At 41.9% G+C, this 144,179-nt stretch overlaps 2 protein-coding genes across 4 annotated transcripts; one reads left to right on the top strand and one right to left on the bottom strand.

The window, feature by feature from the left end:
* The first annotated feature begins 48,353 nt into the window (after positions 1–48,353).
* On the top strand, positions 48,354–98,124 carry PPIL2 (peptidylprolyl isomerase like 2). Of its 3 annotated transcripts, XM_075216325.1 has the most exons (20): positions 48,354–48,484; positions 49,660–49,709; positions 49,899–49,944; positions 55,743–55,805; positions 59,138–59,189; positions 63,126–63,177; positions 70,351–70,442; positions 70,630–70,719; positions 83,230–83,305; positions 83,801–83,961; positions 84,125–84,200; positions 84,440–84,546; positions 91,008–91,097; positions 91,185–91,218; positions 91,376–91,493; positions 91,595–91,651; positions 91,730–91,802; positions 92,190–92,252; positions 94,328–94,470; positions 96,090–98,124. In XM_075216325.1, the coding sequence occupies exons 1-20, from the start codon at positions 48,453–48,455 to the stop codon at positions 96,178–96,180; spliced, it is 1,566 nt and encodes a 521-aa protein (XP_075072426.1). In that variant the 5' UTR covers positions 48,354–48,452; the 3' UTR covers positions 96,181–98,124. The 3 variants fall into 3 exon arrangements, with proteins under 3 accessions (XP_075072426.1, XP_075072434.1, XP_075072443.1); XM_075216333.1 differs by lacking the exons at positions 48,354–48,484; positions 49,660–49,709; positions 49,899–49,944; positions 55,743–55,805; positions 59,138–59,189 and adding an exon at positions 62,582–62,621; XM_075216342.1 differs by lacking the exons at positions 48,354–48,484; positions 49,660–49,709; positions 49,899–49,944; positions 55,743–55,805; positions 59,138–59,189 and adding an exon at positions 62,898–62,989.
* A 24,968-nt stretch (positions 98,125–123,092) lies between these two features.
* YPEL1 (yippee like 1) lies at positions 123,093–141,760 on the bottom strand. The gene is made up of 5 exons (XM_075216312.1): positions 141,602–141,760; positions 135,007–135,285; positions 130,065–130,108; positions 128,268–128,376; positions 123,093–127,342 (listed from the first exon to the last, which is right to left on the bottom strand). The coding sequence occupies exons 2-5, from the start codon at positions 135,121–135,123 to the stop codon at positions 127,253–127,255; spliced, it is 360 nt and encodes a 119-aa protein (XP_075072413.1). The 5' UTR covers positions 135,124–135,285; positions 141,602–141,760; the 3' UTR covers positions 123,093–127,252.
* Between the last annotated feature and the right edge of the window lie 2,419 nt (positions 141,761–144,179).

The following is a 144,179-nucleotide window of genomic DNA, read 5'->3' as shown; positions in this document are numbered from 1 at the left end:
TTCGCACTGCGCTAACTAAAAACAGTCGCTATTGCAGTTAAAAACCCTCAGAGATTTTTTTTTTTTTTTTTTTAACACTGCGGGGAAAAAAACCAACCTGCGGACAATTGAATACCCCCCTTAGAGCTAATACACAAATGTAACTAAAGAAGTGTTTTGTTGCAGATGCTTAAAGCATTTCACCTTGATCACACCTAGAAAGCCATTTATTATAGGAATTACTTTAAATGCATTTTTCTGAAACACACAGTACATATATATAATATACAAGTTAACCCGTGCATGATACTCATGCATTCTAGTCAAATCAAGCTACTTAAGGTGTTAAAAAGGTTCTTGTCATGCATTTGGGCCATAGCCCAGGCCTCAACCACCAACCACTCCCCACTGTCACCCCCGGCAACCACCAACCACTCCCAACTGTCACTTCTTCAAGAAATATATATATATTTTTTTTAAATCTTTATAAACAATTTTAACAATTAACAAATTAAATTAACAAATTAAAAACAGCTTAGTATACCAAATTTCAGCCCTTTCTGAATTTTTTTCCCACACACACTAAGAATTTAGTAGGTCAGTGTAAAACTCCGCCCAGCAGGTGGCGCTGCAGCTTGGTTTTATTTTTTCCACACACTCACAGACAGACTAACACACGCCACTAGACATTTATATTATAGATTATATAGAGAGAGATTTGACTGTTATCTCATGACGTCAGGGGAAAGATGCAACAGTGCGTGAGATGCTCATATGCTGCTCTGGCAGGCTGATCAAATACAATTGTGCCAACATGTTTCTTAATAGTTAAACTTATTAAACAAAGTCAAGTATGTTTCTACGGAGGAAATTTTGGAAGGATGTGTTAGTAGGCAATTAAACAAGTTGCAGAAGATGCAAAAGGATTAATGTAATTTTATAACACAGGACTGGCTGCTTTTTCCCTGCATTGCTTTAGCAATGACCCACTGTGTATTAAGTAGGGATGTGCACCGGCGACTTTTGAGGTCTCGTGTTTTGTGTTTTGGATCCGGATTTTCATTATTTTTGGGGTTCGGATTTGTCTTGCAAAACACTTGACGAAAGGTCTCGGTTCGGATTTAAGGTTTTGGATTCGGATTTTTTTTGGAAAAAACATAAAAAGTTTAAAAATCAAGTTTTTGGGCTTATTTTCACTCCTATGCTATTAGTAACCTCAATAACATTCAATAACAAGCATTTCCACTAATTTACAGTGTATTCTGAACACCTCACAATATAGTTATTAGTCCAAAACGTTGCAACGAGGTATCTTTCTGGACTGCGTAGAGGAGTGGGTCACCACAATATATATAATAAGAAAACCATCAACTTGTATGATTCGCACCAATAAATGTACCTGGACTGCGTAGAGGAGTGGGTCACCACAATATATATTAAAAACCCTGAACTTGTATGATTCGCACCAATAAATGTACCTGGACTGCGTAAAGGAGTGGGTCACCACAATATATATTAAAAACCCTGAACTTGTATGATTCGCACCAATAAATGTACCTGGACTGCGTAGAGGAGTGGGTCACCACAATATATATTAAAAACCCTGAACTTTTATGATTCGCACCAATAAATGTATCTGGACTGCGTAGAGGAGTGGGTCACCACAATATATATAATAAGAAAACCATCAACTTGTATGATTCGCACCAATAAATGTACCTGGACTGCGTAGAGGAGTGGGCACTGGGCACCACAATAAAATATATAAAAAACCTTCAACAGGTCTGCATTACACTGCACATACGGCTGCTCCTCCATCCTCTCCATCATATACATGTTGGAGTTTTAGCGTGTGACAACCTCTTGTTTTTGATAATGTCAGTGCATTTTGAATATTTTTCAATTTGCCCCACACCACTGAATGTACTTTATCTATGATACGCATCTATCTATCTTGACTGCGTAGTGTGGTGGCCCCGGTACACAATTTGGTACCGAGGCCACAATATAATTAAAAAACCCTCCACGGGTCAGAATTCCACCAAAAAAGGGTATGGACTGCGTAGTGTGGTGGCCCCGGTACACAATTTGGTACCGAGGCCACAATATAATTAAAAAATTGGGCATCAACTGTCACCGTTGTTTAATATCTGATACACCTAAATATGGACTGCACAGTGGAGTGGCCCCGGTAGTAAATTTGGTGCCGGGGCCACAATACCTCCTCCAACTTCCAAGTGTAGTGTTTATAAAGACAGACAGCGTCGAAGTGTTATTAGTTGACTTTCTTAACCCTAAAATTGTCCCTGTTGCAAATATTCGTGCAATGGACAGTTACTTTTTTATTGAAAGACTCAAGCTTTCAAGTGTAGTGTTTATAAAATATAAACAACAATACAGTAGTTTTAGAGCACGTCAATACCTCTTGTTTTAAATTATGACAGGGCATTTTACTTTTGGTTTAATTTCTTGAATTTGTTTAAATTTGGTTTTACTTTTTGAACATGGCAAACGACTGTTGATTGGTCATATAATGCAAAAAAAAAAGTTCCAAGATGGAATTGTCCTTGGGCCCTTACACCCACCCTTATGTTGTTGAAATAGGACATGCACACTTTAACAAACCAATCATTTCAGCGACAGGGCCTACCAAACAACTTTGGCTGAAATGATTGGTTTGTTTGGACCCCCACACCAAAAAAGCTATTCATCTCTCCCTGTACAGACTAAACAGGCTCTACTGAGGCAAGATGTCGTCCTCATCCTCAACCTCTGATTCCTCTCCCCCTACAGTGTGTACTTCCTCCTCATCACACATTATCAATTCGTCCCCGCTGGACTCCACAACCACAGGTCCCTCTGTAGTATCTGGAGGGCAGTGCTATACTTCATTGAGGAATTGATTATTTATTTTTATAAACATCATTTTTTCAACGTTATGAGGAAGCAACCTCCTTCGCCGCTCACTGACCAGGTTCCCCGCTGCACTAAAAACTCTTTCCGAGTACACACTGGAGGGGGGACAACTCAGGTAAAATAGAGCCAGTTTGTACAGGGGCTTCCAAACTGCCTTTTTTTCCTGCCAGTAACAATATGGACTGTCTGACATGTCTACTTGGATGGTGTCAACAAAGTAATCATCCACAATTTTTTCTATTGTGACAGCATCCAATGCAGCGAGAGTAGACATGTCTGCAATGGTTGGCAGGTCCTTCAGTCCGGACCAGATGTTATCAGCATCCCCGCCAGTGCCTCTTTTGGGAAAACTGAGCTTTTTTCCTCGCAGCCATAGATGTGGAAGAAAATGAGGGTGGAGCTGTTGGCATGTCACGGTCCTCTTCAGAGGACAATCTCCTGACCAGCAGGTCTTTGCACCGCTGTAGACTTGTGTCCGCCGGAAACAGAGACACAACATACGCTTTAAACCGAGGATCGAGCACGGTGGCCAGAATGTATTCCTCTGACTTTAAAAGAGTGACCACCCTCGGATCCTGGCAAAGCGTACGAAGGGCTACATCCACAAGAGCTACATGCTTGGTGTAATCGCAATGGCTTACCAGCTCCTCCCTCACTTTCTCCAGCTGCTTCTGCAACAGCCTGATCAGGGGAATGACCTGACTCAAGCTGGCAGTGTCGGAACTGACTTCTCGTGTGGCAAGTTCAAATGGCTGCAGAACCTTGCACAACACGGAAATCAGTCTCCACTGCGCTTGACTGAGGCGCATCCCCACTCCTTTGCCTATGTCGTAGGTGGCTGTGTAGGCCTGAATGGCCTTTTGCTGCTCCTCCATCCTCTGCAGCATATAGAGGGTGGAGTTCCAGCGCGTCACAACCTCTTGTTTGAGGTGATGGCAGGGCAGGTTCATGCTTTTTTGATGTGCCTCTAGTCTGCGGTAGGCACTGGCTGAATGCCGAAAGTGTCCAGCAATTTTGCGCGCCACCGCAAGCATCTCCTGCACACCCCTGTCACTCTTGAGGTAATGCTGCACCACCAAATTAATGGTGTGGGCAAAACATGGGACGTGCTGGAAATTGCCCATATTTAATGCCCGCACAATGTTACTGGCATTGTCTGACACCACAAATCCCCATGAGAGTCTAAGTGGGGTAAGCCACTGGGAGATAATTTCCCTCATTTTCTCTAATATGTTGTCAGCGTTGTGCCTCTTATTAAAGCCTGTAATACACAATGTTGCCTGCCTTTGCACGAGCAGCCATTTTGTAGTTGCTGCTACTGATGCAGCTGTTGCTGTTGCTGCGGAAGGGGATGCATCTACCCAGTGGGCTGTCACAGTCATATAGTCCTTCGTTTGCCCAGAACCACTTGTCCACATGTCCGTGGTTAAGTGGACAGTGGGTACAACCGCATTTTTTAGAGCACTGAGGACACTTGATCGTACTTCTCTGTACATTTTTGGTATCGCCTGCCTAGTGAAGTGGAATCTCGACGGGATTTGGTACTAGGGACACAATACCTCCATCAACCCTCTAAATCCCTGATGGCGGACACCGGGCGCACGTCTAACACCAACATTGCAGTTACAGCCGCAGTTATACGCTTTGCAATAGGGTGACTACTATCGTATTTTGTGGTCATGGCAAACGACTGTTGGACGGTCAATTGTTTTGTGAAAGACTTAGCGGTCTTACGACTTCCCCTCTGGGAAGATGACCGACTAACAGCAGCAACAGCAGCAGTGGCAGTAGTAGGCGTACCGCTGCAGGATTCCTCGGATGAATCCCGTATTGAGGAGGACTCAGTCTGGCTGCTGACTTGGGCTGCAGGACTGAATCTGATGGAGATTGTGGAGGAAGTTGACGAGGAGGGTGTTGCTGGTGTGTATCCAACTGGACCACGGGATTTAGGTGTCCCTGTACCGATGAGGGTCCTAGCCCCAGTTCCTGAACTAACCACTGAACTATGAAGGTTATTCAGGTGACGTATAAGGGAGGATGTTCCTAGGTGGGCAAGATCCTTACCCCTGCTTATTTGAGCTTTACATAAGCTACATATGGCCATACATTGGTTGTCTGGATTTGGATTAAAATAACTCCAGACCGAAGAGGTGCATTTTTTGGTCTTCTGACCAGGCATGACGATGGGCTTTTTCATCCCATGGACATCAGCTGTTTCCCCCCCTGGTGCCTCATTTACAATAACCACATCACCATCCTCATCATCAAGTTCCTCCACAGCGCCAGCTATATCATCAATAGCCTCCTCCCGAGCCACCTCTTCCCGTACAGTGATGGGAAGGTCAGGCTTGACAACCACCAACATCCTTGGACTCGCCTTGTGGATTTGTGATAATTTCTCTTTAGAAGGCAGAGTTGTTTGCTGTTTTGTTGCTGACAGCATAACTCTCTTCATTTTTTTGTAGGGGGGGGAGGAGGAGGAGGGCTAAGATCCGTGGGTGAAGCTGAACCACTAGTCATGAACACGGGCCAGGGTCTAAGCCGTTCCTTGCCACTCCGTGTCGTAAATGGCATATTGGCAACTTTACGTTTCTCCTCAGATGATTTTAAGTTTCTCTTTTTGCTACTTTTTCTTAACTTGGGCTTTTTGGATTTTACATGCCCGGTACTACGAGATTGGGCATCGGGCTTGGAAGACGACGTTGATGGCATTTCATCGTCTATGTCATGACTAGTGGCAGCAGCTTCAGCATTAGGAGGAAGTGGGTCTTGATCTTTCCGTACTTTATCCTCCAAATTTGTGGTCTCCATTATATGTAGCACAAGATACTGCAGAATGTGTGAACTTGGTAATATTGCAGTACCAATGGACTTATACTGCTGGATTGGTTTTGCAAATTTGGTTATAATTATATATTTTTTTTAATTTTTAATTTTTAATTTTTTTTTACTTTTTTTTTATTTTTTAAAAACTTGGGAATAATGGGGAAATAACTATGCCCTTAGAAGCACAGAGCACAGGACACAGCACCACTGGACTGAACAGGACACGGCACAGGACCCAGCAGCACTACGGAACTCAGCAGGACAGAGCACAGGACACAGCACCACTGGACTGATACTGCAGAATGTGTGAACTTTGTAATATTGCAGTACCGCTGGACTTTTACTGCTGAATGTGTGAACTTGGTAATATTGCAGTACCAATGGGCTTATACTGCAGGATTGGTTGTGCAAATTTTGTGGTAATTAAAAAAAATTAAATTAGTTTTTGGTATTTTTTTAAATAACTTTTTTTTATTTTTTTAAACACAGGGGAATATTGGGGAAATAACTATGCCCTTAGAAGCACAGAGCACAGGACACAGCACCACTGGACTGAACAGGACACAGCACAGGACCCAGCAGCACCACTGACCTCAGAAGGACAGAGCACAGCACACAGCACCACTGGACTGATACTGCAGAACACAGCACAGCACAGCACAGCACAGAACTAAACAGCACAGCACAGAACTAAACAGCACAGCACGAGATCTACCAGGACAGAGGACCACCTAACACACCCTCCCTCTACCCTGATCAATGCCCGAGTGAAGATGGCGGCGACTAGCGGGGAATTTATAGGATCCGAGTATCGCGAGATCCGACAACGGGATTTTGAGTCAGAGCCTCAGTTTCAGATTTGAATTTGGCGCCAATACCCGGATCTGTCTCGGATCCGACTCGGATCGGCAACGTTCGGGTGGGCTCGGATTTCAGAAATCCGAGTGCGCTCATCTCTAGTATTAAGTAATCACTTCTAGGTTTTCCTAAATATTACTACAATCAAATTCAAGTACTTCCAAATATCGCCCACTTTTGAGTTGGCCCGTCTACAGTTGATTTGGTCCCACCCACATGAGGCCACTTCAATCATTTTTTCCAGGGCCACTTTCAGTTCTCAATCCGCCCCTGCACATAGCACTCGTGGATAGACTCTCCTCAGGGATTTGTGTCATTTCTGAATCTGAACATGCATTTTCCTCTAATGCCTTACTGTTTTCTTCCAGCTCAGCTTTTACACGTAAAAGTATTTGGACACCACTTTTGGAGTGCGAATTACAAGGTCTTGCTTGGTCACAACTGACCTTACAAGAAGATGCCTCAGTGACAGTTGCAGAACTCGCACTCATAGAGAAAGGCGAAGGTCTCATTCTTTCTTTGCCACTGCGTGTGTAGAATGGCATCTTGGCAATTTTATTTTTTCCTGCAGATAACTTTGCCTGGATTACAGGTCGTAAAAGGTGTTTTTTTTACATTTTTGTTTCCTTGACTTAAAAATACTATGCACTTTTACATAGGCTTTACCAGATGACATAGAGGGATTACTATCATCATGACTGGTGCTAGCAGCTGCTTGGTGCTCCTGGTCTTCTGTGTACTGCTGTGAATCCATTTTAATAACACCGCACACTTAGACTGCAAATTCAGAAGACAAGCCTGCCAGCCCTAGTATTTGGATTTCAGCAATGACAATTAGCAATAGAACAATGGAGCTCTCCTCTTTGTGTGTAACCTATATAACACCGTACAATTTGAATGCAAATTCTGAAGAAAAGCCTGCCAGCCCTAGTATTTGGATTTCAGCAATGACAATTAGCAATAGAACAATGGAGCTCTCCTCTTTGTGTGTAACCTATATAACACCGTACAATTTGAATGCAAATTCTGAAGAAAAGCCTGCCAGCCCTAGTATTTGGATTTCAACATTATGCCTTCTGTCTCCAACCTACATCAGTCATATCTTGGAAGATAGTTGTCTGTTATTGCCAAAATAAAGGTCATATGTTTTTTGGGAAATTACCTGAATATGGAAGTAAAAATGTTTATTTATGCAAAGTGCCCTTGCTTTGTACCCCTCTCCCCTTATTTTCTCTTCTGCACTCCTCACCAAACTATTTTGCAAAGCAAGTAAAATTGAATTGAAAAACAACAAATCATATTACGTGATCTTATTATTTATATAGTAATAAATGATTGCTGTTCAATGATCTTATTCATATTCCTCTTTGTTGCTGTTTCCTATATAGACTGAATTAAAGACAATTTACAGTATTGTGTGAACAAATGTCAATTTATTAAAAGATGAAGATTCAATTGTATAGATTGCAGAGGAGTGCCTAATATCAAACAAAAAACTTGTCACCGCACCAAGCTCAACCCCTACTAGATTCGAGAAATCATATACTACATATGTATATTGAGGACACTATATATATATACATAGTGAACAGGATATTGCTATTTAGCAACTTTATTTAAGCAATCAGAACACAGTGAGTCAGCATAGTAGTAATATTACTACTTATTAACAGTATGTACACCAAGAATTATTGGTAATCATTTCATTTACACAAATGTTTTTATTATTTCGCTAATTGAAAGATTTTTTTAATCCAATAAAGATATTATTCTTAACAGTTACTTATTTTTCTAGTTAAAAGAGTGCCCTATACACATTTTCTTGATCCCCTTTTCCCTGTTCTTTCCTCCTTTTGGCATTAATGTCTATATTGTGTAGGAGCACCTCCCCATATGATGAGATGAAAAGATTTCTCGAATCTAGTAGGGGTTGAGATTGGTGCGGTGACAAGTTTTTTGTCTGGAATCTATATAGTGTGCCTAGACACATAACTTTTGCTTCACCAGCATGAGCATAATTGAATTGTAAATCGAATTAATATATGAAAATAAATTCAAGTTTGACACAAGATTACTAATTATTATTCCTGATGGCGGCTTTTAGCATTGGTGGTGATCTAACTATAAGACAAGAGAGATGGAAAAACAATGAAGATATTGATTTTCTCTCTGATTTATCAGCCAATGATGGCGGTAGAAGGGATTGGACACAAGATCTGCTTACATTGAGAAACATAATGTTCAAACAGACCAAAACTTTTTGGAACAGGGCGATGTTCCACAATTATACTAAACATAACATGGTTCCAAGAGGCCTTAGACCTAGGCTATTCCCAGCCTTCGATCTCGCCAATGATGGCTTGAAAAGAGACTGGGAAATAGCCTTAACCAAATGTTCTAATGAGCTGATACAAATTTTAATTAAACATGACAGCTTAATGTTGGAACAGTATACAAGAGAAATCACAGCACTGGGGGAAAAATTAAAACAGCATGAGAATTTGGATAGTTTTCAAAAAGCATATGCAAAATTTAAAGATGACTTGGATCAGTTTGAGAAAACTGTGGAGGATAAAAAACGTGTCAAATTTACAAGGGATCGTAATGATTATCTTAACAACACAGTATTTAGATGGCACCCAAAAAGGCCCTTGAATAAATCAAACCTTTTGGCATGAGTGCCTAATATCCCCAGCTTCGGCCATGACTGTCCCCAACACTGAAGCCAATTTTCACATGATTGATCTATCAACTCCTCCTGTCAAAATCATCATCTCCTCCATTTTTACACCCACTATAGTATCTTTCATGTCACAAAAACATAGCTGATGTTTTTCCTACTATGACACACAGTCCCACCCATATCACAGGAACTAACCAAGAGATTTGTCACAGCCATCAGCCACACCCATTTCATCACAATGACTGACATAAGGAGGGTCATTGTGACATGCCAGTTGCCTATATAAGGGGAAGTTTTTGGCCACTAGACATCAGTCACTACTACAGGCTGAAAGCAGAAGGACTTGTCAGCCTGAAAGCTCTGAAGAGATCACCCTGCAGTGCTAACAGGAGTAGGTAAAATATGAATATAATCACTTAGAGGTAAGTTCTCAGCATGTAGGATGTGTGACTGGGCCTCGATGTTCACCCTTTAGGCGCAGATGGTGGGGCCTGCATACTAGTCCATTGTAGTGGAGGGAAGGGAGGGGCGATGACATGCAATTGACATAGAGAGGAAAGGTGACTGTGACCCTGAAAATCTTGGGTGCAGAAGTCAAACTATGGCAATGTGATCAGTGCTTTACACTGCTAGAGAGAACTTGGACTCCAGTAAGAGGGCTTCTCCATATGAGCAGCAGCTAAGAGTTCCTAGAGTCAGGCAAGACACAGATAGAGAAGTTATGGCAGCTACTATAGTGAGGATGACAGCCGGCAGAGGAAACTAAATCTTTAGTGAAGATCCTATCTTCTAAGGCTGACTTGCTTCAATTTACTTTAAAACGTATGTTAGGATTTGTTGAATTGTGGAAGCTAAAGTTTACAGGTTTAATAGTTTTCTTAGATGGATTTTGAAAGGATTCAGTACTAACTAAACTCCAAATAGAATCAGTACCACTAATTATTGTAGACATTCTAAGATGATATTACATGCACGTCATCTGCCTGATATAAGTTTCACTTCTATAGTTTGTTCCCTGATAAAGGATTGGATGGTGTAAATAGGATGCAGCCTGTATTGTACACGAGGATGCTCCCTGCATTGTGTTGTGCTCACTAGGATGTAGCTTGTATTGTACAGTAGAATGCTTTCTGTATTGTAGATAGGTCAGTAGAATGTTCTCTGTATTGTAATGGCCAATCAGCGGTTTTCCCATGTTCCAATCAGACACAGGCTATTCTGATTGGCTGTTTGTGTATTTGCCTCTTCATACGCTCTCATTGCAGCTCCACAAGGAGCAAATGGTGTCATTCTATTAAAATTTTACATTATTAACCCATCTGGATGACTTCAGGAAAGAAGAAAGACTATTCATTTAAGAGGCTAATAAAGAGGTAAGTGAGGGCAGTGGAGGATTTTTTATTTTATATAAAATAATTTGAAAATCAGTGTCTGTTTTTCTTTTCAATTATAGTTAAAATTGTGGAATGACATGTTCCTGCATTTGTTTATGTTTGAAAGCCATCCCTGCCCCCAAAAAGAGGTACAGAGGGATTTGGGATGGTGGAACCTCTTCTTGGGGGCAGGACTTTTCCACCATCATGGCTTTGGGTGCAGGAGGCAGGGATGGCAACCTGATCTGTGTTTTATAATGTTAGAAAGATTTTGTATCACAGTAAGAGGCCTTTCCAAGTGGCAGGACTTCACACAGCAGCAAATAGATCCTAGAGTCAGGGCAGACTAAGATGTAGATGTTTATTGTAGTTCAAATGTGAGGGTGACAGCCAGCAGAGGAAGTTAAATATCTGACTTCAGATTAGTTCAAATTAGAGATGGGCGGGTCCGGTTCTCCGAGAACCGAACCCACCCGAACTTTGGGTATCCGAGTACCGAGCTGAGCAGCTCGGTACTCTCCCGCCAATTCCGAATCCAAATCGAGGCCGAACGTCATTGTGACGTCGTCGGATCTCGGGACTCGGTTCTCGCGATACTTCAACTTTATAAATACACGCCTCCACAGCAATCCATCGCCATTTGACAGAGGGAGAGAGCAGGGTGTAGTCATAGGCTAATTAGAGCAGGGACAGAGAAAGAATACAATATTGTTCTTGCAATTGCTCTAACCAAAATCGCTAGTGCAGAGAGGAGGATAGAGGTTTATTATTTTTTCTTCATATTTGGCACTCCCCAGCGCTTTTGGGTTGTCCCCCATAATTGTGCATTAATATTTCTGGCTGTCAAAAGTCATATCTGTCAGCAGTATCTACTCAATAAATGTTAGCACTCCTCAGTGTTTTTGGGGTGTCCTCTCTAATTGTGCATTAATATTTCTGGCTGTCAAAAGTCATATCTGTCAGCAGTATCTACTCAATAATTTTAAGCACTCCTCAGTGTTTTTGGGGTGTCCTCTCTAATTGTGCATTAATATTTCTGGCTGTCAAAAGTCATATCTGTCAGCAGTATCTACTCAATAATTTTAAGCACTCCTCAGTGTTTTTGGGGTGTCCTCTCTAATTGTGCATTAATATTTCTGGCTGTCAAAAGTCATATCTGTCAGCAGTATCTACTCAATAAATTTTAGCACTCCTCAGTGTTTTTGGGGTGTCCTCCCTAATTGTGCATTAATATTTCTGGCTGTCAAAAGTCATATCTGTCAGCAGTATCTACTCAATAAATGTTAGCACTCCTCAGTGTTTTTGGGGTGTCCTCTCTAATTGTGCATTAATATTTCTGGCTGTCAAAAGTCATATCTGTCAGCAGTATCTACTCAATAAATGTTAGCACTCCTCAGTGTTTTTGGGGTGTCCTCTCTAATTGTGCATTAATATTTCTGGCTGTCAAAAGTCATATCTGTCAGCAGTATCTACTCAATAAATTTTAGCACTCCTCAGTGTTTTTGGGGTGTCCTCCCTAATTGTGCATTAATATTTCTGGCTGTCAAAAGTCATATCTGTCAGCAGTATCTACTCAATAAATTTTAGCACTCCTCAGTGTTTTTGGGGTGTCCTCTCTAATTGTGCATTAATATTTCTGGCTGTCAAAAGTCATATCTGTCAGCAGTATCTACTCAATAATTTTAAGCACTCCTCAGTGTTTTTGGGGTGTCCTCTCTAATTGTGCATTAATATTTCTGGCTGTCAAAAGTCATATCTGTCAGCAGTATCTACTCAATAATTTTAAGCACTCCTCAGTGTTTTTGGGGTGTCCTCCCTAATTGTGCATTAATATTTCTGGCTGTCAAAAGTCATATCTGTCAGCAGTATCTACTCAATAAATGTTAGCACTCCTCAGTGTTTTTGGGGTGTCCTCTCTAATTGTGCATTAATATTTCTGGCTGTCAAAAGTCATATCTGTCAGCAGTATCTACTCAATAATTTTAAGCACTCCTCAGTGTTTTTGGGGTGTCCTCTCTAATTGTGCATTAATATTTCTGGCTGTCAAAAGTCATATCTGTCAGCAGTATCTACTCAATAAATGTTAGCACTCCTCAGTGTTTTTGGGGTGTCCTCTCTAATTGTGCATTAATATTTCTGGCTGTCAAAAGTCATATCTGTCAGCAGTATCTACGCAATGGATTCAAAGCAGTCCACATATGATCTAAATGAGCAACCAGGTTCTGTCACCAGTCCTGATGTTAGTGTTCCCAGTACGTCATCTGGCCAAGGCGATGTCAAACAACAGAGTGTTTTCAAATTAGTGCAAAAAACAAAAACCCAAAAAAAATTTACTGTATTGAAGCGAAAAAGCAGTGTAACTGAGCAAAAGTTAAGTGACGATAAAAAAAAAATTGCAAGCATGCCATTCTACACACGCAGTGGCAAAGAGAGAATGAGGCCTTCACCTTTGGCTATTAGTGGCAGATCCCAAAAAGTTACCCAGCCTACAATTGGTGCACAACTACTGTTACGCGTCAAAGCCGAGCTGCAAGATAACAGTGAGGCATTACAGGAGAATATTTGCTCTGATTCACAAATGACAACAATCCCTGTGGAGAGTCCATCCAACAGTGGGATGTCTAATCGTGACCATTCTGTTAGTCTACCCATAAAGAAGGGCCCTTTCAGCAGTTCTGCTGATATGTGCCTGAACAGCCCGAGTGTAGCCGGTGATACACCAAGTGAGGATGACACTTTGTCTTTAGAAGAGGATGTGGGGGAGATTTGGGTATCCGACGATGAGGATGCGGTTGATTGTGTAAGTCCTGCAGCAGTGTGGCACCAGTGGGAGCAGTTCTGGCATGTGAGGTTCTGGCACCAATATGCACTTTCCAAACACAAGCAGGGATGACGCAGGGGGCAGACCACAACAGTTTGACATCTGGGCTGGTTTGAAGGATTTGTCAAAAAAATGTGTGACCTTGACCATAATTCCAACCAATCCTACTATTAACATGCAAAGGATGGTGGAGGGCCTATCAGGGATTAAACTGTATTTTTCATAATTTTCACTAATAATGTTTGGGTGTAATATACACCCAAAGACGAGTGCTCAATTGCTAAGAGTCATTGATGGAGAGGAAGACAAGCAGGCTTGTCTGTAGAATTTGCAGGCAAATTGTGCTGCGTTATATAGGTAACACCCAAAGAGAAGAGCTCCATTGCTCCATTGCTAATTGTAATTGCTGAAATAGAAATAATAGGGCTGACAGTCTTGGTCTAAATCTGCAGTTACATTTTATTGTACCATAACTCACTGCGAAACTGGAGAGGTGGCAGGGTTTAGTGATAATCTTCCTCCAACAATACTAATTCATCCCAATATCCCAATATCATAGAAGTCTGTGTAGTATGATGTAATTGCTGATAATGGCCTTCCAAAGGGAATGACTAGTTGATTTTAGGGCAGAGCTGTCACGGTTTTTGGGCAATTCTTTTACAGCACAGCAAATATCAAAATGTTTAGCGGACTCATCTGCATCACCACTGGGTGTCTTGGGAAAGCAATTTCTTTTACTACAAGCAGTTGCCAGAGAAACTGAAGGAGAAGACGTCCCAACAAGATGTTGATAAGTCTGGGATCCTTGCAAAGAAAATTAAGTATTTCATCTACAATTAAAATATAGTTAGCACATTTACTTTGTTTTATTGCACACTATAATTTTATGTAGCACCTTTTCAAAATCTATTATTAAGGCAATCACTTGACTCAAGCTAACCGTGTCTGCACTTTCTTCACAGGTAACTACTTCGCTGGACTAAAGTATATTCCCCTCAAATGCTAATCTTCTTGCAGCTGCTGTATTCTCCTACATGCTGTTGCAGAAACCACAAATTGACCCTAAATGTTTATGGACACAAACAGCATCTCCTGCATGTCATTTTTCAAAAGTTCTGTAACACCAAGTTGATAGTGTGTGCAAAACAGGAAATGTGATGGAATTCAGCCCCGCTGTAATGCTGGACCAATATTGGGGTCGTAATCAGAAATGACATATCCTCAGGAGACTCCAAGCAGGATTAGCCATCTTTCAATGACATCCCTTAGTTTTTGGAACAGTTTGTCAGCTGTATGCCTCTTAGTGAAGCTGCTGATACACAGAGTAGCCTACTTCTCAAAAATGTGATGTACCTGGGTACATGCTGCTGCTGTCCATGCTGGGGAAGGCGAATGACCAACCCAGTGGGCTTTCACAATCATATAATATTTTGTTTGCCCAGTTACGCTTGTACACATATCTGTGGTTAAGTGTACAGTGGGTAGAATACCATTTTGTCACCCAATAATGACATTTTTAGTAAACTTTCGGTACAGGAGAGAATTAGCTTTTCTAGTAAAATGGTATAGTGATGACATTTGCTAACAGGGACATAACACCTCAATTAAATGTCTTAAACCAACTGTATTAATAGTGAACATTGGACGCAGATCTAACACTAGCATAGTACCCAGGGCGTCTGTGATCCGCTTTGCGACTGGGTGACAGGTTTCATTCTTGCTTCCTCTTGCAGAGGATTGTTTAACTGCCAATTGTTGGGGGGGAAGACTGCAGGTGCTGGGATGTAGATGAGAGAAGGGAGGTAGATTATGCTGGAATGCTTGTTGTTATTTTTTTTTTAACCGAAGTTTCTGATTTTCCCAACAGTTTTCCAATAACTCGCTGAAAAATGACGAAACATGGATGAGGATCCCAGATGGTTAAGGTCCCTACCTCTACTGAGTGTGGCTTTCAAAATGCTACAAATGGATAGACAACTCTTGCCAGGATTCGTGTAAAAATAATTCCACACTTAAGAGTGGATTTTTGGTCTTATGCCCAGGCATGACAATGGCCTTTTTGTTATCACTGGCAAGAACTGCAGCAATTTTTCTTTTCAAGTGTATGAAAATCATATTGTGACATAGGAGGTGTTCAAAATTGAATAAAAAATGACTGGAAATTAGTGTTACTGAGGTTAATAATAATGTAGCTACAAAATAATACCTAAATTATGTTATTTTAGCACCAATAAATGTAATTTTTATAACAAATTGCAAAACAAAACCAAACAAAACCAAAACCAAAACCAAAACACGCAATGGCGGTTTTGCAAAACCAAAACCAAAACCAAAACACAACGGTAATCCAGATCCAAAACCGAATCCAAAACCAAAACACGGGGGTCAGTGACCATCTCTAGTTCAAATGCACATATTACTTTAAAACATAGTAAGTTATTACCTAAGGTTGAAATGCACATATTGCTTTAAAGCATAGTAAGTTAGCATTTGTTAAAATTGTAGAAGATAGAATATGTATTTTTATCTTTGAAAGCCATCCCTGCCCCCAAGAAGAGGTACAGAGGGTATTGGGAGAGTGGAACCTCTTCTTGGGGGCAGGGGAGGCCTTCAAAGCGGCTTTGTGCTAAAGTACTTTAACCCATCTGAATGACTTCAGAAAAGAAGAAAGACCATTCACTATTCATTTAAGAGGCTAATGAAGAGGTAAGTGAAGGTTTTGGGGGATTTTTATATAAAAGAATTTGAAAATCGGTGTCTGTGTTCTTTTTCATATATAGATAAAATTGTAGAATTACATGTTACAGCATTTGTTTATATTTGATAATCATCCCTGCCCCCAAGAAGAGGTACAGAGGGCTTTGGGAGGGAGGAACCTCTTCTTGGGGGCAGGACCTTCCCACCATCATAGCTTTGACCCTGTAGAATCTTAGGTGCAGGAGGTGGGTGATGGCAACATGATCTGTGCTTGACACTGCTAGAGAGAATGTGGACTCCAGTAAGAGGCTTTTCCATATATCCAAGTGGCAGGACTTCACACAGCAACAAAGACTTCCTGGAGTCAGGGCAAACTAAGATATAGATATTTATTGTAGCTCAAATGTGAGGATGACAGCCAGCAGAGGACACTAAATATCCCACTTTAGATTAGTTTTGGTTCAAATGCACATATTGCTTTCAAACATAGTAAGTTAGCATTTGTTAAAATTGTAGCAAATAGAATATGTATTTTTATCTTTGAATGCCATCCCTGCCCCCAAGAAGAGGTACAGAGGGCTTTGGGAGGGTGGAACCTCTTCTTGGGGGCAGGACCTTCACAACACCATGGCTTTAATCCCATAAAATCTTAGGTGCAGGAGGTGGGTGATGGCAACATGATCTGTGCTTTACACTGCTAGAGACAATTTGGACTCCAGTAAGAGGCTTTTCTATATATCCAAGTGGCAGGACTTCACGCAGTAGCAGAGTTCCTAGAGTGAGGGCAGACTAAGATGTAGATATTTATATAGCTGCAAGTGTGAGGATGACAGCCAGCAGAGGAAACTAAATATGTTACTTTAGTATAGTTTTTATCCTCTATGATTGAAATGAACATATTACTTTAAAACTTTGTATGTTAGCATTGTTGAATTGTGGAAGCTATAGTTTTCAAGTTTAATCACAGTTATATTTAAAGTTAAATGTATTTTTTGCACCTTTAAAAGCCATCCCTGTCCTCAACAAGAGGTAGAGGGTTTGGGGAGGTGGGGATAGGACCTTTCCACCACCATGGCTTAGACCCCATAAAATCTTGGATGCAGGAGGCAGGCGATGATAACATGATCTGTGCTTTACACTGCTAAGATAGAATTTGGACTCCAGTAAGAGTTTTCCATATATCCAAGTGGCAGGACTTCACACAGCAGCAAAGAGTTCCTAGAGTCAGGGCAGACTAAGATGTAGATGTTTATGTAGCTGCAAGTGTGAAGACGACAGCCAGCAGAGGAAACGAAATATGGCACTTTAGTGTTGTTTGTATTTTATAAGGATGACATGCTACATTTACTTTAACACGTATGCGTTGTATCATTTGTTATATTGTTGAAGCTAGAGTTTACAGGTAGTTAGTTAATCACGTTTAAATGTCTTTTTAAATCTTTGAAAGCCACCCCTGGCCCAAATAATAGGTACAGAGAGCTTTGGGAAGGTGGAACCTCTTTTTGGAGGTAAGGGCATGCCCACTACTGTGACTGTATTACCCACAGGTGTGCTTACTCTGCCTACCAGTGTTTGCTCCGCCTACAAGTGTAATGCTTCTCTTACTTGTGTGCTAGGCTCCACCTGGCGATTCTCTCACTGCGTGTTGGTTTGGCCTAGCTTGAAATTTACTCTAGCTAACAGAAAATAAATGATTAATAAACTCTTTGTTTCAAGTGTTTATTCTTTTAGAAACATAGACACTACTGGACAGTACTCCATTCTGGGTGGGACTCCATTCTGTCGGTTTCCCACCTATAGTGATACCAGTCTAAGCTGGCAAAGCCTAGTGCTGGTAATAGTAAAATGTCTATGTAGACATGAACATGTAGACATTATCGGCCTGAGTCATTAAGGAAAGTAAGGCAAAAAAAGGAGTAAATGTTCTCTGGGACAAACCATGTTACAATGCAAGGGGTGCACATTAGTTTATTGTTTTGTACATAAGTTAAATATACTGGTTGTTTTTATCATTTAGCACACAAATACTTGATAGCTTTATTTTTACACTGAAATGTAAGGTTAGTCTAGGGCAGCGGTTCCCAAACTTTCTCAGCTCGAGGCACCCTTAGGGTCACCATAATTTTTCCAAGGCACCCCTAAGCAAAAATAATTTTTAAGTAGTTGGGTCAAAATGACGTAAGATGTATTTAGACCCCTTCACCATCACATTGTGCCCCTTTATCATATCACTCTATCCCCTTCGCCATCTCACACCCTGTGTCCCCCTCTTCGCCATCTCACCCTGTGTCCCCCTCTTCGCCATCTCACACCCTGTGTCCCCCTCTTCGCCATCTCACACCCTGTGTCCCCCCTCTTCGCCATCTCACACCCTGTGTCCCCCTCTTCGCCATCTTACACCCTGTGTCCCCCTCTTCGCCATCTCACACCCTGTGTCCCCCTCTTCGCCATCTCACACCCTGTGTCCCCCTCTTCGCCATCTCACACTCTGTGTCCCTCTTCATCAGCTCACACTCTGACCCCCCTTCAGCATCTCTCTCTATCCCCCTCCTTCAGTGTCTCTCTATCCCCCTCCTTCAGTGTCTCTCTGTCCCCCATCAGCGTCTCTCTGTCCCCTTCAGTGTCTCTTTGTCCCCTTCAGTGTCTCTCAGTGTCCCCCTTCAGCCTCTCTGTGTCCCCCTCCAGCCTCTCTGTCCCCCATCAGCCTCTCTCTGTCCCCCATCAGCCTCTCTCTGTCCCCCATCAGCTTCTCTGTTCCCTTCAGTGTCTCCCTTCAGTGTCTCTCTGTGTCTCTCAGTGTCCCCCTTCAGCCTCTCTCTGTCCCCCATCAGTGTCTCTGTGTCTCCCTTCAGTGTCTCTCTGTCCCCTTCAGTGTCTCTCAATGTCCCCCTTCATCATCTCTCTGTCCCCTTCAGCCTCTCTCTGTCCCCCATCAGCCTCTCTCTGTCCCCCATCAGCCTCTCTCTGTCCCCTTCAGTGTCTCTCTGTGTCTCCCTTCAGTGTCTCTCTGTGTCTCAGTGTCCCCCTCAGCCTCTCTCTGTCCCCCATCAGTGTCTCTGTGTCTCCCTTCAGTGTCTCTCTGTCCCCTTCAGTGTCTCTCAATGTCCCCCTTCATCATCTCTCTGTCCCCTTCAGCCTCTCTGTGTCCCCCTTCAGTGTCTCTCTGTCCCCTTCAGCCTCTCTCTGTCCCCTTCAGCCTCTCTGTGTCCCCCTTCAGCGTCTCTCTGTCCCCTTCAGCGTCTCTCTGTCCCTTTCAGCGTCTCTCTGTCCCCTTCAGCGTCTCTGTGTCCCCTTCAGCATCTCTCTGTCCCCTTCAGTGTCTCTCTGCCCCCTTCAGCGTCCCCCATCAGTGTCTCTCTGTGTCCCCCATCAGTGTGTCTCTGTCCCCTTCAGCCTCTCTCTGTCCCCCTTCAGCCTCTCTTTGTCTCCCTTCAGTGCCTCTCTGTGTCTCCCTTCAGTGCCTCTCTGTCCCCTTCAGCCTGTCTGTGTTTCCCTTCAGCCTCTCTCTGTCCCCTTCAGCCTCTCTCTGTCCCCTTCAGCGCCTCTGTGTCTCCCTTCAGCGCCTCTGTGTCTCCCTTCAGCGCCTCTGTGTCTCCCTTCAGCGTCTCTCTGTCCCCTTCAGCCTCTCTGTCCCCCTTCAGCGTCTCTCTGTCCCCCTTCAGCCTGTCTGTGTCTCCCTTCAGCGTCTCTCTGTCCCCCTTCAGCGCCTCTGTGTCCCCCTTCAGTGCCTCCCTTCAGCCTGTCTGTGTCTCCCTTCAGCCTGTCTTTGTCTTCCTTCAGCCTGTCTTTGTCTCCCTTCAGCCTGTCTGTGTCCCCCTTCAGCCTCTCTGTGTCTCCCTTCAGCCCCTCTCTGTCCCCTTCACTTCCTTTACTTACCTGCTTTCCTGGACATCTTCTCTGCTGCTCCTTCTCCCTGAGGCTGACGGACGCGATAACGTCACGCCCGGCAGTCAGTGAGGAGGAGGATCCGGCGCTGGATGATGGATAAGTTTTTTTTTGCTTTTTCGTTTTTTTTCTAGGGCGATCGCGGCGCCCCTGTGACAGCGCCGCGGCACCCCAGGGAGCCGCGGCGCACAGTTTGGGAACCGCCAGTCCAGGGCATGCCCTACCCCAACTATAAATCTGTCACTACATTTTAAATTTACATCCTCCTTCAATACAACATGCTTTTGCCCATGTGCAGAGTTACTCTTTTTTATGCTTTGCTCTCCTTAATAACTCAGGCCCTATGACTGTTGTGCTCAAGTTCACGTCTAGAAAACAATCCTGGATGTGTTACTGTATGAGAAGGTGATCATAAGACAAAGTTAGACACCGTGTCAAACATATCCTGTCCTGTCCTGTGAAACAAAGAACCACACAACAGGGGAGTAAGTGCCGCGCAAGGCTTCAAAATCAGTATTTAGCTAAATAAAATAAATGTTAATTTATTTTATTTAGTTATTTTTTATTTTAGTTAATTAGGGTTATTTTTTTTTTCATTTTAATAGAGATTTGCAATCTCTGGCTACTGCTGCTTTAGTCAGATATTTAATGTTCAGAGTCTTAAAGGGGTATTCTATTTGTTTTATATTGAGTGGCGGATTGGGAAAGAGAAAGACTAGCCTTCACCCAACAGACAGGGATACCCAATTGCTGTTATGTTAATTTTTTGCAAAGGATAGAATTACATCATTCAAATTGCTGCTTCAGGCATCTTCATCCACTGTTGATCACAGTGTATTCAACTATTGAAGGCATTTGCTGAAGATTGAAGTCGGCAGAAATTGGATGCCAGAGCTCATTTTTACCATCATAAAGCAGAAATGACAGTTTTTGCTTCAAAAGGTTCCTCTTTCATTCACCAAGTGCAAAACAGGGATGTAAAATCCAAAAGATGTGCGCACAATTAAACATGCGCTGTAGCATAATTACTAACATTTTACGTCTACTACAGCTGGTCACACACTGCATTGTCTAGGAGGACCTTTGTGCTCTATACCTCCATCATAACGTTTAATAAACTTGTATTTTAAATACAGGTTTTCAAGCATATTAATTGTATACAGACAAGAAAGTAAGTATAGATTAGAGATGCTCACTAACCCCCGTGTTTTGGTTTTGGATCTGGATTACCTTCGGGTTTTGGTTTTGCCACCTACATTATTATTATTCTCAATAACACTAATTTCCAGTCAATGTTTAGCACCTCACAGGTCACAATATGATTTTCATATACTTTCGCCCAAAAGACTGTGCCATAGCTCACCCCCAAATAGTTTCCAGTGTTCAGTGCTTCAACAGAAGTAAACAGCCTTGAATTTATTTTTCAATGTCTCCACTCACATTGTATTGTGCCATAGCATTATTAATAGGCCTGGCAATGTTCTTTTTAAAGTGTAGTGACATTGTACTGTGCCATCAATATGGATTCACATCAGTCGAGAACAGACCAGGAGCACCAAGCAGCTGCTGACACCAGTCATAATTATAAGAATGCCTCTACGTCATCTGCTAAAGCCTATGTTAAAGACTGAGATGCATTGTGTTTTTAAAGTGAGGGAAACCAAAATGTAAAAAAACACGATTTACCTTGGTAAATTAAAATACACCTGTAATCAAGGCAAAGTTAACTGCAGAAAAAAATAAAAAAATTGCCAACATGCCATTACACCCGCAGTGGCAAGGAAAGAGTCAGGCCTTTCTGTATGAGTGCTAGTTCTGCAACTTTCCTTGAGATATCTTCTTGTAAGTTCAGTCATGACGATGCAAGACTTTGCAGCACGGTGCCTTTGCAATGTTCTTCCACAGTCCTAAAACATACTAGTCGGTTAACTGGATGCGTTTGTGTGTGTGTGTGTCTATGTTATGATTTTAGACTGTAAGCTCCAAATGGGGTAGGGACTGATGTGAGCTAACATAACTTATAACTATATCTTGTAACTATCTACATAACTTATAACTATATCTTGTAACTATCTACATAACTTATAACTATATCTTGTAACTATCTACATAACTTATATCTTGTAACTATCTACATAACTTATAACTATATCTTGTAACTATCTACATAACTTATAACTATATCTTTTAACTATCTACATAACTAACATAACATAACTATATCTTGTAACTATCTACATAACTTATAACTATATCTTTTAACTATCTACATAACTAACATAACTTATAACTATATCTTGTAACTATCTACATAACTAACATAACTTATAACTATATCTTTTAACTATCTACATAACTAACATAACTTATAACTATATCTTTTAACTATCTACATAACTAACATAACATAACTATATCTTGTAACTATCTACATAACTTATAACTATATCTTGTAACTATCTACATAAGACAGAAAAAATAATGAACAGGGGTTCATATTAGAAGGACGAATTAGCACTCCTTATGTTGATTAAAATATAACTTTTAATGATTATTGTTTAATAATGACATCCTCCCGGAAGACAAGGTGAAATATATTAAAAATAACTTACAAATACACACATACACACGTGTGATAGAAACAAAAACACCAACTGATAGGGATCTATTATATAAAGGGATAGTCTGATGGATACAGAGAATATCTTGTATAAATCCTTGGTAGCAGACCATTTACTGGTAAGTGGTGGTTAGTAGGAAGACAGAATGATTTAAAGAGGGAGTGAGAACCGTGTCTCTTATGGTATTAGTATTATAAGGCTTCTAGTCACCACTGTAACAAATGTAGCAGGCAGATAACGGAGTGAGATACTTGATCTCCGTGGATTTACTGAGGGGAAACCCCTAGCTCAAAGTAGTCTTAGCTTGTATGGTGATATTGGTAAACTTTAAATACAAGGCTTGTTCTGGATTATTGACAGTATGAAGCACTACACAATAGCACATCTATACTGAGGCTGGTGTGCTTCCTGCAATGTGTGACTTTGTCAGCACTGATAAATGCAGTTGGCTCGTTGCCAGTAATAGCTCTGTGGTACTAAAAAAAAATAAAAAAAAAAATGTCCCTGGTATAGGTTAGTTTATATACAGTCTCTGTGATGGACACTATTCACAGCAGCTATACATTTTAGTGCATCTATGATAAGGCTGGTGTAATTCCTGCAATGTGTGACCTTGTCAGCTATAACACATGCAGTTAACTCATTGCCAGTAACAGCTCTGTGGTACTGAAAGAGGTCCCTGATAGGAGTGAGCTTGCGTATAGTCTCCATAGAGGACAATAATCTCAGCAGCTAAGCTAGTTTTATCTGGCTGATAGAATCCCCTATTATTGTATGAAAACCGTTTTTGTCTGTGCCTGCTACTAAATGGAAGCTATCACTACATCCCTATCTGTAGTTGGTGTTGGCGCCAAGTAACGCTGGCCCCAACGTACGTTTTACCCTCAGGCTTTGTCAAGGGGAATCCCCTTGACAAAGCCTGAGGGTAAAACGTACGTTGGGGGCCAGCAGGCACAGACAAAAACGGTTTTCATACAATAATAGGGGATTCTATCAGCCAGATAAAACTAGCTTAGCTGCTGAGATTATTGTCCTCTACGGAGACTATACGCAAGCTCACTCCTATCAGGGACCTCTTTCAGTACCACAGAGCTGTTACTGGCAATGAGTTAACTGCATGTGTTATAGCTGACAAGGTCACACATTGCAGGAATTACACCAGCCTTATCATAGATGCACTAAAATGTATAGCTGCTGTGAATAGTGTCCATCACAGAGACTGTATATAAACTAACCTATACCAGGGACATTTTTTTTTTTTTTTTTTTTAGTACCACAGAGCTATTACTGGCAACGAGCCAACTGCATTTATCAGTGCTGACAAAGTCACACATTGCAGGAAGCACACCAGCCTCAGTATAGATGCGCTATTGTGTAGTGCTTCATACTGTCAATAATCCAGAACAAGCCTTGTATTTAAAGTTTACCAATATCACCATACAAGCTAAGACTACTTTGAGCTAGGGGTTTCCCCTCAGTAAATCCACGGAGATCAAGTATCTCACTCCGTTATCTGCCTGCTACATTTGTTACAGTGGTGACTAGAAGCCTTATAATACTAATACCATAAGAGACACGGTTCTCACTCCCTCTTTAAATCATTCTGTCTTCCTACTAACCACCACTTACCAGTAAATGGTCTGCTACCAAGGATTTATACAAGATATTCTCTGTATCCATCAGACTATCCCTTTATATAATAGATCCCTATCAGTTGGTGTTTTTGTTTCTATCACACGTGTGTATGTGTGTATTTGTAAGTTATTTTTAATATATTTCACCTTGTCTTCCGGGAGGATGTCATTATTAAACAATAATCATTAAAAGTTATATTTTAATCAACATAAGGAGTGCTAATTCGTCCTTCTAATATGAACCCCTGTTCATTATTTTTTCTGTCTTAATATAACAGGACCAGCACCCCCACATGCTACATGTTAAAGATTGATATCTTGTCATATACTGCATGTGGATGTTTCCTTCCAATCCCTGTGCAGAGCATCTCCCCCCTTAGTTACTTTAACTATCTACATAACTAACATAACTTATAATTGTTTCTGCTTAGTTCTCATCTGCTCTGTACAGCACAGCAGAATTACTGGCGCTATATAATTAGCTGCTGCTGACGAGGATGATGACAGGGATGTGCAGGAGATGCTGTCTGTGGCTGGAAAAATTTCTGGACTTTACCGCCTTTCTCCAACAGCATGTAGGAGATTGCAGCTGCTACCACAATAATACAATTTGCCCTGTCACCAAGTGAAGCAAGAGGTGGTAACAATGTGGAATTCCACCCTTTGTATGCTTAAGTGGATAGAGGAACAGTGAAAGGCCATCCACGCTTACTCTACACCCCATGGGGAAAAAGGGGGGATGTATTTTAGTCCAGCACATTGGAGAATAATTTCAGTGTTATTTATGGTCCTGAAAGCAATATAAAAAGCCTACTGTAAAGTGAGTATAGCACAGCTACCTTGATTCCCTTAGACTTTTGGAAAAAAAATTGTGAATATCAGACTGGTAGATCAAGTACTTTATCCGCTTTGTCAGGATCTAAGAGTTATCAACATTTTTAAATTGGATCACTATATGTGATATACTGTGCTTGACACATATCTCAAGAGATGCAATGAGTTGCTGGTCAGCCAGTTGACAGCTCAAGTGGTACATGACACCACAAGGTATTCTCCTTCAGTTTCTATTGTGACTGCAGCTAGGAAATATTTAGCTTTACCAAGAGACCCAGTGGTGGTGATACCTGAGTCTGCACAACATTTCAACATCTGCGCTGGTCTAAAAGAATTGCCCCAAAACCGTGACAGCTTTGGCTTAATATGCACTACAAATTTCATGAGAAAGTCCTTTGCTGGCAATTACATCAAAGTACAGAGACTTCTGTAATATAGTCTTACAGCATGGAATAATTAATATTGTGTGAGCAACAATGATGTACACACTGATGTGGATGAGAATGGTGACTGTAGATTGCAGGTGCTGGGATGTAGGTGAGAGAAGGAAGCTAGCTAGTTTTTTCTCCAATTTCCTCTGAATCTACTTCCCTCAGTACATATCATCATGTTCTTGTACTTTTCTTCCTTTGAAGAATGTTATCCTCCTGTAAATTGTTGAAAAACCCTTCAGAATTATATATTTCAAAGTTTCTATTATGTCCTTCCTTTCCCTTTTGTTTCTATGTAGGCAATGACACTGAGACTGAAGAGTGACAAAAAAGAGGATTTATGTACTTACGTTAAATCCGTTTCTCTGATTCCGTCTGGGGGACACTGCTTTACCATGGGTTGTGGAGGGGAGCTGGGAGTTGGCACCTAACTAGTTAACTTTAGTGCTGGTGATAGACTCCTCCCCTCTACAATCCCCCTGCCTCTTCCTGTACAATCCAGTTAGTTTTAAAAAGCCCCAGGAGAAAAAAGGGCAGTCAAACAAGAGCACACAGAAGAATAACAGAAGGGAGGGATCGCAGTGTCCCCCAGACAGAATCAGAGAAACGGATTTAACGTAAGTACATAAATCCTCTTTTCTCTTTCATCCAGTCTGGGGGACACTGCTTTACCATGGGGACGTTCTAAAGCAGCCCCTAAAGGGTGGGACTACTCTGAAAATCCCGCTCATAAAGCATTACGAGCGAAATTTGCATCTGCTGATGCAAAGACATTAAATTGATAAAATTTAGTAAACGTATGGACAGAGGACCAAGTGGCTGCCCTGCAAATCTGGTCCCCAGAAACACCATTCCTTGCTGCCCAAGACACCCCAACCGATCTGGTGGAATGGGCTGTGACTCTCTCCGGCACAGGACGGCTAGCCTTTATATAAGCTTGTCTGATGGTAGACGTAATCCATCTTGCAATGGACTGTTTTGAGGCTGGCCAGCCTCTCTTATTAGCGTCATAAAGGACAAATAGAGAGTCTGTACGTCTAATCTGGGAAGTTCTCCTAACATAAATGCGGAGAGCCCTAACCACATCTAACTTTTCCATCGATTGCTGATCCGTATGGGAAGAAGATGAGAAAACCGGAACTACAATTTCCTGGTTGAGATGAAAAGCCGACACTACTTTTGGTACGAAAGAAGGGAGAGTTCTTAACACCGCTCTGTCCTCGTGGAAAACCAAATATGGTTCCCTACAGGACAGAGCTCCTAATTCGGAAACTCTACGAGCCAAAGCGATAGCCAAAAGAAAGAGGACCTTCAAGGTCAACCACTTTAGGTCTGCCTTACTCAAAGGTTCAAAGGGGGGGCCCTTGAGCATCTCCAGGACCATGTTGAGATCCCAAGGAGCAGTAGGAGGGACATAGGGAGGTAGGATATGTAAAACTCCCTGGAAAAAAAGTCCTAATGTCTGGCAATTCGGCTAATTTCTTATGAAAAAATACAGAAAGTGCCGAAACCTGGACCTTTAGGGAACCTAGCCTAAGGCCTGCTTCCAGGCCATTTTGAAGGAAGGATAATAGACGGGAAGCTGAAAGGAGGACGAGTGGAACGTCCTATTGTCACTCACCGGACTGTGAGTGCTTCTTCCCGGACATTTAGGAACCGTGGCCGTCCTCCATCCTGAGGGACTGCGCATGCGCAGCCCTTTCTATACCTCCAGTGTATGTTCCTTTAACTTAATTGGCAGATCAGGCAACCTCCCTATATTAAGCACCTGTGGTCAACACCACGTTGCCTGATCTTGGAGTCTCATTCCCCGTGAGTCTCTGAAGGTGTTCCTGTGTTTCCTTGTTTATTCAGCCCTGCTGATTCCTGTGGTTTCCAAACCACTTCTACCTCTGTGGTTTCCAAACCACTTCTGCTACTGTGGTTCCCATACCACTTCTACCATCTACTGTATCATCGTGACTGTGAGCTGATTCCTATCCGCTGCCTCCGTGCACTACAGTCTTCTAATCACTTCATCTCTACCATGTATCATTGGGACTGTTAGCTGATGCCTATCCGCTGCCTCCGTGCATTACAGGCTTCAACCACATCCACTCACCTGTTCATGATTGTGACTGCCAGCTGATTCCTATCCGCTGCCTCCGTGCACTACAGGCTTCAACCTGCAACTCGTCTGTGTTTCATCATCGTGACTGTTTGGCTGATTCCTATCCGCTGCCTCCGTGCACTACAGTCTTCAACCTGCAACTCGTCTGTGTTTCATCATCGTGACTGCTAGCTGATTCCTATCCGCTGCCTCCGTGCACTACAGTCTTCAACCTGCAACCCGTCTGTGTTTTATCGTGACTGTTTAGCTGATTCCTATCCGCTGCCTCTGTGCGCTTCAGTCTTCAGTCCTTGTCAACTCTACCGTGTTTCCTTGAGTCTGCTGCCACTATTGCTACCCGCTACTCTCCGTGATCATCTGTTCCAGTTCAACTCTGCTCCGGTGTCCCATCGTTACTGCACCTGCTGGTTGCTATTGGTTACCTCCGTGTTCCCGCAGAGACCCGCTGCTGTTACTTCTCAGCGCTACTCATCCATCTACTGCTGATCCGCTCTCCACGCCTTCCTGTGTTCCCTGCTGGTCTACCTACCTGTGCGCTGCACCTGCTAGACCCCTACTTCACCCATCCAGGGACTTGTATCCTGCTGGCCTCCTGCCCTTCAGGTATCTCTGCACTCCTGTCTGACTGCCTTCTCCTGAACCACGGTATGCATACTTCCCATTGACTGTGCTGTGTATTGCATACCTTGCTGGACTGTGTTGGTTCTCCTCTGGAGTGTACTATCCGCTGAGTCTATTGCCATCATTGACTGTGTTATCTCATGCCGGATTACTTCAAGAGACTTTCTATATTGGCAGTGTTGTTCAGTCATTTATACATTTATATTGTGCATATTACTGTGGATCAAAGTCAAGGTGCCCGTGTATATATTGTGTTGCAGTCTCTCCCCGTGCACCTCCTCACATATATATTCAGTAGTACAACTTGCTAGTGGCAGACCACTGACTCCTGTTTACAGTTTCACCTGTTCCAGTATCCTCTCACATAGCAGTGGTACAACTTGCTAACGCAGACCACTGACTCCCCGGATACCTCCACTTGGATTCCATTCCTTCACTCAGACAGCGGTACAACTTGCTATCCGCAGACCGCTGACTCTCATCACCTCCTCGTTTCTGTTGGACATTCCTCCTCACTATAGCAGTGGTACAACTTGCTATCGCAGACCACTGACTACCTTCACGTGTCCTTTGTCCATCCAGTTCCTCGTGTATTACTACCTCCATATTGCCAGTGCTGCTAGTCATAGACTTTCCTGAGCATCTCATCATCTGCTATTTCCTGTTCCGTGATCACCCTGCTACCAGAGTACCATATTACCACCTATACTGCTCTGGTAAGCCTATCACCTGGTGATCCCTGGGTAAAGACTCCTAGTGCCCGTGACAGTAAGATCAGGCCATGACAGACCCAGATACGGAACCTACTGCTAAAGAGATGCTGCAGCATCTGGTCAGCCGTGTGGAGCAACAGGATGCTCGCCAACAGCTGTTACTTCAATGTTACCAATCGTTAACCTCCCAAGGAACATCTGGACAGACTGTTACAGCTAGTATTGAAGCTCCTGTGCTTTCCTCCGTTTCCCCAGTGCCATCCCAGGTGTCTACAGCTCCTACGCTTCACCTGCCTACTCCGTCAAAATATGACGGGGACCCCAAAACTTGTAGAGGTTTCCTTAACCAATGTTCAGTCCATTTTGAACTCCAACCTCAAAATTTTTCTACCCATCGTTCCAGAGTGGCCTATCTTATCTCATTGTTTTCTGGACAAGCCCTGGCTTGGGCCTCCCCTCTGTGGGAAAGAAACGATCCAATTCTACAAGATAGTGCCAAATTCATTTCCACGTTCCGAAGTGTGTTCGATGAACCAGGTCGTGTGACCTCCGCTGCTTCCAGCATTCTTCGTTTGCGACAAGGCTCCCATACAGTAGGACAGTATGTCATTCAATTTAGGATCTTAGCCTCTGAACTTCAGTGGAACACTGAAGCATTAGTTGCCGCCTTCTGGCAGGGGCTCTCCGATAAAATTAAAGATGCACTGACTACCCAAGAGCTTCCTTCGTCACTAGAAGATTTGATCTCTCTTTGCCATCGTGTAGACATGAGATTTCGTGAAAGAGAATCTGAGAAAACAACTTCTGCTAAAGCACCTCTTCGTTTAAACCCTCAATTTCGTCCAGTTTCATCTTCTGTGATTCCCATGGAGATAGGACGTTCCAAATTATCTTTAGAAGAGAGGAAACGAAGAGTAAAGAATAGACTCTGTATCTATTGTGCTGATTCCACACATATGCTCAGTTCTTGCCCTAAGAAATCGGGAAATGCCAGGCCCTAACTAGTTCTGGAGAGGTGAAGTTAGGGTCCCTGGAGTCCTCTCCATTGTCTATGAAATCTAAAGTCTGCGCTTTCGATGTTACGATTTCCTTTGCTACCAAATCCTTTGAGTCACAGGCATTGATTGATTCCGGAGCAGCAGGAAATTTCATTTCTAAATCACTAGTGAATCAATGGTCCCTACCAGTGATCACTTTAAAAACACCCATTACTGTGACGGCTATAGATGGATCACGTCTCATTAATGGTCTCATCACCCAGAGTACGTCTCCAGTAACCCTTCAGATTGGTGTACTACACCATGAAGAAATTTCGTTTTTAATTCTTCCTGTTACGACAAGTCCGATTGTCTTAGGCCTTCCATGGCTTCAATGTCACTCTCCCCAGATTGACTGGCGCACCCCTCAAGTTACGTCTTGGGGGCCTGAATGTCACCATCGTTGTCTCTCTCAAGTTGTTCCTCTTAAAGTACAGCAATCTTCCATCTCATCTTCCTCCCCGGGACTCCCTCCGCAGTATGCTTCATTTGCCGATGTGTTTGATAAAGCTCAGTCTGAACGTCTTCCTCCTCATCGTTCTTGGGATTGTCCGATCGACCTTCTACCTGGCAAGACTCCTCCCAGGGGTCGGGTCTATCCTCTCTCGTTACCTGAAACTCAAGCCACATCTGAGTACATACAGGAGAATCTCCAGCGTGGGTTCATTCGACCTTCCACCTCTCCCGCTGGAGCTGGGTTCTTCTTCGTCAAAAAGAAGGATGGATCATTACGCCCTTGTATAGATTTTCGTGGACTCAACGCCATTACTATCAAGAATCGGTATCCCATTCCGCTGATCACTGAGCTATTTGATCGCATCAAGGGAGCTCGGATATTTACTAAGTTGGATCTTCGTGGTGCCTACAATTTAATTAGAATCCGTTCCGGTGACGAATGGAAGACCGCGTTTAACACCAGAGATGGGCATTACGAATATTTAGTAATGCCCTTCGGGCTGTGTAATGCCCCCGCGGTTTTCCAGGGTTTCATCAATGAGATCTTTCGGGACTTATTATATGTATGTGTCGTTGTCTACCTGGACGACATATTGATCTTCTCACAGGACCTGCCTTCTCATCACCAACATGTGGCAGAGGTCCTCTCCAGACTACGGAAAAACTCGTTGTTCTGTAAATTGGAAAAATGTTCATTCGAGTTACCCCAGATTCCATTCTTGGGGTATATAGTTTCCGGAGTTGGCCTGAAGATGGATCCAGACAAAGTAAATGCTGTACTACATTGGCCTCAGCCAACTACTCTTCGTGCCATCCAGCGTTTTTTAGGTTTTGCCAATTACTATAGACGCTTCATTCAAGACTTCTCATCCATTGCATCTCCCATTGTGGCCTTAACTCGGAAAGGGGCTAATACTAAGCAATGGTCATCTGAGGCTCTCCAAGCCTTTCAAATCCTCAAAGAGTCCTTCTCGTCTGCTCCCATTCTGCGACAACCTGATGTGACACTTCCCTTCTTCCTAGAAGTAGATGCCTCTAATGTGGGCTTAGGAGCCATTCTCTCCCAGCGCTCGGAGCAACAAAAATTACATCCTTGTGCCTTCTACTCTCGGAGTCTTTTGCCCGCAGAGAAAAACTATACTATCGGGGACAAGGAGTTGCTGGCCATCAAAGCTGCATTAGAGGAATGGAGATACTTGTTGGAAGGAGCTCGCCATCCGGTGACGATCTTCACGGATCATAAGAACTTGTCATATTTGCAATCTGCTCAATGCTTGAACCCTCGTCAAGCAAGATGGTCTCTTTTCTTTTCCCGTTTTGAATTAATTATAACCTTCAAACCAGCTGCTAAGAACAAGAAAGCTGACGCTCTATCTCGAGCTTTTGTGACGTCCTCTGATGTAGAAGAGGTTCCCAACCATGCTATTCTAGACCCCAAATGTATTTCTCTGGCTGCTTCATCCACCAAAATGCTACCATTTGGGAAGACCCTCGTGCCTCCTACTCTGAGGAGGAAAATCCTTTCGTGGTTCCATGCCTCTCGTTTTTCTGGACACGCCGGTGAACATAAGACCTTTGAGATTCTCTCTCGTAGTTACTGGTGGCCTTCAATGAGGAGAGACGTCAAAGAGTTTATTGCTTCCTGTGATTTATGTTCTCAGTTCAAATCCTCCCGCAGAACTCCAGCAGGGTTGCTGCGACCACTACCCATTCCGTCCAAGCCTTGGACCCATATTAGTATGGATTTCGTTACTGATTTGCCACCAAGTAAGAATCACAATACTATTTGGGTAGTGGTAGACAGATTTTCGAAGATGGCTCATTTCGTCCCTCTGTCCGGTTTACCTTCCTCGTCTACTCTGGCTGAACATTTCATTAAAGAAATCTTCCGCATCCATGGATGTCCGTCTGAGATTGTGTCAGATAGAGGAGTACAATTCGTTTCCAGATTCTGGCGGGCCCTTTGTAAAACCTTGGGCATACGATTAGCACTCTCATCGTCTTACCATCCGCAATCTAACGGACAAACGGAACGAGTCAATCAAGATCTTGAGACTTTTATTAGGATGTTCTCTTCAGCCAACCAAGACAACTGGGTAGAATTGCTCCCTTGGGCTGAATTCGCCCATAACAACATGTACCATGAGTCATCATCCAAAACTCCATTCTTTGTGGTCTACGGTCACCATCCGTCTTTTCCGGAATTTCCTGCCCTCCCGCCCACCCAAGTTCCTGCTGTGGAGACTGCTTGTCAGACCTTCAAAAATATCTGGTCTCAGGTCAAAACCTGTTTAAAGAAGACATCTAACAAATATAAGTCTTTCGCAGATAAGAAGAGGCGGGCTATTCCACCACTAAAAATTGGAGATCGTGTCTGGTTATCTACCAAAAATATTCGTTTGAAGGTTCCATCTATGAAATTCGCCCCTCGTTTTATTGGTCCATATAGGATCATTCAAGTTATCAATCCAGTATGTGTTAAACTTCTTCTTCCTAAGAATCTTCGGATCTCCAATGCCTTCCATGTGTCCTTGCTCAAACCTCTTATCATCAACCGTTTCTCGACTCCTTCCTCAGCACCGCAGCCAGTTCAAGTTCATCAGGAGGAGGATTTCGAGATTACTGAGGTATTGGATGCAAAAATTTCGCGAGGAGTCCTCCGTTTCCTCGTTCATTGGAAGGGCTTTGGTCCTGAAGAGCGTTCATGGATCAAAGCTGAAGATCTTAATGCTCCTGCCCTTCTGAAGAAGTTTTATTCCAAAAATCCGGACAAGCCCGGTTCCAGGCGTTCTGTGCCCACCTTTAAAAGGGGGGGTACTGTCACTCACCGGACTGTGAGTGCTTCTTCCCGGACATTTAGGAACCGTGGCCGTCCTCCATCCTGAGGGACTGCGCATGCGCAGCCCTTTCTATACCTCCAGTGTATGTTCCTTTAACTTAATTGGCAGATCAGGCAACCTCCCTATATTAAGCACCTGTGGTCAACACCACGTTGCCTGATCTTGGAGTCTCATTCCCCGTGAGTCTCTGAAGGTGTTCCTGTGTTTCCTTGTTTATTCAGCCCTGCTGATTCCTGTGGTTTCCAAACCACTTCTACCTCTGTGGTTTCCAAACCACTTCTGCTACTGTGGTTCCCATACCACTTCTACCATCTACTGTATCATCGTGACTGTGAGCTGATTCCTATCCGCTGCCTCCGTGCACTACAGTCTTCTAATCACTTCATCTCTACCATGTATCATTGGGACTGTTAGCTGATGCCTATCCGCTGCCTCCGTGCATTACAGGCTTCAACCACATCCACTCACCTGTTCATGATTGTGACTGCCAGCTGATTCCTATCCGCTGCCTCCGTGCACTACAGGCTTCAACCTGCAACTCGTCTGTGTTTCATCATCGTGACTGTTTGGCTGATTCCTATCCGCTGCCTCCGTGCACTACAGTCTTCAACCTGCAACTCGTCTGTGTTTCATCATCGTGACTGCTAGCTGATTCCTATCCGCTGCCTCCGTGCACTACAGTCTTCAACCTGCAACCCGTCTGTGTTTTATCGTGACTGTTTAGCTGATTCCTATCCGCTGCCTCTGTGCGCTTCAGTCTTCAGTCCTTGTCAACTCTACCGTGTTTCCTTGAGTCTGCTGCCACTATTGCTACCCGCTACTCTCCGTGATCATCTGTTCCAGTTCAACTCTGCTCCGGTGTCCCATCGTTACTGCACCTGCTGGTTGCTATTGGTTACCTCCGTGTTCCCGCAGAGACCCGCTGCTGTTACTTCTCAGCGCTACTCATCCATCTACTGCTGATCCGCTCTCCACGCCTTCCTGTGTTCCCTGCTGGTCTACCTACCTGTGCGCTGCACCTGCTAGACCCCTACTTCACCCATCCAGGGACTTGTATCCTGCTGGCCTCCTGCCCTTCAGGTATCTCTGCACTCCTGTCTGACTGCCTTCTCCTGAACCACGGTATGCATACTTCCCATTGACTGTGCTGTGTATTGCATACCTTGCTGGACTGTGTTGGTTCTCCTCTGGAGTGTACTATCCGCTGAGTCTATTGCCATCATTGACTGTGTTATCTCATGCCGGATTACTTCAAGAGACTTTCTATATTGGCAGTGTTGTTCAGTCATTTATACATTTATATTGTGCATATTACTGTGGATCAAAGTCAAGGTGCCCGTGTATATATTGTGTTGCAGTCTCTCCCCGTGCACCTCCTCACATATATATTCAGTAGTACAACTTGCTAGTGGCAGACCACTGACTCCTGTTTACAGTTTCACCTGTTCCAGTATCCTCTCACATAGCAGTGGTACAACTTGCTAACGCAGACCACTGACTCCCCGGATACCTCCACTTGGATTCCATTCCTTCACTCAGACAGCGGTACAACTTGCTATCCGCAGACCGCTGACTCTCATCACCTCCTCGTTTCTGTTGGACATTCCTCCTCACTATAGCAGTGGTACAACTTGCTATCGCAGACCACTGACTACCTTCACGTGTCCTTTGTCCATCCAGTTCCTCGTGTATTACTACCTCCATATTGCCAGTGCTGCTAGTCATAGACTTTCCTGAGCATCTCATCATCTGCTATTTCCTGTTCCGTGATCACCCTGCTACCAGAGTACCATATTACCACCTATACTGCTCTGGTAAGCCTATCACCTGGTGATCCCTGGGTAAAGACTCCTAGTGCCCGTGACACCTATTTTCGCACCATTTAATGTAGGCCTTCCAAATCCAGTGATAGATTCGAGAAGAAACAGGCTTCCTGGCTCGCATCAGAGTCTGAATTAAACTGGGCGAAAAACCTCTAGCCTTCCAGAGGCTGGATTCAACAGCCATGCCGTTAAATTGAGCTGAGGTACATTCTGGAAATGGAATGGACCTTGCAGAAGCAGGTCGATTCGATACGGAAGGCGGAACCCCGGCCCTTCCGCCATAGATATGATGTCTGCGTACCACACTCGGCGCGGCCAAGAGGGAGCGACTAGAACTACTGGCCGAAGGCCCTGCCGAACTCGTCTGAGTACTCGAGGAAGCATGGGAATTGAGGGGAACAGGTATCCCAATCTGAACTCCCATGACATCATCAAAACGTCCACTGCCGCCGCTAAGGGATCCCTTGCCCTTGCGCAAAACTTGTGGACCTTCCGGTTGTGTCTGGAGGCCATGAGGTCTTTGTCCGGAAGACCCCACCTGAGAACCAGAGACTGGAAGACATCCGGGTGTAGAGACCACTCCCCCGGCATCAGCTGGTTTCGACTTAAATAGTCCGCCTCCCAGTTTTCTATTCCTGGAATGAAAACCGCCGATATTGCTGGGACATATTGCTCTGCCCAAACAAATATTTGGGCTGCAATCTCCATAGCCGCTGCACTCCTGGTTCCTCCTTGTCTGTTGACATATGCCACGGCCGTGGCATTGTCGGACTGAATTCTGACCGGTTGGCCCTGAAAAAAAGACTGGGCTCCCCGGAGAGCCAAGAGAATGGCCTTCAATTCCAAAACATTTATCGGTAGAGTTGATTCCTGAGGCAACCAAATTCCCTGGAGTCGGAGGTGAAGGATTACCGCCCCCCAACCCTTCAGGCTGGCGTCTGTCATAGCTATGATCCATGACCATTGTGCGAAGGATTTTCCCACGCTCATGTTGTGCAGACACATCCACCACTGAAGAGATTCTCTCGCTTTCTGAGATAGAGAGATCTTTTGACTTTTCAGGTGTAGGTGTGACCCTGACCACTTCGATAGCAGATCCCATTGGAAACATCGAGAATGGGCTCGCCCGAAGGGAATGGTCTCGAAAGAGGCCACCATCTTTCCGAGTAGCCTCATGCACAAGTGCATTGAGGGGCTGGGGTAAGACAAAACCTGGGAGGCTACCGACTGAATAGAGGAGATTTTCTCTGCTGGGAGAAACACTCTTTGCCTCCTGGTGTCCATGATGAGTCCCAGGAATACCATGCGCTGACACAGGATCAACTGGGATTTCTTTGAATTTATTAGCCAACCCTGGCCCTCGAGAACTGCCTGGGTGAGGGACAGGTGATAACGCAGGCAAACTTCTGAGGAAGCCTTGATGAGTAGGTCGTCCAAGTAAGGAACAACCTGAACTCCCTGCAGGTGAAGACATGCTGCCATAACTGACATAATCTTTGTGAAGACCCTTGGCGCAGTTGAGAGGCCAAAGGGGTGGGCCCGAAACTGATAGTGAGCAGATCCTACCGAGAATCTGAGGAGAGACTGGTGGTGGATCCAGATGGGAATGTGGAGATAAGCGTCCTTTATATCTATGGACGCCATGAACTGATTTATCTCTAGGCCGTCTATTACTGACCTCAGAGATTCCATCCGAAATTTGTCCACCCTTAAGTGAACGTTGAGGCCCTTTAAGTTTAGGATGGGCCGAAAGGAGCCGTCCGGCTTCTTGACTAGGAACAGGTTTGAATAAAAACCCCTTCCTTTCTGCCCATCTGGCACTCTGCAGATGACCTGCTGGAGTAAAAGAGAAGCGACACAATCCTGTATAGCCCGTCTTTTTAAAAGATCCTGAGGTAGCGGGGTCTGGAAGAAACGCTGTGGAGCCGGGCCCAATAGGTCTATTCTGTACCCCTCTGAAATGATTCTCCGAATCCAAGGATCTTGGGAAGACGCTGTCCACTGTTTCTGAAACAAGGACAGACGTCCTCCCACTGGCGCCCCCTGTAGAACAGGTTGGTCGTCAGGACGCAGGCTTTTCCTGGGTATTAGCGGCCTGGCGCTTGGAAGTAAACGAGGATCTTCCCCTAGAGGAGGAGCCTCAGGAATTAGATTGCCTTCCTCTGAAGGACTGACCCCTTTGGAAGGAGGTCCCTCGAAAGGGCTGTCGGAAGGAGCTATTTCTCTGAGCGCGGCTTCTGTTAGCGTATACTGGCAAAGAAGTGCTTTTGCCCCCCGTAGCCTGGGAAATGAGGGTATCCAATTCTGGGCCGAATAAGCCCGCTGCAGAAAAGGGGATGGTTTCAACGGACCGCTTTGACTCTGCATGACCTTCCCAGGATTTCAGCCATAGTGTTCTCCTTGCTGAAATGGAGGCCGCCTGAATGGCAGAGGAAACCGCCGCTGAATTCTGGGCCGCCTCATAGAGATACCCCGAAGCTTCCTTTAAATGCAAAGCAAGGGGAAGGAGCTCGGAGTCCTGTAAAGCTTCTGCCAGCTGGTCTGCTCATGCTTCCATGGCTTTTGCTACCCAGGCTGAAGCAAATGTGGGTCTAAAGCCAGAACCCGCAGCCGCAAATATTGATTTGAGCTGGGATTCTACCTTATGGTCATTGGCGTCTGGGAGAGACGCTGAACCCGGGGCTGGGAGTAGAGTATGTTTAGCCAGGCGAGCAATAGGAATGTCTACCTTGGGAATACTCTCCCAGCGAGTCGCCTCTTCCTCCTGAAGAGGATACAGAGAGGCGAACCTTTTGGGAATGAAAAACCTTTTCTCAGGTTGTTTCCAGGCCCCTTCAGCAATCTCTCTGAGTTCCGCAGAAGGAGGGAAACGGTTGGTTTTTCTTTTGGCCTTTTTGAACAGACTTCTGTCCCTGGGGGAAACCTCTTCCGGCTCTGGGAAGTCCAGCGCCTGTCTAACCGCTAAAACCAAATCATTAACAAATTGGTTTCTAGGGTACACTTCCTGCTCTGAGGAATGACTATGGTCAGCATCCGAATAGATTTCCCCTTCTTCCTCAGACTCTTCCTCCGAATCTGAAAGGACCACAAGGGGATTTACCGCTCTAAGCCTCCTTCTCTTAGCAGGCGGGGTATTAGAGGAATCTAGCAACTGGTTAAGCTTGTTTAATCCCTTCAAAAAGGCTGTAGACCAAGCCGGGTCTGTATTAGCAGGGGCTGGGTCAACCTGTGATGCGGAAGTTCCCGGCAAACTCGATCCACTGGCATCTGAGGAAGCCTGGGGGTCTGACTGCGTATTAGTATTGCTAGCCACCGCAGTTGCCACAGTTGATAGCAACTGATTTGATTGAAAAACCATTTTGGGCTAGGGAGGTAACCGACTGTGTTAGGGAGGTTACCCAGGCCGGTTCCTCAGACGAAGGGGCTGTAACCTGCTGGCTTTGCACAGAGGGGGCCCCTGCTTCGTATGCAGCGCAGAGCGCCAAAGGGTCCTTCTGCCCACACGGTAATTTAACATGACATTTAGAACATGTGAAATATTTTGCCATAGGGCCCTTTCCCTTATCTGTCATTTTATATAAAGGAAGGCACACCAATCACACAAAATCAATCTAGCTGAATATACAGATAGAGATAAAGGAAGAGAGAGAGAGCAAAATATATTAAAAGAACAGAGTAAATTACAAGTAATCAACTAATGTCTTTGAAAAAGTTGTACTTCAATATTATTAAACACCATAAATATTTTAGGCTAGCAGGAGACTATAATGTAAACCTGCTAAGCCAGTAATAAAACAACGAATATGTGTTTAAATAAGCTTGTACTTAGCCCAAGGGCCACCAAGACAGGGAGAAGTCCAACAGCAGTCTGTGCTCTCCCTCAGCTCTGTTCCTGTTCCCGGGCTTCTGCTTTGGCGCCAGAACCCTGGGAGAGTCCATCTCTCTCTTTCTCTGTAGGAAGGGGGGGAACTCTATGTTTTAGCTCCCCCCTCTTCCCTGATGCCGATGTTCCTGCTTGAAAATCCATAGGAAAAACGGCTTTTGGTGGCAGATTTGTGGAGACCTCTATTAGTTCCTCTTCCCAGGACAGAGGTCTCCGCAGCGGTACCTTTCCGACGCCCCCCTCCTATGTCTGAGGGGGGAATCTTGGTTTAGCCCCCTTCTCCTCGGCGCTGCTGCCGAAATCCAAGATGGCCGCCGCCATTTTCATTATCCGATAACCGGCGCTCTATGCCTGTAATTGCAGCGCCGGTTAACGGGGAGGCTGTAGGAGTGCAGCTGTCCATGAGACTGCTTGTCACTCCCTTCAATCAGGCACTTTGTACTTCAGTCCCTGTCAGTGAGAACCGCTGGCTCTCTGCTGACAGGGGAATGCCTGCGCTGCCAAGCTGTGAGTGTGTTCTCTATATTAGAACACACTCCAGCGCTGCCACCTGAAAAAAGTAAAAAGTAAAAGAAAAAAATAAAATTTCTTAACATTAAACTAAGCACTAAGCAAAAAGGCTGCCCAACTCCAGGGCACCTAAAAAAAACTGGATTGTACAGGAAGAGGCAGGGGGATTGTAGAGGGGAGGGGTCTATCACCAGCACTAAAGTTAACTAGTTAGGTGCCAACTCCCAGCTCCCCTCCACAACCCATGGTAAAGCAGCGTCCCCCAGACTGGATGAAAGAGAAACACTGTTGTTAAGCCTTCTGTTTCTCTCTGAGCTCTGTGAACAATGCCAGTCTATTACATTCTCATAAAGCAAAGAGTACCACCTCTCCTATTTCTGGGTGAGCTCTGGCACAGGGGCGGATCTAGGAATTTGCTATACCCGGGGCGATGTAGGGGGGGGGGGGGGCGATTTAGGCCCCGCCCCCTTTCCGACATCTAAGGCTGCTGGCGGCTGCACAGTATGTGCAGGTCCGCTCGTCAGTGACAGTGTGCTGCCCCGCTGCTCTGATTGTGTTTAAAACACAATCAGAGCAGCCGGGCAGCACACTGCCACTGCTGAACGGACCTGCACAGTGTGCAGCTGTCGGCAGCAAGCCCCTGGTAGGGGTGGGTGATCCTTTCGGGCGTTATTTATAGAATGAAAGTCTCGCGAGATCCGAAGATGCAATGATGATGTTTTGCCTCGTTTCCATGTTCGAAGAACAGTACCGAGCTGGCTCGAATTTGGGTGGGTTCGGTTTTCAGGAAACCGAGTCCGCCCATCTCTAATCCATATCATCCAAAAAAATAGAGATAATCGTGAAAATTAGATCAAAATTGAATTCTAACATTGATATAGAAACAATTCCTATAATTGTACAATATTCAAATTATGCTTTTGGATATAGCCGCACAAATTATACCCCCTCTCATTATTAGGCTTACAGCCTTCTGAAATCCGCCTCTTCTGTCCTGATTTAGCTGCTTGTATTTTGCACTTTACTTTTTCACCACTCCAGGTCACACATTTCTATTCTTCTTTTAAATAATGGTCCATTTATTTGCTATTATCAGTGTCAATATTTTATTGTGATTTAATATTGAAAATATTCAGTATTTTGACACAAAGGGTAAGTTTCTATTAAAAGATGAACCTTTCTCTTCACTTTTATTCATTCTTCTTTCCCAGTTGGAAGATAAATGCTTTATAGGATCATGTATTTTAATCATTATACTTTAATCTGTATACTAAGTTTGGGGGGGGGGGGTTACATGTTCTACAAATTTCTCAGCCATAGTGATTGCTTAGGCTGCAAAAGTAGATTGTAATTTACAATTTAATTTTCTTTGTAATCTGTTCATTTGTATGTTGGATATGTTTGTGATACAAGGTCTATAATGACCTCTATGGAAGTGTTGATCATTCATTGAATTAACTTTCATTTTCCAATTTTCAGAAAAAATTCTATGGTCCCTGACCAAGAAGGTGACCTACATAGCATGATTACTAATGGTGTGTGTGAATTTTAATTTGTACTGATTATTATTATTAAAGTGAGAAACAAAATCTTATATCAAATCCATATCTCGATCACAAATAATAAAAAGGTCATCAATAAAATGGCTATAGAAGATTAGGTTTGCTGCAAATAGGCCATCCCAAATGCATTCCTTTTCAAACCTGCCCATTTACAAAGCCTGTAATATGTCATAAATTTATATGTATTGTTCCAAATAATGTCTTGCATGAGCTGAAGAAAAATGGTGCAAGCAGAATGTCTAATAGCAACCAATCAGAATTTACCTTTCACTAGACTGCATACATAGGGGTAAATGCATCAATCTCCGGTTTCTTCAACTCGCGGGAGTTCGGCGAGATGACAGCTAAAATTTAAAGCGGTGCTGCCTTGTAAAGGGAAACCTGCCGGAGATTGATACATTTACCCCATAGACTACTAAAATATATTTGAATGGTTTCTCGGAGCACATGTTTGCACTTTGCACAATTTTTTTTAAATCAGCCCTATAGTGCTTTTAAAAAAGATTATCAGTGTAATATACATTTTACTCAAAGTAGCAAACACTTTTTCTATTTTAGGGCTAGAAAAGTGCTTTGGACACCTGACAGCTTTTAGAAGAATAAGCCATGAAAGCTTGTGTCCCTTTTATAAATCATAAGCTTCCCAGTTAAAGAAATGGAGGTTTACGTGAATATTTATAGAAAGGTGTTGTTAGTTAATATAATATGGTAAGGATACAAAATACTGGGGTCACAAATCCTGCTTTTGTTCTAGGATTCAAATGATTTATTAGTGTGTAAGACCTAAAAATATATTACCCAACATAGTAGTAATAACAGCTTTTCTCAAACTTTGTTTTCATGTGCTATTGTCTTCAGCCTAACTGTCACGATCTGCCCTCAGCTTATGTGCTACATGCTGCTTTGCATGGCAGCTCCTGCCTTTTTGTCCTATTATTGTTTTGTATTGGCAGTACCTCCACTCACCAGAGGTGCTGCTATTGTGTGCATTAGGGGTTAACCCTCCTGTTCACCAATCATTCTATGCACCTGGGTGTGGTCCATTTAAACCTGTTTCCCCCAGCTCACATTGCTGGTTATTGTTGTCCTAATCCTGATGTCATTTCCTGTTGTCCTTACCTGATTGTTTCTGGACATTTTATGCTACTTGCTGCATCAGCTGGAACCTGGTATTTATCACTGCTCCTTATTACCTGTTATCACCTCTCTGCAAATAAACACAGTGTTTTTCACCGAATTCATGACTCCTAGCTGTACTTCTGTTTGAGAACCGTGACAGTATAACCAGCCCAAAAAACAGCCTTGGAGTCAGGTGAAAGTTTTGTTTTTTTTCTGGGACCTTTTTGCTGCAATCAAGTTTTCATTTGTCTTTTGCAACATGTCTGTTTTACCTATCATGGAATTACCCCTGCTACAAACCTTACAAATGGACATTATATTGTTGCGCTCCCAGCTGGCCGGATTTTCCGCTTTGCTTTTGGACCCACTCAGGAGACTATCAGAGACGGTTTCACTGAAATCTAATGCTGTTGATTTGACCCAGCCAACTCTGTCTGCTGCTGAATCCGTGCCGCCAACACCTTGCAATAATACCATGTCAAATTTGCATTTAACCAACAACTGCAGTTTAACTAATGCCCGGTTCACAAGTGGGCCACGCCCCCATCTGACCGAAGTGGAGCGACAGCGCAGAGTAACCAACAAACTGTGTCTCTACTGTGCCAGCAATGCACATTTCTTGCAGGACTGTCCTGTCCGTAGACCACGTCAGCTTACTGAACCATCTCCTGTTGTTTCCTCTCGGCACTCCAAATCTGTTTATGCTCCAGCATTCCTGTTCTCTGCGAAGAGACCCAATCTGCCAGCTCCAGCCGCCTGTCCTGAGGCACCCATTCCCTCTGTCTCCTGTGCCGAGGTGCCAGCCTCTGTCTCCTGTGCCGAGGTGCCAGCCTCTGTCTCCTGTGCCGAAGTGCCAGCCTCTGTCTCCTGTGCCGAGGTGCCAGCCTCTGTCTCCTGTGCCGAGGTGCCAGCCTCTGTCTCCTGTGCCGAGGTGCCAGCCTCTGTCTCCTGTGCCGAGGTGCCAGCCTCTGTCTCCTGTGCCGAGGTGCCAGCCTCTGTCTCCTGTGCCGAGGTGCCAGCCTCTGTCTCCTGTGCCGAGGTGCCAGCCTCTGTCTCCTGTGCCGAGGTGCCAGCCTCGGTCTCCTGTGCCGAGGTGCCAGCCTCGGTCTCCTGGGCCGAGGTGCCAGCCTCTGTCTCCTGTGCCGAGGTGCCAGCCTCTGTCTCCTGTGCCGAGGTCACATCATCTGCCTCCAGCTTGGATCCTGCTGCCACTGTGTCCGGTTCGGAGTCTCCTGCCACTGTGTCCGGTTCCGAGTCTCCTGCCACTGTGTCCGGTTCCGAGTCTCCTGCCACTGTGTCCGGTTCCGAGTCTCCTGCCACTGTGTCCGGTTCCGAGTCTCCTGCCACTGTGTCCGGTTCCGAGTCTCCTGCCACTGTGTCCGGTTCCGAGTCTCCTGCCACTGTGTCCGGTTCCGAGTCTCCTGCCACTGTGTCCAGTTTTGAGTCTTCAGCCGCTGTCTCTGTTCCTGAGCTCCAGTCTGCTCCAGAGGGGGCGCTGCCCTTCCAGTCTGCTCCAGAGGGGGCGCTGCCCTTCCAGTCTGCTCCAGAGGGGGCGCTGCCCTTCCAGTCTGCTCCAGAGGGGGCGCTGCCCTTCCAGTCTGCTCCAGAGGGGGCGCTGCCCTTCCAGTCTGCTCCAGAGGGGGCGCTGCCCTTCCAGTCTGCTCCAGAGGGGGTGCTGCCCTTACCGACTGTTCCAGAGGGGGCGCTGCTCTTACAGTCTGCTCCAGAGGGGGTTCTGTCCCTCCAGCCCGAGTTGCCAGTCCATGCGGTCCAGCCCGAGTTGCCAGTCCATGCGGTCCAGCCCGAGTTGCCAGTCCATGCGGTCCAGCCCGAGTTGCCAGTCCATGCGGTCCAGCCCGAGTTGCCAGTCCATGCGGTCCAGCCCGAGTTGCCAGTCCATGCGGTCCAGCCCGAGTTGCCAGTCCATGCGGTCCAGCCCGAGTTGCCAGTCCATGCGGTCCAGCCCGAGTTGCCAGTCCATGCGGTCCAGCCCGAGTTGCCAGTCCATGCGGTCCAGCCCGAGTTGCCAGTCCATGCGGTCCAGCCCGAGTTGCCAGTCCATGCGGTCCAGCCCGAGTTACCACTTGGTGCTGTCTGCCCTCAGGCTTCTCAAAGTGCTGTCTGCCCTCAGGCTTCTCAAAGTGCTGTCTGCCCTCAGGCTTCTCAAAGTGCTGTCTGCCCTCAGGCTTCTCAAAGTGCTGTCTGCCCTCAGGCTTCTCAAGGTGCTGTCTGCCCTCAGGCTTCTCAAAGTGCTGGCAAGCCTGCCACCCAGTCCGGGCCAGCTTCCAAGCCTGCCGCCCAGTCCGGGCCAGCTCCCAAGCCTGCCGCCCAGTCCGGGCCAGCTCCCAAGCCTGCCGCCCAGTCCGGGCCAGCTCCCAAGCCTGCCGCCCAGTCCGGGCCAGCTCCCAAGCCTGCCGCCCAGTCCGGGCCAGCTCCCAAGCCTGCCGCCCAGTCCGGGCCTGCTCCCAAGTCTGCCGCCCAGTCCGGGCCTGCTCCCAAGTCTGCCGCCCAGTCCGGGCCTGCTCCCAAGTCTGCCGCCCAGTCCGGGTCTCCTGTCAAGCCTGCTGCCAAGTCCGAACCATCCGTTGCCAAGGGTGCCAAGTGTGAGCTGTCATCTACCTTTGATGGGCACCTTTCTCAGTTTAGTGCTCTACTGAGGTTTTGTGCTTCTTATTTCCCCTCAGTACCTAGCCTTGCCAGTGACCCAAAGAGGCAAGTTTTGTTTTTGTTAACACATTTTAGAGGAGAGGCTATGGAATGGGCAAACCCTTTTGTTGAGTCTGATCACCCCATTCTTTCTGACTTACAACTATTTGTCGAGGCAGTGATCAACAAGTTTTCACCAACACCTCCCGCTATGCCTTGTTACGGGGCCTCTGTATTGTCAGCAGGTCCACCCATCTCACCTGGCCAAGAGATATCTTTGTGCTCCACTCAGTTGGCTCAGGCCCCAATTCCGAGAAAGTCCCGTAAGAGAGGAGGACGTAAGAGAAGAGGAGGTTCTGCAGTTCTTGAACTGGCAACTGGCATGGTCTCCTTTGCCTTTCCGCCCTTGGACGAGGACTTTTCTGCCGGGCCCCCAATTCTGGATTATGATTCCGATGAATTCAGACATTTTTGATAATTGGGCGTCTGGAATCCGCCCTTAAGGGAGGGGATACTGTCACGATCTGCCCTCAGCTTATGTGCTACATGCTGCTTTGCATGGCAGCTCCTGCCTTTTTGTCCTATTATTGTTTTGTATTGGCAGTACCTCCACTCACCAGAGGTGCTGCTATTGTGTGCATTAGGGGTTAACCCTCCTGTTCACCAATCATTCTATGCACCTGGGTGTGGTCCATTTAAACCTGTTTCCCCCAGCTCACATTGCTGGTTATTGTTGTCCTAATCCTGATGTCATTTCCTGTTGTCCTTACCTGATTGTTTCTGGACATTTTATGCTACTTGCTGCATCAGCTGGAACCTGGTATTTATCACTGCTCCTTATTACCTGTTATCACCTCTCTGCAAATAAACACAGTGTTTTTCACCGAATTCATGACTCCTAGCTGTACTTCTGTTTGAGAACCGTGACACTAACCTATTTTACAGCATTTATCAGGCAGTTCCAGACAAACAGCAATGCTCATATACTGTATTTGTATATACATGTCTTCCCCCATCACTACAATATCCCTCTTTTTCGCCCCCTAATGCCATACTCATACGTAGAAAATATAGAATTTATTAGGTGATTCAAACTAATCCAGCAATATAGAGCGGGTAGAGAGTCTCGGGGGTTCGTGAGAGAGAGAAGTATGTCGTCTGCAAAGAGGGTGACCTTGAATTTCAGGGGTCCACCTTCACACCCATTATCAAAGCTGACTGCCTAATCATTGCTGCCAAGGGCTCTATACCCAATGCAAAAATTAGAGGAGGTAGGGGGCACCCTTGTCTCGTCCCATTGGAAAGAGAGAGGGGATCAGATAGAGAACCATTAACAAATACCCTAGCGGTGGGAAAGTTGTAAAGAGCAGATACTCCCGTCAGGAATTCAGCCATACGTTTTCAGAGCGTGAAACATGAAGTCTCACGAAATCCGATCGAATGCCATCTCGTCATCCAAAGAGAGCAACAAGGCTGGGAGATGCCTCAGGTTAATTATTTGAACTAAATCTATTGCGCAACGGGTATTATCTCTGACTTGATGACCTGGGATAAATCCCACCTGATTATAATGGATCAGACCCGGAAGAACTGTTTTCAAACGAATGGCTAGTATTTTTCCATAAATCTTAACATCAACATTAAGGAGGGAGATAGGACGGTAGCTTGCACAGTCACTAGAGTCCTTCCCCTCCTTGTGTATAACTGCTATGCATGCTTCCAGCATCGATTTAGGGAATGGGGCTCCTTGCAAGACAGCATTGAACAGGGTGCGGAGGTGGGGGCCAGGGTCTGGGAATTTTTTTTATAATAGGCCGCAGTGAAGCCATCTGGGCTCAGGGCCTTAGAGGCCTTTTGTGCTTTAATAACATCCAGTATTTCCTCTGATGAGATTTCTTCATTTAGTTGTTGGGCCGAATCGCAGGTGAGAGTGGGAAGGTTCGCTTGTTTCAGAAATGTCTTTATGGTTTCAGCTAGAGGGGTACTTCCAGGGTTCGAGCTATCTAAGCTATACAAAGCAGAAAAAAACTTCTGAAACTCTCACCCTATTTGATCAGGACTGTAGATGGGGGAGCCCGAGGCTGATTCCAGGGTCATAATATTGTTTTGGGATGTTTGAGCCCTTAAACGGCTGGCCAAGATCCTGTTTGCTTTGTCTCCCTTCTCGTAAAACGTTTGCTTCAGCCATTTCAGGGCCGAGACGGTGGACTCCGAGAGGAGGAGATTCAAATCAGACCGTACTTTTAGGAGTTTGTTCAAATTAGCTTCATCTGGGGAGAGTTTATGATGTTGCTCCAGGGTCTGAGTTCGATAGCTAACGAAGTGCGCTTAAAAATGGTTAGTTTCCTATGGCGTGAGGCCATGCTAATCAAATGACCCCGTAACACCACCTTATGGGCTTCCCAGAGGGTCCTGGGGGGCATGTCTGGAAGGCCATTTAGGAGGAAATATTCATCTAAAACATTCCTCAAATCAGGGTGAGTTGCGGGTCATGCAGGAAGGTGACGTTGAGGCGCCACGTAGCGGGGCGGGGGCGGGAGACTATATCAGTGAGGTCAGCAGATATGGGGGAGTGGTCAGACCAGACCATCGGGTGGATGTGAGCTGCCTAAAGCTTCAGGAACAGATCGTGGCTGACGAGGACCATGTCTACTCACGAATAAGATCCGTGAACCGGAGAATAGAACGTATAGTCTCGGGAGGAAGGTTCTCTAACTGAAGTAGTATTTTATGGATCTTTCGTAAAATATATATAGATGACTGGACTGCTTTACCTCTTTAGTAGTTATAGTTCCATAGTCCTCATATTTTTTTAATTATTCAAAAAATAATTACACAAAGGGTGGGGTGAATAGAATTATTTTGAGCTGAAGAAAAAAATAAAAATAAAACATACTTTCAAAAGGAAGAGGCATTGTTAGACTAGTATAAAAATGTAATATATCAGTTCTAAACTTGCAATCTTTGTTGATGGAGCTCTCCGAAATTGGTATTGTAGGGGATATTTTTGTACTCCATTTACTGAGACATGTATCAGCAGGTAATATTCAGTAATTTTGCAACCTTCACTAAGGACCTGCAGAATGTTCCTTAGCTCATTTAACAGCTAAATATTTATGCATCTTGTAACGCTTCTCAAAATTAAAATCCAGGAACATCTCCAGAATTCTATATATTTCCTTCTGCAGTTACGTAGTTGCCAAATGCCCCTGGTTTCAATGGACAATCCCAGGCTTTAAATATTTACCCTTGGAAATTATTGTTCTTCTCAATAATGGCAAACAACACAATAAAATAACACTTTTCTGCACATTAAGTGCACGTCTCGCCATGTAGTTTCATTGTACTGCCTTTATGTGATTTCAGCACTAGACAGCGCACTTACGTTTGTGCAGCTGCCATGTTGGTACACCTCTGTAGGAGAATGAGTGTTCCAATATGGCTGTAGGCTCGCTTTCCTGGATGTAACTTCCGGTCATGTGTGTTTGTAGCACAGAAAATCGGAAGTAGTTGTGAGTTTGAAGGAATCTTGGGCTCTGTTTATCGGTGTTTGACGGTTGTAACAGCTGTAAAGATGGGGAAGAGACAGCACCAGAAGGATAAGATGTAAGTACTGTATATGTCTAACGCTACCGGTAACAGCAATGTGTACATACACTGTAGCTTAATTACATTTTAAATCCTCGCTTCCCAGGGCAGTGAAGAGGGAGCACTGCTTATTATCAACAAGTCATTATCTCTGGAAATCATTTTTATACATGATCAGAGATCATCTCGAATTAAAATATAGTTTTATATATGGAGTGTTGATTGAAATGTAACTACAATATTGTAGTAAGAGGCTCAGCTTTCCTGCAGGCATTTGTCTTCTCTTCTGTTACCTCCAGTGGATGTAAGTTATTTCCCAGTGTAGCTAAAAGCAGAACATTACATTCTGAAATGTTTGCAGTCTACAAAATATGTTTGTTAAATGCTTATTAGAAATGGCAAATTGAACTGTTTACTGATGTACAGGTCAGGGCTCATTACTAGAGGTTGTGTTTTGTTTGATTATCTGCTGTATTGATACATCTTAAGGTAAATTTTTCCTGCACTACTAGATTGTGTGGAAGACTAGTTCATAATATCTCCTCTGTTCACACTATACCTGTGATATCTGAATATAAACTTTGATTCCTCTAACACCATGGTCATTGTGAAATACAAGGAAAATGTAAATTGGCATGTTCTATATTTATCCAGGCAGAGCCTCTTTAGCGAAGTCTCATGGTGGAACATTAATGCTTCACTTTGACACTACATAGAGCCATAAGCTGATATAACTGATTGTCAAACAGATACAGAGAACATAAGTGCTGGTAGTAAGGGCAGCTACAGTGACTGCAAACATAGGTCTACCAAACCATCAGATCCTTTGGAAAGACAGCTTTAATGGGACTATAGACATAGGTGGGAACATCTGACCCAGAGACTTTGGCAGAAGGTAACAGTGAAATTATAAGAACTCTGTCAGGGGCTGTGTTGTTAATTATTATCCGTAGAACGCTTGGGCTATATCTGGTAAATGTGATTCTGTGCTTTGATTCATGTACTGATCCTTTGTCCATTCTATTATTGGTACTGGGTGAGAGGAATACTACAAAGTAATGCTTATCATGTGAAGGTGCTTGTTTTTTATATGAACAGCTATTCTATATTGGATGTGAGTCTGTGCTACAATATGCCTCCAGATGTTTTGTTTTTTAATGTTTCAAGTATAATTTATACTGTTACTTCCCTAGGTACATCACCTGTGCAGAGTATACACACTTCTACGGAGGAAAGAAACCAGGTATGATCTGTATGGGCAATTAGACTGCAAATCCCTGTAGCTATACTCTTATAATTGCAGGCTTGGGAAATGTAATGATTTCTTTGCATTTTAGAACATGTGATAGGTTTGCAAGTACTCCTATTCATGTGCGTGTTGAAGACTTAGAAGTGTAAATTCAACTTTCTTCACTCCTCATTTCTTATACAGATATTCCAAAGTCAAACTTCAGACGGTTGTCATTTGATCACTGCAGGTGTGTATACCATGGTGTTGAATTGTTGATTATCTGTAATAATCTGCAATAAGTTATTTATGATGTTTATACTTTGTCATATTTTGTTTTTAGATAATGCATGGTCACTTTATTAGGTACATTCATTAAATGGTGAATTTGTCAGGGCACTTATTCTAATAAAAGTATTGCACTTACAATACAGTGATATTGGCTCTTGTCTATCCCAAAGTCTCCAATGGATATATTTATTAAACTGTGTGTTTGAAAAAGTGGAGATGTTGCCTATAGCAGACAATCAAATTCCATCTGTCATTTTGTAGAATGTACTAAATGATGATGCAAATTTTATTGGTTGCTATAGGCAATTTCCACTTTTTCAAAATTGCAGTTTAGTAAATATACCCCCAAGTGGTGTTTACATTTGATGGTGGATTTCTACTCTGAATAGTTCTTTCATCCTACATATTGATTCTTTTGAGATCTAGTACCTGGGGATGGCATTGCGTTAAACTGAATTTTCTGTCATAGTCAAGGTGGCATTCCATTGTGCCAAAAAAAGCTTAGCTGCACATTGATGTTCAGCTATACGTTAACAATAAAAAAAATGACGCTACTTGTATCAAGCGATTCAATGTGTGCCCAAACACACACCTCACATGTTATACTATCAGTCTGCAAAGTTAATGCCCTGCAAGATCGATTCATCCCTGGTCCAATGCCATTTTCACCATATCACCTTCAAACAGCAGGAACCAGGACACTGCAGTTACATATTCTTAATTTTGTGTTGACAGAAGTAGAACTCACTTGGATAGATTAGCTGCCATACCCCATGCATGACGAGGTACATTGATGTTGCATATGCTGTATACTGTTGGTTGACTACCTAGTTCATCCTTTACTCTGTACAAATCATGCTTTCCCTCTCATTATTAATTTCCAACACCAGGACCCTACTATTTGTTGTTTAACTAGTGACCCATTCTTGTTACACCTGTGACACCAAAAGTGTTGCTATTATGTTGGCTGCACATGTTGTGATCGTGCATCTGATACCAGGCACTTCACCTGATATGCCAGTGTGAGCCTAAACAATTGCCCAGTTATACCCAAATCATTATAAGGTGTGTTGGTAAATGCAGTTATATGATGACCACTATCAGCCTGTATGTATGGTCATCTTCTAATAACATTATCCGGTCCCAGTAATGCCAGAAGTGATGTAGCTGCTTAGCCCGAAAGACTGAAAGAGCAGAATTTTAGCATCTATCACTACTTGACAGTGGGAAGAGGATGCGCCAATATGAACTATCTTGCCTCAGTTAAAATCGCTTAAATCTGTTGTTTTGTCTATTCTTCTTAGGAAATGCCTACTTATCTGTGGTTTCTTGCTTAGGGCTATGTACTCAACCCTTGTAGATTAGGTGCAGTTATTTACAAAATCAACACATTAAACATGCTAAAAATAATAGTTCCAGTATTAATTAAATGTGTCAGTACATGTTGTTTGTGTTTGCTGCATGAAATATTAAAGTGAATTGCAGATAACAGCATGTCCTTCAATGTGTTACAGAAAATGCATTAAACTTTTAGTTCTGTATTGATCCTTAAACAGCACATATGTAACTGTTTTTAAGTCAGTAGCTGCATCGTAAGAAGGGCAGGTGTGCGTAATAATCTGACTCCCCAATTTATAATAATCAAATTGCAGAACTTTACTTTAGCTTCTATAACTGAATGAGCTTATCATGCGTTAGTGAAGCACTGATTCCATATCCAAGTATTGTTGTATATGAATAAGGACCGATACAAGAGCTCTGGAAATTGAAAGGACAAATGTCCTTTCTGCCTCCAGAGCTCTTCTATCAGTCTTATTTATGTGTCTTAATCCTTTCACAATACAGCTGCCTGGGAGTGTACTGTAGCTACAGGGGACAGTATCTGCCATTATTGGGGTTATGACATAAAATAATTAAGTTCAAGCTTTGCCTGGATGGTCTAAGAACAAACATATAATAGGCAAATGGGAGACAGACACAACACTTTGTTTTTTGGTAATCTGTAAAGAGAGAACATAAAGGAATGTATAGGTTTTACAGTACCTTGTACTACAAATAAATAAACAAAGACATCTGAGTACCTGTAAAGTGTAATCCCATCTTGAACTTCAGTGGTCCTAATAAAGAAACGGCATAGCCCTTAAACTTATATTTAATGTATTCCTAGTGCAGGTATGCATCTTCTTGTTAGAACCTCATGTAAACAGTTAGCTTACTGATCAATACCGTTTCATTTGTGCAAGAGAGCATGTGTTGTATGATTCTTAAGAGCCTCTAAGTTTTCCATAGTTGGCAAATGATCAGCACAACTACTGCAAAGATAAATTGCATTCATGAATGCAGTACATTATATTGTAAATAACTGTGAAACATACGAGGTATGTCTATTAAATAACAAGACTGTGATTCCACCTAGTAAACAAAGCAGTCCGAACCGGTTATAACTGCATACGTAGTAACCTTGAACCTATCTGAACCTGCATGACAAGCTGCAATACTCTGACGTTCAGTTGATTGTGAGTCGCCATTTAGTTTGGTTGTGTTTTCTGCAGAGTGCCGAAAAAATGCTAAGTTTAAAAGTTGAACAACGTGTCAATTTGAAATTTTTAGTAAAATTGCACAAAACACCAACAGAATGTTTTCAAATGCTTACTACGGCCTATGGGAATGACTGCCTGTCCCGTGTGTGTGTGTGTGTGTTTGAGTGGCACAAAAGATTTAGCGAGGGACGTGAGAATGTCGAAGATGATGAACGCCCTGGACGACCTTGCACTTCAAGAACAGAAGAAAATGTAGAAAAAAATCAGTCAGATTGTTCGAAAAGACCGCTGACTAAGTGTTCGAATGATAGCTGAATCCATGAACATTGACAAAGACACCGTATGGAAAATTTTGTGGGAGGATCTTAACATGACGAAAGTTTGTGCAAAGATGGTCCCAAGGGTTCTCACACCAGAGCAAGAATGTCGCAAGGAATGTTGTGTTGACATTCTACAGCAACTTGACACAGATCCAAACCTGTTTCATAAAGTAATCACTTGTGATGAGACCTGGATCTTCCAGTACGATCCTGAAACCAAAAGACAGTCAATGCACTGGAAAACACAGTCATCACCAAGAGTGTAAAAAGCTCGTCAAAGCAAGTCAAAATTCAAAGCAATGCTCATTGTTTTTTTTGATATCAAGGGTGTAATTTTGGAAGAATGGGTTCCAGAAGGCACAACAGTTAATTAGCATTATTATAAGGAAGTTTTGAAAAAGTTGAGAGAGAGCCATAAAGAAATGGCCACAACTGTGGAAAAATGGTTTCTTTCTTCACCAGGACAATGCGTCTGCTCACACAACACTTTCTGTGAAGCATTTTTTGACCGACAAACGCATTACTACACTTGAACAATCTCCATATTCGCCTTATTTAGCACCTTGCAATTTTTATCTTTTCTCAAAAGTTAAATCAGTGCTTAAAGGGACACATTTTGAGTCATTTGATGCTGTAAAGAAGAAAACGGCAGATATGTTGAAACAAGTGACAGAAATTGATTTGCTCCATGCCTTCGACCAGTGGAAAACAAGACTACAGTGATGTATTGGTGCAAATGGGGAGTATATTGAAGGGGACAAACATTAAATTTGTAATACCAAATAAAAAAAGTGGAGTTATTTAATCAGTCTCGTTATATAATTGACATACCTCGTATGTACAGCACCCAGCTATGTGGGTGTTCCTCTTCCCTGGTTTGGCTACTATGTTTGGCAGCCTCCATGTGCAGGCGAACAGACCATCTATATATGGCTGTCAGCTGCAGTGGTCAAGCATTGAAGGGGAATCTTAAATGCCCAGTCTGCCCTGCCGCTGCCGTTAGTAGATGGCCTCTTATGGAGTGCAATCGTTGACATATCCCCTTTACTGCTCGTTGTCCAGGGGAACAGCCGGCACGTGATCCAGGTGGGGAGGAGAGGGAGCTTGAAACTTCACTCCCGGCCGATGAAAACAATGCAATCGGCCTACCTATGTCAGGCTTTCACTAGCAGCTCTTCCATTCTTGTGTTGTTTTGCTCGTCTAACTAGGGGAAGGTATTGCCGGCAGAGATGCGAGGGATGAAAGAGACCAGGCTGCTTTCCCCTCCCCAGGGACCCAGAGGGAGGAGAGCCGATATGCTATTCACTCCCTGGGTCTTTAATTGTCCCTGCGCTGCACTTAAGATAAGGAATTAAATAAAAATGTGAAAACTCTAACAAAAATGTAAGCAGGAGCTTACACAGAAGTGACCTATCTCCTAAGGCACTTAGAAAAAAACTGAGGTCTGAGCTGTAGGGGAGGAGCATAGTAGGGGAGGAGTGTGAGGAACAAACAAGATAAGTGACTAGACCCCTAGTCCCACCTACTATACCCCAATGTCTCGCAGTGTCCCCCAATGGTAGGAAAGAGAAATTGTAAATATCTGTGAAACATATGAACAGCACCTAGCTGTGTGGGTGTTCCTCTTCCCTGGTTTGACTACTATGTTTGTCTTGAGAACTATTCTATTTTAACATCCATTTATCCTATATAGTCAATCTGTAGTATGGCTGTCGGTCGGCACTACAGGTATCACTTTTAGATGCCCAGACCTGTCTCTGGCTGTCTGGTTCTGCGGTCAGTTCCTGTGGAGTGCGATCGCGATCTGTGCCCCCTGCTCGTTGCCTAAAGGGGGGATGTGGGTAATTTAAGTCAGGGCGGGAGGAGAGGCTCTTACCTGCTTCACTCCCGTCCGTCCTGTAGTCGCGTCCTGGCCATGTGGCAGGTTAAAAATAAAAAATACAGACTCCTCAGCTCGTTCTGTCTAGGGGCAGAATGTCGGCATCTGTGCAAGGGGGGAGTGAGCTGAAAGGCTGCTGCTCCCCCTCCGCAGGGACCCAGAGTGAAGGAAGCTGACATGCTATTCACTCTCCTGGGTCTTTTGTGGTCCATGCACTGCACCTGAAAAAGGAAATAAAATAAAAACATTTGATATAGGCAGGAGCCTATACCGAAGTGACATATCTCCTAGGCACTTAAACACAACTGGGGTCTGAGCTGGAGAGGAGGGGCATAGGAGGGACAAACCAACAAGTTTATAAGTGCCAAGGCTCCTAGCCCACCTGCTGTGCCCCAACGACTCGCAGGGTTCCCCAATGGTAGGAAAGAAAATCAGTTTCTGTGCTCTTCCTTCAAGGCTACCTTTTGTAATACTTCATGTATAAAATATGAGTTACTTACCTGTTTAAAAGTTCTATATCTTACTTAGTTACACTCTTATATGAAGTAAATCTAACAAATAGCTGCATTGTATCTGGTTTGTTTGGTTGCCTGGTGCACTGTATTGAAATGAAGCGTAATTCCTTCTGAGCATCATTCTCCTCGCTGTAATTTAGTTAAACCAATGTATTGCTGGTAGTTTTATTTAGTCACTTCAGGTGAATTACAGGCTAGTGGTAGCTGTCTATCTTCAGTGTTCCCACAGCATTTGAATAGGCGCTCCTGATTGCCTGAAAAGCAAAATTTGAGTTGTTACTTTATCAAAATGAATCTAAAAAGATATAAGCAGAATTTTTTTATTCCTCTGCGGGCCTAACCATTTCATACAGATATAGTATTACAACAGTTAGCCGTTAATTATTTAACACACCTTGCCATTAACATTGCTTTTCTGTATGAGTATATATTTTAGATGATACAGTTTTCCAGAAAGTGTAATTGATTTTTATATTAAAGAATACCTTTATTTGTTTTTCAGCTTGTCCTTGCAGCCTTTTGAATATCCTGTTTGCACTCCAGATGGTATAGTGTTTGATCTACTGTGAGTACATACTTTCACTTGTAAATGTCTATAACATTATACATTTTAAGCTTAAAATGGCTAAAGAGATCAGTATGAGGTTGAACAATTACACAGTATATGCATGTCTTCTAAAGTATAAGATTATCATCCACATCTCTCTTATTTCCCCTCTGTTCTTATTGTGTACTACTTGTTGTTGTTGTAAACAAAGTACATTTAAAAACTTGGGGTATATTTACTAAACTGCGGGTAGGCAACCAATCAGATTCTAGCTGTCATTTTGTAGAATGTATTATATAAATGATGACAAGAATCTGGTTGCTATGGACAACATCTCCACTTTTTCAAACCCACAGTTTAGTAAATATACCCCCTAGGGTTAATTATTTATTAAAATTATGTATGTGTATTTTACATTTATTGACTGTTATTTATATAGCACCTAAATATTATATAGCACTTTACAGTGAAATGTATGATTTAGCTACACAAATGTGCAGTAACTTGTAGTTATCAGATGATTGGGTTTTATGTACGCTTTTTTTTTTTGTTTTGTTTTATTACTAGTCTTATCACTAAATTTATGAAATGAGGAGGAAGTGTAATTACAAATTTTGTTTATAGTAAAATTGAGTCTTTGCAATGACTACAGTTGTTTAATGGGTGGACCTTACAAGCTCACACTTGATATTCTAATTCATCCCAAAGGTGTTTGATGTGGTTGAGGTCAGGGGTCTGTGCAGGACAGTCAAGTTCTTCCACACCAAAGTCTTGAAATCATTTTTTTGGATCTCTCTTTGTTCATGAGGGCATTGTCATGCTGAAGCTGGAAACTGCCTTCCTGAAACTGTTGCCACAAAGTTGGAAGCACACAATTCTCTAGAATGTCATTGTATGCTGTAATATTAAGGGCTCCCTTCACTGGAAATAAGGGGCCCAGGCCAAACCATGAATAAGTTATTACACCATTGTTCCTCCTACCCCAACTTTACAGTTGGCAGTACGTATTTGGGTAGGAAACGTTCTACTGGCCTCCATCAGACTGCCAGACAGTGAGGCGTGATTTATCACTCCAGAGAACACGTTTCCACTGCTCCAGAGTCCGGTGTTGGTGTACTTTACACCACTTCAGATGACGTTTGGTATTGAATGTGGTGATCTGAGGCTGTGTGCGGTTGCTCTTCCATGAAAACCTAATCCTTGAACCTTCGAACGAACAATTCTTGTGCTGACGTTGCTTGCAGAGGCAATAGTAAGTGTCACAACAGAGGACGGACTATTTTATATACTTCAACACTTGGCTATCTTGTTTTGTGTGGCCGAACCTTTCACAGCTTACTTGTTGCTGCTGCTCCTAGAATTTTTCACTTCACAATAGCGACATTTATAGTTAACCAGGGTACCTCTTACACTGGGGGGAAATTTGAAGAATTGAGTAGTTAGAACGGGGGCATTCTGTGACTTTACCACGTTAAAACCACGCTAATTTTTAAATTATGGAGATTGCATGGCTGTATGCTTGATTTTATGCACCTGTTAGCAATGGGTGTTGCTGAAATGGCCGAACACCCTAATTAGAATTGTGTGTGTATATGTATATAGATGGATTTGTCTGAAAATGAGTTATGGTTGCTTAAGCTAAATAATGGATATGGAAAAAATGTGTTGCATTTTCTTGGATAAGAATTCAGGCTATTGGTTCAGTATGGATTGGTGACATCACTGAGACACAATGGGTCAGTGATGTCACTATATTACTAGTGAGTTTTTATGAATGGCTCCACAGTGTGGAGCCATCAGACACACTTTAAGCTGTATATACATGTAGGCAGTATGTCTGGTTGACCAAATCAGATCGATCACATAGGGGCTCAGTTAATGTGGTCAGCAGAAAGTAGTATAACAGATTATGGTAATCGGCCAACTAAGTAATCATGGCCAACTTTTGATAAGATGTAAATTTTTATTACTTGTCTATCTGTGTATTTGGGCCTACACTTGACCAATTTGTTATAGATCGATCCATGTTTTTGATCATTCTTGGACTCTCAATGCTATTCGATACTGCAGTAAGAGCTTGCCACTCATGCTGTGCTAATCTGTGTGATCTCATGCATTTGGCCTGATAAGGGCAGGTCTTACCCAGTTTGATTGCTTCATGTGTAACCACATTGGGCATTGATCTAGTCTTTTGGGCTGAGGCAGAATTGGCAAGTGTGTGATCACAGAAACCCAACATCTATAATATCTGGACATATTAAAAAAAAAAATCTAATAAGGATGAATGAAGAAGAGGGGAACCAAAGAATCGGATGAAGGTTTACTTAGAGTAACTGTTGCTTCTTTAAGAAGACAGAAATGTCACTGGTGAAACAAGCCTGAAATTCTGAGTTCAAAGAGCATCCCACCTTCTGATCTCAGAACTATACGGGTGTAAGTCATGGATGTTGAGCATTACTATAACGATACCATAGTCCCTACTTTACACTTTATCCTTTATAACTAATGGTTGTCCACTCCCCCCCCCTGTAACTTTATGGGAGCTGATTCATACGGTGAGCTTACAGCACAGGAGACCAAACCTGTCCAGTCCTCTTCACTAGTGCTGCATAGAGCTGCCCTCTCTGGACAATATGGACTGTCCTTCCAGCTTGGTATGCTTAGAGCTCAGAAATTCCTGGCTTCCAGTAACAGGAGTGGATTCCCCTTATTTGTGTTTTGGAGAGGGGTTGGTCATAAGCAAGGAGTGCTCAAACCTGGATGTACAAAATGTCACGTAATCACAACTACATATTAAATGGTTCCTGGTTAGATAACATGTAAAATGATTTTACGTTTAATTTGTGTTACAGCTGTATAGTATCTCTTATAATTTCCTTTTACATGCCAGCGTGAAGTTTAGATATCTTCTGATCATGAGTATTACTGAGTGTGAGCATCCTATTTACTAGCAGGACCTTGCTCCCTCTGGTCCTGAGACGCTTTCTATGACATCAAGCTATAGGAAGTATGCCAGCTGTCAAAACAGGTGTCTGATTGGCTCTGAATGATCACATGAAATTAGAGTAATAGAATCTTGGCCATCAGCTAATTAAAATCTTGTGTAAGGCATGATTGTAAGAAGTGCAATACTGGTGCTTTATAAATGATGATGAGAAGCAGGGACACAGTAGCTTGTTTCATCAAAAATGGCATGTAATAATCATTGTGCATTGAAATTAGACTCTTGCTCAGACTACTGTTGATTTTTCAAAATTTTAATGAAGGGGGAGCAACACATTAAAGATAGTATGACCGTATTTTTTCTCAAACGTCTTGTATAATGTCTTTATTTTTTTTATTTGTTTCAGGAGCATTGTCCCATGGATAAAGAAATATGGCACTAACCCTATCACTGGAGAGGCGAGTGTCTATATTGTTTGTATGAACGCCTGGTTTTCATGTCTAACCACTTTGACAGCTTGCTTTGAACCTTTTTATTCCCCATCTAACAATTTTTTTGCTGCAACTACAAGATGCATTTTTTACAGTACAGTTAATGAGATTAAATATATAGGTAACATACAAGTTAAAAAAACGAAATGCTTAAAATTCAATAAGCAGATGGTCTGTCTTGTTCTATTGGCAAACATGGGCCATAGACATTAGCAGGCACTACTTTAGCATACAATTAAAAAAAAAAAAAAAAAAAAAAAGCTGAAAGGCCTACAAAGATTAATACAGTTTGATACTTTTCAATATGTATCCTAGGGTCTAGTACACAGGTGTATCTTTAACAATCTGTGTGTTCTATCCAAAACTGACAAGGTGGTATGAAATTGTTTTCTCATTCATCTAGTTGAAGAACACCAAGTCCATGGGGTATAAGAAGCTCCTATTAGGACACTGGCACTTAGAGGATGAATTCTCTCTCTCGTTTTTTTTTTCCTTTATTTTTCCATCCTGTAAACAACTCCTTTTTTAGAGCGCCCACAGGACAGTCACTTTGCTTTCGATTTGCTTCGGCAGCCTGTATACTTGATTTTATTTATCATTTTAATTCTCTCCCGCCAGTTTGTCCATCTCATGGCTTTATCTGATGTATCTTATATTTTCATAAAGAGGATCTGGATGATGTTGGTGGTACTGGACTGGCCATAACGGTTTTGGCACACGAACGTTCTCAAAATGTAGTTGGGCCCATTGCATTGTGTTTCCCTAGGGAAGGATCTGCTTTGGATTGACCTAGCTGGCTTTAACTGTGTGGTAGTTGTAGTCATGATTCTTAGAAACTAGGGTTATCAAGGTCATGTTTAGTGCTCGAAAGCCGGTTTCAGCATAGATTTATCTCTGGGTTTGGCAGATCTATATTTCTTTGTGTGAGATTACGAGCCTTCCAACTTCTTCAGTTGGTCCGTCTCCTACTATTGTAAAGGATAGTCTGATTCATGGTTGTCACCTGTTCAGTTCTCTATACTCTGTTTTCTTTCAGAATATGTTTGTGTTCTTACAGAGGTGCAATCCTTACATTCTAAAATTCTATATTTAGGGTTGAATGGGTTACAACAGGCTCCTTTTTAACCACTGAACACGGTGGATCTCAGATTTTTCACATTGCAGACTGTTTCTCTTTTGGCCATTTCTTCGCCTGAAAGGGTGTCTGTTATTTGGCTCTGTCTAGGGCATCACTATATCTGTTTTTTCATGGTGATAGGATCATTCTCTGGATGATTTAATCCTTTCAGCTTTAGTTGGTATCTAAGTGTCACGTAAATCGGGACATTGTGATGCCAGCATTGGGTCAGAGTCCATCCTAGTGGAAGAATGTTCTTTCTCTTACTGGATGTTGGTCCGGGCAGAAAGATATGTAAGAAGAACATTAGATGGTGGGATAACTGATCTTCTGGTCCTGTACAATGCTTCTAATGAGGTTGGCTGGCAACTGAACAGATGATAGTTGGTAATCGGTGCATAAGTTTACAGGATTTTTCAGGTGAATGTCTTCTAATGACGCTAGTTTCAATAGTGCATTGCAACTCTGAGCATACCCACACTGAGGGGCATCTGCGACACGTCAAAGTATCCCTGAATGGATGAATCAGAAAACAGGATTTTTATACTTCCGTTAAATCCCTTTCTCAATTGGAGGACACTGACTTAACGCAAGTATAAATATCAAATTTTTGGGTCAAATAAGGGATTTATGAAAAATTTTCTATGCAGTTCCGTTTTTCAACACTAGATGGTGACAAGTTTCTGTTAAGCACATCTCTCAGGTTTGTATTTGTGCTTTCTGCGTGTTAATGAATCACCTCTTCCAGATCTGAAAATGTTAATGCATTTACAGTTCATAATATTGGTGGAAAGGTGACTCATTACATGACTATCCAACAGACTCAATGTTTTTATAAGGAACATCTGTTTGTGCTAGGCCAAAAGGAAAGTATAGAAATGATGGTGATTGCATTAATTAGTGAATGATTATACTTTGCTTACAGTAATAAAATTTACAATCGTGCTACAATGAAGGTTTGTGGATATAGATGTCAGAAAAGAGAAGTGTCTGTTTCATCTCATATCGCCCATCTATTCTCTACTGATTTATAACCTCCCATTATGGTTTTGCGTCAAACGTTTTTGAAATTTGAGCCAAAAGATTTCCTATATGCTATGTTCATTGTGCTTTCGTTATCATTTACACCAGGAGGGAGTTAACTCACATTTTCAGGGGCCTCACAATTGGCTGATTGTTCCACAAGTGGTGGGCACATTAGTCATGGAGGAATACAATGAATGCACTATGTGAAGTTAGAATCGTTCACTAGAGGACGATAGAGGGGAAATGACTCTGATCAAGAGGGCCTTTAGTGTCTGAGGGCAGCTTGTGGTCCCAGGATTACCTGTTCATCCAAACAAATCTACACTATAATGTTTCCTTTGGAACAAACAAATATAAAAGGTCCTAATCGTTTTTAGAATTAGGAATTACTGCATAAAGATCATTTGTAAGTACATGGTATTTAAATGCCGTAATATTACTAAATGTATGTTACTAACAAGTAAAGTTTAATTGGACACTAAATGAAGAATCAAGATATGGGGAAACTCAGGGGTCATGCCAGGAAGGTATACCGGAGCCCTTTATACACCCATATATAAAATGTGTGTGTAAATATATATACCTATAATCTCTGTAAATCTAATTACACCACATCTATTCTGACCCACTTCTCAGATATTGGATTATATGTATCATCCTGACTGTCTGCATACTTTGCATATCTGGCATGCTATTGGCGTGTATAAGCATGCCTTGTCCATGTCAGGCTCCATAGGCATAGGGAGTAAATGCTTCATTTATACCCTGCAGGCATGTGGACAGTGTCTGAACCTCATTAATTCAGATACTTCAGAAGTGTGATTGATAATGCTGTCCTGTGTGATTGCCAGGTGTGTAGAAGCATCCCATACATGACATTATACAGAATGATCAATTCCAGTATGGAGGCACACTTCAAGCCTCAGAATCCCCTGTAGGGTCATTCTGCCTTTATGAATTCTGACTGCACACTACATTTAAAGTGTGTTCTACCAAAGTCTTGTTGTTTATCCTTAAAAGTAGGCAAGGCCATCACACATACACCCTGCAGGGGATAGCGTGTCACCAACCCCTCATACTGACTGCGCCAGCTTCTTAGAAAGTAGGTCATGGGCACTCCACCCTGCTTCTTTAACCTGTCCCTTGCCAGGAGCGCAGTAATCAAAGATACTGTGTGCATTCGTTCTGTTATTACACTTTCACTGCCAGAACTAGCTGTGTCACATAGAGAGATGGTGCTGGAGAACTTAAAGGGGGTGGGTGTTATAATATGGGAGAAAACAGCTTCTGAGTAAGAGCAGTAGGAGGATATGGGTGGGTGGTAATAAGGGAGGTTAACTAGTTAATTTCCCCGCCTGATTATATTAAAGCTGCACTACTATCCAAATGTTATTTTACCAACCTCCTCCCTTCCTCTAGCTAGATCCCCAGGAGCTGCTCCATACAGACATTTTTCCTGGGTCATACATAAATCAGTTACGTTCACCACTTAAAATTGTACCTTCTGAGGCTCACCCTCATTGTGAGATGAACCAGCGGAGTCCCTGGAAAAAATGGCACCACGGAGCAGTCCCTGGGGCTCCAGCTAGCCAGCTTAAGGACGTTGGTGAAATGCAATACAAAGGTGGTAGACAGCTATAAATATATGCAGCAGAGCTGTAAATTTGGAGATGATATAGCCCAGGATTGCAATATTATTGATGTGCCAAATTGACTCCTTACAATGTATTTACTTTTTTTTTTTTTTTTTTTGTGTGCAGAAATTGGATGCCAAATCTCTTATTAAACTGAACTTTGCCAAAAATCAGGATGGTAAGTTGTATGCATTTAACTTGTCTGTTGCAATGGTCAAAAACCGTATACTGTTATATGTATCATTTTTAAGCAATACTGAACCCCAAAGTGGGAAATTATGCAAACATCTCTAAGTTAATTATTTAATGCTGTTGCTGAATGAGTAATAACTTATAAATACTCTTTCAAGTAATGCCTTTATATCACATACTATACAAATAATCATAATCTTGCCTGTTTTTGTTTCCTCTCGTCCATTAACGATTCAAAAATACAAAACTTTCACTAAAGACTTCCAACACCTATAATAAATTTTAAATCAAATTCAAACAACTGTTATCGGTAGCTCCCTTTTGGCAATATGCTGCTATTGCCACAAAAAGTACTATGTAAGTAAAAACTATTGAGGAAGCGCTGATAAAGTTGACAACAATATTTATTATTAATTCAATATATCAATAGCCAATCAACATATAATACTATATAAAATAATAAAAACATATATCACCATAAAATAGGTATCGAAATATCGTAATATACCGGTATATCACTTATAACTATGAAGGCTGGGTTTAGAGTGTAACTATACTGTATACACTTCAATGCGCTGGAAGAAAACGGGTAATATTAAAGGTTCTCATCAAACAGATCTCCGTATTCATTGATATATAAACAAATTAATTGGATCTATAAAAAAATTGGAGGGCATTTTTATAGATCCAATTAATTAATTGGATATTGATATATTGAATTAAGAATAAATATTGTTGTCAACTTTATCAGCGCTTCCTTAATACTTTTTCCTCTAGTCTATTAGTTTTCCTTTGTTGACCAATCCTAGACTGTTACTAGGCAGATTGAACTCCTAAAATAACCTATAGCATAACAGTGGAACTAAACACTATATTTGTCCTATTCCTGAGTAGTCTTTGGGTAAAAGTCTACACCTTGCGCCAATATGGTTTTCTAGACAGCCAGGCCGTACCACTACTACTCTGGAATATTTTTTTTATATTGGGGAGAAGTTATAGTGCTTATGAGCTAATTGTCACATTGTGCCTTGTCTAGTGTGATGCTAAATGTGTGTTGCGAGAATATAATGTTACTATGGATTTTACTTCTGGATAGTACAGTTAGAACAACTTCGTTTATGGTGTTTTGCTTTGTATTGTTTTGTTAAATTTTAATTTGCGTACCTTTTGTGAGTAACAATATATAAAAAATACAAATGACATATTTAATTTCTTTCATCCAGTCTGGGGGACACTGCTTACCATGGGTTGTGGAGGGGAGCACGGGAGTTGGCACCTAGCTAGTTAATCTTTAGCACTGCTGACAGACCCCTCCCCTCTACAATCCCCCCTCTTCCTCCTCCGTTTTTTTTCTAGGTGCCCAAAGGAGTTGGGCTTATTAGAAATAGCTAGTATTTTATTTCATTTATTTTTATATAACTTTAATGTTTCTTAATTTTTTACAGTACAGTTAGTTTAGGGCAGAGCTGGGAGTGTGTTCTATATATAGAGAACACACTCGCAGAAGCTGGGCAGCGGTGACCGGACTCTGTACTGTGACCACTAATGCTCTGCCATTGAGAGCAGTCTGCTCTCTCGGACAGAGTGACAAGCGGTCTCAAGGACTGCTGTCACTCTTGCAGGCTCCAACGATAACCGGCGCTGCCATTAGGCATAGAGCGCCGCTTATTGTATTACCTCGCCGGCGGCCATGATTACATCAGCGGACCACGGAGGTACCGGAAAGAAGGAGGAGAGTCGGGGGCCATACCAAGATCCCCCCCCCCCCCCTCGGGTGAATAGGAGGGGGCATTGGGGTATTAACGCTGCAGGAGACCTCTTCATGAGGCCTCCATAACTCTGCCAGATACATCGATAAGTTCCTTTAAAAAAAAAAGGAGAGACAGCTGCAGAGGGGGAACTATCACAAGAGCTCACCTGCTCTTCAGCACAGATGGTACAGTCCGGTCCTCTGGCGCCAAACAGAAGCCCGGGAAGGAACTTATCTCTAAGGGAGCAGGCACCAGGACACTGCTGTTGGACTTCGCCCCTGAGTGGCCCTTTTGGCTAAGTACCAAAACCTTTCTTTAACCATTTACAGACTGTTTATGTGGTTACAGGAGGAAGGCTAGTAGGATTGTAAAAATCTTCTTACTTGCACATATACCTTTTAATCTGTTACACACATACAAGTACAGCTTTTATTACACATTAGTCTGTTACTTGTTGTCTACTGTCTCTCTCAAAATACCCTTATCTAAGTGTGTTTGGTGTGCTTTTCCTTTTTAAAATGTCCGAAAAAGGAAAAGGCCCTATGGCAAAATATTTTACATGTTCCAGATATAAGGTTAAATTACCAAATGGGCAGAAAGACCCGTTGGCGCTCTGCTCAGTCTGCGAAGGAGAGGTCCCCTCTGCGCAAACCCAGCTCCTTTCAGCCCCACTGACGGAGGAACCGGCCTGGGTGGCTTCCCTGACAGTCGGTTTCCTCTTTAGCACAGATGATCTCCCAATCTACTCAATTGTTGTCTAGTGTGGCAGCCTCTGTGTCAAATAATGCTATTACACCTGTGGGGCTCCCTGCTGCCACGGTTTCTACTGAAACGGCTATAGCAGGACCTTCCTCTTTGCTTACGGACCAGCCGCCTGTACCCACAGAACCTGCATGGTCCTCAGCATTTATAAAGGGTTTGGACAAACTTAACCAGTTACTTGAATCCCCAAACCTGCCTCCAGCTAAAAGAAAGCGGCTTAGATCCGCTAATCCTCTCATGGTCCTTTCTGATTCAGAGGGATTTTCAGAAGAGGAAAGAGAATCAAATTTGGATTCTGACCAGGTTCAATCCTTGGATCAGGAAGAAATCACTAAATATCAGTTTAATGATGATTTGGATTTAACGGTGAGGCAAGCGTTGGACCTCCCAGAAATGGAGGATCATAGTCCTAGAGACAGAAGTCTCTTTAAGAAGGCCAAAAGGAAGGTTATTCGTTTTCCCCCTTCTGTAGAACTCAAAGATATTGCTGAGGGAGCCTGGAAACAGCCTGATAAAAAGGTCTTTGTTCCAAAGAGGTTCTCTTCCATGTATCCGTTACAGGAGGAGGACGTGGCTCGCTGGGAGGAAATTCCGAAAGTAGATACTCCAGTAGCCCATTTGGCCCGACACACTCTCCTTCCAGCCCCGGGCTCAGCAACTCTGCAAGATACCACTGACCGCAGAGTGGAATTCCAGTTAAAATCTATATTTGTAGCAGTGGGTTCTTCCTTTAGACCCACTTTTGCTTCAGCTTGGGTTGCTAAAGCCATGGAAGCATGGGCAGAGCAACTGGCACAGACCTTACAGGACCCAGAATTGATTACCCTAGCGTTACATTTAAAGGAGGCGTCGGGGTATATTTATGAGGCGGCTCAGAGCACAGCTTCTGTGTCCTCCTCTATTCAGGCTGCGTCTGTTTCAGCAAGAAGAACGTTATGGCTGAAATCCTGGGAAGGGGATTCTGAGTCAAAGAAATCCATGGAATCCATTCCTTTTTCTGCAGCAGGTCTGTTTGGCCCGGAATTAGATAATATGATTTCCCAGGCAATGGGGGGCAAGAGCACCTCTATGCCGGTTTTCTCCGGTAGAGGCCGGACCCCACGGTTTAGCGCCTTTCGTCAGTCCTTTCGGGGAACATCCTTGCCCAGGGGACAGTCGTTTAAGGGTAGACAACCGAATTCTCGAGGCTCGTCTGTCAGAGGCAGGTCCTCGTTTGCAGCTAGGCGCCAGGCCTACAAGACTCAGGAGAAGCATGCGTCCTGACTGCCACTCTATTCTCCAAGAGGTGGTGCCGCTGGGGGGACGTCTGTCTCTTTTTCAGGAACAGTGGGCAGCGTCATCCCAAGACTCTTGGATTCGGGGCATTATTTCAAGAGGGTACATGATAGATCTGATGGGGCCGATACCACAGCGCTTCTTTGTAACCTCGCTACCCAGAGTTCCCCAAAAAAGACAGGCAATGCAGGCCTGTGTCGCCTCTCTTCTTTCGCAAAAGGTTATTTGCAGGGTCCCAGACAACCAGAAAAGAAAAGGTTTTTATTCAAATCTTTTTCTGGTCAAGAAGCCAGACTGGTCAGTCCACCCATTTTAAACCTAAAGAGCCTAAATGTGCACTTACGAGTGGACAAATTTCGAATGGAGTCCCCTGAGGTCGGTGATAAACGGCCTAGAGAAGGATCAGTTTATGGCATCCATAGACATAAAAGATGCATATTTCCACATTCCTATTTGGAGCAATCATCGGTACCTCCTGAGGTTCACAGTGGGGAACTCCCACTATCGGTTCCGGGCTCTTCCTTTCGGCCTCTCCACAGCTCCAAGGGTCTTCACGAAGATCATGTCAGTGATGGCTGCGTGTCTTCACCTAGAGGGAGTTCAGGTCGTCCCTTATTTAGACGATCTACTCATCAAATCCTCCTCAGAGATTTGCTTGCGTCAGCACTTATCACTTACTATAGCGGTCCTCGAGAGCCATGGGTGGTTGACAAACTTAAAGAAATCCCAGATGGTTCCGTGTCAGCGCATGGTCTTCCTGGGGCTCATCATGGATACCAGTCAGCAGAAGGTGTTCCTGCCTACGGAGAAGATCAGTTCAATCCGGGCTATAACAACTCAGGTCTTGTCCTCTCCCAATCCCTCAATTCATTTGTGCATGAAGCTGCTTGGGAAGATGGTGGCCTCCCGATCCCCTTCGGTCGGGCTCATTCTCGATGCTTCCAGTGGGATCTGTTACAGAAATGGTCAGGATCCCACCTACGCTTGGATCTCCAGAGGATCTCGCTGTCTCCGGGGGCGAGAGAATCGCTCCAGTGGTGGCTGAATCAGGATCACATGTCAGTGGGCAGGTCTTTCACTCCATGGTCATGGATCATAGCCACAACAGACGCCAGCCTAAGAGGTTGGGGGGCGGTAATCCTGCACCTCCTGCTCCAGGGACTTTGGTCGGTTCAGGAATCGGCCTTATCAATAAATGCGTTTGAGTTGAAGGCAATTCTTTTAGCTCTTCGGGGAGCACAGACCCTCCTTCGGGGCCACCCTGTCAGAGTTCAGTCCGACAATGCCACGGCCGTGGCATATGTCAACAGGCAGGGAGGAACCAGGAGTGCAGCCGCAATGAAAATTGCAGCTCAGATTTTTGCTTGGGCAGAACAGTATGTTCCAGCAATCTCGCCAGTGTTCATTCCGGGAATAAAGAATTGGGAGGCCGACTACCTAAGTCGAAATCAAATGATGCCGGGGGAGTCGTCACTCCATCCGGAAGTATTTCAGTCTCTAGTTCACAGATGGGGTCTTCCAGATATAGATCTTATGGCCTCCAGACACAACAAAAGTTCACAGGTTTTGCGCAAGGGCAAGAGACCCCTTAGCGATAGTAGTGGACGTAATGTCGATGTCATGGGAATTCAGGTTGGGATACCTGTTTCCTCCGATTCCCATGGTTACTCGCGTGCTCAGATGAGTAAGGCAAGACGGTCTGCCGGTAATACTAATAGCTCCCTCATGGCCGCATCGAGTCTGGTACGCGGACATAATCTCAATGGCGGAAGGCCAGGGATTTCGTCTTCCGTCACGAGACGACCTTCTTCTTCAAGGTCCTTTTCGTCACCAGAATTTACCTCCGCTCAGTTTAACGGCATGGCTGTTGAAGCCAGCCTCTGGAGGGCTAGGGGTTTTTCCTCCAGTGTAGTGAACACTATGCTGCGAGCTCGAAAGCCAGTTTCAGCTCGCATCTATCACCGGATTTGCTGAGTCTATATCAGATGGTGCGAAAATAGGACATGTCACACGTTTTCCTTTCGTCTCCCTCGCTTATTGGCTTTTCTTCAGGATGGGCTGGAAGCAGGGCTTCGTTTAGGTTCCCTAAGGGTTCAGGTATCAGCACTTTCAGTCTTCTTTCAACTGAAATTAGCAGATTTGCCAGATATCAAGACTTTCCTTCAGGGAGTCTTACATATTCAGCCTCCCTATGTTCCGCCTACAGCACAATGGGATCTTAACCTGGTACTGGACATGCTTAAAGGGCCTCCTTTTGAGCCTTTACTTGAGGCAGATTTTAGGTGTTTGACCTGGAAGGTTGTTTTTCTTTTGGCAATTGCATCGGCACGTAGGGTGTCTGAATTGGGAGCTCTGTCTTGCCGGGAACCATATCTGGTTTTTCACAAGGACAGAGCGGTTTTGAGAACACTCCCCTCTTTTGTTCCAAAAGTAGTGTCCTCCTTCCATTTAAACCAGGAAATTGTAGTTCCGGTTTTTTCATCTACTTCTCATTCTGATCTGCAGTCTATGGAAAAGTTAGATGTGGTTAGGGCTCTCCGTATTTATGTCAAAAGAACATCTCAGATTAGGCGTACAGATTCTCTTTTTTTTCCTTATGATTCCAACAAAAGTGGCTGGCCAGCCTCAAAACAGTCCATGGCGAGATGGATTACGGCAACTATTAAGCAGGCTTACATAAGGGCTAACCGTTCTGTGCCAGAGAGACTTACGGCCCATTCCACCAGATCGGTAGGGGCATCGTGGGCAGCGAGAAATGGGGCTTCTGCGGACCAGCTTTGCAGGGCATCCACCTGGTCCTTCTATCAATTTAATGTATTCGCATCCGCGGATGCAAATTTCGCTCGTAGTGCTCTACGAGCGGGGCTTTCAGAGCGGTCCCACCCTTAGGGGGCTGCTTTAGAACGTCCCCATGGTAAGCGGTGTCCCCCAGACTGAATGAAAGAGAAAAGAGGATTTATATACTCTACGTTAAATCCGTTTCTCTGATTCCGTCTGGGGGACACTGCGATCCCTCCCTTCTGCCTTTCCTCTGTATGCTCTTGGTTGATTGACCTTTCTCCTTGGGGCTTTTTAAATTAACTGAGGAGGAAGAGGCGGGGGGATTGTAGAGGGGAGGGGTCTGTCAGCAGTGCTTAAGATTAACTAGCTAGGTGCCAACTCCCATGCTCCCCTCCACAACCCATGGTAAGCAGTGTCCCCCAGACGGAATCGGAGAAACGGATTTACGTAAGTATATAAATCCTCTTTTCTACAACTTGAACTGTTGAGGGATTTACATTGCTTTGTATACTGTTTTATCTACTATATGAGATGTATGAAATGTTTTGTGATGTGTATTGTTGATTCTGATACTCTTTTTACTTCTTCAGGGAAGTATCACTGCCCTGTGCTATTCTCTGTATTCACCAATAATTCCCACATTGTGGCTGTTAGCAAGACTGGAAATGTCTTCTCAAACGAGGTAGGAAAGACTCGGGCTTACTGCGCATTGTAATTATTGTACAACAACTGTCTTGAGATCAAGCAGTAATTAGCTTTTATGCCCATCCTTGTAAAGAAGTGTGTCATATGATTCATTTTGAAAGGTATGTCATAGTAGTTATGCGTTCTACCTCTGTAAGACAATTAAATGTAATTTCTCCTCCCAGGCTGTCGAACAATTAAACATTAAACCGAAGAGCTACAAAGACCTGTTAACTGATGAACCTTTTACCCGCCTGGACATTATAACACTACAGGTAGGAACGTTCATCGTTCAGTCCTCTGGGTCTATGAGCTGTGACCTAGATTCATCTAATGCATCAGATAATCAAATTATGGTGGACAAATAATCTTTGGAAGAAAGTGTGGCCTAAATTGTTTGCTTTTATGGTTTTCCAGCCAAGCTGAACCAGTTTAATTAATATTGACAATAAGTTCTATTGCTCATGAGTGAACAGTCATATTTTGGGGTTGGGAGATGCAGGAGTTGTAAAACTTGTTTTACCTCTTTCTCAGTTTTTAATTAAATAAAGCCGTAATCGGCTGTTTATGTCACCGAAAAATGGACCAGATTGATATTTATTTCTCAGCATGGCTTCTATAGCAAGCTTTGATAACACAAGTGTGAATTCTGAACATACATATCAAAGCTACCTTAAACTTTATCAACACTTGATATATTTCTGGAGATGATACAACCTCACAAAACCAGGCAGCGGAGATTATCTTTCTCCCTTTGTGACAAGTTGCTCAATCTTACTGAAGAGTAAATCTGAGTCACACTTTAAACAGAAGTTGCAGATATTAACTATCGTCAAAATCCTTAATTGTTACCCACATCCAAACAACAATTGTTATGTGCTTTTTAGCAGCAAAACATAGAACAGGTTAATTAGTAATTGTAATCTAATTTGATAATGGATTTCTGTGGAAGTGAATAGTGAAAACCTTGGCAGGATATTGGCAGCGTGCCATTGTGTGACTGGAATCGTGTGAAACATGCAGGACTGAATCTCAGAATGGCCAGAGAGTTATAAGTGGACATGTCTGAACTTACCATGGCCCCTGAGGTTCTGCACATCAACATAGGTGCCAACCTTTGCTATGATTTATTAAACAGAGGGAAGAACTCACATTTAATGCATTCAATGCATAATCCTTTTATGGGAAATGTTGGCTCAGCACATCCCATGGATTAATAATAGTTGATTCAGTGGAACTTGCCTACATCTTGACTTTTATTACCATATATCAACAGATCTGCCATTTCTACTGTAGATAAAAATGCAAAAGTCTTTATTGCACACATTTGCAAATGTATGTTTAAGCCATCCGCCACGCCAAGGTGCTTTTGCTAATAGGATGGTCCTACTCTAAACAATGAGAGTCCCATATATTTAGGCCATACATATGTGTTTTTAAATTGAGAGCCAACTTACCAAAGAGGTACCCCAGAAGCCTCCAAACAGCAATTCAGTGCCAGTACCCCCTCTCCGCTACTGACACCAACATGCCTCTCAGACAAATACAAAAGTGGAAGCTGCTCAAATCAATTTATAGGCCAAGGAACATGTTCTGTGTATGTTCCTTGCAGGATAACCCCACCCTTTCAAGCACCTGTTATGGCCTATAAATTGATTTGAGCAGCTTCCACTTTTGCATATATCAACAGAGCATCACTGCTTTGGGTATGTGCACATGGGCTTATTTGTTTCCACCCTGATTTCTTAAGTGGAAGCACAGAATAAATAGAAAAGACAGAAGCTCACAGAGTTTATCGATCCTTCCGGCGGGACACATTAGTGTTCACACAATGTTTACAACAAAACGGATGGTAAGCATGGGCGGAGGCAAGTAGAGCAAAATAAGTTTAGCCTGTGTGCAGATATACTTAAAAATACATTCACATCTGTGCACCAGAGCTGCATGTAAATGGCATATCTCGTTGACATGTGTATCAATGGGGAAAAGTGTATTTTAGCAAATGAAAAAGGCCAGCATTTTAAAATGATCTCTTGACTGTATGAACGGATCAAATAAACATACATTGTTCCAATCTATTGTGCATTTTATACTTTTTAAATAATAAAAAAAAAAGCACATAAATGTGAATCCAGAGATGACGATAAACATGAATACTACAAATAAGTCCACCCATGATGGTCTGTGCAGGCTGTACAATTAAATACATTTGTGCAATATTGATAACTGTCTGTGCAGAGGCATAGTCAACTAATTCCTTTGTCTGGAGCAGGCTGTAGGTCTGTTAATTTGTATATAATTCAGTACCAACCATTTGAAATGGTGGAGATCGAATAGCTATGCAATACTGTATTAGACCTGTTCCAGCCATTAATGAGTCTGTTCTTGGGTAAAGCTAGCCATACCACATGGTGTCATTGTCCGTGAGGTTGCAGTGAAGATAGAAATGATCTGGCCACTCAGCCCTGAATTGCCAGATCTCATCCAATTAGATCACATGTGCCAACTCGAACAATGATCCTCTCTATCGACATCCTGGAGTGAGGTGCACGATTGGCCCGTTTACCACCCTTAAGATTGCTTAAAACTTGCAAAAAGTGTCAGCCTTGGTTTTACTCACATTGCTACATGTACCATTCCTTGGTTCTGACACTAGTTGGGTTCCTTTGGAATCCACCTTTATATAAATTGACCACTACAAAATTAGCCCCGTATCAAACAGAAATAGTTCAGCCTGTATACCCTGATCGGGGGGGAGACACTTCTTTCAGAAACCCTTATGTTTGATGATTTTAGAAGAAACAGCGCTGATTTTGTAGTGTTTTTGATGTTTTGAACTTGGCCATTCCAAGTGGGCACTAGCTCATGCACCACTATGGCCTTGCATAGCTACCAGGCATATCATTATCAAGATACCTGGTGCAACAGACAGTGCAATATGGAAACATACTCTGGTCTCCACAGTGTCAGACTCTCCCAGCCCTTGCTTATGGCAACTACTGGAATGCATCCTCCCGATTTATTATCCATTGGTGGAAGAGATACTTGATTTTAAATAAATAAATTTCAAGTGCTCTTGAGATAACCTGGGATGGACCACATATTGCACCTTGTCTGTTGCTGCTGGGAACCGCCTGGGCTTACTGTGCCACCGTTCCCTTTCTTTATTCCAAATGTGCCCTCTAAACACAGTAGGAGGGGCTAAAGCTGCTGCCACTACTGGACTCCTTACTGGCATCCAGAACTGGGATCCTTCTGGGTAACTGTTGCTGCTAGTGTACCTTGTTGCTGGTGTACCTGGGCTGATACCCCTGACCTCTTACTATGGGGTCAGGGTTGCTGTGGATGGATCCCCCTGGCCTATCTCACAGGCCAATGGTTCCGCAACGTTTGAGCTATTTTTAGTATCTGGATACAATATGTTTCCCAAGCATGGATTTACATGCAATGCAAAGCTAACAATATTTCTTTCATCAAGTCTGGGGGACACTGCTTACCATGGGTTGTGGAGGGGAGCACGGTAGTTGGCACCTAGCTAGTTAATCTTTAGCACTGCTGACAGACCCCTCCCCTCTACAATCCCCCCGCCTCTTCCTCCTCAGTTTTTTTCTAGGTGCCCAAAGGAGTTGGGCTTATTAGAAATAGCTAGTATTTAATTTCATTTATTTTTATATAACTTTAATGTTTCTTAATTTTTTACAGTTAGTTTAGGGCAGAGCTGGGAGTGTGTTCTATATATATAGAGAACACACTCACAGAAGCTGGGCAGCGGTGACCGGACTCTGTCGGAGAGAGCAGACTGCTCTCAATGGCAGAGCATTAGCGGTCACAGTACAGAGTGACAAGCGGTCTCAAGGACTGCTGTCACTCTTGCAGGCTCCAACGATAACCGGCGCTGCCATTAGGAATAGAGCGCCGCTTATTGTATTACCTCGCCGGCGGCCATGATTACATCAGCGGACCGCGGAGGTACCGGAAAGAAGGAGGAGAGTCGGGGGCCATACCAAGATCCCCCCCTCAGGTGAATAGGAGGGGGCATCGGGGTATTAACGCTGCAGGAGACCTCTTCAAGAGGCCTCCATAACTCGACCAGATACATCGATAAGTTCCTTTTTAAAAAAAAAAAAAAAGACAAAAAGCTGCAGAGGGGGAACTATCACTAGAGCTCCCCTGCTCTTCAGCACAGATGGTACAGTCTGGTCCTCTGGCGCCAAACAGAAGCCCGGGAAGGAACTTATCTCCAAGGGAGCAGGCACCAGGACACTGCTGTTGGACTTCTCCCCTGAGTGGCCCTTTTGGCTAAGTACCAAAACCTTTGTTTAACCATTTACAGACTGTTTATGTGGTTACAGGAGGAAGGCTAGTAGGATTGTAAAAATCTTCTTACTTGCACATATACCTTTTAATCTGTTACACACATACAAGTACAGCTTTTATTACACATTAGTCTGTTACTTGTTGTCTACTGTCTCTCTCAAAATACCCTTATCTAAGTGTGCTTGGTGTGCTTTTCCTTTTTAAAATGTCCGAAAAAGGAAAAGGCCCTATGGCAAAATATTTTACATGTTCCAGATATAAGGTTAAATTACCAAATGGGCAGAAAGACCCGTTGGCGCTCTGCTCAGTCTGCGAAGGAGAGGTCCCCTCTGCGCAAACCCAGCTCTTTCCAGCCCCACTGACGGAGGCACCGGCCTGGGTAGCTTCCCTGACACAGTCGGTTTCCTCTTTAGCACAGATGATCTCCCAATCTACTCAATTGTTGTCTAGTGTGGCAGCCTCTGTGACTTATAATGCTATTACACCTGTGGGGCTCCCTGCTGCCACGGTTTCTACTGAAACGGTTATAGCAGGACCTTCCTCTTTGCTTACGGACCAGCCGCCTTTACCCACAGAAAATAATGAAAGAAAAAAAGGGCGCTTCTTTAAATTAATGAAATGTGTACAAGTGTATAAAATCATTTGAAACTGCAGCCAAGGACAAATAGGACCAATGTGCAAATAAAAGAAAAATGTTGTCCGGCGCTCAGAAACAAACAGAATTTAAAAATCACTGTGTCAACATAAACATAAAGGAGAATTTTGTGCACAATATAGCTATATTGGGGTTAAGCTCACCTGCCGGACGTCAAGGCATCTCCTGTACTCCTGTGTACATTTTTCTTTTATTTGCACTTGCACATTGGTCCTATTTGTCCTTGGCTGCCGTTTCAAATGATTTCATACACTTGTACACATTTCATTAATTTAAAGAAGCGCCCTTTTTTTCTTTCATTATTTTCTAGTTTTTTGGGAGTTGACCACTCCCTACAAAGGTGCTGCAGGCTTTATAAGATGGAGGTTCAGGGGAAGGTTTTAAATGGAACACCCTGAATGTAAATTTGTATCACTAGCTTAGGGACTCACCTACAGGAGATACCTTTACCCACAGAACCTGCATGGTCCTCAGCATTTATAAAGGGTTTGGACAAACTTAACCAGTTACTTGAATCCCCAAACCTGCCTCCAGCTAAAAGAAAGCGGCTTAGATCCGCTAATCCTCTTATGGTCCATTCTGATTCAGAGGGATTTTCAGAAGAGGAAAGAGAATCAAATTTGGATTCTGACCAGGTTCAATCCTTGGAACAGGAAGAAATCACTAAATATCAGTTTATTGATGATTTGGATTTAGCGGTGAGGCAAGCGTTGGACCTCCCAGAAATGGAGGATCCTAGTCCTAGAGACAGAAGTCTCTTTAAGAAGGCCAAAAGGAAGGTTATTCGTTTTCCCCCTTCTGTAGAACTCAAAGATATTGCTGAGGGAGCCTGGAAACAGCCTGATAAAAAGGTCTCTGTTCCAAAGAGGTTCTTTTTCCTGTATCTGTTACAGGAGGAGGACGTGTCTTGCTGGGAGGAAATTCCTAAAGTAGATACTCCAGTAGCCCGTTTGGCCCGACAAACTCTCCTTCCAGCCCCGGGCTCCACAACTCTGCAAGATACCACTGACCGCAGAGTGGAATCCCAGTTAAAATCTATATTTGTAGCAGCGGGTTCTTCCTTTAGACCCACTTTTGCTTCAGCTTGGGTTGCTAAAGCCATGGAAGTATGGGCAGCGCAACTGGCACAGACCTTACAGGACCCAGAATTGATTACCCTATTTATTATTATTATTATTATTATCATTTATTTGTTAGGCGCCACAAGGTATCCGCAGCGCCGCACACGGTACTAACAGTAGATTATACAGGGTGAAACCATACAGAACAATGAACAAAAAGTACCAATACTTCAGAAACTCCGGCTAGTCATATGCAGTAAAGATGGAGCGGAAGAACAGGTATGGAGACAGGAGGGGAGGGGGCCCTGCTCATACAAGCTTACATCCTAAGGGAGGGTAAACAGACCAGGCACAAGAGGAGCCAGTTGAGGCAAGAGGAGAGAAGGGAGGACGAGCAAAGGGAGGAGATGCGGATTAAGTAGATGGTTGGTATACTTTGAGGAAGAGGTGAGTTTTGAGTGCACGTTTGAAGGAGCACAGAGTAGGAGAGAGACGGATGGTACGAGGGAGGTCGTTCCAGAGAAGGGGGGCTGCACGGGAAAAGTCTTGGATTCTGGAGTAGGAAGAGGTGATAAGGGTGGGGGAGAGGCGGCGGTCGTTGGCCGAGCGCAGGGAGCGGGCAGGAGTGTGAATGGAGAGGAGGTTAGAGATATAAGGGGCAGTAGAGTTGGAGAGAGCCTTGTAAGTGGTGGTGAGGAGTTTGAAAAGGATTCTGTAGGGGAAGGGGAGCCAGTGTAAAGCAAGGCAGAGGAGGAGCGGCGTGAGAGGAAGATGAGTCTTGCGGCCGCATTGAGTATAGAGCGGAGGGGGGAAAGACTGGAGTGGGGGAGGCCAGTGAGGAGGAGGTTACAAAAATCAAGGCGGGAGATGATTAGTGCGTGGATGATTGTTTTGGTGGCATCCTGAGAGAGAAAAGGACGGATGCGGGCGATGTTGCGTAGTTGGAAGCGACATGCTTGGGCAAGGGACTGAATGTGGGGGGCAAAAGAGAGCGAGGAGTCGAGGGTGACACCCAGGCAGCGAAGTTGGGTGACAGAGGAGATGGTGGTGGTGTTGACGACAATAGAGAGGTCATCGTGGGATGGGAGTCTGGGCGGAGGAAAGACAATGAGTTCAGTTTTAGAGATATTGATTTTGAGAAAGCGCTCGGACATCCAGGAGGAGATGGCGGAGAGGCAGTCGGATACCCGAGCGAGGAGGTTGGAGGAAAGATCAGGAGAGGACATATATAGAGTTGAATGTCGTCGGCATAAAGGTGATACTGAAGACCGAAGGAGGAGATGAGAGCACCAAGGGAGGAAGTGTAGAGCGAAAAGAGTAGAGGGCCAAGAACAGAGCCCTGCGGGACTCCTGTGGGTAGGGGGAGGAGGAAGAACCAGACGGGGATACAGAGAAGGAGCGATTAGCGAGGTATGAGGCGAACCAGGCATGGACAGAACCAGAGAAGCCGAGAGAGAGAAGAGTTTACAGCAGGAGGGGGTGGTCCACGGTGTCAAAGGCTGCAGAGAGGTCAAGGAGGATGAGTACGGAGAAGTGACCCTTGGATTTGGCTGATAGGAGATCATTAGTAACCTTGGCCAGGGCAGTTTCGGTAGAATGGAGGGGCCGGTAGCCAGATTGGAGAGGGTCTACCCTAGCGTTACATTTAAAGGAGGCGTCCGGGTATATTTATGAGGCAGCTCAGAGCACAGCTTCTGTTTCAGCAAGAAGAACGTTATGGCTGAAATCCTGGGAAGGGGATTCTGAGTCAAAGAAATCTATGGAATCCATTCCTTTTTCTGCAGCAGGTCTGTTTGGCCCGGAATTAGATAATATGATTTCCCAGGCAACGGGGGGCAAGAGCACCTCTTTGCCAGTTTTCTCCGGTAGAGGCCGGACCCCACGGTTTAGCTCCTTTCGTCAGTCCTTTCGGGCGAACATCCTTGCCCAGGGGACAGTCGTTTAAGGGTAGACAACCGAATTCTCGAGGCTCGTCTGTCAGAGGCAGGTCCTCGTTTGCAGCTAGGCGCCAGGCCTCCAAGACTCGGGAGAAGCCTGCGTCCTGACTGCCACTCTATTCTCCAAGAGATGGCGCCGCTGGGGGGACGTCTGTCTCTTTTTCAGGAACAGTGGGCAGCATCATCCCAAGACCCTGGATTTGGGGCATTATTTCAAGAGGTTACATGATAGATCTGATGGGGCTGATACCACAGCGCTTCTTTGTAACCTCGCTACCCCGAGATCCCCAAAAAAGACAGGCAATGCAGGCCTGTGTCGCCTCTCTTCTTTCGCAAAAGGTTATTTGCAGGGTCCCAGACAACCAGAAAAGAAAAGGTTTTTATTAAAATCTCTTTCTGGTCAAGAAGCCAGACTGGTCAGTCGACCCATTTTAAACCTAAAGAGCCTAAATGTGCACTTACGAGTGGACAAATTTCGAATGGAGTTCCCTGAGGTCGGTGATAAACGGCCTAGAGAAGGATCAGTTTATGGCATCCATAAACATAAAAGATGCATACCTCCACATTCCTATTTGGAGCAATCATCGGTACCTCCTGAGGTTCACAGTGGGGAACTCCCATAATCGGTTCCGGGCTCTTCCTTTCGGCCTCTCCACAGCTCCAAGGGTCTTCACGAAGATCATGTCAGTGATGGCAGCGTGTCTTCACCTAGAGGGAGTTCAGGTCGTCCCTTATTTAGACGATCTACTCATCAAATCCTCCTCAGAGATTTGCTTGCGTCAGCACTTATCACTCCCCATAGCGGTCCTCGAGAGCCATGGGTGGTTGACAAACTTAAAGAAATCCCAGATGGTTCCATGTCAGCGCATGGTCTTCCTGGGGCTCATCATGGATACCAGTCAGCAGAAGGTGTTCCTGCCTACGGAGAAGATCAGTTCAATCCGGGCTATAACAACTCAGGTCTTGTCCTCTCCCAATCCCTCAATTCATTTGTGCATGAAGCTGCTTGGGAAGATGGTGGCCTCCCGATCCCCTTCGGTCGGGCTCATTCTCGATGCTTCCAGTGGGATCTGTTACAGAAATGGTCAGGATCCCACCTACGCTTGGATCTTCAGAGGATCTCGCTGTCTCCGGGGGCGAGAGAATCGCTCCAGTGGTGGCTGAATCAGGATCACATGTCAGTGGGCAGGTCTTTCGCTCCATGGTCATGGATCATAGCCACAACAGACGCCAGCCTAAGAGGTTGGGGGGCGGTAATCCTGCACCTCCTGCTCCAGGGACTTTGGTCGGTTCAGGAATCGGCCTTATCAATAAATGCGTTTGAGTTGAAGGCAATTCTTTTAGCTCTCCGGGGGGCAGAGACCCTCCTTCGGGGCCACCCTGTCAGAGTTCAGTCCGACAATGCCACGGCCGTGGCATATGTCAACAGGCAGGGAGGAACCAGGAGTGCAGCAGCAATGAAAATTGCAGCTCAGATTTTTGCTTTGGCAGAACAGTATGTTCCAGCAATCTCGCCAGTGTTCATTCCGGGAATAAAGAATTGGGAGGCCGACTACCTAAGTCGAAATCAAATGATGCCGGGGGAGTCGTCACTCCATCCGGAAGTATTTCAGTCTCTAGTTCACAGATGGGGTCTTCCGGATATAGATCTTATGCCCTCCAGACACAACAAAAGTTCACAGGTTTTGCGCAAGGGCAAGAGACCCCTTAGCCATAGCAGTGGACGTTATGTCGATGTCATGGGAATTCAGGTTGGGATACCTGTTTCCTCCGATTCCCATGCTTACTCGCGTGCTCAGATGAGTAAGGCAAGGCGGTCTGCCGGTAATACTAATAGCTTCCTCATGGCGCGTCGAGTGTGGTACGCGGACATAATCTCAATGGCGGAAGGACAGGGATTTCGTCTTCCGTCACGAGACGACCTTCTTCTTCAAGGTCCCTTTCGTCACCAGAATTTATCTCGGCTCAGTTTAACGGCATGGCTGTTGAAGCCAGCCTCTGGAGGGCTAGGGGTTTTTACTCCAGTGTAGTGAACACTATGATGCGAGGTCGAAAGCCAGTTTCAGCTCGCATCTATCACCGGATTTGGCGAGCCTATATCAGATGGTGCGAAAATAGGACATGTCACACGTTTTCCTTTCGTCTCCCTCGCTTATTGGCTTTTCTTCAGGATGGGCTGGAAGCAGAGCTTCGTTTAGGTTCCCTAAGGGTTCAGGTATCAGCACTTTCAGTCTTCTTTCAACTGAAATTAGCAGATTTGCCAGATATCAAGACTTTCCTTCAGGGAGTCTTACATATTCAGCCTCCCTATGTTCCGCCTACAGCACCATGGGATTTTAACCTGGTACTGGACATGTTTAAAGGGCCTCCTTTTGAGCCTTTACTTGAGGCAGATTTTAGGTGTTTGACCTGGAAGGTTGTTTTTCTTTTGGCAATTGCTTCGGCACGTAGGGTGTCTGAATTGGGAGCTCTGTCTGGCCGGGAACCATATCTGTTTTTTCACGAGGACAGAGCGGTTTTGAGAACATTCCCCTCTTTTGTTCCAAAAGTAGTGTCCTCCTTCCATTTGAACCAGGAAATTGTAGTTCCGGTTTTTTCATCTACTTCTCATTCTGATCTGCAGTCTATGGAAAAGTTAGATGTGGTTAGGGCTCTCCGTATTTATGGCAAAAGAACATCTCAGATTAGACGTACAGATTCTCTGTTTGTTCTTTATGATTCCAACAAAAGAGGCTGGCCAGCCTCAAATCAGTCTATTGCGAGATGGATTACGGCAACTATTAAGCAAGCTTACATAAGGGCTAAACGTCCTGTGTCAGAGAGACTTATGGCCCATTCCACCAGATCGGTAGGGGCGTCGTGGGCAGTGAGAAATGGGGCTTCTGCTGACCAGCTTTGCAGGGCAGCCACCTGGTCCTCTGTCCACACATTTACCAAATTCTATCAATTTAATGTATTCGCATTCGCGGATGCAAATTTCGCTCGTAGTGCTCTACGAGCGGGGCTTTCAGAGCGGTCTCACCCTTAGGGGGCTGCTTTAGAACGTCCCCATGGTAAGCAGTGCGATCCCTCCCTTCTGCCTTTCCTCTGAATGCTCTTGGTTGATTGACCTTTTTCCTTGGGGCTTTTTGAATTAACTGAGGAGGAAGAGGCGGGGGGATTGTAGAGGGGAGGGGTCTGTCAGCAGTGCTAAAGATTAACTAGCTAGGTGCCAACTCCCGTGCTCCCCTCCACAACCCATGGTAAGCAGTGTCCCCCAGACGGAATCGGAGAAACGGATTTAACGTAAGTATATAAATCTAAATCCTCTTTTACACTTTTCTGTGATTGATTTCCTGCATCCTGTTTTAGACACAGAGGAAATCTAACAGCAAATCTAATTAAACCTTCCTTTGCCTTGGGGTGTTGCACACTCGCACAATAAAAGGTCTAATTAACATGAGATTAACATGGGTCCTTTCTTGCAGTTGCAGAATACACATTTCCTCCACTCTATTGCTAACTTGAGAATTTCCTAAGAAAAGCCCCAAACAAGTAATTTCCCTACATAAGACATCCCAATGTAACACGATAAGTTCTTTTGCAATTATACATTGGTGTCCCCACCTCTGTTTGAAATACATTTCTAGAATACATTATTTCTACATGATTCAGCCACACTGGGTTATTCACTTTAATAACCTTATTCACTATGAATGGTCCATATTGGCCCTCTAGGCACAGTTCAGTTGTGTATGCAAAATGTCTGAATGAAGATCTGAAGTTTTGGGTGTCTTTTGTTCTTGTTTTATCTCCATAACCATTATCATTGGTCCTCTCAGCACAGGTGATGGAGGACTGACAGCAGCATGTCCAGTAATGGACAGAGTATGGTGTCTGTTACATCAAAGATTAAAAGGGGCATGTGGTTATAAATTGGTTAGAATAAAGGAATATTGACTTTAATGAGATGTTGAATTCTATGGATCAATCAAGATTACAGTGTTTGTCTATGTAACGATCATTTTATGTCTGTAGTTTGATCCATGTTCACAGAGCTTAATTAAAGTAAATGAAAAGGTAAATAAAGATAAGGAAGCAGGCATAAGATAACAGATCTAAATATCCTGCAGCAAAGGATCCTAGACACTGGCAGTGAATATAAGCAGCTCTGCTAGGGTGGCTGGTGTCGGCAAAGTGACTGGAGAATTATATATATATATATATATATATATATATGTATTTGTGTGTGTATATATATATATATATATTTTATAATCTCCAATAATATACTGATCCATTAACTGTGTGTGTATTCTCTGTACAGTGCTGGGTAATGTGATATAGTGTGTGTGTGTGTGTATATATATGTAGCTAGATATAGATATATTGCTGAGAGTAGAGTGTAGTACAAATATATACAAGTTGATGTAAGAGGTGCAGTAGACTACCGTATGAAGGATTATGCCACTCAGAATTAAATATGTAGTTTTGGGTAGAGTTGTAGGAAGTAAAAAAAATATATATCTCACTTACTGGTGGTCCTGTGATCCCCTTGAAATGAATTGGTAGCTCACCTTGATTAATACCAACAGCAGTTTGGAAAAAAGCCCTCACTGGGCAGGAGAGAGGATCTCTTGCTTAGACTGTTGCTGGCATTGCAGGACTTGCTGAGTGGGAGAAGCACAGCTATGTGAGATTTCTCTTATTTATTTATCTCACATGATTGCACCCAAAACTAAAACAATAGTTCAGGAATAAACCATTAAATACTAATGTCAAAATATTAAACCTACAGCAGATGCTGAGTTTGTACATTACTTTTTACTCCTTTAGGATCCCACTCAGCTGGACAAATTCAATGTCTCAAATTTCTTTCATGTCAAGAATAACTTGAAAGTCACAGACCCTGGTAAGTCTAGCTCTCCTTCCTTGTCCCAATACTGCATTTTATGCTTTACATTTCATGCATGGTTCGATGAGCAATCTTGTAATTTACCGCAACCTCTATTAAACAATGTTTAACCGTATAATCTGTTGTCTCCATCTCAGAATGACAGTAACAGGCTAATATGATTAAAAAATGATTTATCCTATGGGATTTTTTTGTTTGTTTTAAATAAATTGAATTTGTGCATGCACAGTTGCTGATATTATGAGGGGGTGAATAGACGCACAAACACAAGGAGGGGGGAGAGAGGGACAAACACATAAAGGGGAGATTGACACACACACACTGATCTGCACACGAAAACACTTGTGCGCACATACATTTGTGTGCACCAAGGGGCTCTTTTTTTTTTTTTTTTAAAGAATGAATGCGATAGGTGCTCTGACCCTGGTTATATGTCCATATAAGTAGTCCTCTTTAGTAGTTCATTCTCTAATGCTGTGATGAATATCTAAGATGAGGAGAAAGCTCGCTTGGACCCATCATACCATCTGAAAAATGCCAACATGGAAACAAGAGAGACATTGAGCGAGCTGTACAAGGAGTTCAAAGGAGATGAAATGCTGGCAGCCACCATGAAAGGTCCAGTAAGAAAGCCCACGGATAAACTCAATGCGGTGAGTTCCAACTGCTATATTTTCCTTTCCTCCAATCAACTAACCTTTTTCTGTTTCGTAATTCTAATATTTCATGTTGCGCGATACATTCAAATCAGGTGATTTTTATTGAGAAACAGTCTAAAACCCTAACATGGCCCATTGTGTATGTGTCTTTATACAGGCACATTATTCTACGGGAGCTGTGAGCGCATCTTTCACCTCAACAGCAATGACTCCTGAGACCACCCATGAGGCTGGTAAGGCTAGCTCTCCTTTTATCTCTGTTGTGTTGTCCACTCCAATAGTATCTAACTGCATTGTCTAGGTCCTTCAATCACATAGCTGCAACTATATTTTGTTAATGACCACATACAGTCCACCAGGCAGTATGTTCTCCTTATTGTCCGTCTGTAACAGAGATGTTAGTGTGAATACTTTCATTTCGTTTTATTTTTGTGTATCGTCTCCTTAATTCTGTCTTTTCTCTGTTGTGCAGCAACCATTGCAGAAGACACTGTGCGTTATCAGTATGTGAAAAAGAAGGGCTATGTTCGTCTGCACACCAACAAGGGTGACCTTAACCTGGAGCTTTATTGTGACAAGGTGAATGGTTTATAACATACAGTATGGTACATTAGAGGATGGAAAAGGCAGTGACCTGCACGAGTTTAATACAATAAGGCAGCACCAGCAGCTACTTGCATGGTAATTGTTAATCACATGGTATGATTCATAACGTGGGCGGATGTGTCTAGTCTGAGATAACCATCAATGTGCTACTGTTCATATTTCACATTTTCATGATTGATGTGCCGCTTGCTGAAGCACCGGGAAAAATGCAACATAATTAAGAATAACAACCTAACAAGGAACCTTAGAGGCTTAACTGCAAAGTGATACCTGAGAATTGCTTTTTTTTACCTTAAACTCTTCCTCATATTAGAGGCTGTGTAGCTGCCATAGCAACACCTTATCATCTTTCAGTTATTTTCTTCTATGTTACTGTGGCAACAGAGACCCGGGTGTGTCCTACGAGCTACTAGCCAAGGGGGTGGTGGTGGTGGATGAGAGACACTCAGTGTTAAATATTTAAAGACGCTGTGACCCATTTTATGTGTCATGAAAGGCCCTGAGGAATATCGGTTGTATTATAATTTCTGCTAATCTAAGAATTAATAATTCAAAAGCTTGGTAATAAGAGGAACTACAATAGGTCTTTTGATATCAACATGTTTGTTTTATATTAACAGTGCCAAAAATGTAACTTGGTTTAAAGGAGTACTCTCAATTTTTCATCTCCCCCCCCCCCCCCCCTCCCTTCTTTGGGAAAAAGGGGAGTCTCCTTTTTGTCCAACCTCCCTCACTTTTTAGTAATTGTTCCTGGACTGAGACATTGGGTATAGTAGGTGGGACTAGGAGTCTAGGCACTTATCAACTTGTTTGTTCCTCACACTCCTCCCTACTATGCCCCTCATCTCCAGCTCAGACCTCAGTTTTTTCTAAGTGCCTATACTGTTAATAGTTATAGGTTTTCACTTTTTTATTTTTATTCCTTCTTTTGGTGCAGCGCAGGGATCGAACCAAGACCCAGAAGAGTGTAAAGCCCGAGGCTCCCTTCACTCTGGTCCCTGCGGAGGAGGCGGCAGCTTCTGAGCTGACTCTCCTCTCGTACAGCTTGCTATGAGTCTGGTTATAGGTTATGAGTCTGCTGATAAGGAGGTAGACAAAGCAGCTGTATGCAGGTCGGCCGGGAGTGAAGCTATTAAAGCCTCTCTTCCCGTCCCGACATATTTAGTGGCATTGTTCCCCTAGGCAGCAGCAAGGGCTCTCCATCGGCAGTCATTTCCACAGCATACTAGTGCAGTATACTCTCTTCTAACGCGGTCTCCTCTAGTTTGTGCCTCTGTACCCTTATCTGCATTGTTATTTAAAAAATATATATATTTTGATGCACAGTATAGGATGCCTTTGTATGGCAATCGGCACGCAATGTCCGCACACACATACTAAGATGCCCAGGTAGAGTGCGGCGCTAAAAGTAAAGAAATCGTCTCCTGAGGAGAACAATTGTTACTATGTCCCCCACTGCTCGTTATCTAGTGGAGGTGGGTACTTGCCGGCTCGTCTGTCGTGCTGAGAGGGGAGGGTGCTGCAGACTCCCTCCTGACTGTATGTCTGTACCTGATGAAATGATCCTAAATATGGCACCTAAAGCCTTAATGGCACAGAAAAACAAATAGGTAGCCTCCACTGCTCTTCACAAGGGGATGACTGCCAGCAAACAAGTATAGGTAAGTGAGACCAGGCTTCTGCTTACATTCGTAGGGACCCAGAGTGAATAGCACTGACAGACTATTCACCCCTCTGGGTCTTGGGTTCGATCCCCGCGATGTACCTAAAGGGAAATGAAAATAAAAACGTGTAAGACCTAACCCTATTACAGGTATAGGTCACTCCTGCCTATCTCCTAAGGCACTTTTAGTTTCATTTAATACTTTTCTCTTCATACAAGTCAAAAACAATAATGCGTAAACAGCCTTCTGAAAGTACTAAGAATTTTTTTCACAAGTAGTCAAAGTAGTCTCCAAATGTCTTACACAAGAGCCTTTTGACCTACACTTTTCGCGGGTATGCCTTGAAGTTAATTACCACAACTATTCTCTCCTGTGATGTTTGTAGCTGAGTAATTACATCATCCTTATTTAAAAAATGGCTTTCAAGTTCTTTGTTTAGTTGTACTTTGGCTTCTTCAAAAAATCCATCATACATTCAGTAGTAAGATGTGGATGTAAGTTCGTATTTAAAGATGGCGACGATTGTTCAAAAATGGCCACTACACTGAACATGTTACCAACTACTTTTTAAACTCTATCATAGTGCAAAGTGTCAAAACAAACACTCCCAATAATTATGGCCAGGTTAGCAGGGAAGAAGCCCAAAATTCTACATCGGCCCTTCCCACCCCTAAGCGCAAAACCAATAGCTGCCAATTGGAAGGGAAACTTTGAATCCAAGGGAATTTCGCTGATGCTGCTTGGGACTCAACACTTACAGCAACCAGTGGATCACTCTCCAGCTGGAACCCTGGTAAGCTGGCTATCTCTTTTTGAGGCCTAGTACTCCATACCTCAAATGCACAACTGAAAACTAGATGTTAAATCTTTGGGATGCCTGGCTGATACTAATCCAAACCTTGTATAGGGTACCAGCAGTCCATGGTTGCTGCCACCGCCACCATTAGCTGTGTAGACTGGAAGGGTTGCAGGGCACCAGGAACAGGGATTATACCCTCCCCAAGATCTGGTGACATGGTAGTGGTGCTTTCTCCAGGCTTATTTTGTCCTCTGGATCTCCCACGTGGTGGCCGTCCTTTAGCTGAATGTGCTGGGCAGCATGTTGTAGCTTTTCTCCTTGGCTTAACCAGTGTAGAGGACATGTTGAACTGGACTAGCAGAGCAGGGGTGTCTAGAGGTGATTTGTTTTCCATGGACATTTCCATCTGTTAATTACTTCTTATTTACTCCAGGACTTCCACACTATCACTGTCTCTCCATCTCCCATCTTGACATACAGGAAGCAACTCGTCAATCTCCAGTTGTCTCATCTTCTCATGGCTGCTGGCGACACAACCTTCTTCATGGGCCCTCTGGATTTTCCTCTACTAGCATCTTGAATCTAGTAATAGTCCCAGGGCCATGGCCTGATCTCCTTCCTTTTCAATGGCTGCCTCCATCTGTCTGGTCTGAGCTATTAGACTGCCGACCAGGGATACCTGTCACATGTAATGGTTCCAAAAATTGAAGGGGTATCGGGAGCAAAAGTTTTTTTTGTTTGTGTTTTTTAAATATATTTTATTAGGATTTTTACAATGTTTTTATAATATAAAGATAAAATCGTAATGATCAACAGTTAAGAAACAAAACATGAGGTGGGGAGAGAAAAGAAAGAAGAGAATAGGGGGAAGAGGAAAGGAGGACTTTAGGAGAGGAAAGGAAGGTGGGGGAGTTGTATTAGTAGGTTTGGGTAGGGGGGGGGATCTGACTCTGTGGAGGACACAAAATAACAAACATGCGGTCTACCAGTGGGGCTATCGTCGACAACATCTGTGTCAAGAGAATCTCTAGGCACCTGATTGTTGGCAAGAGAGCCATGGGCTTCAAATAGGATGATCATTACTGATATTAGTGATCTACTCACAGCGGTGGGCCTGCCAGACCCTATTAATCACTTCAGGAAGAGCAGGGGGCTCATATTGTTTCCAGGCAGCTGCTATTGCGCACTTGGCGGCATTGAGCATGTGGCCTGCTAGTGGCAATGTGTATTTATCAACGTCAGTCACCAGTCTATGTAGGAGGGAGTAAGAGGGACAAGGAGGTAGTAACATGGAGGTAACGTTACGGATCATATTGTAAACGCTTTGCCAGAACCTCACGATCCTTGGGTATGACCATCAAATGTGGTGAAATGAACAGTCGCGTCCACAGAGCCTCCAGCAGAGCTTAGAGGAAGCTGGATATACAGCTTGTAGGATGGTGAGGACCAAGTACCACCTGTAAAGTAACTTGTGTGAATTCTTTGGTGCGCACACAGATAGAGCTCTTGGCAACTCGTGTTCTGATCTTGGACCATTCGTCTGTCACGTTTCTTATCCAGGTCCTCTCGGGACCAGAATTTTTATGGAACTTTCCAATATGAAATGCCTTGATTTCCAGCTGCTTCCCGTTGACTTTTGGGCTAGTGAAACATTGGCTAAAGTTTTATGCGACTGTTACAGGCAATGTCACATGGAAGCTGCTCCAACTTTCTTCTACTTGTGGTCACTCTTACAGTTGGGCTGAGACTCATTGCTACTTTTCTGTGGGGGTAAGACCCACTGCCAATAACAGTGGGGCTAAAACTCACAAACACTCAGTGGGGAGACCTCTCTGTGGTTCCCCGTTCACAGCCCAATATTCCTCCCTGCTGGTGACATGAACGTCCCCATACTTAGGCGGACCATAGTCTTATTCTAATGCCAAACTTGTGGATTCTTGGTGAGGCTAGGACCCACTTCACCTCTATCTCTCTGCTTTCAGGCCCAGAGCTTTGACCCGTTTCTTGGCTTCACGGGTGTAAAAACTCTCAACCAGATGGATTGTAATCCTAGCCTAATGTCTGGGTCAACTCTGACATCTCCCTTGTGGGACACTGCTCAACAGATCGTACTGTCTGGCTAGTGAACACACGCGCTGAGCGTCACCCACAGGTTATTTACCCAAGCCAACCAGTGGAGAGTGTACCTGGCTTACCCAGCAAAGACACCTGCACCAGATTAGCGCTTACTGTACTAGCTTTTGCCTACCTCACACACTTCTACTCATGGATGTAAGAACATATTTATGCACCCAGGTAAATATCTGCTAGAAGAAACATTAAGTTTATTAACACAAAGCACAGACAGAGAATATAGCACTTTCAGGAATAGTTTTAAACAATCGCACTACAGCCAATGGAACTTAAATCACAAAAGGCAATACTATTCCGGTCTTTCAGTTGCCAACCCTGGGTCATCTGCGCCAGTCTTGATCCTAGGCTACAGAGGCTTCTTTCCTGAAGCTGCTGGCAAGGCAGCTGTCCTTCTTCACTGCTGCACCACTTTTTGTGGGCGCACAGATCCACCAGACCCGCGGGAAATCCACATAAAAAAGAGTAGTCCTCCAGTAACACTCACATTCATTAATCCTTATCTCAGGAGCCATAACCCCTCACTAGTCCTGACATCCAGCTCACAACCATCTAGGAGTAAAAGATAGTACGCATAATGCAGCAACATGTTTTCTTATATAGATCTAAAACCAGTCTCCACCCTTTCAAATAAGTATTGAAAAACTGCACCAATCCTAGTGGCTGTTTGAGGAGGTTAGCCAGTCTAGAAGTAGGGCTAGACTGCTCTGAGTCAAATATAGTCCTGATTGGTTACTAAGCCAATGGGCAAAGACTTTTTGAAAGCCAAAGGAGAAATGTGCTGGGCATGCTCAAAGAGGGCAGCGTTATATACATACCAACAGGAGAGTTTTCAACACACATGTATTACGTTTTAATGTTTAGTATCAGGAAAGGGGGGTAACTTTGACAGTTGTACATCTGGGGATTTAAAATAAGGGGTTTAAATAGATTATACAGCAGACTAATTTCCCCTAATCATTTGCCCTAATTTCCCCTAATCATCATCAATTGTCTCATTTGTGCCAGTGAGAACAGTGTAGAATGTGGTGGTCAAGTTAACACCACCCCAATGCCTGTTCTCAGACCAACTACTTAACATTGAAGTTCCTGTGTTGTGTTATACAATACGCTGTTGGCACTCCCTTGCAGACCTGATAGTAGTGCAAGCATGAATTACAGCTAACACAAATTATACATCCATACCATAAAGCATGGATAAAAAATATACATAACAAATTCATGAGGATCTTGGGAAGCAAAAGAAGTAAAAACTACATCTGACTAAAGTCCGTTCCTTGTGAGAAACAAAGCACAGCAATGTAGGGTAAGGTGACCCCGTTGTTTCGTCACAATGGCTGCTTCTTATAAATTAATTTGTGACTGGACATATCCTTTAACAATTGTATTCAGGAGTGGAGTGTCTCCTAAACAGTGTTGGTGATGGGGATGGTTTTGCTAACTGTGGAACGTAGGTTAGTTCTGAAAAGTAAAGCTTTTTATTTACTTTCTATTCTAAAAAATATTCAGACTAGGTTTGCTGTTCCCTTTTATCCGTTGCTTACTAAATGGTAAACAGAAGATAGGGAATGCATATAGCTCTTCTGCCATACGTAGGCCTATTGCTGAAAGCAGCATATATTGTTCTGTGGGGGGAGAGGATCAAGTTAAATTATATAGTTGCCTGTAATATAGTTTTTATCAGTTTCATTCTGAGCTGTTTCTTTTTTTTTTTTTTGTAATTATTATTAAATTTTCAGTTGTTTCATATCATAAAATTACTTCCTAGCTGCTGATTAATACTTAAGTGCGGTTCATAGTTTGTGATATCTGTATCTCAACACATTTATTCTCCCTCTTAGATACCAAAGACCTGTGAGAATTTTATCAAGCTCTGTAAGAAGAATTATTATGATGGGACCATCTTCCACCGGTCTATTCGTAACTTTGTGGTAAGTGCCGCTCCGCAGATGTACCTGAGCTGTTCACAACCATGCTGTCTGGGCATGCTTTCACTGTATGTTTCTGGATATTAACAGATACAAGGAGGAGACCCTACAGGCACAGGAACAGGCAAGATATGCTAATTTCCTAGATCATACTTTCAAATCATAATATTCGTGCCTGATTAGTTCTTGGTGTATACACCCTGGTTTATTATGCAGCTCAATTACCAATGTTGTGTCTTGTGCAATTTTTTTTTTTGTTTGTTTTGTTTTGTTGTTTACAGGAGGGGAGTCCTACTGGGGAAAACCTTTTAAAGATGAGATTAAGCCAAACTTAACTCACACAGGCCGGGGAGTTCTTAGTATGGCAAATACTGGACCAAACACAAACAAGTCACAGTTGTAAGTAATTGGCCTAGATGTTGAGACTATAATTTTTTCTTTCTTTTCTTATTTTTGCCTCCAGTAGTAGATCTAACCTTTTTTTATATTTTATTTTACAGCTTCATAACCTTTCGCTCTTGTACCTATCTGGACAAAAAGCATACAGTGTTTGGACGGTATGTACAGAGGAAATATTTGGGAGCCGGGCATGTTATCCGACTCCATATTTACTTTCTCTTCATTCTCCTTTTTAGAGTAGTTGGAGGATTTGATACTCTGACTGCTATGGAGAATGTGGACACTGATACCAAGACAGACAGACCAAAGGTAATGTGTTTTGCCCAAAGGTCCGATGTGTTCTGTCAACAACTGAGGTCCTTGGTATATATCTCTCAAGACATTCCTTACAAGGCAGTAGTGTAATAAATGTGTACACATGTCCACACTTTGCTATCTACAGATATTGTATGACCCCAGTGCATGTGTGGAGACTTTGGTAACTGAACATTAGTATAACATTTGTACTGTATAGGACAAGGAAGCCTATATATTATGTAAAGTAAATAAAAAGATCCCTAGTATATTGTACAACCAAATATCTATCCTAGAAGAATTTTATATTTTAGCTGTGTGTCTCCTGATTGTTTGGATGACCTGAATTGGGAATAAACTGGTTAATGGGGATAATCTAATCCCAGTCACTGCTTCTTACAGGAGGATATTCAGATAGTAAGTAGCACCGTGTTTGTGGATCCGTATGAAGAAGCTGATGCACAGGTGAGACTCTACACAGTTTAAATTGTCTTTCACATTGTACCATGTATTACTGCAACTGGTCTGATCTCATTCTGGGTAATATTTAACTACATATACGAAGGATGCAATCAAGTTGAGAAGTGTTTTGAATTTTTTTGGGTGGGAGGGAGGGGGTTTATCTGTAATTTTTTTACAGAATTAAAATACACATTGACCCTGTGTTTACTATATATCTGAGTGCATTCATTTATTTCCAGTCATTTTAAACTGAGAGAAGGCCACTGTCTCTGAATTGTTTGCATATATTTATGAATGTTATTGGTAGCTTTTGTATAGTGTAAAGTCGGTGGACTTTAGAATGCTTTAGCAGTGTGCAGTGTTCCAGCTTTGGACAAGATGCTTCTAAACTTAAATCTGGATTTGACACAGTATATTTTTATGATTTCCATTAATCAGATATATTGGTCTAAATTCATTTTGTGGTAATTGTGATTAGCTCTAGAATACTTTTGATATCTGTGTAATATATTTGTACTTAATTAGATGCACATTTTTAGTACTGGGTAGGACCCCCGCTTTTGTCCCCAGAACAGTATAAGTTCATGGCAGGGATTCGACAAGGTGTGCTGAAAGCACTTTAGAAAGCTTGGTCCATGTTGACATAGAAGATGGATGATAGGCTGTGGCCAAAAAGGGATGCACATGGTCAGTAACAATACAGTGGCATAGGCAGTGGCATTTGAATAATGCTCAGTCCATATCAAGAGGCCTAATGTGTGCCAAGAAAACATTCCCTACACCAGTGATTCCCAAACTTTCTCAATTCGAGGGGCACCCTTAGGGTCTCCATAATTTTTTCAAGACACTGCTAAATCAAAATAACTACCAAGCTGCCCCCCCCCCCTTTTTTTTTTTGAGTAGATGGTTCAAAATAGTGTAATAAGTATTTAGGTCAGGACAGAAATACTTATTAAGTTGTTTGCAAAAATACACATAAATCCAGGGATGTGTCCCTTGTCACTTTTGTCTTTTCACAACAAAACTGTGCTCCTTGTTTTACACTGCCCCTTTCATCCTCCGTCCATTTTCTTACCATTTGCTTGCTCTTCTTTCTTCTGTTTTCTCTGTTTTTTACTGTGTGTTTTTTGGAGTTTTTTTCTGCGGTCGTCTTCTTTTCTTCTGGCTCCTCACTGAAGTTGTCACGCCTGTTAGTCAGTGCGAATAGAGCAGGGAGGAGGGTACCATGTAAGTATTTTTTTTGGCCGGGGATGGGAGGCAGACAGAGGCGCCTGAGAGATCGCCGCGGGCGGTGCACAGTTTGGGTACCGCTGCCCTACACAATTACATTACTGTTGTAATGCGTGTTTATTTTTGTTGCTGTAGTCTTCCAGTCAACTTGGGCCAGTCTGGCCATTCTCCTCTGACCTCTCAGAGGAGACTGGCCGAACTGGTTTTGCCCACAGAACTGCTGCACACTGGATTATTTTTGTTTTGAGCACCATTCTCTGTAAACTCTAGAAACTAGAAATAGCAGGTGATCAGCAGTTTCTGAGATGCTCAAACCACCCTGGTCTGGCATCAACAATTATTCCACTTTCAAAGTCACTTAGATCACATTTCTTTCTCGTTTTGGTGATTGTGCTGAACAACTGAACTATTGACCACGCCTGCATGCTTTAAAGCATTGTGTTGCTTTTACATGATTGGCTGATTTGATTTTGCATCCACAAGCAGGGGTACCTGATAAAGTTGCAACTGAGATTATATATTACTTGCACGGTTTTATTCATGGCCTTACATCTCCTTTTCATGTATACAATGGGACATGTGTCTAGGCATAGAATCCTGCTTACAAGTTGTTAATGTTAAGAGCTTTCATCACTGGTTATAGGCACTATTTACTGTCTGTAGTGTGAAATGCATGTCCATTGTATGGACACAGTTAGGTACTTAGAAATTCTGCTCATTCATCCTTGATAGCTTTAGCCAAGACTTGCGTGATCACATCTGTACAGAAAGATTATGCATAGAGGCTGTGCAGCACTAGCGGTATTGTATCTAGTTGCAGGATAATCTCATGCTTTTGAACTTCTCAGGTGGCTTTGGAGCGAGAGAAGGCTAAAAAAGCAGAGGAAGAACAACGGATAAAGGAAAGAGCTGTAGTGCCTAAAAAGGAGCAAATACAAGAGCCCAAAACCTACCGTTCAGGCATTGGAAAGTATATCAACAAGGCAGTGGCGTAAGTATCCTGTAACACAGCACCAGGGATATGACGCAAATTATGTTTGTGTGACGTTGTCACCAGAGGTGTCTAGCAGTATTTTCTCTTTCTTGAAGAACATCCCAGCCACTAGCAGAAACTGACTTTTTTTTTTTTTTTTTTGTCTTCTATGGCTATCGGTTTTTCAAAAAATACGCCCCCCCACCAAAAATGACTTGGGCCAGGTGTCTTCAGTTCTTATTACACAGATTTTTCCCTATGAGGAGTTGCTCCCTAGAGAGAGCCTTAATGTTTTCTGCCTGCAGCACATAATCAGCAGTCACTAGGGTGTATGCTGTGCCAGTTGTTTCTCTGCCAAGCTGCACCTGGGCAGAGCAGCTTCTATTCTTGCTGTTACGCTAGAAGAATGTGGCGGCATGGTGTCAGCATTTATTTTTTATTTATTTATTATTTTGATTGTATCTTAAAAATGTTAACCAAGAAATAAAACATGGGAAGCAAACTCCACTCTCACATGCAGGTTTATAAAGTAACTGATTTTGAATTAGTATGGGCACAGTCATTGCAGCAACCCCTCATGTTGTCTTCTGGGACAGCTGTGACCAGCACAGTTTATTTTATAGTTCTTGATGGAAGCTTTTGGTGTTATGTAATAATCTCCTGGTACTATTGGATATACACCATGCTTATACTTTCATCCTGATTATATGTAGCCATAACTGGTTAGGCTTGCTGTACTACCTGGTTGGGGGATTACCAGTTTGTGGGGTTTCGTTTACAATAGTAACTCTCCCTCACTGATCACTTCTACTAGTGCCAAACCATTCTCTCAATGACTGCAAGTGTCAACTGCATACTAACTTGGTACCCTTAGTTATAGGAGGGTATTGCTTGCTACCACTGGCCTCCTTTGTAGGCACCTGGAACCACTTATTCTTCTGGATGGTGTATATAACTGCTGCATCACCTCTCTGCTGGTTACTCTGGCTGTATCCTCTTGTCCTCCAGTCCTCTCTAGTTACTGCTGAGTACCTGAGAGAATGTTGAAGCAGGGTGGATTGTAGTGTGATCTCTTACCTGGAGGAAAAGAAACACGTATAGGCGTCTTGCAGGAATGAAGCAGAATTTTTAGTAGTAGTGATGGGTCTTTAAACTCGCACACCAACCCTTGATAGTAATGGAGGCGTTATTCACGCATGGGCTTTCAGCCAGTCTTACACGTTGTTACTGAACCTGACAGGCAGGGTCTGGAAGAAGGAATCTGGTGCTGCTGCTCTTCTATACACTTCTGGGGAATTGGCACACACTTGCTTATCTAGGCCTATTACAAGTTCTGGGCGGACTCCCAGCGTCAGTCTCCAACCATATTTAATGCTTGAAAGTGGGAAATTCAGCCCATACACTCTAGGACTCTCCAATCCACTAGATAACCAGGGTACACAATTTCTTTTTACTGTAGCATTTTGCTGAACTTCATTTTATTCATCCGCTGTCAATTAAACGCCTCAAATAAAGCTCATCTGCGTGCACTTTATTTTTCAAACTTTATAATTAAGCAAATACAGTACCTTGGACTAACCTGTTATGATGAGCCAACAGTATTGCCTCTAATTTATGTATTTGCTTGTCATCCATAGAAAGCGTTCTGCCGATGATGAGGATAGCGGTGCTTCAACCAGCAAGAAAGAGAGAGTCACTCGTGGTTTCGGAGACTTCAGCTCTTGGTAGAGCTTGTTGGGTGCTTCCTCCTTGGACTAAATATAACTCAGGATTCTAGCACATCCTCGGAACCCTTATTCGAATATCATGTTTTCTATTTCCTACTTGGACCCTTAATGGGGTAATAATTACACCTGTTAGGTGAGTGTTTTGAGATTAAAGGATATCTATAGAATCTTATTCAGATGCTGGCTTTGCAAATAGCTATCTGTGTCATGTGTGGTGTTAATATATGAAATGATTTAACAAATTATCAAGCTAAATGTTGTCAGGGAGGGGTTCAGTTTACCATAGTTTACATATGCTAGTCGCTATATAGTTGTCATTGATAGAACTGTCTAGTGTGTGTGTGTACAGTCTACTCACAGAATAGTTCAAATAAAATATATGTAGTTGTAGTAAAAACATTTAAATCAATTTGGCTGCTTTTGGAGCCATCACATCCACCAGTAATATTGTTAACGGATGACCTTATCTGAAGAAGACCTGTTGCTGAAACTCACTGAATGTCACTGTAATGGGACCAAGATTTCTATAAGATTTTGGAAATAAGTAATACTACCATTTTGTGTCTAAAAAAATGGTCTTATTTTGACCCTTTCCTCAGGATTTCTGGGTCATTGAGAGACACTGTCTTTACCATGATTTATTTTTTATTTTTTTTGTATGTTTTCTCAATTACTACATAACTAAAAGGTCATTTTATCGTTCGCTTGAGTCGGGTACTGAAACTTTGTCCATTAAAATCTTTCACAGCCCACTGAGTATACATGCTTGTGGTTGCTGCAGGTAACGCAGTAAGTGTGCAGTAGGGTGTGGATGACAGCTCTTAGATCATTTGCTTAGTATACTTTTTTTTTTTTTTTCTTTTGTTGTATAGTAAGCAAATGCTAGAGCTATTTGAACCGTTACCTGCCATTAAAAGCCGAGTAGGAAAGAAAGCTCCACCCCAGTGAAATAACAAGCCAGCTTCCCCTATCGTAACCGCCAGTGTCACCGGCTGGGTACACTGAAAGGCTGGTAGAGACAAAGTCAATAGCGGCAGTCTGACACTGGATTTTAGATATTTTCCTTCACTGTCAATAACGATGTGGAAACTAACTTTTATATAGACAGATGGTCGTATTATAAGGGTGAGTAAAACCAAAATGTATTTTTTTAATCTTTAAAAAACAAAACAAAACCTAAAACACGCCCAATATTGTTATAATACACATGTAACATTAAACTTGTCGTCACCTCAACACGTGTCCCATCCTGCAGTGTTGTGCCTTGGAATAACCACAACTCCTCCATAGTCTGTAGCCTGCCTTATGGTACATTGTTTCAGTCTGTACCTCTTGCTTCAGATTATACAGATACTACTAGACACAGCCATATAAGGGCACAAAGCCACTGGTATATAAATTCATATGCTAATTATTATTTCTCATAATAAAACTGTCAACTCCACAAGACTGTAACAAAATACAGAGTCTGGTATATGCGTTTAAAGGAGGGCTTATTTATACATTTTATTTTGTGTAGATAATGTTTTGTATAAATGTCTATTTTTAATGTTTTGTTGGAACAAATGTCCTTATATGATTGAGGTGCAATTAGTACTCTCTTATCTATATATAGTTTATAGTGTTGTCTGCAGTTTATGTAGCTTGAGCCAGGATAATTTGCTGAATGAAACACAAGTGATCTCCTAATAAGACCTGACTGTTGTGCAAGCCTCTTGTGGGCACATATTGGATCTACACACAGTAATTCAGGATAAATGAAACATAAATATGACACCATTGTATAACTGTACAAAACATATGTGATAAGTGTCTCATTTGATGTGTTGTATATTATACAGATCTGTTTGATTCCATGTAATGTTATGTTTAGAAATTGGGCAGAACATTAGTTCTATGTTGTACAGGCTGTTTGGTAAGGCAAATAAAAAATTGTTTTATTTTATTTTGTGGACATTGCCATCTATTAAGTGTTCTAAGGAATCATCCTGCAACTAAGAGTAGCCAGTGTCACCACTGATTTCCTTGTGAGCCTGGCATTACTGTAAGTACTGCTGACAGTTCTCTACCTCATCACATGACTCATAGATGGCAATTGAAGCTGTTTTAGTAAGTGGATGTTGTATGACTTCTGACAGCCCTGCTTTTAAGGACAACACAAATTTACCTGTACAGTATAAATTACATGGCCCGTGTTATTCTCATTCTAAAAATGCATTTTTTTTATCCTTATGTGTAGAAAGTTTCTCTAAGCTACCTGTGTATTTATTACATGAGGGCAAACCATTCCTAAGTCTGCTTGTTACAGACACCGATTTATGCCTCTTTATTTTATAATGTCAGCGTATAAGACGGACAAGAATGATTGTTTGGAGCTTTGGGGGGATCATTGCATCACTGGAAATATAAGTACTCTCTGTGGAATTGGAGCCGTCAGCCATTTCCCTTAATCAGTTTGCTAAGGTCACTGGCCAAGGACTGTGAATGGTCAACTGGTTACCACTGCTAGGGGTAAATGCATCAAGTTGCCGATATTCAGCAATTTTGCATGGGAAATTTAAAACGGCAATGTCTTTAAAGACATCGACGACTTGCAAAATCTGTTGTTTAATACATTTACCCCCTAGGATATATAAAGAGATCTGTGAAACCAGTTCATCTACATAGCTTTTAGTCAGATGGACTAAAATTAATTTTAATTATTGAATAATGTTGCGTAAATGCCTTACTAAGCTGGTCAATCGTAGTGCGGGACAATAGTCTTTCTCTTAATATTACAAATGTGCCGTCACAATAAATGAGATTAATGGCTAATTAGTACCTTGGTAAGAAATGCAAATGTTTGTTAGTTTTTTAATGTAGCCATGTACCTTTTAAGTAGAAGCATACATTTTATGCACAGATGTAATTCTACAAAGTGCACTTTATAGCGCCATAAAACCCTTTGACATTCAGATTTATATTTCTATATAGTTAGCTGAAAATTCTAAATAAAGATCGTTCTTGTGCAGGCCTTCTATGTAATGAAGAAAAAGGTGGTGAAATGTAATGAGTGGCTTGTTCATACGTGTCATGCATTTGTTTCATGCATAGAAAAATGCTGTGAAAGTCATCAAAACTGCTAAACGTTTAATGCACATTTCTATGTGATGTTACAAATTACCACTGTCCTGTTTTTCATCTTTTGGTTTGTTTCTCATCTGGTTTTCCTGCAGTCACGAGCAAGGCTCTCTCTGCCTTGACGTCTGACAACTGCTCTGTCAGCCTCGTATGTACTCCTGTTTTTATGTATAATTTGTGATACTGACTACTTAGCGCTGCAGAGTTCTGTGCGCCTTACAAATAAATTATGATGATGCAGTTAAACCACATGAATCTAGCAACTGAAACCTGTAAACAGGTCGTAAGGACTTCTCACTCTACCATTTATCTGCGGTATGGTTTAAGCAATCACGAAGCCTAAAACACTTGAAGTTTTCATCCCTAAGGGTTCAGCAGTTTGGCGGGTTGATGTAAACTTGGGAACGAGGAGGGTGTCTTGTGAACATGAGCCTCGCATCTGCTACTGGTGCGTTTTGCGGTGTTAGAAGGGGAAGAGAGGTTTCTAAGAGGCAGCCTAGAGCTTTACAGCGATGGGCAGCCCTCTAGCGGAATGGCCACGCGCCCATTTTGACGTGACCATGCTCCCTGGCCTGACGACTGGTGCTAAAATGTGCAATACGGTTTATTGGTTATTCATAAACCAATCAAAATGAAATCCTTCTTATTCATTTTCTGCACTGTATATTTGTATGTGTTAATATGAAAGGCAGCTACCATATTTCACCCTTGGTGGTGAAGTTTCCTCTGGAGGCTACAAAAAATCCTAACCAGTATCCTGAGTTTAACAGGCTCTGACATGAAATACTTATGTTTCATTGATGGTGACGATTCAGACAAATACGATGCTCTAGAGAGCGACTCAAGAGTGTAATATGCCACTAATGTGGTACCATTCCTTGCCCTCAGCTACGTATGTGTAATGAACCACTGCCTAGTGACAATACATGCTGTATGTACAACTTTTTGTTTATTGTCGTATAGGGGATTTTTCAGGAGGAAATCAAAACAAAATGATACATTTCCTTCTACAGTTGGTGCTTAGCAGAGATTTTTTGTTCAGAAACCTTTTTACAGAAAATAAATTGCATACCAAGCCATGAAAATGGTGGATGAGTGCCCATAGCGAGAGAAGAACCTTTTTGTCCATTCAAAGCTTAGTGCTGATTTTTCCTAGAGACTAGCATTACAGCCAAGAAAATGTAGTAAAGGAACATATGTTAGTAGAGTATCTTATGCCTCTGTGATGTCTCTAGTTCCTGGTGAGTTGATAGACTTGGGAGTAGGTTCAATCCCTGTCTATGGTATCTATATGTGATGCAACCAATAACTTTACACTACTCCCAATTGGACCAGTTAAAAATATTCGTACTAGTGACATTTTTTGCCTGGAACTGAAGCAACACCTGCAATGAGATTAAATACAAAACCAGTCCATAATCTTTAGTATCTGGTCAGACTTGTGTGTCTACTTCCAAGTAGTAGGTGGCAATAGAACTCAGAGTACATGTAAGCACAGTGGCCTAGTGGTTAGCACTTCTGCCTCACAGCTCGATTCCTGACCATGGCCTTATCTGTGTGGAGTTTGTATGTTCTCCCTGTGTTTGCGTGGGTTTCCTCTGGGTGCTCCGGTTTCCTCCTACACTCCAAAAACATACTGCTAGGTTAATTGGCTGCTATCAAAAATTGACCCTAGTCTGTGTCTGTCTGTCTATCTCCTACTTTGTCTGTCTGTGAGTGTGTGTCTATATTAGGGAATTTAGACTGTAAGCTCCAATGGGGCAGGGACTGATGTGAATGAGTTCTCTGTACAGCGCTGCGGAATTAGTGGCGCTATATAAATTGATGATGATGATGTAAGACACTGTCTTATAACTGATCTCGATAACTGAAGTTTCCTTATGAAATGATAAGGAGATAGCTGTGCATGTTTTTACAACAGTGTGCTTAGGTGACCAAAATAATACAATTCTAGAAATTGTCTCAAAATAACTCGGCAAAAAATCACAAGACAAGTCTTAACTTGCAGGCACGCAGAAATCTAGCAAGCTGGTTCATTCTGTTACTGCAGTGACCAGAACACTATACTCTGTCTATTGTTGTGATGCCGCTGTGTATCCACTGTAAATGTCACAATGCCTATGACGTCGGTACTTTTGTTTCAGGAATTGAATCTGAAGAAAAAAAAAAAGTAGTAATGTTTGATAAATATAGTGCCAAAAAAAACAATTTTACTCCAAATACCATTTTATAAATATACTGAACTGTCCTCCACTTTTCTAAGCGTTCCATAGACTTTTTATTTAATTTTCGAATGGATCTGGCTCCTCATGTAATTGCCATGACGTCCGCTACATACGTGTCTCAGAGTTTGCAGCATATTGCTAGAAAAGTAATAACATTCATGTTTTGCGTCATTGGCAGTAATTGTAAAGATGATTACATGCTTTCAGTACAGTATAAGCACGTTTTTTGTTTTTTCTTTGAATATATGTAAGACTTTGGAGACTGTTTGAAAGGAAATGGGAGATGTTTATGTAGAAACGTGTCCTTCGAGGGGTCTCTGTTGGTGTTTGATGGGAGACGGCTATAACAGCAGCCAGGGCTCTGGTTTTTAAATCTAAATATGTGATATGTATTGGACTTGATGTATCATTAATTAACCCTTTATATTCCTGTAAGTTCTAAATGTGAACTGGCAGCATCAGAACGGTGTTGTTTTTTTTTGTGGGGCTTGTTCCATTGTGTGGTGTTGTGGGTTTTTTTTTCTTTTGCTTTTAAGTGCATTTTTACATGTAGGCGTGCTCTGGTGTTACCCAGTGGCCCTTTTACTTGTGGTGTTGAAGCACAGATAAGCTAACATTGAGCTCACTGGTTTGTTTGTTTTTAAATGTTGATGCAATTAAGGACACTGTGTGCTTCCCAATACATGTTGCGTGCGTTAAATAAGGGGAGGGGGGGGGGGGGGTGAAGTTTCTTTCTGAAATGCTACACAAATAAAATTGCCATTGGGTATGTTACAATAGAAATAGTGGTTTCTAGTGTCAGACTCCGTTACATGTGTAGACATATGTTAATATGTTGCATTTAAAACTTATTTTAAAACACCCGTGGGTATGTGAGGGCCTTTTGATGGCTACATTTTGCTGACCCCACCATCATGATCCTTCAGCACAGTACAAACTAAATTTCTTACTGTAAATTGGGGATAATAAAATCTAGATGCCAGTGTGGCGGTGCAGTGATAACTGACAAGATACTTGACCACGGAGTTTGTTAATCGTTCCATTGAGCTAATGGTGAGATATATATCTGCATCCTTCCTTTCATGAACACAGGAAAATAGTAAAGACAAGTGTGAGAAAACGGTTAAACAAGGAGAGAAGTGGTGAAGTAGAAGTCACAAAGTCCTGTGGCTTTGGGTTATGTCTGTATACCCTGACAGAGCTTGTGCTGGTGTTTGTACAAGTCAGGGGCTCTGATGCATACTCTGAGCTTCTATTAGGGTCTGAGAACACTCCTGAATGTGAAGATATGAAATGGGGTTCTTTGTGGATTTAAGTGGAAGAGGATTGGGACAAGGGGCTCTTATAATAGCATTACATGTAAAAGCGACAAGCTCGGGCACACTTAACAGTTATGTGGTCCAAAATCATATTCCCTCTTACGAACCAAACAAACGCTTCCTGTTATGTCCTGTGGACACTCTTTGAAAGGTGGCTAACTTGTAATACCCACAAGGGGGGTTGCATACAGACAGTCTGACCACGTGGAAGTGGAAGAAGCTGATGTGCTGTTTTCTCAAAATGTGATTAGCGAAACTAGTAAGTGATTCGGGTACTTGAGTTTTGACCTTCTGTAGTAACTGGTGCTTTTGTTAACGGAATGACTGTCTGGACAACAACTGCTGAGATGCTGAAGGTAGACCATCTCTCATGCTGAGTAGTGCTGCAAAGATGTCTGTGCCATCATGGGAAGATTTTTCAAACAAATCTTTGGCTGCGTGTACTGCCCTTTTTTTTTTTTCGTTGACTGTGTGGGTACAAAGGGTTATTTGTGATGTGTGTAAAGTACCATGTGTCAGCAAGTGGTCTGAATGTTGGCAGTATCTGTGATTTGTTGTGGAATACCATGTACAGCAAAATGACTAGTGCACTGATGAGGTTAGGCAAGTAATCAAGAAAAATAAGTTGCAAGGTCAGGAGTGGAGCATATTGTACCTGACGTTCATGCCAGGGAATTATATTATTTATGTACCAACTTTCTTTTTACCCTACCTAACAAATGTCTCCTAGTAACAGGTAAAGAGGTAGGGCAATCTGAAGGGTAGACTTGCTAAGGCCATGTTGGCAGAACTCCTGAAGTTATTTCCAGAAGTGAAGCTCTGCTTTAAGAAATATGTAAACTAAATTGTATTCAATTAGTCACAGATGTGTTTCATGATGATTGGACTTCCTTTAGTTCAGATGTATCTCACTTGCACACACTCTCTCCTGCAGTATGGTATGCCCATGGTTGTTATGTGCAGGATGCGTTGTCGTACTAGTCCACACAGATCTTTTCTTATTCATTTCAGTTGGCCTTTCAAATGAGTGGGAGAAACTTCTGCTAATAAATACATTTAAAACTACACGGGGGGGGGGACAAAATCTGATGTGGATAAAACACCACTGCTGTATAGCTCCATTAATATATATGGTCCCATTAATGGAGTTTCTACTTTTAGAGCACACAACTCCTTTTGAAGTGAATTGGCCATAGAAATCTATGGGGAAAAATACAGCAGATTGCTGAGTAGCTATGTATCCTCACTGCAATTTAAACTAATGCAGGCATAATTATAAACACATCAATCAGAATAGGTTATACTTTTTAGATGCTTTTGCATGTATTTCAGTTGGGTTAAAAATGTAGATGGTATGGTGGCACAGTGGTTAGCATTCCTGCTAACCTGAACACTATCAATGTAGAGTTGGGATGTTCTCTGTGTTTGCATGTGTTTCCTGCCACAGTCCGAAAAACATATTGGTAGGTTATTGGGCTTCTGATAAAATGGACCCTGTCATATATGTATGTATGTTTGTTTATATATCGCTTCTTGGACTTTTGTCTAAGATCAGGTCTGGTTGTCGGTGTACACTGTTGGACTTGTAGGCGATGGGCCGTCGCCTAGTCCCCTGGCCAAGAGCTGCTTCATGCCTGAGGTGGTATGTGCCCCCAGTGCGGCCTGAGCTGAGGGTGCCTCAAAATGCACTTGGGGAGAGGGTGCAAGTGCTGTACTCTGTACACAGTTGTCCCCTGCCACCAAGTTTTTCGGAGCTCCCCTCATAAGGGGGGAACTTAAGCATACCTGGGGCAGAAAGGATCCTGCCAGAACCTTGCGACTGAGGTGGGCCTGGAGGCCCTTGCTTTCTTCTGGCTCCAGAGGTCGGGGATGCCAAGGGCCATTCCCTAGATTCAGTGAAATGGGGACCTGAAGTCCCTTGCCCCTCTCTGGGCCCTTTTTGCTCCTGGAGGATGGGTTGGAATGGGGCCCTTTAAGGAAGCATCCAAAGTCCCAAACCTCCAGCACAGTCACTGTACTGCACCTTGGGCATCAATAAAACAAAGAAGTGTGTGGGTTTTAAGGAACAGTAAGTGCCAATGCAGCAGAGACTGATGCGAGTGATTACATATTCTCTGCACAGCACTGTGTAATATGATTTGAGCTATATAATCAAAAACAATAAGTCAGACTCACTGTTTGAATGTTAGTAGTTAACCCTCCTTTATCTATCTTTACAATATGTAGAGTAGTCACATTCACAGACAGTGTTAGTAATGATTAACCTGCTTTCATTTCTCCTAACTAATCGGAACAATAAAAACACTACTTGTGACAACACATAGAAGAGTCCCAGCTGCTCTCTTCCCTCTCCCTTTTGTTCCTGGTTTAGTGGAGCAGCTGCCTCGTTCTGATCTATAGGGCTCACACTATACCCCAACTCCATAAGAAAACAAAGGGCTTCATTTACAAACTGTCCTGCAGGGCAGAAATCCATCAAGACCTCACACAGCTACTTTGGTTCAAACATAAATTTGCCCGGCAAGATTTTCCTTCTTATCTTGGAGGTTTTTTTTGCCCAAGATGATGGGCAATGTGGGACAGAACTTATGGATCATCAGATATTTGCAGTAATATGCCAAACTAAGCACTGGAAGTGCTAATTTTGTGGGGCAGGGCTATTTAGCTATGCAAAAGGTGAAAGGTTCAGAACTGATGTTAACCATTATATTGAATGATTGCACAGGCTAGATTAATAAATCAAGCTCAGTCCTTTGCATATAAACTCGAATATTTAAAATCTGAAAAATCAGTAAATGGAATTCCTGAAATACATTTAGCGTGGTGTATTCTTCCTTTCCTGAGTTATATAATAGTTAAGTGAGAATCAAACAAGCTATTAGGAGGAGAGAGATACTGAAAACGGTGATGAAGGTGAACAAACAATGAACGTTCAATTCACACCTAAAAAGAAGCAATAACTCCGCAAATAATCTAAACTGATGGACTATTCACAACTGCCCGAAAAAGAAGTTTGCTTTATGAATGTTCTATCATGTGATATAACTTAAATACCACTGTACCATATCTAATTCTTGGCTACGGCTAGATACTCATTTGGGCTTTCATTATAAATATTAAACTGTTGACAAATGAAAATGATCAGATTTGTGTGTGTTATAATCGCCTCCACTCGTGTGGTGTAAGAGCTCTGTGCCGCTTGTGTTCGTCATCTGAAATGCTGGCATACACTGTTTCATCACCCTGACAAGTGCTAATGTAAACTGCAGTTTTTCCTATTTGGGTTAGGGATATTTTTAATGCCTATAATGTACATGTTTTACACGCATTTATTTTGAGTGGAGATTTTAGTGTGTATATAGTAAGCCCCAGGGCTTAGTTTACACAAAGGACAGTAGAAAGGACATGTATTAACATAGCTGTGCAAACAGATGTTGGTCATGGCTGACATAAGGGCAGTGTGAAATATTTTCCCTGTGATTACACGCTAGTACATTCTTTGTCTTGTCATTTGCCCATCTGCTCTTTACCCTGATCAACCCAACCTACATTTATAATGTCGAACCTGGGGCTGCAAGTCTTTTGGGAAGTTTAGAAAACACTTTCTACACTTCACCACCTCGTCCAAATTCTACAAAAGAAAATGTGAGATTTCAATCTAATCTATTGCATTTAGATCCCCCTCCCCACTTGTCAGTGTCCTGTTCTGTAAGTTTAGGGATGCTCAGCAGTTCCAGCATCCAGCAGGTTCTCCCATTTGTTGTCAGATCACAGGACAGTATTTTCTAGGGGTTTGTGGTGTGCTCATGCGGGCATGAAGCTTTGTTTTAGTGTCTGACCAGTGGTACAAACTGCACAACTTGCTAGCAACATTCACCTCATTTAATGGAGATGTATATATTTTATACATACATACAGTGGTTGAATGGAAAATGTAAGTGAATGGAAGTTTGGTTATTTATTATTATTATTATTAATTTTTATTTATAGGGCGCCACAAAGTATCCGTAGTGCCGTACAAGGACAAACAATGGCACAGTACAAGGTGAAACAGCACAGTACAAGTTACAGTAAGCACTATAACTCTGGGGGCTCAGCCACAGCATGAAAGAGAGGGAGGGAGGGGAAAAGTGAGTATAGGCAGGTAACTATGGCCCAAGAGGGTGGGCACAGATGACAGGTTGAGAGTCACTGAGGGGAGCGGAGAGGAGACAGAGGGCAGAGGGACTGAGAGGAGGTGAGCTGAGTAGCTGGAGAGCGCAGTTAAAAGTGATGGAAACAAGGTAGAAGAGCCCTCTTCAAAGGAGCAAACAATCTAAAGGGAGGGGAAGACGGACACATGGATGAGATGGAGAGACGGGAGAAACGGAGACGGAGTCGAGGAAGGGGGAGAAGGGAAGAAGGGATGAGAAAGAGAGGTAGCCGACCGGTGGGAGTTTAGGCATGAGACTGGAAGGCTTTAAGGAAAAGGTGGGTTTTTAATGTTTGTTTGAAAGAGGACAGATTAGGGGAGATATATATATATATATATGTAGCTATATACTATTACAGCATAGTACAGTGATGGCTAACCTGTGAAACTACAAGCCCCAGCATGCTTTGCCAGCTATCAGCTAGTTATCTACTGGCAAAGCATGCTGGAGCTTGTAGTTTCACAACACCTGGAGTGTCACAGGTTAGCCATCACTGGCATAGTAGAACATTGGTTAGCTTTGTGGTATCACATCACTGGGTGCTTGGGTTTGATTCAGCCCCAAGGGGCTATCTCTTGAAGTTTGTATATGAGATTGATTTTCTCCTGCGTGCTCTGATGAAATACCTACTTGTAGGCTAATTAACTTCTGTCTAATTGATGTTGATCTGTTTATCTCCCACATGTGTGGCAAAATCGGACCCTGAGATGTTTGCTCAGTTTTCAGGCCAAGTGGCCAGATTGCCATGTGTGTGACTTCCATTGCATATAATGTTGAGCTTGCTGTAATATGATAAGAAAACAGTGTTTCCCATTACATTGTCACACTGTCTGCTTCATTACCCTACTTTCAGGTAACATTGTAGGTATGTAAACCTGCTGCTGAATGGACATGAGAGCAGCAGGACGTGGCGGCAACTGAGGAGCCCTTTACACATGCCTGTCATTGGGCTCCCTTACCAAGAGATATGCCTAACAGCAGGTATCACTGGTAATTGTAACCTTTTAATCAGCATCTTCACTATAATGAGGAAATACAGTGCTTTCTCCTTATACTTTCAGTTTAAAAGCTAGATCAAAGCTGCAGTTATAAAGATGGTGGTGTTTATAAAATGGTAAAACTCACATGGTTAGTATCATAGATGGCAGTAGATAGTGCAGCATGCTGATTCCTGTGTACACACTGTGCACGATTTACCTTCTGATCTGCGCTCTTCATCTGGTCCATGAGCAGTGTAGTCGGTCATTACTGTCACACTGATTATAACACACAAAATAAACTTTGACTTTTCCACATTAGAAATTTTGTTAGCTTCTGTGCTTCTGAAAACGAAATATTCAGTCTCAGAACAAGCACTTGAATTAATCCACCTACAGCACTCTCTACATTTAACGACACAGACACAGTGCCAGGTTCCCACTCGCTCTCTTGGCTGACAGTCGTGTGAGTGCATGCAGACTGCAGGATCGGAAGGTGGTTGGAACGAGATTTTTAAACAGAATGAGCAATCAAATGAAACGACTATCGGTACTTTGGAACGACTCTTGTTCATCGTGTAAGTATACACACTAATGCGATATTGCGTTAAACAGGCGTTTATCTGGTGTTTTGCCCGATAATTGGCTGATAAATTTCTAGTGTGTACCTAGCCTAAGGAATTGTTAGCAGATAACACAGATCCAATCAGTCAGTGCTCAGTCCGAACCACTGCCAGTGTGTGGGCAGTGTAGTCAGATGATGGATACTGGGGACAGAGCCAAATTTAGAAAAATTTTAAATGATGGCTACAAGCAAACTGCCATTTTGGGAGTGAGCCTGCTCCATATCTCTCTTCTCCTTGTCTCATAGCTGACAGCCAGCCTCAGTAACAAGCTGCATTACAAAGTATCAGCCTTCACTGTATGTAAATCAAAACATTACTCAACCAGTTATTTATAGTGATAACACAAGACCAGTATTCTTTCTGGATTGGAGGAGTTGCTGCTTTAAGTTTGTGTACGTCACCCTCTCTTACTGTCCCCATCTCCCCCTCTCCTATGACACTGTAGCAGATCCTCAGCAGCTCTCCTGTCTTGCATCCAGTCTGTTTCCAGCAGCTGAATCAATTGAACTGACTCACGCACTGCTGACATCTTCCTCAGGCAGAGCTGTGACATCAGCTTCTTAAAATAGAGCTGCTCCTGGAACTGCTCCCAGCCTCCATCTATAGGCGCTCTGTGCCTGTCTGGTCTATAGGTCTCTCACTCTGTGCTCCATGCATAATGCTCTGCATGGAAAAACTGTGGTGTCTCGGTTTGCATTTTGTTCTCTATATTTACAATTTGCACTTTGTATGGATCCACACTCCACACCCAGTATCCACTTACCAGCTCATTATTATCTCATAATGAACCATGTACTGACCACTTTGAAAAAGGTTCTGTGAAGATACAGTTACAGAAATGGCTTTCTGTTCTGTCGGCCTAAACCAGTTTTCAATATTAAATCCCCAGAATCTTATTAGTATGCTGTAAGGTGTCACATTTTAAGTAGCTGTATACGAATATAAGACATATAGTAAAACATGGTATGTAAATATTGCTCAGGTTGAGGTCACCCTAGGTTATGTTGGCTTTATTTTTTTTGTTTAAACCACACAGATACTAAAATACACAAGGTTTGGGTTAATTTAATGTAATGTCATCTTTATTGTGAAAATTTGTGAGTTGACCGTTTATTCTTCAACATTAGCTGTGTATAATAAGTCATCTATCCAGGGCTATGGCTAAAGTTGTACCCTGCATTAGGTATTATAAGTTTATACTTCCTAAATATTTCTTTCCACATGTCCGTGACCTACTCACTAACATGGGACGAGGGTTTATAATTTACACTGGTTAAATAGGTGACTGCTGAATATCAAATAGCAAAAAATTAAAAAGCTTTTATGCCCCTCCCAGAACAGTCCTGCCATGGGTGGCCGGTGTGGGTCTTAATTATTTGTACATGGAAGGTTACCAAGATGCATGTGCTTGTGTACGACCTGGTCAATCGTGCACTGATTTCTATAAAAGTTCCCTTGACAATAAGAAATGTTATAACATTACAGATACATTTAGATAAGAAGTTAATATGTAGGTGGTTTCCAGGCAGGAAGGGACGGTGATGTGGACAGATGCTTCTCCTGATGTCATGTTCTGAGTAAGCACATGTGCAATGCAGCTGTTGTGGAAAACAGCAGGAATGAAACAATGGAATTATAGCCTTCCTCAACTTGTCCCAAGGGAGGGAAGGTCATCCATGCAAAGTTTGTGAAAGACCTTTTTGCGGAGAGCTTTATAGAAACACACAAGCCTGTCACCAAATTTCTGTTTAAGCTTGAATACAAATTTTTATAGTTCCCTTTGAACAATGGTTTTTGGGTTTTTTAAAAAAAAATATTGTATACTGTATCTAAATGTGATATACAAAGTTAAGGTCACTCATGGCCTGATAGCAAGGGCGATGTTTTACACACCTGAACAATGTATCTATGCAGAAAATATTGTTCTTTTGTGAGTTTGCAGTAGAGTGAACCATAAGGTTTTATAATCTGGTGAGAAAATAGTAAAAATAGGTAACAGGAATGATCTATGCCAAGTAAAAACGCCAATGGAAGGTTGAGGCCTAAAGTCAACTGCAGATATTCAAAACCAAATTAATGTCTACGTATGGAGTCCTGATATGTGTGCCCAGGTATAAACCATTTTATTTTGAGCAGAACATATTGATAACAATTCTCAATCAGCATAATATGGACATGAATGGGGGAGTATTGTTCACCTGTCACTGCATAGAGATTTCATGGTAAAAGCATTGCATGAGACATTTTGACAGCGATTGTAGACTGATTATGGTGGGAACAGCGTTTACTGTCCATTCCCTCTGTAATGATGTATGTGCATATATCTGCGCTTTACCAAGCTGTGATTTCCTGCATAAGAAATCACAGCATTCCCAAATGCCTTTATTCACTGTGATTGCAACACAAATGCTTATCCAGACTGTTCTGCAAGAAGAGCAGGAGCAAGAAAACCTGTTGCCAGAATCCAGTTTTGATCCCTGCTCTACATAATTGACTATTTCCATGCTTTGTATGTTTGATAAGTATATGATAAAGTCTGTTTTGAAGTCTGTAGTCGCCATTTATGCAAAGGTAGATTTTACGGTTCCCGGTTGCAGAAAAGGGACCCTATGAAAGGAGGTTGGAGGTAGACTGATTCATCAGGCATAACATGAACTTTAAAGGGTGATTGTGTACTGGAAACTGTTACCTAATTAAAATCCTTATGCTGGGTAGTACAACTTAGTTCAAATATTCAACGTTATTCTAAGATTTTTTTATTTCCTTTTTGCCTGAAACTGCCTGTTAATTAACAGAAACACACTGTTTCCGCTAATTTACACATCTTATTAAGGACTGACACTCTTTGGCTACGTATTACACATGTAATTCGCAGTTTCTGTGCATGATTAATAAGACATATCAGCTTTTAACAAAATATCCAGCAAAGTGCAGCAGTATTGTCGTTATATATTTTAAACAGACAATTTCAAGTAGAAGTCTTATTTCTAGTATCCGGTTATTCTAGTAGGTTTTATTACCCAGCATACGTTTCAATTAGACAACATTATTTAGTGGTGTTTCTCTTTTGGAGCTTACTGTGGATTTCTTCTGCCAGCACTGGCATAGTAGAACATTGGTTAGCTTTGTTGAGCTTAAGAGTTAGGAGAAGGAACAGATACCCCAAAAATTTCCATAGAACCACCAAAGCAATACATGGCCTGGGAGGTCTAGACTGTGCATGTACCAGTCCATCTTGTGGATGAGCAGAGAGGCAGAGGGCTCCATTTCCAAAAAGCCCCATATATGTATTCGCTGGCAGATGCCCTGGGCATGAAGCCTTAGCATGACCACTGCAAGTGCCACATTGATGGGATAGATATGACACCACAGTCTTGGTAAATTACTAAAATAGCTGAACCTGGAGCAGGTAGGTATAAGGTAGCTTGAAATACTGCAATGATAGAAAGTCTGATGTCTAATGCAGACCCCACACAAAGAGCTTCCCTTAGCATTCACCACCAGTATTTTGGGGGCAGTAGTCAGAAGCAAAATGTTTGATGCCCATAGAAAGCTGGATGTATATTTATTTTACATGGGTATACATTGCCATACAGTGCATGTGCACCAGAAATGTATATGCATGCACTGTATGTAAATGTTTCCCTAATTGTTTACTTTAATCTCCTTATGCCATAGTCCAAGTACAGCAATGGAGTGTTCACCTATATGCAACACAATTAGACATGGATATGTACACTGATATGCCTGTCATGAAGGGGTATATGTGGCAGGTGCTGGAGGTGTAACAATGTGAGATGATGTTGACGATCAGCAGTACTAGCTACTGCTTTTGATTGGCTGATTGTACCTTGCCTCCTTCAACTGCATAGAGTAAGAAGCAGTTTTTCAGAGCTGCCCTTCCAAATTGTGAAATGAGTAGAGATTAATGGTTTACCATGTTTATGTAAAACAATATCAAAGTATCTGGATTTTGGTGTACGCAGAAAGTGTTTCACTTCAGAAAAGTTTTGGAAACCAGGCCTAAGAACACCATTGAGTAGAAGGAAATGTGGCAATGAGTAACGGCTCCAGTTTAATTTAGTTTCTAACCTGCTAGATTTAGCGCTATTAATTAGCACTGATGGTTTAGTTGCATTTCTAACACCATATTCCTGTGCACCTTCTAGATAACACGGGTATGTCAGTTAAACATTGCACATGTAAAACTGCCCTAGTGACTGTATCACATAACAACACTATGTTATCCTCCACATCTCTGACTAACATGAAGTCTGAGGCCCAGGAGGGAGTAAGCAGGAGGGGGCTAGCCATTGTTTGGTGGGGACTGGTTTCCTGCTATTTAGGTTCTGTAGATCTCAGGAAATGGGATGGCAGTGCTTGCAGACAGCAATATGTAATGTCTGGGCAGCAGTGCTGACCCAGATTCAAAAATTAACCCTAAATGTACTGAACCATGATCACAATGCAAGCATCAAAGTATGTACCATATAGTTACAGGAGTTAACCTGCTTTTTTTTTTTATTATTAGTATTATTTTAGGTGGAGGTAGCTTATTGTTAACCAACTTCATTATGCAGTCAGGTGGTGTCTGAATATAAAGGATTATTTTTAGCCCTGGCCCAAATATAGCTTTAATATTAAAATTATAACAAATAACAAAAAGCCATACTTATAGTACTTCTAGAAATAATAATTGTGATACATAATACAAAGACTTCTATCCCAAGACAAACCATTCTAAACTTTTCTTTTCATCATAACACCTACAGCAATGACATGTACAACATAAGTTTTTTTTTTTGTTTTTTTTTATGGTGGGGACAGATGGGGGCACTAGACACATCCGTAACCCTAGCCAGGTCACATAAAAACCTGGGCAAGGTGACTGCATGGACCAATAGCCTCCTATTGGTCCCCATCGTCACACTCTTCCTGGGCTGCATGTAGATCAATGGCTTTTTGGGTAGACTGTGCAGTCACTCCCAAATTACGATCTTGGTTTTTTTTTATATTTTCATTAAAAAATGTAATTGTAAAAAAAAGTGCTTGGTTCAGTCTGAACTCCTGATGGTGAGGGAACATAGGGACTGTCCTTATTACATGTCACAATAATATATTTTAATGATGTTATTACAGGGCTAGAATTATAACAATAAATTTATTTTTCAAAATAAAGTACTCTTGGAAGCTGCAAAGGTCATCCCATTTAAAGTATAAACTAAGGCACAATCTCGACTACATCCAAAGGAATGTAAAGGTCAAATCAGTTTAATGTGGAGAAAAAGGCTGTGACGAGACCCCCAACCACTTGAAACAGACCCAATCACTGTTGTTCAGTGGAAGATTTCAAATCTTTAACAAGCAATTTGCCAGGGTTAAACGGGATGGGGGGAGGGGTGCTTGTAATATTTGATTTTTTAAAACATTTTTTGCTATTAAATGGCTAGTAAATGCGATGTAGAAAATACTGTATTGTTATCATACCTGAAGATTTAATGACTGCTTCAAAAACGCCTTTGCTCTTTTATTGCCATGGGAGTGACAGTTATAAACTGTTGCAGTAGCTGCATGCAGTACATTGTGTTTACAATAACAGGGAGGCACGTCCTTGGGACATGATGGTATATCTAGCTCTTATGTTTCAATGAGGAAAATAATACAGATAAAAGCTTCCCCCTCCCCCTTCCCTTGACATGGAATAGTAATCATAACAATGGAACTGCAGAACATCCAGGGCGAAGTTTCAGTGTCAGTTTCTTGTGACCTTGGCTAATATTGTTGACTGGTTCATATCTGAAAGACCAGTGAAAGGCTATTGTCTAAGGTTGAAACATAGTCCCTTAACATTTTTGGATGGTGCTGTGTGTAAATAAAGAAAACCCTCATACACTTTTATACCATAATCAGTTTGACTACACGTGATGTGATCAGGCCAAGTAACTAGAGCCACCCGGTTCAATTTGGATTCAATAAAGGTCCGGTTGCTCAGCACTGGCCCATTTACCATATCGCTTTAGAATTTTTTATGAAGGATGGAATTAGGTTCAATCAAACCAAAGTGCTGAATTTCTATGTTCTACCCGAGTCACAAGGGTTTACCTCTTATTGCTCCAGTTTCATCCTATGGTCCAAAAACCTACGCATAGGTAAATTAAGTTTCTGACTATACTGGTCCTAGTGTGTTGAATGGTGTGTCTGTAGTAGGGAAATTTAGATTGTAAGATCCATTGGGGCAGGGATTGATGTAAATGAATAAACATCTCAAAAAGCACTACGTTATTTGTTACAGCTACAAATAAAAAGTATAATAGAAAAAGATATTCCCATGCAAACCCAACAAAAAATGTCATGTTGAATTAAGGCAGTATAGAATAACCACATCGCTCATGCATGAATAATACTTTGTTTTCTTAGCTTCTCTTATATAATACTGTTCTGTGACACAGAGCATAATAAGGCATGATAATACTGCTTTTTCCATAAACCTCCATGGGTTTTTCCTATACTGTCGCTGAAAATGCCTGAATATCAGAAAACCCCCAGAATTACACATGGTAGAAAATCTTGTAAACTTTGTACTTCTGACCTTTATTGGAATTCACTGGAAGCTGGTCCAAAACATTGTAAATGCCTTTCTACATATGCTTCACTACAATATTTCTTCTTAATGTGTGAAAATCATTTCTTCTTGATTATTAAAAAAAACAAAAAAAAAAACATTTTTTTTATTTTAAGTTCTTACATAAGTTGAGCAGAAATGAGCCAGATATAGTTGGCTGTAATTACACCTATGAAATGTAATATAAAGGGCATTTAAGTATGGATGTGGTTACTTGGCGTGATCACATCATGCACAGTCAAACTGATTATGGTATAAAAGTGTATGAGATTTTCTTTTTATATCATACTCTCTGAAGAAACCAAACTATATGCAGTGGAGAAACAGTTTGGGACTTAATTTTCTTCTTACAAATAAAAATATGTTTTCCTGATTGATTGCAAGAAACATGATTTTTTTTTTAAAAGAATTTCTTGAGGTTTTTGATTCAATACATGAATATTAAGTGAGCATTAGATTTATTTATAAGTTACTCAGATCCAAGTCTTGGGGTACATTTTTTTTTTTTTTTTACTTTTTTTTATTTATAACAGCAGATATATGTATAACGCACAACAGTACAGGTCATACAACTTATCCAAGTACCAAGATTACTAAATATAAGGACATCAGATAAGAAAAATGAGAAACGCATAAAAATAACAGACAAGATATAGATACATTCTTCTCATCCAGGTACATTCCGGGAGGGAGTTAAAGATCTGCAAAGTCAACAAATGAGATAGAAAATTTTCCCAATAGCAAAGGTGCGTCTTGTACCACTGTACATATCTAGCGAATAGAACACACTGCTATGATTTTTTATTTTTGGGGGGGTGCGAGGGGAGGGACAGAGGGGGAGAGGTGGGAAGAGGGAACACAAAGAGAATAGGAGAAAGAAAGTTATAGAGATTGAAGAAAGAAAAGGAGGGAGAAGCAACTTAGGCTTATGAGAGACCTGGCATAGTACTGTTGTTAAAGCTATACCAAGGATCCCACACTTTGTAGAACGTGGGAACTTTGTCATGGAGGAGACTAGTCACATATTCCATGGATGCCGTGTGCCAAGTTCTTTTCATAACTCCCTCTTTAGAAGGTTGTGAGGCCTTCTTCCATTCACTGGCTAGTTGTAGCTAAGCTGCATTATAGATGTGTCGGATCAGCTTATCTGATGTTTTAGTAATGCCCTTGATAGGTTGGTATAGAAGCACCGAGAGTGGATTCTTAGGCACATTAATTGAGGTAACCTGTCGGACCAGTGATATAACTTCGTCCCAGAATTTAGCCACCAAAGGGCAATCCCACCAAACATGGAGAAAAGAGCCCACCGCCCCACAATCACGCCAACATAAATTTGAAGTTTGGGGAAAGATAGAATGGAGCTTCTCAGGGACCATATACCATCTGGTGTAGACCTTGTATGAGTTTTCACGGATAGCTGTATTAATAGATGACCTTGAAATTTTTTCACGAATGAGCGACCATCTCTCCTCGTCTAGGGTCACCCCAAGATCCTGTTCCCAAGCCTGCTCAAACGGTTCCTTAGGAGGAGATGAGGAGGACACGAGGGAACTATACAGGATCGATATAGTGAAGTGAGATATGATCTGTAGCCCTCTCCTGGACCATTGAGCTTTGACAAAGGAGACATGTCCCATAGCAGCTGCTCCCCCTGCTATCCCTGTAATTTCACCAGCCAACATTGCCATGTTGTGCTCAATGTGGATTGTACTCTGCCTGTGCACATCTTTCTTTATATTGCAAAGGCAGCAGTTTAATGCTATGGAAGATATGTTTTTAGTTTTTGAGGAAATATGAACATTACACTTCCTTATAATTGCCTTATCATACTCCATGTCAGCTATTGCAATAGGTCAACTCCTTAATTATAGCACAACACAACGCAGTGGAATATTAATTCCCCCAAAAAACTGGAATTGCAATGTGATTGAATTAAAACAAATTTATTAAAACAGTTACATTAGTATTAAAACATTCCTGAATAGGCATGTAGAACCAAGTAGGTCCCAATCTAGAAAGATATCAGAAATAGGTGCACCTATATAGATAATATCAAATTTCTTGTTTAGTATTTAAATCTGATAGTTATTGTTCCGTTTGGGCCATACTTGTTAGAAGCTCATGAAGTTGATATCCATGCATATAGTATGGTAGATAGTAGAATTGCAAATAACCGGAATGAGGAGAATCTCCAAACAATGAATGTCTCTATAGATTGTTACCATGTATACCACCCTTCTATTGGAACACCCGCTCTAAGTTCTTCTTTCTCCCGCGTGTATACTCCGAGTGCCAATTAAGATCTTTCTCCACAATAAGTTGTGTTAATCGGCACTCGGAGTATACACGCGGGAGAAAGAAGAACTTAGAGCGGGTGTTCCAATAGAGATTTCTACTTCGGGTAAGCAAGTACCTTTATATTACCAAATTAATTTATGCCCTATATATAGAGGAGCTTTATCCCGACTATGAACATTACATTACTCTTAATGGTCCGCCACTCCGAATATATGTGCTAGCACATCACTGTGAAAGCGAAGCCGACAGTTCTTCCGCTCCCAGCTATATACATGGTTACAATCTATAGAGACATTCATTGTTTGGAGATTCTCCTCATTCCGGTTGTTTGCAATTCTACTATCTACCATACTATATGCATGGATATCAACTTTATGAGCTTCTAACAAGTATGGCCCAAACGGAACAATAACTATCAGATTTAAATACTAAACAAGAAATTTGATATTATCTATATAGGTGCACCTATTTCTGATATCTTTCTAGATTGGGACCTACTTGGTTCTACATGCCTATTTGGGAATGTTTTAATACTAATGTAACTCTGTTTTAATAAATTTGTTTTAATTCAATCACATTGCAATTCCAGTTTTTTGGGGGTATTAATATTCCACTGTGTTGTGTTGTGCTATAGATTATTATGCAGTGCTTATTCTTTCCCTCCCCATATTTTGCTCCAAAATATCCTGGTGTGTTTTATCAACTCCTTAATTTGCAGTATAGAGGCAGGAAAAGAAATACCCCTGGAAGGTTTATTAGGTGGCTCCTCCTTCCTCTTGGTGTCTGTTTCATATTTCTTAGCTGCGTAAGGGGTTTTCATTTTGTGAGGACTTACCTTATCTTTCCGGAGCTCCAGTGAGACTCTGGCATGCACTTTTTTCTGGTACAAGCAGGGACAGGGGGTAGCTCCTTTCGGGCTGACCTGGTTTAAAGCACAGGTGCAGCCGCCATTTTCTGGTTCTATGCATGTGCTGGGACCTTCATTGTCTATATCTCAGTGGTACATAGTGCATCACTGATGACCAGATTCTGCACTTTGGAACTGGATCCCACCCCCAAAAAACTGAGAGACCCACCCTTGATAAGCCCCTAGTTAGAGTTGTTTCCTATATATATTTTTTTTTTTTTATTATTTTTTTTACTATAGGGTCTTTTTGGTAGTAAATTTTCCTCTTTTCTCAGTACACTTGAAGCCTGTGCAAAGAAACAAAAGCTGCAAATACCATAACCGTATATGCGGAGCATGTGATAAGGGTATTATCAAATGATTATGAAAGGGTTTTCTGTACAGCTTGTACTTCTCAGCCTAAAACTACTCAAGCACCTGAAGAGTTTTAAGGAAGTAATGACCTGAATGATGAAGTAAATACAAGAGTTCTATTGAAAAGAGGGTAAGAAAAATAAATAAAAATGTGGAGATCTGGATGACATAAGTCTGGTCCGTCATCTGTGGGTTATTGGATTCTTTCATTGATATTGATTTACCATCCAGCAGCAATTCGAAAGAAATTAAGGAAGACCCCAGGCTGTTCAACCTTGATATTGTGGATCTATTGCTTAGACATGAAGTGATTAACATTGATTATCTCGTTACAATGGCTCCTGTCAAGGGGGAAGGGGATATATTAGGTAGCAAGTGATCACTCAGTGCTTGAAGTTGATGTGTTGGAAGCAGAAAAAAAGGGGCAAGTCTAAGGCTCTGAGTGACTTTGACAGGAGCCACATTGTGATGGCTACACCAGTGTGTTATAAACCTGGTCCTTGGTACCCTTAACCGTGCATGTTTTCTATAGCTTCTTGCTTTAGCACAAGTGTGTTAATTACTGACTGACATATTGTAACAGATCCACAGGTGCTATAATTATTTCCTTTGTCACCTGGAAAACGTGCACTGTTAGGGGTCCTGAGGACTGGGTTTGAGAAACGCTTCTCTAGACGACTGGATTAGAGCATCTCCAAAACGGCAGGTCTTGTGGGGGTGTTCCTAGTAGGCAGTGGTTAGTTAGTACCTACCCAAAACGTGATTCAACAAAAGACAACCCATGAACAAGAGCCAGGGTCATGGGCAATCAAGGCTCATTGATGCACAAGGAGAGCAAAGGCTAGCCAGTCTGGTCTAATCCCACAGAAGAGCTACTGTAACACAAATTGCTGAAAAAAGTTATGCTGGCTATGATAGAAAAGTGTCAAAACACAGAGTGCATCACACCTTATGTCATAACTGCAGACCACTCAGACTGCCTATGCTGACCCCTGTCCATCACCAAAAGCACCTTCAATGGGCACGTGACCATAGAGCAATGGAAGAGGGTGGCTTGGTCTGATGAATCACGTTTTCTTTTCCATCATGTAGACAACCGGGTGTATGTGCACAATTTACCTGGGGAAGAGATGAAACCATGATGCACTATGGGAAGAAGGCAAGCCGGCGGAGGCAGTGTGATGCTCTGTGCAATGTTCTGCTGGGAAACCTTGGGTCCTGGCATTCATGTAGGTGTTAATTAGACACGTACCACCTACCTAAACATTTTTGCAGACCAAGTACACTCCTTTATGACAACGATATTCAGAGGGCAGTGGTCTCTTTCAGCAGGATAATGCGCCCTACCACACTGAAAAATTGTTCAGGAATGGTTTGAGGAACATAACAGAGTTCATGTGTTGATTTAGCCTCCAAATTCTCCACACATCAATCAAATAGAGAATCTGTGGGATGTGCTGGTAAAACAAGTCCGAGCTGTGGAGGCCCCACCTCGCAACTTACAGGACTTAAAGGATTTGCTGCTAACGTCATGCTACCTGATCCCACAGGACACCCTCAGGGGTCTTGTGAAGTCTGTGCCTCGATGTGTCAGAGCCGTTTTCTCTACACAAGGGAGGCCTACACAATATTAGGCAGGTGATTTTAATGTTGTGGCTGATTGGTGAATTAATGAATACATGGAAATTGACGATACAACAGAAGCCCTTTTCTTTTTGTAGATGAGAGTAAAAGCAGGATTCTTAAGGATCTTGTTTATAAAGAACGGAAAAGGATAGATAAAGGTCAGTCTAAAATAAAAATGCTTGACCTTATGAATCGCTTGCAGTACAAGGACACCTCTAAAGAGAGTTTGGCTATAGTAAAATCTACTTTAGGCACCAGATCACTTTTGAAGCCAGAACCATTATTCCATTGGAAGACGGCAGTCCATTAAAAGACCCTAGGAAAATAGAAAGTCGGTTGAAGAAATTGCATATTTCTTCCAGTATCATATTTAGGTCTGGTGTGGCTTCAGTATCAAAAGTTTTCACTTTGTGGGCTAATACCTTGCGTACAGATATTGTCTACTAGGGGTGTCCTCTATATCTACTAAAATACACAAGTTATGTACGAAAAGTATGGATTTCCTTTGTGCGGAATCTCTTTATACAATTACATTTTCTTCCATAGCATGGTTTGAGCACGCCTAGTTTTTTTTGGCTGCATCCAGGGGCACCAGATCTACAATTAACAAATAGTCTTGCAATGCCACTTTTTGAAGACACTTTCCTTCTTGGTCAAAATCTTTTGTGCTTCATGATATCACAGGAGGTAATTCAATGAAAACTACAGGGAGGCACATGCCATGGTACTGTATAAGTTGTATGCAGGTATTGGAAAAAGGAGCACACTGTGTAGAAATTATTACACAAATATATCCTTGATTCATCAGTAGGACAATAAAATACAATGTTCCCATTGGCACCCATAACAGATACTGATATTGCATAGCCTAGTTCACCTTCTAGGTTTTACCGTTTGAGCCAATATATTGCAGGCTATGTTTCAATCACATTTTGTAGTCAGGTAGTCTAATTTAAATAAGAGACAATAAGGGCACAAAAGGTTGGTCTGCTCACCCACATGTTTTATAGAGGATGAATGGGGAACTTTGCAATCTTTGCCTTTATTTCTGAATTTGCAGCATATATGTGGATATGGTGAAGAGGGGGGCTGGGGGTGTACATGTTGGGAGGGGACCACACACACTTTACATCTTCAGTAATATGCATCACACTGCTGGTGCTAGGGACCTGTGGCTGTCGGCTTTGCTCCTAGCTGCTTCTTACTCTATGGATCTGCAACCTGCACCAGCAGTGAGGTCAATTACTAGGAGTTCCAGTATCAGAATCTGGGATGAGCCCAGACTATCCTCACTGCTCGCCTATTCTGAGCAGAGCATACCAAGCACTTATATTTTCAAATTTACCTAAACCTAAAGTAGTTCTAAAACCACAAATACCTGCCTTATACAACAACAAACAAGTACCAATAGGGGTTAATAAATAACATATGCTGATAAATAAGGTGCTGTGTTTAATTTCTTTAATGAGTGGCCATGACTATGTGTTGTGTCAACTCAATGAATGTCACTGAGGTGATTGGTACAGGAACAGGTATGTTTGATCCTAGAAGATATGAGCTTATTTAGACTAGTACTTACTGTTTTGTTCCTAACCCTGCTAAACTTCGGTACTCTGCCCAACCCATAGAACACTCGTCCCCATTTTTCCCGGTGCTAAAGCATAGAAATAGAACAGCTATTTATTAATGCAGCCTCCAGGAAATCCAGTCCCATATGGTGGGTGTCTATGGGGGACTGCGATTTTGTCCTAATTATCAAGCTCCAAAATTTGAAACTTGATCCTGGTAGTTAATGCCATCTGACCTATGGGGAGACAATCGCAGGAGAGATATCTGGATCCTTCCCCGGTAGACTATATGCTCTCCCCATCGCAAATTCACCTATGCCTTAGAAACCTGCAAGTAAAATGATCACAATTGCAATCACTTTACTATATAGACTGTTCACTGGGACAAGCTCCTATTGGAGCAGCTGTCCCAGCTAATCAATTTTAAAAAAATTGGTACGTTAATTAATTTTCATTTCTTGTCGCAACGAAAAGGAATTATCGGGAGCAATTGAAGTTTGGTCATAAATAGACTACACACTGTTTCTTTCTAGACTGGAGAACCCATGCAAGTTTTACACAAGGTTAGATGGCGTGCCACACTACATCTGTTATCTATCCTACTAAATTCCAAAATACTTTACCATATAACTTACTAGAACGCTTTAAAAGCACCAGTAAATAGTTTGTAGGGAAACATAAAAAGCCAAGCAGAGCTTGTTGAACAAGAAGGTAAGGATACAAATCTTCCTTGAAATTCTGAAAAAAAAAAAAAAAAAAAAGTCTACTGTGAAAATCATTAACTCTGACACTGTAGGTAGAATTCAATTACTAGCGATGTCAAATAGGAGCCTAGGGTTATTCGACTGTATAACGTTATGGCAGCGTAATATTGCCGATTTTTTTTCTCCCATCTCTGAAGTGCAAGGACTAAATCAGAGATGTTTTACTTACCGTAATACCCAGGAGTGCGTGCAGGCTCTGCAATATAGCTGTACCTAATCATTACTGGAGGCCCTCCCATGTAGTACAGTCTGACGTTCTACTGTCAATTCAGTTACCTTATACAAGTTGTTAAACAGATAACAGGATCCTGTAATGCTGATTAAAGCCTTTTATTGTGATACCTCAAATTGAATACAACGACGTGAAACAATTCACACAAGTGTTGCACAATATAGCTAGGACAGAACAGCAAAGCTATGACATCTCAAAAAAAAATAAAAAAAAAAAATTAGGAAAAATAATAAAACAAGCTGAGTGTAAATGGTGTAAAATAGTTTAAGTGAAGTGTCAACATCAGGCATCACATAGTGTGGCAGCATATCCCATTTATAACAGTGGTTCTATCTGCAAATACTCTTCAAGGATGAATATCTAAAAGTCCTTTCGCAGACTCCAAACACTGAAGTGGTTAAAGTTTACAGTGAATAAAGCTTGGCCCTGCTTTGACCATTAGAAACACATTGTTCTGGTGCCTTTCTGACCTCTGTTACATGGAAGAGAATTTCACAGTAATGACACTTCCTTTTCATTCCTTGCTATGAAGATAGCTGAAGTGTAAGATATAAAACGTTAATAATTTTGCAGACTATTAGAAGCATGTCCGCCTTTTAGCCCAAGCTTCCACCAACATTACTTATCCCAACAGTGAAAGGGTTAAATGCTCTCTAAACAGAATAGGTGTACCTGTTCAGCAGACAAGAGGACACATGACATATTTGCAAGTCTGTCAAACTCAAGGCAAATATAAAGAAAAGAAAAAAAAAAGTGTTTGCATTTCAGTAGCAGAGGGAGTGGGGTCCCTGGAAAGTATTTGCAAAGAGGACAATCCATACAAAGAGAGCAAAGTACTTTTTACTATGGGTTATGTACCTAGTTAGACAATGTAAGTAGTGTCCACTTGCTTTATAGCAGAATTCTAAAAGGTCTTGCAGTCAGCAAAATGTTCACATGGTAGGGAAATGTTTTTCTGCTCTTCCCATATATGTGCGATTGGCAGAAACCAAAGAGAGGCCATGGGATTGGAAAGAGTCACTTACTCCTATGGCAGCTTTCTAGCCAACATGTGCAATTTAAGGGGTTAAAGACATACTGTAAGGGAAAGCTGCCCACAAACTGTGTTCACAATAGATACCATATGTTTTTGTCTACCTAAATGCAGATATATAGTATCTGCTATAGAAGGGGAAAATATGGAAATACCAGAGAGAAAAGAACCATAGATCTTTAAAACAAAAGATATACATCTGGACATGATGATCCCTCACAGCAGAACTTTGAGGAAACCTTCCAGACAAGAATTCTCACTGTAACTTAAAGTCCCACACAGCAATTCTCTCTCTGGTCTTTCAGCTTTCTATGTCCAAAAAAAGACTGTGCAAAAATAATATTAATAATTAATAAGCTGCACAAAGTATTCTGTAAAGGCAACATTGTCACTGTCATGGGGACATGTAATGTTGGTCTGAGCACCGTATAAAAGGAAGAAGCCCCTAGAATCACTTTGTAACTCGGAGACAGGTATTAGAGCTGCCACCTGTCGGGGTATAGAGACAATTTTAGCACTGGAACACCTGAAGATCAAATTTGACAGTATAGTAGCTTTCCAAACAGCATATAAAAACAATACACACACAGAAATCTGATAAGTAGCTACAGGAATCATAAAAAAAGAAAATGTCAATTACCATAACACACAAAATACACTTTAAATATTACCCATATTATATACAAAATTGGTTAGATGGAAAATGCTTTTTTGTCTTTTTTATATATATTTCAAGTTTTATGCAAACTGCTGAAAAACAAACACACACAAATCAGGATCAGTAACCAGACTGTCCTATAGATCACTTTAGCCACAACCGGGAGCCATTTATATTTAGTGGGCATTTTGTTCATGAGGCAAGAACAGGCTTCTGATGGTGGCTGAATAGCTTTTTTTGTTTTGTTTTTAATATAAATTTGGAGGCCAATAATTACTTTGAACATATGCAAAAATAAGTAAAGCACAGTTCACTGGACTTATAGCAAAGTGCATAGCAAAATATAGGGACATACCAGCTAATCCCACCAATATAGTTCTAAAGAATGCATGGGCTATAGATTACACAGGTCATGCAATTTTATAATTAGCCCCTTCATTCAAACTGCGAGTATATAGCTAACAAATATTTAGTGTAATGCTCTTTTTATTTTAAATGTAGGCACCTGTTGTCAAAAATAATCCATTCACTACCAGCAGAGTAAACGGACTCATCTATCAATCTCCAGAATATTGCAAGGGTATTTAATATTGTCGCTGAAATGGTAGATATCCAATCATATAATTATTAATATATATATACAACTAAGCTAAATTTTTTCTATGAATAAACAATGCACTGAAAAAAGAGGTTTTCTATCTCTAAGCTTAGCTATGATCAGTCTTATTTTAAAAAAGGCAGTTGTTGAAATTGACTATACGCATAAAGTGCAGTCCAGCCTACTTCTAAAGAACGCATTAAGCAGCAGCATTGCGCAATGTCAATTACGCTGAAAAAGTCCATAGCATTACATTGAACATATTTAGGGGGCAGTGGCATTTTTATTGCAAGGATTCCCATAGTATATTTGAAGTCAAAGTGCTCACAGTAGTGGTTGTGTTGTATAGAAAAATAAAATGGTCCTGTAAGAGCCACAAGAGTTTTTGTCATCTCCCAATCCTCTGCATGGTCATTAATACATAATAATCCCGCCTTTCCAGAAAGGTTATGTGAGGAGGAAAGACTACTTCATTTCACTTATGGTCAGAAAAAAAAATGGCAAGAATTCAAAGCCCACATCAATCACAAAAGCCTAAAACAACTCATTTTAGAGAGAATGTCTATGTCTTGTGTTACCAAGGCATGTAGAAAAAACTAAAATACAAAAATGGAGGTAACATTATGACTAGTGAAGCATCCCCAGTATGACACATAGTGCACACTGAAGGTGGCAGATTCCGTCTCACTTACACAGCAGCTGCAGATGTGCACATGTAACAAGTCATTTAGGCAACATTTACTTTCATAGTTTGTTTACGTTCATTATTTCTTAAAATAAAACCCCACAAACTTTGGAAATGATTTAACCAGCAAACCACCCACACCCGAGAGTTAAATTAACCATCTTACAAAAAAAACCAAACCTGGGAATATAGTACTGTACAAACAAGTAGGGCCTTTTCCCCAGAAATATTTATCTATATTGTGAGTGTGCAAAAAGCAGGAGCACATCTACTAGCATTTCAAATGCCCTCTTTATCCAGTGCATTAAATGAAACCTACAATGGTTTATGGAACCAGCCATAATGCACTTTTGATGTCCGTGGCACTGCAGCAATAACGTTTTGTGCAAACCTCCTTGCTCCCACATGGGGTCTGCAACAAGTTGTTAGGCCATGCCATCATATGGATTAAGGTACAATTTTCTTTATATAGGATTCTTGACTTTGATTAGTCAAACAATTTTGCATTTGTAGCAGGAAAGATCATCAAAAGATTCTTTTTTTTCACCCCAGAGAGAGAACATTTTCCCTCCTTGGTATTTCAAAATCATGTGTAAACCAAAAGGATATCATTGGCGTCTGGCATGTCCAACTGCTTCCCTGCACTTTAGTAAAACACCCCTTACAGCAGCAGCACAGAGACTGAAGTCTTGAACATGCAGTGAAGTCTATCAGTGCTGTAAACCCTTCCCAGGCATGGAACACCTCGCACTGCAATACGTTCCATGTCACAAGCATGTAGGGGTTTTTGTTTCTTCTGCCCAATGCACGCTCGTTTCTTCAGCTTTGGATTTGGGATGCGGAGATGTGTAGAGGGAGAAAACATAGAATGTAGGCATGCACAAAAACAAAACGGCAAGCCAACACAGGAGTCTCAGGGACTTGTAAGTTACAAATCGAGGGGTGAGGGAATCTCTTCCAGTGTGTTGCAGCAGCAACAACATATAACAGTTGATCACACACACACACGAGAACATCTACATAGGGAACAGAAGAGGGACGATAGTAAAAGGGGAGCAGGAACCTTCACGGACATATGGGGGTTCAAGTCCAGCCACAACGTGCCCGTCAGCTACACTACTAGTCCATGAGGTTACTTTTTATTTTTTTGTAAAGTTCAGTGATATTTTCGGTTGCTCAACACCAAAAATTCACAGTTCAGTTTTATTTGCCTGTAATATAATAAGTTTCAAACAGACGCAAGCTGAAAAGAGAGCAGTGCACAAGGCTCACTCCCAGCCATTGTCTTTTATCATGTGAGCCAGTTCAATGATAAACTTTCCTTCTTTGTATTTCTGACTGCTTTCGAATGCATGTTCCTGTGGAAAGAGAAGGAGAAAGTAAAACAGAGCACCAGCAGATACTTCCTTAGAGCTTTAAGTCTTAAAGGCTTGTACATGTCACACTGCATATACGCTGCTCTTTCAGCTTCCTTCTATGATCTTTAAATCAGGTTGTTTAGTTCTGCTACCCTGGAATACACACAAAACTGGTTACTGTGTACCATGCAAGGAGCACAGCAGAGCTATATTATGTTATTCTGACGGTGGATATCGCCTTTAAAAAAAACACCGGATGGTGGACTGTATATTACAGCGCCAATATCTTAATACATTTTAATGTTTATATTTTACAAAAACTTTGGAGCACCCTTGGTGAAAGACAAGACAATTTTGCACAAAAAGCTCAGTTTTCCAGCTTGCATAAGGGCTTGTACAGCTGCCCTGCATGGTGTTTCCCAGCGTACACAGCCTTCAAACAGGGATCTAGAAGTCACAATGAGGACTAAGCTGCAGCACTGACGACAGTCTTTGCTTCAGACAATAGACAGATCCGGACATATTTTTGGTACAGTGAGAGTACGGACAGTACAGCCTTCAATGATCTATTAATTTTAGAGCAATCCATTCTGCATTCCCTTAGGAAGGTTTATTTTTTTAGTGACAGCTAAGCAAACACTTGATAGAGTACTATTATTTTAAAACAATGACACTTGGTTAACCCCTTCTAAAACTACCTCTCCTGCTTATATAAAAAAAAAAAGAAAAAAAAAAGGGAGGGTTAAGAAAAGAAAAATATGCCATTCATAAAGGTTTTGCTGGTTTCATTTAAAATATGCACAGATAGCAAGACAAATCACTTGGAAAGGCATGCATGAATCACAAGGAATCTAATCGGTTTTCTGATTCTGAACTCGCCAGAAGCTGTGATATGATGAGAACACTGTATTAATATAAAACTCACATATTTCCAGCCGAGTGTAGTTTTACAGTTCTCACAGTATATATCAGCCACTGCATGCAACCCGGTTAAAAGGACCCTTTCTTCTGCTGGACCACAGCCGACATTTACCCTACAGGACAGAAGTAGTTTATTAAATGCATATTCCCATCATGATGTGATGCTAAACTTAAAGGTTTTACTAAACACTGGATCCTGTATTGTGGAACTTTATAGCAAGTGGTTTTCACTTCATTTCATGTCAATCATGGCTTAAAAACCTTACATTAATGGTAGGAAAGTTCTTTACTGCTGATATAAAATGGGTTAATGCATGCAATGCACTTCTCATTAAATGAGGGCATAAGGGTTCAAGCTTAGCCAGATTCTGAACCACAAAATCTTGGCAAGTATGAACGAATACTACAAGCATTTCAGATACTTTGCTAATCTGGCTGTGTAAGGAATATGCAGCAACCGAGAATTGGGCCCTCTAGAATTTCCTGCTGGTAAGGACTACAAACAGATACTTTCACACCAAATGTGATCTACACCAGGTGCTCTGGAGAAAGAATGCTACAACGCCAATAGAGATTTTATTCCATGTGAATCTATTTATAGCCCAGCATTTGGACAGCTTCTCACAAGATTATAAATAAGGAAGTGGCCAGACTGAGGAAAGCTTTGTACTCTGGACCAAAATAGCAAGACTAAGAACTTTTAGACATCTTAGACAAGTGTGATAATTGTCACTATAGGTTAATGTGTGTGTGTGGATTATACATTGCCAGCATAGGGTTCTGCCTAAACTTGTGCTAAATAAGGAAATATATTTAGATTTATAAACACAAATTGAGCAAATGAGCATATTTCCAATTATTGACCCTGTTGTGCCTTTCAGTCCCATATTGACAAACATGTAAACATTCCTCAGCTTCCATTAAGTGGAGCTATAACAGGTTACTAGGACTCATTTATATGAGCGCATTTATAGTTATGGGGGGTTTTGCAGTGATAATATGGGTAGCATTCTAGAGACAAGTTAAGCACCATCTAAGTGCTGTAGATTATGGAATGCATGATCTCTGTCTAGAAGTATGTACTGCTTACACAACAGCAATTACAAAATGCAGTGCTGTCAGGAATTCCAGAAATTGCATATGCAGCTCAAAAATATGCATTTTTATCCATATCGTTATACTTGTATGCACATCCAAAGTGAAACTTAGCAGGAATCTGTAGGGGATGTTGCTGGGGCTCTCAAATATAATACCATGTATCTGGCAGACAGACAGGGTGCGGGCACACACTTAAATTATGTAGCAGTCAGTAGATAATCATGAGCTAGACCAGATTATGGATTTTGAATGGGTGGTGGTAAACTTGTTCTGAAAATGTAACAGTCCAGTGTCTTCCTATGTGAAATAAGGACTGCATTGGGCCATCCTGTTCCACTCAGCTCATATTTCAAAAATACCAACCATCAGGTTCTGTACAGTTATACCTATTGCTTGTGACATACATGCTTCCTCCTCAAGTGAGCCTACACTAAAACGTAAAAAAGATCATTAACAGGATTAGGCCAAATGCATTATTCTGTGATACTGACTGTAGTATTCATCAACCTAACATGACTGCAGCATGCACGCATTGTACTCACAAGTTAAAGGTATACAAGATAGATGAACACAGAGCTGCTTGACAAACACAGATGGTTCAACATCACAGCAATTACAAGACTACCAAATAATGTGCTGAATTAAATGCCTAAAAGGAGTGGTGTAGAATCACTGGAAAGGAATTACATAGGAAAATACTTACACAGAGTTAAAGAGGTAGGCTCTTCCTTGACTTCCCTGAAATGACTACAAAAAAAAAAAAAAGTAAATTAGCTTTAAAATACTAAAAAAAAAAAAACACAAGTTATTCACAAACTTAAGAAAGGCTGGACATATATGTGCAGAACCTGTATCCAAATAAATGATTTAGATCATAAAAACTATGCAATAATAAAAAAAAAAAAAGTAAAAAGTTAAAAAAACAGGGCGGCTTCCAGAGAAAACTGGTAAAGCACAGAAAAAACACCTTTCCCGTCACAGATAATGTATATAAAATTTATGTTATTACATAACAGACTACTGGGGACTTTGCTTAAAATTGGTTTTAGAGCAATAGTACTTGGTTTACAGATAAATGGTGCAAATTGCAATGGTTTCTAAATATTTTGATCTCATTGAAACTTGTGGATGACACAAATCATGCTTCTAACCAATACACTTAGAACTGCATATAGTGAACTGTCCAGGTGGTGGGTTTATACCAGTTTATAGGATGATGTATTTGAACATGTGCACCTTAGAAAAGCTTTGGTCTTAATCAGCTACATATTTCAGTTTGAAAGTTATATTTATAAACTAAAAAATAAGGTGATAAAACCTTGAAAGTAAAAGCTCAGAAAATGTTCTGCTAGTGCAACAGGGATAAAAAACCCAAAATTAGTCAACACTACTACACCCAATAGAGCAAAGAAAAGAAGAGAAGAATTGAGCCACCCATAATTCAGACAGCTCTAAACAAAACTCAGACAAATTACAAAGCACTCGATCATCCAAAGCTGCGAGATGAAAGAACATTTTGAGGTAAAGTAATGACAGATAATCATTACACATTACTCTGCCACTTCTGAGTATTTTATAATGAAAGGAGAACAATCACCTAGAGGTTGACTAACCTCATCACAATGAGCGTGATTTAGAAGTAGAACATGACACTACTATATTGTGCTTAAAATACAGAAGAGTGCACAGATTGACACTTCCCAAGAAGAGGTAGCACTGCCACAGCAATCCAAGAGGCAGTGATACAGTGTTAGTGTTGTGACCACTTCATATCATATTTATTATTTCCTTGGCGCAGATACAGCTGTGAGGTTTTAAGCAGGATTGGTTATTCTCATGTCACCCACATGTGGCCAAACGTAATGATCATATTGTACCTCCGGTCAAACTGCAGAATCAGCATGTTTGTGAGGCCAGCTTTAATATTAAAGTAGTGCCAAGTAATGCGAAGCATGATCAATGTTAACAACTTCACTGCCAGGTTGTACTTGCTTTCCCCTACGCCCATGGAGTGCAAGCTTCATGGCTAACATTAAGGGTGTGCATATGTAAAGTGTTTCACGCAACAGGACAATGCAGCCTATTCAGAGTAGGCCAGATCCGCAGTAATGATGTTGCTTGGCGGGGGGCTGTAAAAATGTAATAAATAAAACAAAATGCCAATGTATACAGCAGTGTGGTGCTTATAGCCCAGGCTGGGGGACAAAGAGAGAGGGTGCCCCACACAAAAACTGCAACAAAAAAAAATCAGGCAATGCTGGACTGTTTTGATCACACCAACAGGGAAACCTGCAGCATGGGGTCCTCTGTCATATCATGCACCAGTCTGGTCAGCACAGGGAGAATCATTTCCACCACCCCTGCAAAAAGTGTGGGTTACCCCGATGCTGAATATCATGGGGTTCATCTTGACCCCTTTGTGACATGATGGTGGGAGTCAGGGGATTTCAGTTAAAGTAAAGAAATCATTAGTGGAGCTGCAGGTCCCAGCAATCCCTGACAACCATTAATTGCTTGTGCATGCTGGCACTTGTAGAACAAAAGACATTTTCTTTATATTAGAATCTTAATGACAAACTACATAAAACAGGATGAGGGAGATTGGGGGGGTCTAAAGGAGCAAAAGGGAATAAAAAATAAAATAAAGCTAACAAGCATCCCCTTCTCCATTGGTTATTGGAGAAATGGGAGCCCATTATAGAGTACAATAAAATATAAATAAAATATGCCCTTTGAGACACTAGCAAACAAAGGCGGAGGTTATCGGTGTTTAACAACTGTTGAGGAGACAGGTCACCTCATTATGCTGTTTGTACATTTTTCTGTTAGCAGCAGATGCTGGGTGTGTCCTACATAACTCCCTTCTTATTTGTTGTTAAAGCATTCTTGGTTTAACCCCAGAATTGCCAGAGTGGAAAAAACAAAACAAAAACACACTACAAGGCATTTCTTAAATTTGTAATGAACAATATAGGCATAGTATATTTTCACTTGGGGGTGCAACTAAACACTACACAGAGAACAGTCAGGTAAAGACACTGATGTAGACCAGAACCTACAAACACATGCAATTCCTAAAAGCTAGAAATGTATTTAAAACTATCAGAAGACAACTATTATTATACTTTATCAATGCTGGCCTGACTGTATTGAAACCAATTATTCACAAAGTTGTTGAGTGATTGTTCATATACCTGTTAAACAAATCTGATCTGACAGAACAGGAAGACATTTGAACTGTATGCACAATGTAGGAAGGTAGTAGAATCATTACATATATAAAATATACACTCACACCTAATCCAATCAGATTATTAATTCTATTTGCAACCTATAAACCTCTCCTAAAGCTAAACTCACAGCGACCAGTTTCCCTTCAAGGGAAGTGCTTGACAGGTGATATTTCTGACATTGTAATAGGATAGATATACAATACAACTAAAATTATCACACAAAAAGTGCTCCTTATTCAGGTCCCCAACTACCTCAATTAAAAGAACACATCCCCATTTTAAAAGCATTCCCATAGGAATTCTCTATAAAGAAATATATATTATATATTTGAAGCACCACCATTGTTCTTGTGTACTTTCCAGTTTGTAAAGGAGTTGCAGACGTTAAGTCCTCCTCCTGCAAGTGTGCGCTAAAAATACACCACTTCCATTCATACTGGGAACAAGGGGGGTTGGTACAAGAGGGGAGAGAGGTGACAGGAAGCACAATCAACCTCTAATGACCTCTCATAGCTGCCAGCTATTTGTAATATGTGTATGTATATAGCACACAAATACTGAGCAGCTTTATTTTAACACAGCTATTTACAATTGAGCAACGACCTTTAAATCTGTCTGCACATTTTAAATTTGTCACCTCAGAACGCTATATGATTTATCAAAGGTGAAAAACTTTTAGCTGAATTTTCTCCGAACTTATATAGGGACACCAGCCACATTTCTATAAATACTATGAGGCACCACAATGGACATAACTAAACGCTTTACATGTCATTCATTGGGTAACTCAAGAACAGTCCATTAACCCCCTAGATCTTTCATGCAGAAAAGATCCTTATGAGATTACATTGACTATATCAAAATATTTCTTATAATTATGATACTCCTTCAGCACAATATACTGCCTGTGCCCTCAATTTTAGGAATCATTATCATGTGGATAAACAACTCATGATTTTACAATAATATTTTGTGCCTCATCTTCTCCTACCTTTATATGTTACTTTCATTTTAAAGGAGATACATTTGTGAATATTTTTTTCTGTTATCTGTAGGTTAACTTAAAATATTTAGGACATTTACACACTGGCATTTGCAATGCATCTCTATGGCATATTAAAATGCAAGTAAAAAGGCACTGAAGCATTGAGTTTATAGGTATGCTTAATAAACTTTTATAATGCATCTTTTTTGGTTTCTTTTTTTCAAAAGATTAATCTGACAAAACAAGAAGTTATATATTTTTTTAAACAAAAAGGCATCTCATTGCGCTTACAATGTGCTCTTTTTAGTATGAGATTTTGAACTACGATGACCCATGTCAGATGGAACAAGGAGCTTTGTTTTGTTTTTTTAAAAAATATTTATTACAGTAACATACTAAGTCCAAGGCAAATATGTACGGGTCTCATTTGGTACAATGATTTTCATTTTCACATACATTTACAGGCGTTTAACTTTTCTTAGAAATAAATATTGTAAACAGTATTTTGAGGCCAGTGTGTACGTAACCATAGGCTTCTCAGGAGCATTAAGGGTATAACTGGTCTCCAGACTGTAGCAGTGTTGTTTCAGCAAAGCACAAAACAGCTGCAGCTGCCTGCCAGGTTCCACTTTAATAAATAGGGATGGAGCAGGTGTGTCAAAAGTTCAGCTAGTATATTTTCACTTGTTATATGTCAGCAGAATTCTCGGCACACCAGATTTCTAAATACAAATGTAACATTCTTTATGCATACATTCTTTATTCCCAACAGGAAAAAAAAAAAAAAACAAACATGAAAAATACTAATTTGCAAATTATCTCATGAAATGGGAGTTCAAAAATGCTGTTGTCTTTTAAGCAGCTATTTCAGGCCAACTTTAAAAAAAAAAAATAAAAAAAAAAAATTCTCACAAACCTTTCTGGTTGGTCAGACTCCTAGGGGTATATTTATCAAGCAGGGTTTATGAAAATGTCCACTTCTTGATGGTTTGCCGTCATTTTTTAAAACTACAATTTTATTAAAGTCAAAACCCGTTGGCTTGGTCTTAAATAAAATTGGAGTTTTAAAAAAATGACGGCAAACCACTGAGAATTGGCGGCTTTTAACTGAGCACTGCTTGATAAATATAACCCCTTGCTTACATTGTGTGTGGTTATAAGCATACACACACAGCCTTACATGAAGATGTGTGTACCTTACTACATATACTCATATGGATCTAGAGCAATTGCCACCATTAACAAATATAGCTAAAATGAAGAGATGGCGGGTCAAACCGGTAAAGATGGGGTTAACATGACTTGGGTAGCTTTCTTCTGCTCAGCTTGTAATACTGACAATCTCCTTTTAGAAAAGTACCGCTACTACTTTCACAACAAAGACAGGTAAGGAGGAAATTGAGGAAAGGTGAAAGAAAGATCCTTACCTTGGATATCAACTCATCATGATTGGCTAAGTGAGCTCTACAGTGGATACAGCTGTAAGTTCTGTGACAGTTTGGCAGATAAGCCTGAAAAGTTTTGGATTTTGTCATCTTCACCATGTCTGCCGGCGGTTCCTCACTCAGCTCGGGGCTGGCACTGGAAGAATTACAACTTTGTTGCACTCTCTGACACAAGAAACACTGGAAAATGCAAGCAAAAGCCGTTGTTGGTTTGGGGAGTGTGTGGCACTTCCCACACAGATGCCAGGAGAGAAAGTCAACCTGAGGAAAGAAAAAATAAATAAATAAATAATCATACAAGGAACGTTACCACCCAAAATTTGTATTACATTGGGAATTGTAAAACAGTGATAACATACATTATTCATAATGAGCCTGTTCACACCTATGCACTTCTGGTGTGCAGTTATGCGGTATTCTGGCTACACACAAGGCAATGTCACACCAGGCATTTGTCCAAATATTGCAGTGTATACTCAATAACTCAACTGAAAAAAAATCAGATCATAGTCGGTCAGGTCGGTAAATACAGTTGGAAGATTACCCATAGCTGCAAGTGCAGACCACTGTGATGCAAGAAAGTGACCTTGGCTGCTCAATAAGAGGGGTCTAATGTCTGGATTCCTAACCAGTTGCTAATTTACATAATATAATGCCCCTATTCACAGGAGAACTAACCAAATATTCAATATATTCCTGTTTCCTCCCCAGGACCTACATCCCGGGTGCTCCACGAGCTGCTTTTTACTTGCCCCCTGGCTCTTGGAGATAGATTTGACACAGTCTGACCAGTCCTGGCAGAGGGTCAGCAGCCAGGCATAAATTAACTAAAACAAACTATAAGTGTGTCCAGTCCAGCAGCAAGCAGACAATAACCGCCACAGTCTAATATAAGTGTTGGCAATAACCTTCAACTTTTTCATTATTGAAGTATTACATTCCCCCACCCAACAACTTCTTAATGCCACCCAGCTAGCAAAATTGTCTGAAGAGAACACTGTGCAATGTATGGTAGAGGGGGCCCAGGAGACACTGACTACACCACTGCCTGGAGACTATACAGAGCATGGGTATCCAGGAATCAATATCTGAAAAATGGCAAAACTGTCTAAGTGGAGGAACCTGTGTGGCACAAATAATGGGGAGAGGGGAAGGTTATATAAACAACTTTGAGACTGGAGTCCCTATGCATAATACACCATTAAAAATAAACATTATAAGCTACATTTTAAAATGCATTTTCTGTGTTCGAGAAACCCATCAACTTCCTCCCAACTTGGGTTACCAGAATGGACTTCCTTGCTTTGGGTTATACATACACTCAGCATATATCACTAAAGCATCACATTTTAGTTATGGTGACCAATAGGTCACCATCAATGGAAATATGAAATAGTTTCTAATATCCTGCCAATGTCCAATTAAAATTTGGACAATGTTAATGGAAGTAGAAAAACAAAACAAAAAAAAAAACAAACTACAGCTTACATACATAGAACAAAGTAATATGCACATGGTGAATGTAAATCCCAGTCTAATGTACTTTTGCTCAACTAACCAAATATTAATATAATTTTAAAGCCTGTTCACATGACCCAAGTTATCCGTCTAATTTATGGCTCATATCAACTGGTGTTTTATCAAAATATGTTTTTTTTTTTTATGTAACTCATGAAAACAAGTCTGACCCTAGATTTCAATCTTTTTAGGGTTACCATACACATTGGTGGTTTACTTAAGTTGCGGTAATTTTTTTCGGAATTGTTTCTTCAGTTTTTGCGTTTCATCATCATCATCATTTATTTATATAGCACTACAAATTCTGTAGCACTTTACAATTGTGAACACACACAGTAATACAATACTGGCTACTACAGACAGAGGTAAGAGGGCCCTGCTCCCAAGCTTACTATCTGTGGAACAATGGCAGGTGATACATGAGGTTAAGTGCTATACAATGCATATTGGTCCAGCCAGATTGCAAAGGTCCAGCCAGATTAAAAAGTGCTTAGTGGGCTGTATGATCAAGCGCATCAATGTGGTCAAAGGGTTGTTGTCTTGTGTGGAATATGTAAAGGGAGGTAATAAAGTAACCCTAGGGTGGTTTAAGAGGGTTTCAGCATGTAAATGCATCGAGAAGCTTACAGTAAGCTCTAAAACACAAGTAAAAATGCATAGTAAACTTGTCTGATCTACATTAACAAAGCAAGTGAAACTCCAGTAGATAGAAGGCTTTAACTAATCTGTAGTAGTTCATGTCCATCTGCTAGCATTGCACAGATACATAATGCACATCATTAAAAACATTTTTCACTGCAACAGGGTCTATTTTTTGGCAGTGTTCCAGAGTAATATGCGATCAGTTTTCTCAGTCTGCATAACAATACATGCTATGTTCATGCAATTAGCCACCACAACATGACCCCGGATCACCAGGTAATTTTTGGGATATATTTTTATTTCCTCAATAAAATATAATTAAGTAAAAAGGTTTATTTTTTACAGCCAGTTTTTACATTTTATTTATTACAATCCGAGCAACATTTTAAAGAGGTATGGAGGGGTGGTAATGAAACTGACCTACTGACTATACATATATATTAGCGCCATTTTGCAACATTATTCCATTTTATTTATAGGTTTATTATATACATAAACATTAAACCCACAAACACCAATATCCCAGTATGACGGTCTGTAGCAAACAATTTGCTAAAAGCAGGGTCAATAGAAGAGTGCACTGGATCTACTTCCTTCTTAGTGGTCAGTAAACTGAACACTAAATAAACAACTTACAAGCTAAGCAAACCAAATCTGTGTCTGGTAGATAAGAATAGGCAAGTAAACATCGCATACATACTATTGTACAAGCAAACTGTATGCCATTAGCTGCCAACTGAGAACAATCCCTCTTGCTGCAAAGCGATTCAAAGCTGCAAACCTATATGAACAATAACAATATATTCTGTACTATGCAAGTGAGAAGTTGAGTGGATAAGAATCACGAGAAAAGGTAATGGGCATGAATAAAGAGCCTCGCACCCCAGGTACAGTCAATAATTCTGGAATGCTGCTTGTAATCGTATTAAATGTGGAAGAGCAAAAAAGCACATGAAACTGAAAGGTGCAGTGGAAACCCTGTGCTTAACAAACATTGGGATGAAGGAACAATAACAACAACAAAATTCTCAATAATACTTTCGCCATGTGAGATGGTGACAAAATGCAGAAGTGAGTAGAATTGCAGTTTTGTCTCTGGCGTGAACTTTCTGCTTGAAATAAGTATATTTTTTTTATAAATGCTTGTAGAGAATTTAAAATGAGTGGCACGCAGTCTGCTACATTTGGAAATAGTTACCATTTAATTGTTCTCATTAGTGTTAACGAACATGTCATAACATTATTAGACAATGAATGTGCAGTCAGCAAACAAATTTTCCAAACCGGCATAGATTTCATTTTTTTCTCCAGAAGATATCTGTCACGGTAATAATGGCTTACAGCTACGCAAGTGGTGCTTTTTGTGCACATATGTATTTATTATTTATATCCAATAAAATGGATTTGTGAATAAAACAATTTACAAGGTCTTAAATTTTCTACATGACAACATACTACAATGAGCACTGCTTTTAGCAGATCTTCTCAGGTGTATTTACAGGAAATACCCAATAGGAATAAGCTGGTGATTCAACCAATATACCCGGATATATAAACAAAGATAGAAGTGAAAGATGAGCATGTGCAGACTGGAGAGACTGGTGCCAGGAACCAAGAGAACACCCCCAATGTGACATGTACAATCTGATGGCTCCGCCTAAACAGCAGAGTATTAAGTAGGTGCTTAGAAGCTGTGCACTCCAAGTAGCTGTTTCACAAGTGCAGTCATTGTACATAGCCTTATAATGATTTAAGCCCTAGTGTGCTGGGCTAAATTCTAGAATGCTAGTATATCAGTGTTCTAAAAAAAAAGGTTTTTTTTCTTCTTCCAATTGTATACTACATTCTGTTTTAGGCAATAAAACAGTGCAATGCCATAAAGGTTAAGGAGTGGTTAGTAGGTTGGGAGCACTTTATAGTGGCCAGTCATTTAACACAACAACACTAAACACTGGCTTTGTAGTTCCTACTTTGTTGTACTTTATTTTTTTTTGTGAGTCTATCCTTAGGGAGCATTAACATAAAACAGACAGCCTAGCTCCAGTTTGTATATACATATACACATAAAGGAATATGTATATAGTACAACAACTGCTTGTTTGCACAAAACACATAATCAGACCTCTCTTGTAGCACAAATGACTGGAGACTCAAATGCGGATGTAAATAGAACTTGGTTACAGCCTCCCTTTTCAAACAAAGGAGAAAAGCGCATGTCTGTCAGACATGATCTTTTGTTATTGCAAATTCTCATTAGCACCAGATACATCCCAGATACATTTGTGCAATTTTAGATGTTTAGCACAAAGAATTAATAACTGAAGAAAATATAAAATTGCCAAAAACAATAATGGGAAGGAAATATATATTTTATATGACTACTATTCTGTTTCTGGTTTGTAGCTTCAAAATGTACCCACATTAACTACAGAGCGAAGTATGCAAATTGAAAACAGTTTCATAGTTTCAGATGTTAAAATGACCATTTGATCGTTTAAAAACTCAGCTGAGTTATATAGGAGCTTTAATATGTAGCTTCTTAAAACAAAAACAAAAAAAACTAACTATGCTCTATTCAGTGTATCTTTGTTTAGACAGGCATAAATATTGCAGGAATATGCATGTACTGGGAAAGATTAACACAGAACAAACACAAGGCAATCACAACAGTCACGCAGGAAAATCATTTGAAGAGATTTCTGGAACAAAGTCCATTGAGGTCTTTGTTTCCCATGGCAAAGAATGAACGCAATAATCAAGGCATGCTGTCTGCAAAAGTGACTGGTTTCAGAAATTCTCAGTTGGCTTCAGTCTATAAATAGAAACTGTTCAGCCAGTGAGACAAGTCTCAGTGACAGCTTGGGGGTAATTACCCTGTAATACATGGACAGCCGACATTCATACAATCCTAAAAAGAAGTGTGCCCACATTTTCTGCCCAAAATGGCAAGAAGAAAAAGAGAATTGTATAGTGGGAAGGTTTGGACAAATGTCTTTTATATATGAATATAGCTGATGGTAGGAAGAGGAAGTAGATATACTGAAAATCTTTGTTAAGTCGACTACAGTAGTAAACCCTTTATTGCAAAACTATTTTAAGGCTACTTGACATGGGGTTTAGCACACAACTTTAATCCCCCCAAGACAAGTGAACTAGGCAGATAATTACTTATCTGAATACTGAATTGAAATTAATAAATCCATCTATCCCTTTAAACAGTAGAACACAATTTTAGGTAAGACAATACACTCAAGTGAAAAACAAACACATATCCTTTATCCCACAAACAAACAGCTCAGATGATGAGAATGTGACATATCACTGCAATTACATGTACTTAACCAACTGCTTCCTTAACCCCTTCAGAGCTGTTGCTGTCCAAGGCAGGATGATGAGTTATTAGTCATATTGTTAACACGTTTAAAAATTACATGTTATTATCTACATCACCAGGAGTGATAATTATCCCTTGCATTTTTCTAACAAACAACCTGGCAGTTCAGCTGTATTATAAACTGGATGGTATTTGTGTGAGTTACCTGGCCAAACAAGGAGTACAATGAAACAACTATTTATTAAAAATGCAGCAAACCCATGCTGTTCAAACTAGGTGAATATGTGCCAACATGGCCAAGTGTTAAGTACCTAGATAAAAAAAAAAAAAAAAAACATTTTCTTACATTTTACTGTAACAAGAGCCATTCAGTTTGCATCCATGGTCCAATAATAGAATGATATGTATTATTTGTATGCCAACATCTGTTGTTGGCATGTATTATGTCAAAGGTAAAGTAAAACAATGTTATATGATTCTTCACAGTGATAGGTCTGTGAATAGTATTACTGATGTATCCAGATTGACAATATGTAATCTCACACAATGATCTAACAAGAGATGGAGATGGTTTTGTTTACTTATCCAAAGCATGGACATCTTGAACAACACAAACACACTGCATCCCGGCCAGACACAATACTGTGCTGTGAAACTACTTTGACACTTATAAATTTCATGTTTGGGGTCAGTAAAGCTACACACATATATGATCAACAAGTTTTGTTGTCAATGTCAACAGTTACTCTATGTAATAACAGACCTTGTAATCAGAGATAACGCAATTCTCAACAGCGCAGCCCAGCCTCACCCACGTTCTAGGCAGGCTTTGTATAGACAAGAGGGGTCTCAGGCACTGAGAGGGTGCCACAAGCCCGAGCAGCCCCCCACATTGTACCCAGATGCCCCAGTTGTCCTCTTACAGCTCTACCCCCTCCCCCATCATGTTGGTGCTCATCACCAGTATGCTGAGCGACCTCCTCTCCCCTCTGACTATAGCGTGACCCCCAACTCTTCTCAGACACAACTGTCTGCTCTCGTTCTCACCACCCCCATTACACCCTGTGTCTCCCCTCTCCTTACTCGTTGCCTCTTGTTCCCTCTTCTCTTAAATCCTCGTCAGTTTCTACGTCGCTCATTCTCCGGGCGGCTGTGCTCCCCGCCGCCGCCACCTCCTCCTCCCGCCGCTTTTGTTTTGTTTCTGACTGAAAACCGATCAACGGCGGTTTAGAGCAAGGGGGGGAGCCTACGTAAAAACACTGTCCGCAGCATCCAATCACAGCGCGGTTACCTGTCTCTGTCACAAAGTCAGGAACCAACCACCCAGTAGATCAGAACAAGGGAGCAGGATTAGCCAATAGCTGCCAAAATCCTTGTGCGTCACCGCCAATGAGCAGTCAGCTCTTGTGAGCAACGACCAATGACGATTGAAAGCTTCCTCGAGACAAAGGATGTTTTGGTTGCGGTTGGGGAGGAGACTATAATAGAAGGCGTGGTTTAGAATGACAACAGACATTCTATAGAACCGTTTTCGGGGATTGGTGGCGAATTATGACATTTATGTTTCTTATCCAATCAGGTGTTATGGGCGGGGAGTTTAAGGGCTGTTGTTTGGGTCCCTGAAACAGGCGCGAGCCCGGGTGGCAACGAGACTTAGGGGGAGGAGCTGCGGGGACGCGCAAACGGAGATAAACAACAGGCGCGTGACGAATGTATGTGTTGCTGCAGTAACCTTAACACTATACTGTCCAGTGAGCACCATTGTCCTGTCTGTTTACCCTCCCATTGCCCCAGTGATTGTCTCAGTTCGCTTAACACACTTATAAGTGGCCCAGGTTTTGAATGCTCATCGTTTTGTTTTGTTTTTTAACAATGATTGTTCCGCTCTCTTCTTGTTTGGGTTGTTTCAGTTATCAGACAGAGCCGTAACTTAGAATTCTAGCCCCTGGGGCGGGAAAGACAAATTCCGCCCCCCTAGCCCTCAATTTTAACCAGATGAACCTAAAACATTCCTAAATTGTTTCCCCCCCCCCTTCAGCGTTGTGCCCTGGGCGGTCGCCCCTATCGCACAGCCCTAGTTACGGCCCTGGTTATCAGTATTCATTGATGGTAGATTATGCCTAGATTAAAATAAACTGAAGACTGGTATTTACAATGCAGTACACTGGTGTTGGCATAATGTCCGGTGGTCAATGGTTAGGCGTAGGTCGTCATGAAGCACTTAAAAAAAATTAAAAAATGACAGGTACCATGTGTGCAGACATTAATTAGTATGTGAACTCACAAATTACAATACCTCCTGTACCAGGCCCGGGAGGTATTCTGTGCTCCTCTTGCATTTAAAAAATAAATAGTTTTGAAATATAAAAGTGTGAAGCACTAATTTATTACATTAATCATAATTCCATTGTAGTAACAGAATTACAAAATGTGTCACTTTATTTGCAGCAATGAAAAGTTGCATAGATGTAGATGTAAAACTTAATATAGCAGTGCCCTGTGATCCACTGTATCATCATCATCAGTTATTTATATAGCGCCACTAATTCCGCAGCGCTGCACAGAGAACTCACTCACATCAGTCCCTGCCCCATTGGAGCTTACAGTCTAAATTCCCTAATATACACACACAGACAGACAGAGACAGACTAGGGTCAATTTTGATTACAGCCAATTGACCTACTAGTATGTTTTTGAAGTGTGGGAGGAAACCGGAGCACCCCCACGCAAACACGGGGAGAACATACAAACTCCACACAGATAAGGCCATGGTCGGGAATCGAACTCATGACCCCAGCGCTGTGAGGCAGAAGTGCTAACCACTGAGCCACCATGCTGCCCACTGTATACATGCAGGTTTGAATCGTGGCACACATGCTACTTGGTACAATCACCATGTTGCTCTGGTAAGTCTTAGTGAATCTCTCTTACCTTTTAAGAACATCACACAAATGCAAAACCTGTTTGCCTTTTGCATGTTTACAGTGCCCTGTGATTGCCATCTCGATGCAATGCTAAATTATGGAGTTTTCTTGTTGAATCCTTTTCATTTGGTTGTACACACATGCCGCATAGGGCATCTCTTTCTAACTGTCGAAGAACATTTAACAGCTATACATCATAGCTGTTTCCATAGGTGGCTGGCTGTAATAGAAAAGGGAAAAGTAGCTAGCAACAGTAATCTGTTTGCATAGCCAAGCCCTATTAATCTATAGTTCACCATCACTTTACCCTGGCACTGCTCCCTGTATACATAATTGCATATTGTCCTTAATTTCCATGGACAGTCCTCTGTTTAAATTATTTGTCCCTGGAAATGTCCTCCATAACATTGGTATGTTGAGGAGTTTAGTGCTCCATGGTCTGCCAAGACAGTATCATGTGTTACTTATATGGATGCACTGCCTCAACAGCAAAGTGCCCCTGGAAAATATTGTAGCATGTTGGTAACTATGTATGTATTGCCCACTCTATTTCCCAAACTGCGGCAACAGCAAGGTGCCATGCATCACAAATACAGGTTAAGCCCATCAGGCACCCCCTCTCGACTGGCATTACAACTATGATTATATTCTAATATGGTGGTGGTGTAATATGCTGTTTTATATGTTCTTAGATGTCTCCAGGCACCCAGTGCAGCAGGGAAGCCTTATCTGAAAGC

This window comes from Mixophyes fleayi, chromosome 1, assembly GCF_038048845.1.
Source record: "Mixophyes fleayi isolate aMixFle1 chromosome 1, aMixFle1.hap1, whole genome shotgun sequence".
Lineage (NCBI taxonomy): Eukaryota > Metazoa > Chordata > Amphibia > Anura > Limnodynastidae > Mixophyes > Mixophyes fleayi.
Note: the sequence above shows the minus strand (reverse complement) of the source record. Positions and strands in the feature narration are given on the sequence as shown.

What these genes read in the sequence shown, in the direction of transcription:
- PPIL2 (XM_075216325.1), top strand. Translation starts at nt 48,453, where the DNA reads ATGGGGAAGAGACAGCACCAGAAGGATAAGAT. An exon ending in GAAATGTCTTCTCAAACGAG is followed by an intron (nt 70,443 to 70,629) that starts GTAGGAAAGACT and finishes TTCTCCTCCCAG; the next exon opens with GCTGTCGAACAATTAAACAT. An exon ending in CCCTACAGGCACAGGAACAG is followed by an intron (nt 91,219 to 91,375) that starts GCAAGATATGCT and finishes TGTTGTTTACAG; the next exon opens with GAGGGGAGTCCTACTGGGGA.
- YPEL1 (XM_075216312.1), bottom strand. Translation starts at nt 135,123, where the DNA reads ATGGTGAAGATGACAAAATCCAAAACTTTTCAGGCTTATCTGCCAAAC. An exon ending in ATGATGAGTTGATATCCAAG is followed by an intron (nt 130,109 to 135,006) that starts GTAAGGATCTTT and finishes TTTTTTTTGTAG; the next exon opens with TCATTTCAGGGAAGTCAAGG. An exon ending in GCCTACCTCTTTAACTCTGT is followed by an intron (nt 128,377 to 130,064) that starts GTAAGTATTTTC and finishes TCTGTCCTGTAG; the next exon opens with GGTAAATGTCGGCTGTGGTC.